The following is a 110,715-nucleotide window of genomic DNA, read 5'->3' on the forward strand; positions in this document are numbered from 1 at the left end:
AATTGAGTCGATGTTACGAGTCAGCCAATCATCAATTTGATTAGAGAAACTAAAGAAATGCCTTTCTTGTAATTAAAATAAATTATATTATTTAAGGATGCTTTAATCTTTTTACTTTAATAAAAACAAATAAAAATATGTGTATAAATCACGCCAACTGGATTAGTAAAATTTTAAATTTGCTATTCAATCAAAATTTCATTTTATTGTTATTTATACGCTTTTTTATTTTAATATACTTATTATTATTTAAATCCCTGATTGAGATAGTGTCACAAGTCAACTAAACACCAACTCAATAATGAAAATTACAAAAATATCTTTTTATAATTAAAATTAGTTATATTATTCGATGATATAGTATTTTTATTTTTTTTTAAAATGCATAGAGGAATTTAAACACACCAATCACATTAATAAAATCTTAAATTTAACATTCAATCAAAGTTATACTTTGATTTTTTTTATATATATTAATTTTATTATGTACATCAATTATATAACTATACTTTTCTCTAAAAAAAAAACTATGTGAAATAAACACCTACAATGTTGAATAAAGGCTTGAACAAACCAAGAAGGGTCCTCGAATTCTGCTAGCCCTGGGGTGGCTTGTCTTGTCTTGCAATTACTGAGTTAAGTTATCTATTAGCATTAGGGTGACCAAAATCTGATTTAATTAAAAAAATTCGATATATTTTTTAAATTTCGAATCAAATATTTCGAGTTATACGAGTTAATCAAGTTATTTGGATAAACTCGAATAAAAAAATTAAATTTTTTGGTTTAACTTGAATATAAATTATACAATTCGATTTATCCGAAAATTCAAATAAAAAAGACAAAACTACACCATTTTGATAAACGTTTATCTTTTTTAAAGTTAAAAGTCAAAACCATTAAGTTAAAAGACAAAACAATGTTGTTTTGATAAATGTTTACTCATTAAGTTAAAAATTAAAACCATTATATTGTCTATATAATTAAATAATTTTGTACTTCGTTTACTAGTTAAATAATCGGTTCATATAAACACAACATTGAGTATAAATAATAGGATTCGTTAACTCGACTCAACTTGACTCGAAATTTTTTTATTCGATTCGATTAAATACTTTAGCATGTTGAATTTTAACATCCTCCATTCCTCCAAAAATTTCAACACTCTTCGAGCAAGGGCAGAACCGCAGAAGTATTAGCTTCTCTAGAATCATTAGCAAGCATCTTAACAACCTGGATGTTATCACATTCAATCACTAATTTATGAAAGCCATATTTCTATGCTAAGTGGGTTCCTTCAAAAATAGCCCACAATTCCGATTGGAGAACCGAGCAGTATCCAATGTTATGGCCAAGTTAAGCAGCCATCTTGTCCCCGAAATCACCCCCAGTTAAACCTCACGAGTTCGTTCTATTAACAGCGCCGTCAACATTCCCGTTTCAGGTGGGAGCCATTGATTAACTCAAGTGATCCTAACATGGTTCTGATCACTACTGCTGTCGCCGTTTAAAGTGTAGTTAGCCCACACTTTCGCTGTCATGAGAATTTGAGTTGAATCAAAGTTATCTTCTAGAACTGCAAGATTCCTCTATCTCATCAGTGATCACAGCTTCATCCTTAATCTAATTATCATCATCTTCAACAGCCTTACTATTAGTAGCACTCGACGACCCCCAATCTCGCATGAATTTGTCTTTGAACGATATGGACTCCATCCGTCCAGCATCCACAGGGGAATCTCCATAATCTGGCGGATCATCCTCTCGAAGACGAACTTTCTTTGTTGCCCTTCCAGTGTTACCTGTAGCTTGCGTGGTTGTTCATTGTTGAGTGTCATAGTTTGAATAACTTTAAATTCGTAGCATTTTTTTCACAATTTATACTATTTCTTTTAATCGAGAGATTCTAAACTATTATATAATTCTCTAATTAAGTTTATGTCACAAGTTACCTTAACACTGTTTTAATTAAAGAAATTATGAAAATACTTTCATAATTAAAATATTAAATTTACTTTTAATTTGATATAAACATTTTGTTACCTCTATTTGCGTATATTAATATTCTTTTATTAATATCATATTCTATATCTTATTATTAACTAATTTCAAATTAAAATTTACATATTTCTATACTCTAAAGACATGATATCCATACATAAAATTTTTAATTTTAATTAAGTAAATTAAAAGTATTTATTTATTTTTATGACTCATCTCCTTAAGCAGCCCTCACTTTCTTTAACTTAATCCGCAGAAGCTTTTGATATTTACATTTGTCCTACAAACCCAAAAATAACATCCAATTTATTTTCCCGGAAAGGTGATGTTAACACTCCAGATTCTCATCCACCGAAGCAGTAGAGTAGGTAAAAGAAAAGTGAAAGAGGGGAAACCATAAAATAAGATCCAGAAAAGACCGAAATAAAGGATCTAAAGCTAAACCCTAAACCAGAAAAATTCTACTATTCTTGTGAGAAATTTAAAAATTAATATAAATTAATATTTTTGATGATTTTTTGGAACCATGCGCTGAGCTCATACCTGTTTGTTCTATGATTGAGATACGCAGCTGGTTTAACGCCAGGAATTTTAAATCACCGCCTCGCCACCGCTTCCTTACTTCTAATGCATTAATTTTCAATACATTTTAAATGAATTAGGTTTTTATATGATTTATTTTGTGTTCTTAGCTAGCTAGCTAGATAGATAGCTGCAATGTATTGGGTCAATAAACAAATTATAGAGAGAGCGCTAGAATTTGAGTTTCCCTTTTTGACTACTATCACATCACTTATTAAAATACAGTGTTATCTCAAATTAACCATCAATCTTCCAGACTTGTGTTATATAATTGTAGACTAGGTCTTATATCAAATACTGCTCGATTTATTATTGATTGAAATTATAAAATTTTTAACAGTTAATAGAATTGAAATTATTTTAAGATAAAAATAATTTTAATTAATTTAAGTAATTAATTGAATTAATCTATATTGGGTTTATAATATTTTATTATTAATAATTTGATTAATTAATTAATTTAGTTTATTATCTGATTTTAAACTAAATTAATTACTAATTAAATTTTTAAAAAAATTTTATCCAATATCCGACCGAATTAGATTCAGTGACTGGTCGATTAATCAAAATAATTCGATACGGTCAGTTATTTTAGTTAAAATTGAATTATACACACACTTAGGTTTTAGGGTTTTTAAATGGATTAATATATATTTTGCCCTAAAATTATTCATTGTATTTTATTGGTACCTTTTTTTTAACTTTGTTAATATTTGAACTTGTATTCCATCTACTAAGTTAATACTTTTTTACTAACACCAGTAATTTGTGCTAATGTGGTATTGATAACCAAATTGATGATGTCATGTGACAACATCTAAATATGTCATGTGGCAAACATAAATAAAAATTAAAAATCTTTAAAATATATAAATTAATAAAAAGGTAGAAATTTTTTCACATCAAGAACGAGCTCGACCAAATGGTTGCTCAAATACATATAAATATGGATTCCAATTTCTAGTGATTCATTTTAGAGATATCTTAGTAAGTTTATATATTTTTTATTTTTTTAATAAAATGTCAAGTTATTTATATTATTTTTTAAATTTAAAATATAAAAATGAATAGAAAAAATATAAAAATTACATCAAGAGTGAACCAAAACATATAGCTATTCATATTTAAATGCATTTGAATAACTATTTATTTACATTCATTGTAGACATGTTTTTTAGTTCTTTATACGCTTATACATTTTTGTAATTTTTTTATAAATTTATAAATTATATATTATAAATTTAATATGTATTTTCAAAATATTATAGGCTTTTAATATATTTTAGGATTAATATGTAGTTTAACTCTAAATTTATTCAAAAGTTCCTAGTTGGTACATGAACCTTTTTTTGTACTTAGTTAGTACTTGAATTTGTATTTTATCACATATATTGTCTCAATTTGTAAAAAAGTTTAATTTTTTAATGGTTAACATGTAAATTGCCCTTGAACTTGTGCAAAAATATTTAGTTGGTACCTAAATTTGTACAAAAAGTACCTAGTTGCTTGTCCAAAAAATAATGTTTTTTAAAAGACTTTTAATTTTTGACTGTCACATGTCACACAAAGAGGTTACCACGTGCCATTATAGAATTAACCATCAATGCTACATCAGCACAAACTAACGACGTTAATGTGGATGTACCAACCTAGGTGACGAATTACAAGTTCAGGTACTAACTATGTACAAAAAAAATTCAAACACTAACTAGATATTTTTAGACAAATTTAGGGATAAACTACATATTAACCATATATTTTAATTGTATATATATTATTTTTAAAATAATAATAATCGAAAAATTAATATTTTATAAAAAGTAAAAAAAATATAAAATTATTAGAAACACTCTGAATTTGAACAATCATTTCTTTAGATTCATTCTTGATATAAAAAATTATATATATTATTAATTTATATATATTTAAAAAATAATTTTTATTTATACTTGTCACATGGTATATTAAGAGACTCTCAAATGTCATCTCGGATTAGTTATTATTGTTACGTCAACACAAATTAATAGTGACAGTATAAAGATATCAACCTAATTAATGTAATACAAATTTAAATATCAACTAAGTAAAAAATAAATAAATACCAATTAGATACAAATGAATAACAAAAATGTAATTAACCCTTCCTAAATTTACAGAATGGATAAATTGTTAACAATTTATATTTGATTTTGATTTTGATTTTTGAGAAATTGGTTTTCCTAATATTTGCTTCGTCATGTCGCTTTCCTCGTCTACGACTAAATATCCGGCATGTATTACTGATTCACTATCTTCGACCGATGTCTACTTTTCCTTTTTCGTTTTTGACCATACATATATATAACCATGCAAATCCCATAGAAAACAGATAATTTTGTGATCTGCAATGGAAGACTCAAATCAAAGCTTGACTGCTACAGATTAAAAGAAAAGTTTGATGGGTGGTGTGATGTGGTGGAGAGGCCTCATAATAGTCATCAGGAAATCGTTCGGGAGTTGATATCATGACTTTGGTCATCTCATGAAGATATAGAAGAATCCATACTAAATGAAAAAGGAAAAAAGAGACACTTGCAACATGGGGAGCTCATGGCGGTCAAATCATATATAGGCAGGGATATTGAAGAGTATCCAAATGGGTGAATCAAAAGGTCCAAATCAACCAATCATACCCAACCAAAGCAATTTGACCCAAGACTCCCACGTGACTCATACCTGCACTACCCCAAGGATCATGTGCTAAAGCCTCCTTCCAACTTGTTCCCGCTTTCTTTTATGCTACTACTACTACTTTCTAATTTTCTAAGCCACAACTCTGTTACTTAATTGTTTTTTAAGATGCAATGCAATGGGCAGCAAAACAAAACCCTAATATTTATGAGTGGTGGTTAAAAGACAAGACAGAAGCAAAGAATGACGTTAAAGCAGCAAGACACCAAAAGTGCAAGCTAATGGTTGATCCATCAGCTATTAACCATTAGGCATTACTGTGGATTGGATTTTGAACCAGTTAACGTAGCTGCTACTAGCTACTTGCTTTATTTTATTTTTATGCAAATATAAATTTTAAAAAAAGGTATTGAATTATTTTTTTGCGTAAATTATAGGGAGAGAGCTAAGAAAAGGAGAAGAACTTTCCATTCATCTCCTGTTTCAATTGTTATTATATTTATTTTATCTGTAGTGGCAGTCAGTTTAATTCAATGCTTATCTTATCCTTCGGCTTACGACTCTCCTGCAAGTTGATCGTCTATTTGACCACTCTGTACTATTTTTTCAAATCACTTTAGCTTTCGACCCTCTCTTTCCTACACATTTACGAAATTTGGCACTCTTTGAATTGACATTCATAGCCTTCTGCCGATATCTATATTCTATGATGTTTCTATCTCCCCGGCCAGTTTTCTTATACCTCACTTCTCAGTAGATGGGTTAAAACTGCTCCAATACATTTCCTACAAAGTATTATCCATTTCAAATGGACCATCTCTTTCGATAATTACAATTCTATCCTTCTCTTTCTCTAGTATACAACTCTTTCTGGTAGACGATATATATAGGTGCATGAATGCCTTAGGACCACTTATCAATTTGCATCATGACATGTTATGGCCATGGAAGCTTGAGACAGGTTCCTCTTTTTTAGCCTATCTTGGACATCTTTGTCTCTAAAGTTTGGGAAATGGATTTGTTTTCATCTCTTTTATTTGACTAATTAATTGGTACATAATAGTAATTGAAAGCCAACCGCAATTACCGTTCTAAAATGACAACGACAATAATGCAGTAGGAGAGGAAGAAAAAAAATTCTTGGGTGATATATATTTAGGGTTAATATTTAATGCATCAATTCTATCACACAATTTCTTATCGTCAAGTGAAATTAATTTTTTATTAAAAATAGTAAATAATTATTAAAAAAATATCACGGTAAATGACAACCTCAGCATGCATAGAGTAAAATACAGTTCAATGGCTGTTGATAACGAACAGCTAAAGTGTTATATAAATTATGAGATCTCTTCGGTTCTTTTACAACTTATTGTGGTACTAACTATAATTAATTCACTTAACTATTAGTCTGTTGTGTTTTGATCTACATTTTATATGGGTTCACATATGCACATATATGTAGTATGAGCAAATCTACGTAATATGAATTCGTTTATACACTGATAACCATGGGTTAATATGGGTTAATTTAATATCTCAACTTTCGGCATAGTTGTCCTTAAAGAGAGAAGCCGAGAAGGAAATATTGGGGTAGTTTGGTAAACTGAAAGCATTGATAAGGAGAAGTTGGTAAGTTGAGAAGAAACAAGTAGGCATAGTTTATTAAATTATCAGCAGCTCTCCACATGAAGTTTTCATTTGCTTCCTTATATTACACTAGTATAGAATAGAAAAATAGAAGCAGACCCACTCACCCACCAGCCTCGCTCATTAACATCATCCACTGCAACATCAACCTCTTCCCCAGTTGGAAAGCGACTAACCCAACACCTTCTCCATTTCTCCACCTATCCAACTATATATACTCTCTTTGCTCCTTATCTGCTTATATTATAATACCCCAGCTTTCACCAACAAAACTGCAAATAAAAATGCATGCCAATCCTCCAAAATCATCCCTCTTGCTCCACAGAATTAACAGTGACACCCCAGCACATAACTCCACCACCTCTACACCTGATAATTCCTTCATGCTTTGCCAAAAGCGCTACCCTTTAACATGCAATATGCCCGTCCCTGACACCGTTGCTCGCCACCACACCCACCCAGTTGGTCCCAACCAGTGCTGCTCTGCCGTTGTCCAACAGATCGCCGCCCCCGTCTCCACCGTCTGGTCTGTTGTCCGCCGCTTCGATAATCCCCAGGCTTACAAGCACTTCGTCAAGAGCTGTCACGTCATCGTTGGGGATGGTGAAGTTGGTACCCTTCGTGAAGTCAGCGTCATCTCGGGCCTCCCCGCTGCCAGGAGCACAGAGCGCCTCGAGATCCTTGACGACGAGCGTCATGTTCTCAGCTTCAGCGTCGTTGGCGGAGACCATAGACTAGCTAACTACAGGTCGGTGACGACCCTCCACCCTTCCACTTCTGGGAACGGAACGGTGGTGGTGGAATCCTACGTGGTGGACGTGCCGCCGGGTAACACCAAAGATGACACCTGTGTGTTCGTCGACACTATTGTTCGGTGCAACCTCCAGTCACTGGCTCAGATCGCAGAGAATCTCTCCAGGCGCAAATAGCAAACAACGAAACCAAGTCATTTTCGTGAGTAGATTCAGAACCCTCCATCAAAATAGATTAATTTCTCTCTCTCTCTCTCTCTCTTTGGTGATACGCCGTCGATTTTGTGAGTATCCGATGTTTGGGTTGCCGATGGAACATCTCATCACTGCAAAGTTCATGTTTATCATTTCACCTGTGTATGTGTATCAGCTTCTTTTGTTTATTTTGTTTCTCTTTTTCTTTACTTGTTTAATCTGTGAAATACTATTATACTAATAATAAATACGGACACTTGATTGTTAAAATATATGCATATATCTTTTTAGGCTCCACTAGTTTCTGTCGACATTGCTGCCGACTGTTTTCCCCAGTTTGTATATAACTTTATAAAATTGGACAGAATGAAAATAAAAAAGAAAAGATAGAGATTTTAATATTTGAATGTAATGGATGGAGCATATGTGAGAGTGGTGTTATTTAATATTTTAAAAAAGGGTTTAACTCCAAAGCTGGAAAGATGGTTAGGGTGACAAATTAGACATCAAGAAACGAGACCAATAAAAAAATGGCAGCGTAGGTTTGAATAAAGCAGATAGTTGAGTGTTCCAATATCAAGTTTCCATGTGAATGAGTCGGTCATGAATTTGTTCATCATCCGGTTTCCTCACAATAAAATTTTAAAAAAAAAGATGTAATCAAATGGTTGTGGGGGGTGAACTGGAAATTCAGGGCTAGTCTCGGAACATGTGGTGTTAGCTTAAAAGGAAATTCGGGAAGATGGTGACATGCACATTATGTGCTGTGCTTAAAGATTCTGAAATTGGAGAAGCTTTTTTTGGACGGAATAAGAGCAGGGAAGAAGTTGGGATCTTTTGCTAATTGCAAAGGAGGTAAAGTAAAAGGGGGAGAGGGCATTTCTCTGTCTCTGTTCTGCTGCACAGTGAATAGAGAATCATGGAACAAGTTGGCAGTTGGTTTAGTCAGCACGTCATTTCAATTTAACGGTGCAACCGACCACTACAATAGGTGTAGGTCTGGTTTAAGGGTGGGTTTGGATGGGCGATTGGGTACGGTGCGGTGCGTTTAGCTTATTTTTTATCTCACATTATAGTATCGTTACAGTATCTAATCTCATTGTCACTACTGTTTTTACACTAACCACAAGTAAACGCACCGCCCATCCAAACTCACCCTAAATTACTAGTATATTGGGGGTTGCCTTCACTCTTATATCTCATCCCATAAATAAATGAATTTATGATTAGTTTTTCATTTCCCTTTTTGTCAGAGTTAAAATACCAAACATAGCACAGGGCAATAAGGCAGTCAATTTAAACGATCATTAATATTCTTACTTTCCAGGCTGGAGCTGAAAAGGGATGATAATCCAACCAAGTATATTTGCGTAGGGTTAAACATAGAAACTACTAGTATATTGTAAAGAAAATAAATCTGAAAATGACAAAACGTGGGGTGCGGGGTTGGGAGGAAAAAGGCAAAGAGGGGTTGGGTTGCGAGTAACCTAGAAACTGCCGGTTGGAGTATTGCATGGGTGGGGGAAGCATGTTGCATTAAAATAGTAATAAGAAATAACGTGAAGGGAATCCAACAGCTGCTCTCTTTTCTGCTACAACTTGACTTTGATAATTCAAACTGTTAAAAAAGAAAAGAAAGAAGCAAGTTGCAAATTGTTTTGTGTGTCTTTATCTCAATCTATCTGTTAAAAGAAGTGCAAGTTGATATGAATGGGACGGAGATCTTTGCAAGTTGAGGTGCAAGTGGGAAATTTGAGGGAATACTTTTTTAATAAAATCCCGTGTAAGGTAGCGTGCACAATTGTCTACTTTTGAAAGCGTTCACGCTACCCATCCATCCTCTTTCTTGCTTCTTCATCACCCATGGCCATCACACATTGACATGAGCTGTCCTGAGCTGATCTGAGAGTTTCTATTTCTCTACATTCCTTCATTCAATATCTCCTACTGCCATCCATGCCCATTCTTCTGCTATTTATCAATTATCTTTTTCATTGTATTCTTTATACTCGTTTTACTGATAATGTTTATTTTACCGTTGTTTCTTCTAATAATATCGTTTCTAAAATTTAAACTTATATTTTTTTTGAAAATGTAGTATATCTTATCATTATATGTAATACATATTTATGCCATTTATTAATAATCAGACGTGCATATATCTCACCTTCAACTAACTACTTACAAAAATATTGCATCTAACGCTATATGTACATGCATTACTGCTTTTGCTATCTTCAACCTTCCCCAAATTTGAACTCTTAAAAGTTTTGAAATTTAAGGTAGATTATAAGGAGAAATGACACATTCGAATTTTAAAAACAATATTGTGGGAGGGGTAGTCACGAATTTTTATTGTAATTGTTTTGATAATAAATGTGACACTTTATAACTTAGACCGGTGATCGGAGTATGTATCGGGGTGTTACAAAAATCTATATTTTACATAATAAATTATATTAATATTATTTTTAGATTACTATATAAATTACTTAACTATATAAAGTTATAAATGATGATTCAATTAATCATGTTTTATTTAATTTTGTTAAAAGTCGTTCTTTTCGTATCAGAAATGATGTGATAGTTCAAAAATTGAAATAAAAATAAATTCAGCTTTACATTTTGTTTCAATTTAATAGTTATTATAAAAATTTTAACCCTCAGTTTATAAATATTGTCTCAATTAGATTCAATTTTTAAAAGATATAAAATTCATTTTCTTTTTTTACTCAAGTTTTTCTTTTCTGCCTATCTTCTTTTTTCTCTTTTATTTTCCTCTCTCCATACTCACCCAACCGAACTTTGTTTTATCTTACAGATACTCACCCAACCTAACTTTGTTTTATCTTACAGTTGTTAGGCTAAAAATTAGTGACTGATTTAGTTTGCACTTTTATTTTTATCACCAAAAATTAATCTTTAGGTATAATCACTCAACTTTTTAAGGCACTTTTGTTTTATTCATCTAACCGTTAAATGTCTAACAATAGTAAATTTGTACACGTCACATCATGTTCACACTTTTATTTTAGTTATCTAATTTTTAAGTTACTTTCATTTTGGTCACCTAAAATATATCATTTTCTTTTAGATATTGATTGGGTAAAAAATATTAGGGCAAAGTAAAAAAACGATAGAAACTAAAATAATACTTTAAAAATTGTCAAATTGTACTTATTTACCCCTTGTCAAAAGTTCTGATTTTTTTTTTCAATATTGAAAATTTAAATTCTTAAACATCAAAATCAATTAAATAAGTTATTGGATTTTTTTTATCCCTTAATAGTGCAATTGATTTGTTATCATAATATTGAAATTAATTAATTTAGTCTCCTTTCAAATCTTAAAATATTATTTTACGTTTCCAAATTAAAATCATAAATCATCTTTACTAATTGTACATGAAACCCAAATTTCTTTTGATTATATGACATCGAGTCTTTCATACTAAGCTAAAAGAAAAGAAAAATCATTTCAATTAATTTTATCTTCCATGCCAAACAAAACCCTAAAAATTTTCATCCCTTCTTTACCCAAAGGAAGAATAAACAATTAATTTAATTAATTGTGCTAGTTTTTCTTTGTTTTTAGCTTAGTATGAAATATTCGAGATTATATAATCAATAGAAATTTAAGTTTAATTTAACAAAGATTAAATATGAAAATAATATGAAAACATAAAATTAAATTTAACAAATCAGTTAACATTATATTTTTGAAATTTAAAATTTTAAGGGATAAAAAATTTTCAACAATTTATTGAATTGATTTTCATTTTTTGAGAATTAAAATTTCAATATTGAAAAAAAATTCAGCAATGTGATAGACAAATACAATTTGACAATTTTTTAATTTATTATTTTAGTTTCTACTGCTTTTTCACTTTAGTTCTTATTTTGTTAAACTCAATCAATGCTTTAAAAAAGCATATCTTTTTGATGACTAAAATAAAAACGACTTAAAAATTAGGTTACCAAAATGAAAGTGTGAATATGATATAACGTGTATAAGTTAATTGCCGTTAGAGATTTAACGGTTTGAAAAAAATAAAAACACCCTAAAAGTTGAATGATGAACTGGATAATTTACCCTAAAATAAAGATAATAAGTTGTGGGGAATAACTTTTCAATTTTATCGTAATTAATTTCTGATTTTGAATCACATAAATTTAACTTTTGTTTCAAGACTTGCACAAAAGCTCAAAATGTACTTAGATTAATTAGATAAGTGGGAGCTATTTAAAAGAGAAAAAGGTCAAGCAAGAAATTTGTTTCCAAGAAGGATTTAAGCCTGAAAGGGATGATGAGGCAATGTTTTGGGTTTTATGGAATTGTGGACTTATTTTAGGTTAAAAAGGTTCAACGCCACATCTAGCATTGCTAGAGACTAGAGAGGCTTGTTTTCCTTGGGTACCAACGGGCTGGATTCGGCCTTCAGCCCTATAGTCCCACCTTCATGCTTATCTATCTACACTATACTATATATCGTATATATTATACATAATAGATTATGGTGCACCAATTAATATATATTAAAAGTTTATTAAAAAATTAAATAAAGTTTTAATTGAAAGGTTGATTTTATAAAAATTATAGTGTTTTAAACAAGTTTTATTGATTTTATATAAAAAATAGAATTATTCATAATCTCTTTTTAATCTATAAATAGGAGGGAAATATATTTTAACGCATTTAAATTCATATCCTTCTCCATTAAAGACAATACTCATACAAATCGAACTAAAATTTAAATATGTTTTTCCTTTGTAAGAAATTCCAAATCAATCGCTTACATTATGTAATCATAAGGGTATAGGCATTTTTATGACTTTGAAATTTGATTATTGGACTTATATAATATTTATTAGAATGTCGAATTGTAAATAAAGAGATACTCGTACTTAACTACCGTTTGGTACAAATATTTTATTAGTCCAACAATGTTGGCAAACCCATAAATCTAACTGTATATTAGAATTTTATATATTATTATTTAAGTTTTTTTTATTGAATTAGTTGAGGAGATAATTAGAAAATTGATGCACAAAATCTTAAGAAATTAAATTTACCAAAACAATCAAAATCTAATTAATAAAATTTATACACATTTTTATTACAAAAAAAAGTATTACTTAAATAAGTTTATTTTTATACATTTGGAATGTAGCATATGACTAGTGTTGACTATTGATGTATGTCGTTAAAAAAATAAAAATTAATGAAATAATAAATTCATAAAAATTAACACATCTAATTACTAATTAGAAAAAAGATTAGGTAGATTAATTATAAATTTTCAGGTAAGAGCCAAAAATTATGGGTTGGGTTTGTCGGTGAAAATGGAAACGTGAGAGAAGCAAAAATAGAATACTCCCAATCACCAACGAAACAGCCACAATCAGCTGGCTGGATTGGATTTCCTCATTAACTAGCTAGCTCGGACTTCAATTATTTGAAGTACCCATACCCAGCATATGTATTAACTGGCCAATTCAAGGTTGCATCGTCCAAACCTTTTTTATTTTTAGCAACCGAATCGAATTTTTTACTTGCGATGCCTTTGTATAAGTAGCAGTCATTGAAGGAAGTTGTTGCTTTCTGCAAATTTCTTTGGCTCCGCACATTCACCATGTCCGTGACGCCTAGATGGAGTAGAAAGAAATCCCATTTCCCTTTGCTTGCTGTTCTTCTCTTGGCCTTCATAACTTGTTCCATTCTTTACAATGAATTCAGCATTCAACAAATCCATGAAAGCCCGGATCATGGTTCTACTCCCACCACTCCACAAACTTCCTTTACTTATGTGAAACCTAATCTTCTAAACGGAGCTTCAGGTATGGTTATCCATCTTTAGTCTTTTTCGTTTAACACTTCTTCTTGGTCAAAGTTCATTTTTCTTGGAATTTTCATCCCAAAGAGTTCTTTTTCTTTCTTGGAAACATTTTTTGGTACGTTTTGAATAACTGGGATTTGGATATTTATCTGTGTGAGGTTTTTAGAGGTTCTGGATCGATTCAGTTGTTGCAACTCAACTAGGAACTACAGTGGGAAGAAAATCCAGTGGGCTGAGCCTGGTACAGAATCGGGTCGGCGGAGGAGTGCAAGGCAAGAGAGCTGTGATGTCTTCTCTGGCAAGTGGGTTTTTGATAACCAATCGTATCCGCTTTACAAAGAGTCTGATTGCCCCTACATGTCGGACCAGTTGGCATGCCATAGGCCATAAGCATGGAAGGTCTGATCTGCAATATCAATATTGGAGATGGCAGCCCCATAACTGCAATTTGAAGAGGTAATTTCCTGTTTCATTTAGTACCCAATCTCAGATTTGCTTATTATAGGCTTCAAGCTTTTGTAGATAGATTCTATTACGAGCAGGTGTAGCTAATTCAAGACTACTTATTGATATGATATGGAATTAGATGTCCCGGCATTGCAATTAATGCCATGTGAAGAATGGAATGTGATTCTTTTGAGTAGTGAAGCTGTGGGTTAATGTTTTGGCCTAAGCTAATGGAACTTTCTGTCTAACTTTCTCTTATTTTCTGGCGTGTAGATGGAATGTGACTGAAATGTGGGAGAAGTTGAGAGGGAAGAGGCTAATGTTTGTGGGGGATTCTCTAAACAGAGGTCAATGGATATCAATGGTGTGCTTGTTACAGTCAGTGATCCCGGCAGATAAGAAATCCATGACTCCGAATGCGCAGCTTACCATTTTCAGAGCAGAGGTATGCCAGGAAACATCCTCTAAGACTTTTAAATAGAAAGAATAAGAACTGCATGTATTTATGATGGTAATTGATTTTTTCCTTAAGTTTCTCTGTGCCTTAGGATGTATTTGGTTGAGTGGAAAAGTGAAAAGAAAATAAATTTCAAGTGTGCTTGATAGGAAAGAAAAGTGAGTGGAAATATAATAAGAGAGAGAACCATATTTTATCTTAATGCATAAAAATCAATCCTTACGAATTGAAATGATAAAGGAAAGAAAATGTGAGGGGATGTATGTTAGTTCAAAATTATGCATTTTCTAAAATGTTCATTTTCTTTCCTATCATTTTCAACTCTACCAAGTAATGAATGAAAAGAAAATTACTTTTTCTTTCATTTTTTCCATCTTTCCTACCAAACACACCTTTGGAAAGGAAAATTATATTTTCTTCTATTTTTCTACTCTTTCAATTATCTTTCTAATTTTCTTTTCACCCTAGCAAGCAAAGCCTTAATGTTGGTAAGGCCACGCCTAAGGACTAATAGTACTTCATGAAACATTATAAGCAGTTGATAGATGTTGGAAATCAATAATATAGTATATCATTGCTGTGTGTTGCTCTTTTGTCATTTGCAGGAATATAATGCCACAGTGGAATTTCTCTGGGCTCCACTTCTGGTTGAATCTAATTCTGATGATCCAGTGAATCACAGATTGTCTGAACGGATTATCCGTCCGGATTCAGTACTTAAGCATTCGTCACAGTGGGAGCATGCAGATATACTAATTTTCAACTCATATTTGTGGTGGAGACAAGGCCCAGTAAAGCTTTTGTATGTTTGATAGCTGAAGTCTGAAAGATTCTAGTTTAGCTTTGTGAAAAATGCATTTGTATTTGAAGATGTATTGAATTCCTAGTATACTTGCAACTTTTGCAGATGGAGTTCTGAAGAAAATGGAAATTGTGAGGAACTCGACGGGCTAGGAGCCATGGAGTTGGCCATGGGGGCTTGGGCAGACTGGGTAGCATCGAAAGTCATTCCCCAGAAGAAACGTGTCTTTTTTGTTACAATGTCACCAACACATTTCTGGTGAGAGTCTATACCCCTAACCTCAATTGTTCTATGTTTCTCTCAGTTGGATAATTTCACCTGGTGAAAGCTTGCCAACTTATCTAGTTGCCATAAATCATAATATAGAGGTATATTAGACAGAGATGACGAATAGATGAGACTAATAAATGCACCATGGAGTTACTAAAAGGAGTGATCTGAAAATATTAGCATGCTGTATATACTTTCTGGGGCTTGGGATCCTAGCTGATGATCTGGAAATGTTGAAGCATTGAGGACCTGGTTAACAAACTGAATGAGCTGCAGATTTCATTTTTGTTATTTTATTTAGACTTTACATGCATGGAAATCATTGTTGGCCATGAATCCATTGTACAATCTTAGTGCATCATATGTGTTCTTCAATCCCATGGAGTTAAAAAAGGAGACCTTATGTAATTCTTGTGGGTAGTTATTAACTTATTATTTCCATACTGGCAGGAAGCATCTACAAGAGTATGGTGCTCCTACTCCTATTGTGACTAATGATTACATAGCTCCTAGAATGTGAAAAAAATGGTTACTCTTCTCATCTTTTGTTGAGGGCTTTTTTTTTAAAGAATTTTTGGCCAATATTTACTGAAAACTTGCCAATAATCAGGAGTCAAGAGTGGGAACCAGGAAGTGAAGGAAATTGCTATAACCAAATGAGGCCCATCACTTTGGAGGGCTACTGGGGAAGTGGTTCGGACTTGCCTACTATGCGCATGGTGGATAAAGTGCTTTCTGGTTTGGGTTCGAAGGTATCTGTCATCAACATTACTCAGCTCTCAGAATATCGAAAAGATGGCCACCCTTCTATCTATAGAAAATTTTGGGAGACACTGAGCCACCAGCAATTGGCTAACCCTGCAAGCTACTCTGATTGCATACATTGGTGCTTACCGGGTGTGCCTGATGTGTGGAATGAATTGATATTCCACTTTTTGTAGAAAGTGTGTGAACAATTGGAATTCTTTTAGTGGCTTTACATATAGCAATATGAAAAAGAAAGAGAGGTTTAATTGTGAATTTTTCTGCCTTTTCTGGAACTGGAGCCGGAATGAGAACTGTGTTGGCACTTGGATAGTTGAGTGAAATTAATTAAATTCCTTTTTGTTTGTCTAAAACTTGAGGACCATACTAGATGAAGCAAAAACATGCTGGGTCTGTCTGCACGATAGCATATAGCAACAATATCGTTTCCTGCAGCACGAAGCAATTAGGGAATATGGTACAACAGGGCTGGGTGGAGGCTGTTGAATATTGGCAATATCCCACATTAGGAAAAGATAGAAAGGGAGGGGGTTTGGTTTGTTATATATAGAACCCCTCCCCCTTTGGTTGTATCATCCCAAAATCTTCTCCTTTGTAATATTTCTAGAGGAAATATTAATTTGGTAGTGTCCGAGGACGTAAGCTAAATTGGCCGAACCTCGTTAAAACTCTGGTATTTTATTTCTTATTTGTTTGCTTTTATTTAATAGCTTTATGTTGGTTATATTTATTTAGTTATTATTGCTATAAATATCTAAGTGAGTTCTGTCTAGTTGTTGGGTTTTAAGCGGGACCATTGTGACCCCTCCAATTTAACTGGGAATTTTCTTAGTATAATTGTTGGCATAATAATTATCTAAATATTTCTGATAATATTGTTATTAATATTATCGTCGCTTCCGCAACAATTGGTATCCGAGCCAAGGTTTTGTAGTATGCTCTGTGTTTGCAGCTTAGTCTGATCTTACACATCAGAAACATTTCCTAAAGCTTGTGGGTATTCTGCATTTGGTGGCTATTAAGTAGAAGCTATGGCAAAAATGACAGAAGAAAAACCATCCATATCAACAACTTCCACTTCGTACATTTTGCCGAGGATTGGAACTGCAAATACGAGATTTGTAGTGGAAATTTTTGATGGAACAGGTCATTTCGGCATGTGGCAAAGTGAGCTTCTAGATGCCCTCTTTCAACAGGGTCTAGATATTGCCATTGAGGAAGAAAAACCAGAAGGGGTTGATGATAAAGAATGGAAGACCATCAACCGATTGGCATGTGGTACAATTCGATCATGTCTTTCCAGAGAGCAGAAGTATACATTCAGTAAAGAGACTTCTGCAAGTAAATTGTGGAAAGCATTGGAGGAGAAATTCCTGAAGAAGAACAGTCAAAATAAGTTGCATATAAAGAAAAGACTGTTTCGTTTCAATTATGTTCCTGGTACCACGATGAACGAGCACATTACCAATTTTAATCAGCTGGTGGCTGATTTGTTGAATTTGGATGTGACTTTTGAAGACGAAGACTTGGCGTTAATGTTGTTGGGATCGCTTCCTGAGGAGTTTGAGTACCTTGAAACTACTCTACTTCATGGAAAATCGGAAGTAACTTTCAATGAAGTAACTGCTGCATTGTATAGCTATGAACTACGCCGAAAGGATAAGTTGAAAGGTTCAGGTGAAGCAGCAGTGGAAGCATTGGTAACAAGAGGTCGTCAGCAAAGTCAGTCTAATAGGAAGAGAAGAAAGTCCAAAGGTCGAGCTGTTGCCAAAGATGAATGTTCCTTTTGCAAAGAAAAAGGACATTGGAAGAAAGATTGTCCAAAATTGAAGAAAAAAGGGAAGACTCCGCAAGATGCAAATGTTGCAGAATGCAATAGTGAAACAGAGTCAGACTTTTCTCTTAGTATGACATCTTCAACATTATATGCAGATGAGTGGATCATGGATTCTGGTTGTTCCTATCATATGTGTCCCATTCGGGAATGGTTCTTTGAATTTCAAAAACTAGATGAAGGGGTTGTTTACATGGGTAATGATAACACATGTAAAATAGCCGGGATAGGTTCAATTAAACTGAGGAGTCATGATGGATCTACTAGAATTTTGCGGGATGTACGATATGTCCCAAAGTTGAAGAAGAATCTCATCTCTTTGGGGTCGTTAGAATCTAAAGGCCTAGTTGTGACAATACGAGATGGAGTTCTTAAAGCAACTTCAGGAGCATTGGTGATGTTGAAAGGCATAAGAAAGAACAATCTGTATTACTACCAAGGTAGTACAGTGGTCGGGACAACAGCAGCAGCAATTTCGAGTACCAAGAAGGACGCTGAGGCAACACAGCTGTGGCATATGCGTTTGGGCCATGCTGGTGAAAAATCCTTGCAAACTCTAGCCAAGCAAGGATTATTGAAAGGTACAAAGACTTGCAAACTTGAATTTTGCGAGCATTGTGTTCTGGGAAAACAACGAAGGGTGAAATTTGGCACTGGGATTCACAATACTAAAGGTATTCTGGATTATGTGCATTCTGATGTATGGGGACCGTCCAAGACTCCATCACTTGGAGGAAGACGTTATTTTGTCACCTTTATTGATGATTTTTCCAGACGAGTTTGGGTGTTTCCTATGAAGAACAAAGATGAGGTGCTTGAAGTTTTCCTTAAGTGGAAAACTAAAGTTGAAAATCAGACAGGAAGGAAGATTAAGGTTCTCCGATCAGACAACGGTGGAGAATATAAAAGCGATCCTTTCCTGAAGATATGCCAAGATTGTGGCATAGTAAGGCACTTCACCGTAGGTGGAACACCGCAACAGAATGGGGTGGCAGAGCGTATGAATCGAACGCTTGTGGAGAAAGTTCGATGTATGTTATCTAATGCTGGATTAGATAGAAAGTTTTGGACTGAGGCTGTGACGTACGCTCAACATCTCATCAATCATTTGCCATCATCTGCTATAAATGGCAAGACTCCTTTGGAGAAATGGTATGGAAAACCTGCTACTGATTATGACACCTTGCGCATTTTTGGTTCTATTGCATATTATCATGTGAAAGAATCAAAGTTAGATCCAAGAGCAAAGAAGGCTCTATTCATGGGCTTCAATGCTGGTGTTAAGGGATATCGTTTGTGGTGTCTAGAGGCAAAGAAGACGATAATCAGTAGGGATGTTACCTTTCATGAATCTGCCATGTTGAATAAGGTAAATCCAGAAGGAGTGAGTAGTACTTCGCAGCAGGTGGAGTGTACTCCGCAGCAGGTGGAGTTTGAGCAGAGTGTGGTAATTCCAGCAAAAGGTACCACTAGTGATTCTTCATTGGCAGATGCAGAGTCAGATGAGGAAGAGGTTTCTACCCAAGAACCTCAACAGCAATCAGAGCCAATTGCAGTCAGAAGGCAGAGACGAGAAATTCAGAAACCTGCTCGTTTCACTGACACGGTAGCTTATGCACTTCCAGTTGTTGATAATATTCCATCCACTTACACCGAAGCCATTCAGAGTTTAGAGAATAATAGATGGTTAGGTGCAATGGAAGAGGAAATGCAATCTCTAGAGAAAAACAAGATGTGGAAGCTGGCACAACTACCAAAAGGGAAGAAGGCGATTGGTTGCAAATTTGAAGACACTATTGAAGTTAGTGTTATGAGAAGATGTTCGAAGATGTGGAATATCGCCAAGGTGGAGATTTGTTGAATATTGGCAATATCCCACATTAGGAAAAGATAGAAAGGGAGGGGGTTTGGTTTGTTATATATAGAACCCCTCCCCCTTTGGTTGTATCATCCCAAAATCTTCTCCTTTGTAATATTTCTAGAGGAAATATTAATTTGGTAGTGTCCGAGGACGTAAGCTAAATTGGCCGAACCTCGTTAAAACTCTGGTATTTTATTTCTTATTTGTTTGCTTTTATTTAATAGCTTTATGTTGGTTATATTTATTTAGTTATTATTGCTATAAATATCTAAGTGAGTTCTGTCTAGTTGTTGGGTTTTAAGCGGGACCATTGTGACCCCTCCAATTTAACTGGGAATTTTCTTAGTATAATTGTTGGCATAATAATTATCTAAATATTTCTGATAATATTGTTATTAATATTATCGTCGCTTCCGCAACAGAGGCCCCCACCATAATATTGCATTACAATCACATATATTTTCTTTATTATCACAAATAATAGTGATGATAATTAATGTACAACTAAATTATGGCAAAAATACGGTCCATTTATTTATGAGGGAGGCAAAGAATTATTTATTTCCACAGGTACCGTATTTGGCAGACGCATGAAAAAGATTCTGGAAAATAGAAACAGAAATGAATAAAAAAAGGCTGGTATTTACACATCAAATCCGTAAAAGAGTTAAGGTGGTCAAATTTGTAATGGCTCCAGGAAGAGCTGGCGTTTGTCTTTATATCCTCTGTAAGTTGTCTCCTCAGCTGCTATAAATAGAAGCTGCTCTTCTTTTAACTCCCTCACACCAACGCTAACTTAACCGGGTTTTTCCCTTTTTTTTTTTGGTTGGTTCATCTGGGGGTGTCGTTTGTTTCAGAAAAGCTATGATATAAGTATAGAAGAATCTGTTAAGCTCAGGAGGGATAGCGCCATGGATGATCTTCAGCCTGATCCTCATTAGCGCTATCTATCCTGAGTTACATGGCTTCTTCTTGCTCTTGCACTGCATGATGTCTCCTCTCCCACTCCCGTCGAGAATAAGAAGAATTCATGCGACTACCTAGTGCTCCATTATCTTCTCTTCTATTATCTAGGCTCTACCAATCTTACGGAAAAAAATTACCCAGTTTTTGTTGGTTAAATATGTATTGAGCTGTCTCGGCCACTATTCGTACAGGGAACTGATCATATGTGACATGGAAAGCTACAGGGAACAGTTGGAGCTTGAGTGGGAGATGATGAGAGATTGCTGCTTCATTGTTTCCTACTTGGTATAAGCCATACACGTTCGGGTCATTTCTTGTACCAAGGAAGGCTTCCTCTTTTAGCATTTGTATTGTTCAATTCCAGGTAACTGTATTTCCTGTGCTGAATTTTCCCCTTTCATTTTCTGTACTTACGTGGAAAAATACTATAAGAATCGACAAGAACCTCGTATATATTTTGCATCTTGGTTAGCTTGTGTACTGGAGATAGTATTCATCGTTTCGGTTCTAACAAGTACACTGCATTGTGTGGTATAGGGTTCACGTGAAGCTCCCTCTTTATTTAACAGTTAGTACTGACAAAGGGCATAAGATCATCTCTGACTGTGCGGGATGATAATGGTTCGGTTTGAATCTATTTCAGAAAAAAAAAAGTATGGTTACTATGTAGCATTTTGATTGCAAGTGTACTGTTCAAGTAATAAATTTATAACAAAAAAATAAATTAGAGAGTATTTCGAGGATTGAATCCATAAGATTAACAGTAACTTCTTAAGAAATAAGAATTGAAGCTACTAAGCTTAAGCATCTGTAAGTAATCAACCTACGAGCACCAACCAACGACATTAGGCGAAAATTAGTGTGATTAATTGATAAGGACATAAAGATCTAAATGCTAAATAAAGCTTAAATAACAACTAAACACAAAGTACCAAGAACTAGATATAGAATAATGAATCAGCGACTAATAGGATGAATGGTATGCTAGTATGGTTCTAAAGACAATGGCCTAAATGACATGCAAGATTGCTACTGTAATGCTCTATCAATACATGTTAAAGTGCAATGATCACCTTTAGTTTAGGCCGATTCTCTTGATATCAATGCTAATCGAGAAGTTCTAACAAGAGGGCCATCTCTTGCAATCTTCCCCAAATATATTCTTATTTAGGGTCGACAATCTTAAATTGTTTAAGTGCCTCCAATTAACAGACACATTGCATGCATAAAATTTAACTAAATTAATTACAATCAATTCACATACTTCCTTGTACTATATATTAACCACTAAGAAATTTAATTATGTATGAGATATAAGTAAGCAATAACACTATCAACCAACATCACCATTTATGCAGTAAAAATAAAGAGTTAAGGGTTTGGAAAGCTCAATAATAGAGTGCAAGTCAAATATTGTTGAATGGAAGCTTAAGAGTCCCAAGGATCTTCCTTCCACTTCCAGGAAGAAATTTTGAAAACTGAAAAAAAAAAAGAATAAAAGGTCCTAACCTAAAACAAAGAACATAATAAAATTCTATTATAAAAATTAGCTATCAACTTCCTCTCCTCTCTAAATAGTCGTAAAATTCTCTTTTTTGTATGGAAGTATTTGGATAAGTAATTTTACACATTTGCCTTTAATAAATCACAATTTTTCTACAAAAAATCACGACCTTGCAAAGTTAGGGTTGCGACCCTCCCTCAAAATTCCTTAAGTTGTTTTTATATCTAATCTAGATCTGAAAGCATCGCAACCTTGAATGAAGGTTGTTGCAATCCTTTGTTGACGAGTAATCTTCTCATGTTGATTAGTGATAGGTATCACAGCTGAAGGACAAGGTAACATCATGACTCAATTTGGATGATTGATCTTCTTCTTCAATTAGTGCAGAAGGTAGCGACGCTGCTAAGATCTTTGTCGCGACTTTGGAGGAAAGTACTCTTCAAATAAATTCTCAACATCGCGATTCTCATAATTGCCTCAACTTTTAGAATAACTTTGGGCATAAAGTCACAAATTTTATCTGTCTATATAGGTTGGGACTTCATTATTAGTTTAACTCACTATCCTTGCATTAGGACCTTTCACCTAGAAGATGAGCATGTAGAAATAAAATATTGAACTTAAATAATAAAAACTACTACGAATGCAAGAAATGTTCTAAATAGTAAGATAAGATGTAAAAATCCTAGATTTGGATAATTACTTGCTAATCAAAAATGGATTCCAACAAAAATAAAATTTAAGTAGAAACGAAACTAAAACTTAATTGAATTAATAAATCCAAACCAATGTCTACCATTGAAATGTTTTCAATCTTTACCCCATAGTGGCGGTGGCAGAGATTGGACTTAATCCTCCTCGCTGTTCGTCTAATCTTTGTACTTAAAAAAGGCATTGAACTTCGTTATTATCTACACTAAAAACACGGATAAGCCTATAGTTTTTATTAAGCTAGCATTGTCTGGGAAGTGGCAATGGATTAAAGACATTATAGGGCGCAGGTCATTACTATTATTCGTTTTGTTTCCCATATTTTACCAGCATGTGCATCAATAGTTATAAGCAATCATATATGGCTATCCCTCTCTGTTACCAGGGTCCATGTCTCATGTCTGTATCTGGAATCAAGCATTAATCATACACATAGATATAGGGGTATGGCTCCCTCAGGCCTTCAATTCATCCAATTAAAAGTAAAAACTGTATATATTTACTTGCTCAGCAGATATGCTGAGAAAACACTCAAAACGAACATGAAATGAAGAAAACAGTTCTAAAAAATAATGAACCGCAAATAATCAGAATACTACAACAGACAAAATTTCCTATGAGAAACCATATTTTCTCTAACGACACGTTTGATTTTAACTAAAATACTAGGCAGGCAGCGACTAAAAGATGCCCCAAAGTTTCTAAAATTCACGCTCGGGAGACCATAAATCAGTGTGTTTTATGGCTTCTAGGAAGTCCAAATCAACATCAGGCCTCAAATATTCCATGGTGTGGTCTAAATCAAAGCCTGTTTCATCTTGGTTCCCACTCTCCTGCAGTCCACCTCCCAATCCGTACTTGTCATTTCTAATTAAGGCAAAAGGCTTCACATCAGCTATGGCTTCTCCTGACCAACTATGCACACTCTCCAATTTGTTAGCGGACCAGTTAAAGCCACCACCAACAGATGTGGGAGTATTTAGTTGTTGCTGGCAGCTCGAATCTGGGGGCACATAGCGCTTGAGATCATAAACATCATCAAAACAGTTGTAGTTATAGAAATCATTAAACCCCCCAGGTTCAACATCCACTTCGTCCCTTGATATACTCCCTTCTGCTTTCATTTCACTTATAGGCTTACGATAAATATCTGAATCCGTAAGCTCAGTCTTCAAGTTATCATCTTCACTATACCCCTTACCGGATTCAATACTTCCAGCAAGCTCACCTTCCCAGTTTTCCCTTGTTACTGGCGTCTCAACTTTAACATCCTTAAACGGATCCAACTCAAATATTGCAATGCCAGCATCTTGGTCTTCATTATCCAGGTAATTGTATCTAAAATTGAAGTCACTTTCTGATTCTGTTCCTCTTCTCTCCAAGGTTGTCTGCGTGTTATAATAATCAGAATCCATACAACTGTTCCTTAATTGGCATTCCTCATCTTTAAGCTCATTGATACCATTAGAGTTGTGGATTCTAAGCTCTTTGCATCCTGTTGATTCACTGGCTCTGGCATCTGTTGCAGTGTCCTCTGCTTCCTCCTCCGTACAAACTTGAGAATAATCATGTTTGCCTGTCGAATTAATCTCTAGGAGTACCTTAGATTCTTCAACAGGCTCTACTGCAGGGGTCTCATAATTAGCTCTTTTATCATCCAAAGTTGACGTTGAAGTAGATTCGATTGAACCTATCTCAGTAGTGGAGTTATCTACCGGTTCCTTGGAATGATGATCAGGGAAATTGAGACGAGCATAAGAACCGTACATAGCCGTTGCTGCCTCATCATAAGCAAGAGCTGCATCAATGGCATTAGAGAAGGTTCCAAGCCAAAGCCTGTTGTTTCCTTTACTTGCTAGACGATTTCTGTTGATGGGTTGTCGGATTTCAGCTACCCACTTCCCCCATATCCTTTGTCTTACACCTCTGTACTTGCATCTGGAGTTCTCGGGGCCTCCTTTCCCTTGCATACACCCCTTTTTGGAACCTTTGGCAGGAAGCTTAGAAACCTTTTTGAGGCCATCTTCTTCACCCAAGCCAAGTTGGTTGTTGTTGTTGTACTTCTTCCACTTCTCAATAGTGTCCTCTACTGATTCACGTCCACTCATCCTTGTGCGTGGTTTCTTATTACTAGCAATAAAACCATCCTCCGTATCACAAGAACTGCGCTTTATTTTCATAGGTACCTGATTCAACAAAAAAAAGAGAAAAAAAACCTGACAGAGAGGAAATCGAAGTATGTATATATATATAGCTAGTGACGTAAATATGTAATGAAAGGAAACAGAATAAATTAGGAGCAGAAAAAGGAGAAAGGGAACACTGGGTCAGGAATGATCTCAGAGGCTTTGACGAAGTAAGGGTTTAACTTTGTCTTTGGGTTTTGTGTGGTGTATTGTATTATGGAAAGCAGTGGAAATCTTGACGTTGTAATCTATTTTTGGTGAGGGTTAGCTAAGGATTCCTTGGGATCGAAGGAAAACACAACATTTGATATTTTTTATTTGACTTATTTGTGCATTCCCAAAATGGATAAAAAGGGGACGCGGCATCTTTTGTATGGATCATAAGATAGGTATATAAGTCGTGGCTAAACCCCGACAAACGTAGCTCAGTTCCCATCCCATCCCATCCTTACCTTTTCTTGGCGTGGAAGACTTGTCTTTTACTAGTACTTTTCAGCGTGCACATTGCGGCCGCTGCTGCTTTTTCCATGTTGTATCATATTTAATATACAAAATAGTACGGGAAACTCTAGAAAAGAAAAGTTAATACAAGCTTAGAAAAAGCTTTCAAAAAGGACAGTTTTTAGAGGTTATTTTATATGAAAATGGTGAATTTTTTTTTTAAATTAGGTTATTTTTTAAAAAAATATTTAAGGAGAATTTCATGCAAGACATATATTTTTTTTAAATTAGGTTATATGAAAATGTAAGGTGCGTTTTCCTTTAATGGTACTAAAATCCAACAATCATAAAAATTCATACATAAACCCCTAAATTCATTCTTTTCACCAAAATACTCAATACTCATTCTTTCTTCCTAAATTCTTAATCTTCAATTTTCAATCCCCAATTTCTAATTTTATATTTTCAATATCCAAATTTTAATTTTCAATTTCAAACTTTCAATCCTCAAATATTGTTTTAAATATTTTTTTTGCATTTTATTCTCTTTGATTTTATTCTTTTCTTATAAAATTTTAAAAGACAAATCAATTTATTCCTTTTGATGACAAGTATATCTCTCATGTTCAATTACAAATGGTAAGTAAGTTTATTTAAATAGTTAATTATTAAGCTGTTTAGATTATTAATTTTTATGTTTATATACTTAGCCCGAATATTAAATTTTAGAGACGTACATAAACAATTTAAGCAAAGAAGCACCGAAGGTCATTCATGGACACTTGTGAGATGCAGGCTTTTTATACGCTACTCGCATGCTTATGGGGACTAAATTGGATCCCCCACTCATAATAACCACACAACACGCACACTCATTCCCTGTATCATCACCTTCAATCATGGTTTATTTTACATAACCACCACAACATGCACAATCATTCCATACATCAACACATGCAGCACCAATTTATTTTAAACAATCACCAAAACAAGCCCCACCATTCCCTGCATCAACACCTTCTCTAAGGATATATTATGCACGACCGATACCCACCGTGCCATATTACATACCAGTCCCGCCAACAACACTGACACATTCGATATCACCTTTAGTTCCCACATTCTATTTGCAATCGAGTTAGGTGACACCATATAATGGCTCTCGATAGTGTCGTAAATACCTCAGCATCGTTGTTCTACCAAGATGGGTCGTCCTCGCAACCGTTGACTCAACCCATCCACGATGAGTGGCTAGGACACGATCGGGTTCAACCACAGAGGAAGGAGACGAAGTCAGAGATTGAGATGTGCACGTCAAGGTGAGGCCGAAGTTGACGAGCAATCGCCAAACGCAATAGTGTGACATAATCTTAGGCGTGCTCGATCCCACCCGATTGTGGCACACATTCAAGATGCCCATGATTGCGTTATTTTGTAATTTTTTATATATTTTGTTTTACATTCAAAAGGTACACTTATTTATGATGTACAAAACAATTTTATTAAATTGTTTTGGTTTGTATGCAATCAAGTTAATTAACAATTCAAGTTTATCATACTATTTTTTTTATTTTGCTTTGGAAAAATTCTAAAATATATATGGTTTCAAATTTATGTGCTTTAACATAGAATTAGTTATATTGGCACAAGATTTTAACTTGGCATGTTTAATTTAACTCAAAAACTTCCACTCGACTCAAATTTCATTTCACTTGACTCGATTCGAGAAAATTTCAAGTCGAGTTAGAATGATAAATTAGGACACGTGTGATTTCTACATTTTCCTCGATCAAGTTTATCCCGAAAATTCTAGGTTGTAGGGGCTTAAAAGCAATCTAGTTTTGTGGTTGAAATAGCCATAGAGAAAATGCTCCCTACATGGGACGCTTTCGTCTAACATGGCAATGAAAACATTTCCTATAGGATGTGTTTTCAAGCCACATGTTTGACATGTCAGAGGAAAACACCCCTTATAGGGAACATTTCCTTTCTAGCCATTTCAACCACCTTGATTTGATTGCTTCTGAGCCTGCAATCGGGATTCCCAGAATAATTTTTTTTGCCTTTATATCCCACCTTATCCCTTATATAAACACCCTTCTTCTTCCCCCTACTCACCACATCTCAATCTCCTCTAAATTAATTTTTTCTTCATTTTGTGTTGAAATTTTAAGGTTTAAAGATTTATTTCTCTCTCGCTTTGAGGGAGACGTAGTCATAGTTTTAAGTTGTGATTGAATTCACAGTGATGTCATGGAGCTCAATAACCTACAAATTTCATCTGCCATGTGAATATGACGTCATCACCTTATCCCTTATCCCTTATCCCTTATAGGGAACATTTCCTTTCTAGCCATTTCAACCACCTTGATTTGATTGCTTCTGAGCCTTACAATCGGGATTCCCAAAATAATTTTTTTTGCCTTTATACCCCACCTTATCTCTTATATAAACACCCTTCTTCTTCCCCCTACTCACCACATCTCAATCTCCTCTAAATTAATTTTTTCTTCTTTTTGTGTGTTGAAATTTTAAGGTTTAAAGATTTATTTCTATCTCGCTTTGAGGGAGACGTAGTCATAGTTTTAAGTTGTGATTGAATTCATAGTGATGTCATGGAGCTCAATAACCTACAAATTTCATCTGCCATGTGAATATGGCATCATCACCTCAGAAACCAAGATCGCTTTGCAACTCGAGGTCTAATATATATAACAGTTTACCAAAACTTTTAAGGATTTATCAAAATATCTAAGAATTTACCAAAATTTCTATTGTTTTACCAATATATCTAATAGTTTATCAAATTTTCTAAAGATTTACCAAAATTTCTATCCTTTTGCCAATACTTTTGAGACTTTACCAAATTTTCTAAATCTTATACCAAGTCTTAACAATGATCAAAATTTCTATAATTTTACCAAAATATCTAACAATTTACCAATATATTTAACGATTCTAAGAACTTACAAATATATCTAACAAGTTGCCAAAATTTCTATCTTTTTATCAATATTTATGAGACTTTACCAATATTCCCAAATTTTCTAAACAGTAGACCAAGTCCTAACAATTACCAAAATTCCTATGAGTTTACCAAAATATCTAACAATTTACCAAATTTTCTATCAATTTTATCAATATTTATGAGACTTTACCACTATTTCTAAAGATTTACCAAAATATCTAACGATTTACCGGTATATTTAATAAATTACAATTTTTTTAAAGTTTTACCAAAACATCTAACAATTTACCAAAATATCTAACGTTTACCAATATTTATGAGACCCAAAATTTCTAACATTTTACCAATATTTCCAAATTTTTTAGACCCTATATCAAGTTTTAATCATTACCAAAATTTCTATAAATTTACCAAAATATCTATGGATTTTACAATATATCGAACTATTTCCCAATATTTCTAAAGATTTACCAATATATCTAGCGACCAAAATTTCTACTAATTTACCAATATTTATGAGATTTTACCAAAAATTTTAAGATTTTATGAATACTTCCAAAATTTCTAATTCTATACCAAGTCTTAAGAATTAACAGAATTTTCTGACTGTACCAAAATTTCTAACAATTTACCAAAACTTCTATGAGTTTACCAATATTTCTAATAACTTTACCAAAATTTATGTGAATTTACCAATATTTCTATCAATTTACCAAAACTTCTATGAGTTTACCAATATTTCTAATAACTTTACCAAAATTAAAGTGAATTTACCAATATTTCTATCAATTTACCAATTTTTATATGGATATTTTACCAAAATAATTAACATTTTGAATTTACCAAGACTTTACCAATATTTCTATCAATTTAATTGATTTATTAAATATCTAAAATTTTACCAAAATATCTAGTATATTACAAAGCTCTTAAAATTAAAGCCAAAACTCTTTTTTAACAGTAACCTACAAGCTTCCTAAACAGTGCGTGTAGATATTAGTCTGGGTTTAAAGAAGAAAGTAGTAATTTCTCGTCCGGTGGGCGTTAGTACGTGGAAATATCTACCTTTCTAGCAAAATGGGCTGTCTTGTCTTGACAATGATGTCATCAGATAACGTCCTTGTGTGTGAAATCCTAACAGTACTTTTTCATATAATGTATCTTATCCACTTATGAGGGAGTACTTGTCAATAAATTCCATTGAATTGTTAGATATGCCATGCGTGATCATAAGCTGGATAATTTTTACCTACACTGCATGAAGAGAATGCCTACTAAATGACATTTCATTTCTCTGTTCAATTCACCAACTATATACCATACAGTTGTGCTGCCTGAAAGAAAGTTGAAGTAGCCAAAATGCACAAGAAACCATCAACTCATGCACAATCATCCAAAAAACACCCAACATCAAGAATTTTGTCTTCAAAGACTCAGCAAGGCAACCAACAAGATAAGGGATTAAACATGCAGAGAGTTCTTTTCTATTAGGATTTTTTTCCTCAATCAATGGCCTCCAAAGTAAAATATTACATGCAAAATACAAAGCATAAACCACTTCTGCATAAAAGAAATGAGATGGTATACACCAATATATTAGCCACAAGCTTTCTCCAAATTCCTGAAGGTCTATGATTTTAGAAGTTGGATTTGGATTTCAAAAATAAGTGTAAATTTAGTAAACTATTTAGAAATGTACCCTTCATGATCATTTTGCAAATCCATGGATTTGTTAGAAGCCTATTTAGTAATGAATTTAAAATGCTTAAAATATATTTGAATTTGACAAATCCATATTTTTATACTTTTTTCTAATATAATTAGATTGAATCTCAACTAGTTTGACTATAATATATGCATTTCATTCTTACCATTTTCATAATAATTGAAATCCAAATCCAAATGATCAAACGGAGCATAATGATTACATTCTACACAATGTTTTGATACCTAAAGCCTAGTTTGAATAATTATTAAAAGAAAAAGCTGATAACAACCTTGACTTGCAACTTAAAACATTATATAAATTATGCATTTCTGTGACATATGAAGAACATAGCATGCATGTGAATCGTAATGCCTCAGAAATAACACAAAATTCTGCATTTGCAAACTGATTTCAGGTGAGAGATATCAAACCCTTTGAAAAGCACATGTCATTCAGCTCCAGAATATTGTCTAGTCCACTCCTTTATCAAATCCAGGAAGCTTTAGTGAATACAAGGCAACTCAACCTAAGCGTTCAGTATTTTACATCTAAATGTTAAGAATCTTCATCATGCACTCGTTATATTAGCTTTAAAAATAAAATCTATAAAGCCATAACACAAATTCCCATAGTGATTCAAGAGACAAACAAAAGAATCACTAAAAGAGGAAGGCATTAATTGTACCACAAATCATTATGCATTCACAACAATAGCAGGAATCAAAATGCTAAAAGCAAGGTGAACCTTCATGGAAAATAACAACACCATTTTTGAACATTTAATGGAGAAACAAACTCTACTCTGCTACCCTCAGTACTAAGTTCACTTCAAAGATAACCAAAAGACAAGGTTCAATTGGCAACAACTAGTCATGCAAGTAAAAATTAGTCTAGTTTTTAGCCCAAATAACAAATGATACAATAACATTAAGGGAAAACTAAATGAAATCAAATATAAGAAATTACCTGGCAGGATATTGAAAAGAAAACAAAAGGAAGCAATTATTCCAATCCAGCAGACCTAGCAACTTTGTATCTTAGCTTTCTATTGTGATTCTCCTGTCAACAATTAATTTTTAGAACATAACTTGAAAAGCATAAAGAAATCAACTTTAATCACACTGATCATAGAGAAAACAATGAGTAATAAGCTCACCTGTTCAACCACCTTAGCTGAGCTAGCTTCAACGAGCCTGGCCAAGCTTTCGATTTTACAAAGCATTTTCTCATACAAATCCTCTAATCCTGCCGTATAATTAACGGCTTCCGGTCCAATCAACTGATTCAATCTCCCGATTTGCATTCCCTCAGCGCACATATCCAACTCCGATTGATCCTTTGCTATTCGCTTCATTCCAATTAAATTTTCCTCATTTCTACATTCGTTGATCGCCGATGAGCTTCTTAACTCGCAGTTCAAGAAGGGAAGCGCAGAGGTGGGGCTAAACGCCCCGTAATGTCCTCTAAACGCAGGTCCAATGTTGACTATATCGATCGACAGGGGATTAAAACAGAGGTTCGATGATTGGAATTGGAACGCCCGATATTGGCAGGTTTGGATGAATTGGTCTTGTAGAGGAGTGGTGAAGAGGAGGAAAATTGAAGGAGCGAAAAGGGATTCAGAGCTAGCGTTTTGGACTGGGAGATAGAGTTGGGGGTTAGAGGGGAGGGAACGAGTGACTGAGGATTCTCGCATGGAAGGGCGGAGGGGAGTTTTCCGGCGAAAGGAGAACCAGCCGATGAGGGGTTTCTGATTAAGGTTAGTAAGGGTGAGGCGGGAGGAGTCGACTCGGCCGAGTGAGTCATAGAAGGAGAGAAGGGAAGGGAAGGAGAGGAAGCTGGAGATAGTAGCGACGAGTTGTGAATCCGGGGTAGATTGGACGGAATCGTCGGAGAGGGTAGAAAGGGCTATGCAAGTGACGTGGCCGAAAAGGAGGCCGTCTAAGTCGGCAGGGGAAGATGATAGGCGTTGGATCATTGAGGCCAGCGTTGGCCCAGAAATTGCTATTTTCTGCAATACCAGATCGCCCATGACGTGAGAGAGCTCAGAGAAACAGAGAGTTATGGCTATGGGGTGACTGAGATGCGATGAAGAGAGAAAGGGCATTTGCGTGTAACAGGGTCTTGCATTCCCTTACGACTGAAAATTTGGGTTAAAAACTGAAAGTCCAGTGGGTTCTAACATTGCCAGAAAACAGTTCTCTTTCTTACAGGGCTTTGTGTGTCTTCATTCATCCGGATCATTAATGTACATGTTAAAACCTGGCAATTGGAATAAGGAAATAAAGTGTCATACTCATTAGGCAAAACAACATTATTCTCCTGATACAAAAAGAATAGATATGTTTTACATTTACAAAAAAACCACACATAACAACAAACAATAATAAGAATGAAAGAATACCCCCTCTTTCCCTTTCTCCTATAATCATATATATTATATTTGCACCCTAAAATGCTGTAAACGAATAAAGAAAATCTATTCAATTGTTGCTGCAAATTTAGCACCATCATCGCCACGACATGCTGCAGGTGAGAAATCAACGCAATGCAGAGCTAGTTTCAATGTGTTAAGCAACTCATCATTTATGGTTGGCGTATCTCTCATGAGCTCCAAATCAAAGACTTCATTAGTCCATTCCTCTTTTACAATGGATGCCACCCACTAATCGGCTCACCCCTATAAAAAGCTCCAGTATGATGACTCGAAGATTTTTGAATTTAGAGAAATTAATTTATAGTATTGATTAAATCGCAATAGCTTGAGATAAAAATGTAAAAATTAGATTGATGAGAGGCTAGAAATGCAATTTAATCAAAAGAATGTTATGAAGGGTGGATGAAATTGAAATTGAAATTGATTGTGGGTATGATAGATATTAGTTGGTTGATGGAGCTTTATTTTTTTCTTTTATCAACTTCTGAAAACTCAAAAAGATCCATTAAGATGCGATAATATCTTGCAGCGATATTTGCAGCAACTAATAGGAGGGATTATATAATCTTTTTTCTGGCATTACAAAAGAGGTAAACTCATATAAAAAAGACATAAAATCAAATCTTGCACGAAGAGATTTGGTTGAAACATAACTAGAAATAGAATAAATAAATAAACAATATGATTTCTGTGTATTAGTTGTGCCAATAAAATGGAATTACAACTTCGTGTCATGGAGTCTCAATGGATTCACCAGTGTAAGTTATCTAATAAACCATATCCATATACATTTCACCAATGTTAATATAAATGCTACCCAGAAAATGAAGGGAAAAAGGAACCAAACGGGGAATTTATTGTCTAAAAATGAAAATTGAATCAATTACAAATGAAGTGATGTTGTATTACCCTCGCTAAGGAGATTGAGAAAGAGCGATCCTTGGATAAGGTTTAGATACGAGTGGCAGAAACAGCAGGAACAGCGGCAGCGGCGGCATTGGAGGCAGCACCACCAAGGAAGGACAAGAAGCCAGTGTTAGCGGGTTCTTGCTCGTCCAAGAACAGATCTTCAGGGGCCCTAAAGGCACCGTGAGCACAAACGAGACCGAACCCAACCATAATAGCGGAAATGAGAAGCGATCCAACGGAGGTGAGGAAGATGACGAAGACGCTTAAGATGATGAGGATTCCAAGGGTCTCGCGATCAGAGAAGGTGCGGCCAAAGATGACTAGAGGCTGGTCGGCGGGGCGGAAGAGGTACATGAAGACCCAAGAGAAGAGAAGGCCTAGAAGGAGGAGAAGGGAAAAGGGGTGGGAAAGAAGCGAAAATGCAAGAGTGAAACCAATAACCATCAGATAATTAATTCGAAAGTAGGAGTAATTTTTGCGAATACGAAGAGTGGCTTCGGAGAAAGACTCAGGCCTGGAGAAGGCAGAGCGATCAGTTAGTTCAGGCCAGGGACGGCGTTGGGAGATGCCATTGCGAAAGGAATCATTAAGACGAGAGAGGAATGCGCGAAATGCGGAGACGGAGATGGGTGGCTGAGATTCGGTGGACTGGACAGTGGAGATAGGGAGGACAGGCGGACCTGTGGAGGACATTACGGCGAACTTGGGAGAATTGGAGAATGGGGAAAACGTTGTGGGTGTGTTATTGTTATAATTTTTTGCGGTGGTTGAATTGAATTGGAGAAGTTTATGAGAAGGGATTTAGATTTTAGAGAGTTTGGATTAGAGCCAGAGGTTTGGCGTGGAGAGAGATTGATGGGGAAACGAAAGAATGCATACAGCTATAGAACTTCAAAACAAGGATGTACGTACGCACGTACGTTTAACCATGCTTTCTTGTTTTTTCTATTTATTTTTTCAAAAAAAGAAATTTTTAGATTTGAAGTACTCTAAAGTCCAAACTCAGATGGGATCACCTGAGATTTTCTATTATTTTGGGAGGGGTAGCTTTTAACTCGTTCATGGGTCGAATCCAGTCAGATTTAATCATGATATTAATATATTTTAAGTTTGTCTAAGTTTTATTTGATTTAAAATTTAGGCCTAGAATTTTATTCAAACCTATCTATATTTGTAAAAAGCTAACTTAAATTTATTTTAGGCCCGACCATATTATTTTTTAAATTTTTTTAAAAATATATTTTTATTATATTATTTTAATATTTAATAATTTTATATAATTTTTATTTATTGAAAATTTTTATATATTCATCTTAACATTATTTTAACATTTACATTAGAGGAGTACAATATATTTAGTATGAGTTTATTTTTTAATGTGTTTTAGATTACATAATATATAAAAATAATATAATATAAAATATTATAAACTTAAAACGGGTCGAGACGAGTCAGAGTTGGGCCTTGAATGTTCAAGCCCGAGCTCAACCCACATTTTAAATAAGTCTAATTTTTTTTTCAAAACTCGCTTCTTGAGTATAATATTTTTGTCCAAACTTTCCTAAATTTCGGACAGACTTTTAAGCCTGATAGTCCAGCCCATAAACAGATTGAATTAACTCCGATAAAATCACACTTGTAATGATAAAATTTTTCGTAAGTTGACATTAAATCAGAATTAAAATTGTATTTAATCCATAAAAAGAAAATACATTTTGTTTTGTTGGTTCATATGGGATAGTACCAAGATAATATTAATTTCCAGCCCAAATTATTGTGGTTTCATGTTCCTGAGAAACTCGCACATACATGCGTAAACCCAAGATTTGCCAAATATTTCCCACTACTTATTCACCATAATAGAGCATTTGGACTAGACAACATCCATGCGGTGGGGGGATTTCACTGCAGGTCATACTCATAAGGTGGATGACCCATTCCATCCAGCAAAATTATCCAAAAAAAAAAAAAAAGAGGGTATGAGCTCTATCGATCAGCAACTGCCACAAATGGGTTCTAAAAGTCAATATCATCACTGTCAACCACCATGGCATGAGCTGGAGTTGTACAAAAGCTAATGAAAGTGCTAACAGTAAGAAAAAAGGAAAATAAATAGATCAAAATATTTATTTACAGTATCTAATATTTTAAAGCATGCAAAACACTGGAATTTTTTGGCTTTAATCTGCCTAAACAAACAAGGAAATGCAATGAGAAGAAACACATAAATAATGAGGGTTGTTGGGAAAATGCGGCATTGAATCGGATTAGGAGCATTAAGAGATTGTGTAAAGATCTGAAGTGGTTGACATGATGAGTCAAATCTGTGGATCCATGATGGATGTTACCAAAGAACAAAGGTCGTGCTCACCATCAAGCCACGCAAAGTCATCTCGACTGGGTTTCTTCAAACTCTTTAGCTCCTGCTTCAAGTAGCTACTCGCTCTGTTCGTCGCTTTGAGGGGAATTCATGCGTGCTTTGGATTTGTTGCTTGTATGGTTGTTTTACGTTATTCCTTGTAGCGGAGGCAAGACTTTCATCTGGCGTTGTATGCTTGGAAAGCCTAGCTGCAGCCTGCATTCTTATGCTCATTCTAAAGTGTTGCGCGGAAGCGTGTGAAAGAGTAAAATTATTGTACTGAAAAATTACACTAAGTTCAATTCCCAGGAAAGAGAGGTGGATCACGAGGATCGCTTACATACCAGATCTTTCCTAGCCAGAATATCCCTCTATCGTAATTTAATAGCACAATAAATCACTACAATGACACTTGCAAAATATGCAGAACAAAAATAAAGAACACTAGAATTTTAACGAGGTTCAGCAAATTTTGCCTACGTCCTCGGGCACTACCAAATATATTTCACTCCAAAAATACAAGTGAAAGTTTACAAATAGGGAGAGAGAACAATTGCCTTAAGTAGAGAATGGCAAGTGTGGGATGAAGAAAGTAAGAAATGGTTAGGCCTATTTATAGTTGAGGTTCAAGGATCAACTTGCAATGTCCCTATACAATTAGGGACCAAAATTGCAATTATCCCATGCCAACTTTTAACCCAACTTGCCAACCAATTTTACTTTCTACTTTCGGTGCCCACCCTTTTTGACTTTTCAAACAATGGGTGGGTTCCAATAATCTCCACCTTGAAGATTTGATTAGGATAATCTTATCTTCACACAATTCTTTCTGCCTTTGACAACAATACTTGATAGTGCCTTCTTCAACTGTTAAACTTGCAGGATATTAATCAAGTTCAAACAATGTTCGAACTTGGTTGCTGTTACCACCTTGGTCATCATATCTGCGGGATTATTTGCAGTCTTGATCTTCTGAAGATAAATTTTCCCCTCTTCAATAATTTCCCGCACAAAATGGAATCGTACGTCGATATGTTTTGTACGTGCATGATAGACTTGATTCTTTGCTAAATGAATAGCACTTTGACTATCACAATACACGTTAATATGCTCCTGAACCAACCCCAAGGTTTTAGCCATACCTTGTAACCAAATAGCCTCCTTTACAGCCTCTGTTACAGCCATGTACTCGGCTTCTGTGGTTGACAATGCAACTGTAGACTGTAGTGTAGACTTCCAACTTATTGGTCCTCCAGCAAGTGTAAACACATAACCGGTGGTTGATCTTCGCTTGTCCAAATCACCGGCATAGTCAGAATCAACGTACCCAATAACACCTTTACCAAGTGTATTATCCTGCTTGAACAGTAATCCAACATCCACGGTCTTCTGAATATACCGTAGAATCCATTTCACAGCTTGCCAATGTCCTTTTCCAGGATTATTCATATACCTGCTCACTATACTAACTGCCTGTGAAATGTCAGGTCTTGTACACACCATTGCATACATCAAGCTACCCACTGCATTAGAATACGGAACTTGCAACATGTATTCTCGTTCTGTATTCGTCGAAGGAGATAGTTGTGCAGAAAGCTTGAAATGAGAAGCCAACGGGGTACTTACAGGTTTGGTCTGCTCGTTCATGCCAAACTGCTGTAGTACTTTCTTCAAATACTGCTTCTGAGACAAGCTAACTCTGCCATGAGCTCTATCTCTACATATTTCCATGCCAAGAATCTTCTTAGCTTCACCTAGATCTTTCATCTCAAACTCGAGATTGAGTCGAGTCTTCAATCTCTCAATCTCAACTTTGCTCTTAGATGCTATTAGCATATCATCAACATATAATAGCAAGTATATGAAAGTTCCTTCTTGTAGCTTCTGAAAATATACGCAATGATCAAATTTACTTCTTGTGTACCTTTGCCCTTTCATGAACTGATCAAATCGCTTGTACCACTGCCTCGGAGATTGTTTCAATCCATAAAGCGACTTTGTCAGTTTGCAAACTCAATTTTCTTTATCAGCAACATTGAATCCATCAGGCTGAGTCATATAGATTTCCTCTTCCAAATCACCGTGTAAAAATGCTGTCTTCACATCAAGCTGAACTAGTTCAAGATCGTATTGCGCAACCAAGGCTAGCAAAATTCGAATAGACGAATGCTTCACAACTGGAGAAAACACTTCATTGTAGTCTATTCCTTCTTTCTGAGCGTAACCCTTTGCTACCAATCTAGCCTTGTATCGAATTTCATTTTTACCAGGAAATCCTTCCTTCTTTGCATATACCTATTTGCATCCAATTGCCTTCTTTCCCTTGGGCAGTCTCACCAACTCCCAAGTCCTATTTTTATAAAGAGACTGCATTTCTTCATTCATAGCTTGCTTCCACTTTACACCATCAGAGTTACTTATTGCTTCTGTGTAAGTGGAAGGAACATCATCATCTGCAATTGGAAGTGCATAGGCCACCATATCGTCAAAGCGAGCAGGCTTACGAATCTCTCTTCTTGGCCTCCTATATGCAATTGAATCTTGTTGCTGTAGAAGTTCTTGGGTCGAAACTTCTTCATCATTTGTTCTTTCAATATTAGCTGGATCATCATTAACCTTTTCAAACTCCACCTGCTGCAAAGTACTACTGGTTTTGTCATCCTTTTGTGAATCCTCGTTCTTCATCATGGTTGATTCATCAAAAGTTACATCTCTACTGAAAACAATCTTCCTTGTATCAGGACACCAGAGACGGTATCCTTTTACACCACCAGTTATACCCATGAATAATGCTTTCTTTGCTCTTGGGTCTAACTTAGATTCTTTTACATGATAATATGCAGTGGAACCAAAAATATGTAAAGAATCATAATCAGTAGCAGGTTTACCAGTCCACATCTCCATAGGAGTTTTTCCATTTATTGCAGCTGATGGCAATCGGTTAATTAGATGGCACGCATATGTAACTGCCTCAGCCCAAAATTCCTTGCCCAATCCAGCATTGGACAACATACATCGAACTTTCTCCAGTATAGTCCGATTCATGCGTTCTGCCACCCCATTCTGCTGTGGTGTATCTCGAACAGTGAAGTGTCGCACAATGCCCTCATCTTGACATACTTGTAGAAATGGATCATTTTTGTACTCAGTACCATTATCTGATCGAAGTCGTTTGACCTTTCGACCTGTCTGAGTCTCCACCATCTTCTTCCACTTCAGAAATGCATCCAAAACTTCATTTTTTCTTTTCATTAGATACACCCATACTTTTCTTGAATAATCATCAAGAAAAGTGACAAAATAGTGCATACCTCCCAAAGAAGCCACTTTGGTAGGTCCCCACACATCACTGTGAACATAGTCCAGAATTCCTTTCGTATTGTGAATTGCTGAACCAAATTTTACCCTCGTCTGCTTGCCCAGAACACAATGTTCACAGAATTCCAATTTGCAAGAATTTGCACCTTTCAACAAGCCTTGCTTCGCCAAAGTCTGCAAAACTTTTTCACCAGCATGTCCCAATCGCCTATGCCATAACCTGGTAGCCTCTGAATCTACATCTTTTGCAGAAGCTGTTGATGTTGATCCAATAACTGTACTTCCATTTAAATAGTACAAGTTATTTCTTCTAGTGCCTTTCATCACCGTCAATACCCCAGCTACTACCTTTAGTAATACATCTCTCAAAGTGATTGTGAGCCCTTTAGATTCTAGGGCCCCTAATGAGATGAGATTTTTCTTCAAGCTGGGTACATAGCGAACATCTGTCAGAACTTGGATTGAGCCGTCATGGTTCTTCAATTTGATTGTACCTACACCCATTGTCTTACAGGCACTATCATTGCCCATAAAAACAACTCCACCTTCTAGTTCTTCAAGACTAGAAAACCAGTCCTTATTAGGACACATATGGTAAGTACATCCCGAATCCAATATCCACTCATCCGTTTGACATGCCATTGCCATGCCAACCAAGCTAAAGTCTGACTCCTCATCATGTTCCGCTACACATGCATTAGAAATAGACTTGCCCTTTTGTAACTTAGGACAATTCTTTTTCCAATGCCCTTTCTCACGACAAAAGGCACATTCATCTTTGGCGGGTCTCCCTTTGGACTTACCCCTTCTACCAGGTTTGCTGCTGTGTGAACGACCTCTTACTGTTAAGACTTCTGCAGTTGTATCTCTGTAATCTCTTTTATCTTTCTTTCGAGTCTCAGATCTATACAACGCACTACAGACTGCATCAAATGTGATTGAATCTTTCCCATGAAGCAATGTGGTGGTAAGATGATCATATTCATCAGGAAGGGAATTCAACAACAATAATGCCTTGTCTTCATCTTCAAATTTCTCATCCAAATTTAGCAAGTCTGCTAAAATTTTATTGAATGAGTTCACATGGTCATTCATCGACATACCGGGTGCATACGTGAACCGAAAAAGTTTCTTTTTCATATAAAGCCTATTTTCAAGACTTTTCGTTAGAAACTTTTCTTCCAATGTATCCCACAGCTTCTTCGCTGATGTCTCCCTCATGACGGAGTACTTTTGCTCTTTGGCCAAACATAGGCGGATTGTACCACACGCCTGTCTATTGATCTTGGCCCACTCCTTGTCATCCATCTTGTCAAGTTTTTCTTCAAGGGCTATATCCAGCTCTTGCTGACATAAGACATCCAGGATCTCACACTGCCACATACCAAAATTATTGGTACCGTCAAATTTCTCTACTTCAAATTTTGCATTTGTCACAGTAGTCCTTGCTGATGACGATGCTGCTGCCATTTTTCTCCTCAGTCCCAACTACTGTATACGTGAACAGTCCCGTATACGTGAATAGTGCCGTATACGTAAATAGTACTGTATACGTGAATAGTGCCGTATACGTGAATAGTACCGTAAACGGTCGTATTCCCCAAGTACGAACCTGGCTCTGGTACCAATTGTTGCGCGGAAGCGTGTGAAAGAGTAAAATTATTGTACTGAAAAATTACACTAAGTTCAATTCCCAGGAAAGAGAGGTGGATCACGAGGATCGCTTACATACCAGATCTTTCCTAGCCAGAATATCCCTCTATCGTAATTTAATAGCACAATAAATCACTACAATGACACTTGCAAAATATGCAGAACAAAAATAAAGAACACTAGAATTTTAACGAGGTTCAGCAAATTTTGCCTACGTCCTCGGGCACTACCAAATATATTTCACTCCAAAAATACAAGTGAAAGTTTACAAATAGGGAGAGAGAACAATTGCCTTAAGTAGAGAATGGCAAGTGTGGGATGAAGAAAGTAAGAAATGGTTAGGCCTATTTATAGTTGAGGTTCAAGGATCAACTTGCAATGTCCCTATACAATTAGGGACCAAAATTGCAATTATCCCATGCCAACTTTTAACCCAACTTGCCAACCAATTTTACTTTCTACTTTCGGTGCCCACCCTTTTTGACTTTTCAAACAATGGGTGGGTTCCAATATAAAGGATTTGCTCATATTATTTCCGAGTCTTATTTGTTGTGCTGCGAAGGCGGTGGATAGGAGCATTAGGTATGATGATCTGGTTGTTGAGTCGTAGATGATGTTACGTTCATTATTGGCGACTGAGAGACAGTTCTAGGAAAACTGTCCATGTTGGTGGTCCAGATGTTATTAACAGTTTGGTTCTGAGCATCCTGAGCATCACAAGGCTCGACGTGAATGACAATGGGGCTCTAGTACTGAATTGAGTTACAATTATTGACGGTTGTAGTTGTGAAGAGGTGGTTGTGCTAAAGATGTTCTGGTAATGCTCGGGTTGTACATAGCTGATGGAATCTCAAAGAAAACATATTGCCTAGATGGATTGACAACTTCTGTTGGCCTAGCAGTTCCAGAACTTGTCATTCTCGGTGGAGGAGCAGCGCCTAAAGTTTCCATTAACGGTTAAAAGGATTTGGAGACATGATTGGTTACCGTGGTTCAAAGGTTGTGATATCTACTCTGGTTAGTCTTAGTTGCTTAATAGGGAGAATCCATGGCTTCTTGCTCAGATTCCCATATACGGTGTTAGTTATTGAGGTCTATTTGGACTAGACTGGATCAAGGCTTTAGGAAGACTTCAAAACGGAATGCAATTACGGGAGCACCGAAGTTAATCCGGATCATTTGTGCTTGCTGGGCTAAACGCCTTTGAATTTGATCGCACCTATGATGAGATGGAATATATAGAGTACATTTTCTTTTTCTTTTTGCAGTAGTATAAAAAAACTGCTTGAAAAATTAAGCACAATCCTTTGGATTTGCAGGCCTCAGTGCCTCATGCATGTCCTTCGAGGGAGCAAAAGAGGCCACCCCCATCTCAGCAGACATCCAATCAATCTGACCATTTGATACTCTTTTTATTATTCTCTAGTTGTGGTTTATTTTTTTTAAAAGAAAAAAAAGGTCAACATCCCATGCTGATGCTATGGGTGGCGGCAGTGCCCCTCCAAAAAAAAAAATACTGGGAAAAGTAAGCTGGTTGAGAATCACAATGCTCAGTAGAATTCTGCTTACTTTTTTTAGTAGCAACACAAGGATTTCGAAATGGAACTGCTGTGAACTCCCTGCTAGTTTCTACCAAATCTAAAATAAAAATACTCGTGAGATGAGACTTCTCTCAAATGCCTTTGACCCTTTATTACAATCTTCTTGACTGAGTGCAGCAGTGGAACTACAGAGAAAGGTCCTGGGTCTAGGTGAACCACGAAAATTGGAGTTTGGTCTTAATGTCAATTATCTCAAGGGCTAATTGAAAGATGACAATAATTATATTGAAATAGATAATATAAAAAGTAAAACTGTCAGAGGCCTAATCTTTCGTCCCACTGATTTGGGATGTGTCTTTGATTGGCCTCTTGACATTGAGACAGGAAGATCCCTTGTTTTCGAATGCCTTGTTTGCCAAAACCTGAAGCTTCATTGCTCTCTCCCTCCTCTCTTTTCCTTCATTCCCTGAATCGATTACCAAACTTATGGCTTTGGTAATCTCTTCTCTCTTCAACATCACCCCATACGTTTCTTCCTCTCCACACTTCATAGCAATATCTGCCCCCACCCTTTCCCCAATTCCCAATACTTGGACCACCAGCTTTTCATTCATAAACTGATCAGCCAACAATGGCCATGCATGTTATCATAGGCAAACCTGCACATATTCCTTCACCGAGTTTCAACCACAGTGAGTCAACACCCCTCCAATTACCGTGTGAGATAATATCGAAAGTTGGGGTGCCCATCCATGGATTAAAAGCCCTCCCCCTTTGTTTCTCTCCTCAAATCCTTCTTCAGACAACCATTTATTGAACTCATCCGATTTATATCCTTCTCTTACAATATGAATGGCCTGTTTGATGCTTCTAACCCTAAGGCCAATTCAATTATTGTTCCTAAGCAGACGTACTGCCGAGTTTTGTGGCCATGAATCAAGCCACTGCAAGCACTGGACTACATCAACTGAGGATTTGTTTCCTCTCTCAGCCATTTCTAACGTGTCCGTGTTACAAAGTGGCGAGGGACCAATACCCAAATCTTGGTTTCAGTTCTTCAGAAGAATTAACCACCAAACCATATGATGCCATGTCTGCTATTCTCATGTCTTCTTCCTTGACTTTTAAAACTACTGATACTGGATTCAGGTCATTAGGTAGCTGCCCTCTAGTTAGTTCAATCCTATCTGGTAAACCAGGCACCACAAAGGGCTCTAGATCATCGGAGACCTTCTCGTAAATCTTGGAAAGGTTGATAAAATGGGAACAAGTGACAGTAAAACAGCTTGTGCCATCGAAAGCAAGCCTTGGAATTTTTAACTTTTGAGCAGCACCAAATATCCAGGGGTGATGTCTATTTGATAAAATACAGCTTGGTTTGGGTTGTGTCTCTTCCAGGAACTGCTCAAGTGGCTTCTGTAACATCCCAACAGCAACCATAAAATTCTTTGACAAGGTCGCGATGGGAGGGCGTCTATGTTCTCGCAACCCTCAGGCAAGCCGGCCTCGATACATGGAAATCGTAGTTGAAGAAGTTGGAGTTGGATCCCAGAAGCGATATCGCGATCAATGATGGTTTTGATCCTGGAAGCATTAAGAGGTGTGGTGACTATGGTCACTGTCACACCATGTTGAGCCAATAGCCTTCCCATGTCCACCATGGGGATAAGGTGACCCGGGCACATCAAGGGTATGAAAACAAAGTGAAGCTTAGAGGATTGAGATGACATGCTGTCGTTTGGGTTTTGTGCTCTTGTGCTACTGGACTCAGCTCTGAGGTGCATTTCTGATGTGATCATACAAATAGAAATCACAAAGTATGTTTATCCTTTATGCAGACAAAATATGAAAGATGCTTGAAAAAAAAAAGAAAAGAAAGACGACGTGAAACATGTCATGCAGGCTGTCCTTTCCCTTGCATTATATCCACTAGATGTTTTCCCAGTTAAGTTGCGAATAGTGCCGATGTGCCAAGTCGTCTGATTTTTAAATAAATTGATTTCAGTTTTTTACCAAGGGTTTTTCTTAAACAAATGATTTTGTGGTTTTCACTCCTTAAATAAATATTTTAGTTTTTTATTCAATTTAATTTATATTGTTGATATAACTCAATCTGTATTTTATTAATGTAAAATGGACTAACTATAAATAGAAGTACCCCTGACTTCATTTCTATCTTTCACTATTGAGTTATTCATACGCTTAGAGCATTTCTTGAGTACTTTACTTCTCCTACTTGTTTCACCTTAGTAGCTTTCTAATTTTGGTGCCTTAGATGATTTTCTAGATTATCAGCTTGAGTGTTTAGGTTGATTTAGTGAATTTGAAGTGAATCCTTGTAAGGTGGCACAATTTACTTGGTTAAATTTTAAATCCATGATAGTTGAGATCAAAGTTCATGGTTCAATTAAATACTAAGTTGAGATGATGTCTTATGCCAAAGATCAATATGTCCTATTAGAGATTCAAGGGAGGGCTACGATATTAGGATTTGTACCCTTAATGTAGTAATTTCATCACAAATTACCATAATGTTTCAAACTGTTTAATTTAATAAAATTTTCACATGTTTATTTAATTTTTTTGTGTGGATGCCCTCAATGATTTTGCAAGTAAAGCAAATTGTTAAGATAATATTAGTTCATCAATTAACTAAAGTTTAATTAATATAACAAATAATGTTTTGTAATGCAAAAGACAACCATATATTAGAAGGTAATTGAAATATTTTGTAGTTCATGGGGTCAAATTGAAAAAAATATAAAAGTTGAGGACTAAAATTATTATTATACCAACTAAAAAATGCCACCGTACACCACTCAATGGTTAAGTGACCAAAAAAAACAATCTTGAAAACATTATTGACCAAATCAAAACATTTTTTAGTTATGACTAATAATGTAAGTTATCTTCTTCTTTTTTTAAAGAGTAAGAATAAGAGTTAAAATTATTTAAAGATCAAACTAAAATCGATGTCAATTAAAATTATAAATATAAAAAAAATGAGAATTCATCAATAAAAGATATATTATAACTTGATTTTGAAGATTCTATCTCCTAATTATTATAGAAGAGAAATGGAATTGATGATACAGAAAAAATTCTCGCATTAATGTCACATGATTGGTTTATATTTGACAAATTGAGCACTAAATGTAATAACAAAAGTAAAAAGAAAAATGATTCCGCGCTAGAGATAGGCGTAAGTGTAGTACTTAATTTAAGTAACTAATGTAAAGGGTATATATATTATAGTTTAGAGCGGTTTGCATTTATATCATAGACTTTGAGAACAAAACGAGTTGTGGGAATAGACAAGGTGTTCTCTAAAATGGTGCCCAATGTGGCAATCAACCTTCTCTTCACCTCTCTATTAATGCCGCCCATTGAGACTATCTCTGCGTACGCCGCTGGCTCCTTGTTCCCGTTAAACCTTATTGCCAATGATCCCTTCAGTATCACCATCACGAACTGCGCCCATTGCATGCATATATTATTATTTATTCAAAACAAAAACGATCAAAGAGAGACAGAGAGACAGAGAACAAACTATTATTAGCTAATGATGATGATGATGTGCTTGAAAAAGCACGCAATTAATTAATTTAAGTTTATCTAAAACCACTTCTGTCTGAATGATGTTAAAGGTGATAAGATGGTTTGGTGGGCTAGACTGTAGCAGAAATGCTTTAAGCATGTTATGACTCCGTAGGGACCAGCTTCTCTCATTTGCCCATTTCTCTGCTCTTCTCTTCATCTCCAAGTGAGTGCATCCTTACGTACTCATACAGACAATTGCCACGATAGAGGACCACAAAGGAAATTGAGGTTCCTCTAATCTAATTTATATTAGATATATTTCTTTGATAGCATACCAAATCTAGGGACTAGGACCATGTTTTCACCCTTTTTTTAATTCATAGTTTCTCATCTTGTTGCTAAAGCCAATACAATATTTGATATTGCTGGAAAATGATATGCTACACCCTGTTGCACAATCATCCAATATTACAAACCACTATATATACAGACACATGTAATATATCTTCTATCAAATTAAACCCCTTTTTTTTTTCTATTTTCATTGACTTCAGATATTTGATACTCAGCAGCTGGCTCTTCCCCTGAACTGAATCTATCAATATTTTTATCACCAAAGTTTTTCCTTTTATATAAAGAAAAAAAAGAAGTCAAATGATTTAAGTTAAACAAGGAATGAATGGAATATTATGCCGTTCATGGTAATCTTGGTCATGATACCATCTAGATGAAACATTGGAAGCTTTCCATCCATGACCAAGAAGATAGAAAGCAAGAAACAGAGTAAAAGCAGACAAAATCATAACATAAAAGATAAAGAAGAGATTACGTGTTCAGGTCTTCCGATAATGGAGGCGACGGCCTTGGTGGCTTGAGAGAAGAGGGGATCGGTGTCAACCTCGTCTAAGTTGAGGTTAGTGGAGATGTAAAGGCAAGGCATATCCTCTTTATATATCTCTACCTTAGCTGCTTTTTAATTCTGATGGAGCATACGCAAATGAATGCAAAGCAAGGTAGCTTCTCCTTGCCTTTATATAGGAAATTTTAGGATGAATGTTGCCGAGGGACATATTGGAAAGGGTAAACTACGGTGGAGGCAGAGGTCGCAATCTTGGACAACCCAAATAAAAATTGGGAAACGCGGTATAACCGTTCGTTTTACTCTTAATTTTCTTTCACACTAACTATGGACCGACTTCCACTTTTGACTAATCTCTAATATATCTACAATATTACTACAACTAAATGATGCATTCAATTTTTTTTTGACAGAAAAATTAGTTAAATAATTACATAATCTGATAGATTACTATATTGGAGATATTCATATAAGCATAAATCATATGTTTTATGGTAAGTCAGTTTAATCAATTTAATCGGGTTATCAATTTTTTAATTTTTTTCTTTGAAGATATGACGAATATACCGATATCTAATCCGTATCAATAATTGATAGATTCTCCTAATCAATTTCATTTTATCTTTTTATACAATAATACATATCACTAACATTTTCAATTTCATCCTGAAATTATTATTTTTAACTTATTATTATAACTAGACTAAGTGCTCAACTTCCCCACAAATCATGTAACATTAATGTCGGTTTCTTTTTCTCTTTTTCTGCATATCATTTCGCTTTCTCTCCTATGGTAATTATTCTAATCTTATTAATATATTTAGTGATTTTTTTTTTCAAATACAGACACTAAATCCACAAATTTAAAATTTCAAAAATAGAACCAAAGTAGTTAAATACTTAATATATACTAAATTATGATAAATTCAAGATGTGGGAAAAAATAAAATTATATAACAAATATATTTATAAAAAATTAATATAATTAACAAATGGGAATCTCGTTGAACAATAAAGTATGAATGTTTAAAACTTTGAAGCCCTAGGTTCAAAACCTATTATGTGTTTGCATTTTGTTGTTTTTCTATGTAAAAGATAAAAAATGAAAGAGCGCTCTTAAAATAATATAATTTACCTACATTCCAAAAAATCGTGCACCACAAATAGGAACTAATTAAGAGGCCTGTGATTCCATAGAAAGACATCATGATTTCTTGTGGAAAAAAAAACTATTTGCTGAGACAAAAATAAAGATATCAAATTCCTACCAAGATAACTAGAAGTTCCAACTAATAAAAACCCTAATGAACCAAAAAAAAAAAAAGATAAAGGCCCAGCAGAGATTGCTAGTTTTTCGAGATCTCACTATAAATTCTATCCATATAGATTTTGATCACCAACTCATACATACAAGATCCAGTTGCATTTTATTCGAATTGAGAGAATAACAAAAAAAATTCGACTTTACTTTTTTTGTTTCCGAAGTAACTCTGATCAACTAGTATTATTTTGATATAAACTTTTAGAAGGAATTCATCAAATTGCTTCGATCTAAAATCATCCCCTTTATATGATCACCTATACGGATCTACTAGATATATAGACTTTAATTTCATACACCCGTTCGATATCGATCCCCTTGCTATAATTTATTTAACCCTATATGATGTTTACGTATGCATAAGAGAGACTTTTTCATTTATGACCGGTTCGGGGGAAGCCGGATGTTGTACAATATTCTACTAAATAGGTATCCATGACATCTAAGTCTTAAGAAAAAATTTGTTTCATAATTGAGTTGTAACTCGATTGATGGGTGACACTAATGCAATCAAATGCTTAATAACACTAATAATAATAATACATTGCAATATGTAAGAAATTAAAATGAAAAAAGTTGTTTAAGTTTTACGTAAAAAAATAATAACTGCACCCCCATTATTTATCATGATATTGTTATTTTTCAATAGCACATCAAAAAGTTATCATGTTGGTGAAAAAGAAATTCATTATTAAAAATCTAATTATAAAAAATTTACTCAATAATTATTATTAATGAAGTGGTAAAAAATTTATTTATAAATCTATTCAACATTTGTTCATCCATTGGATATATTAATTTTAATTCATTTATTTAAAAATAATATAAAAATAAAAAATAAACATATTATTAAATAATGTAAATTAATTAATATCCGTATGACATCAATACAATAAAAAATTTAATAATATATATAGGGAAATTATGGGCGAGTAGAATATATATGTTGTACCACCATTTTATCAAACTCGTATCGGATTTGGGGTAGGTGTAGCGATGCCTGTGTAAAGTGATTGATATGTGGCAGAATGGGGTCGAGTAATTACCACTATAAAATATGGGTGATAAACAAATAAAGAGAAGAAATTGGAAAACTAAAAAGACCTCACAAATGAAATCACTTTCCCTTCCATTCACATGTTTTTCATGCATTTCTTTATACCAAATTTTATTATATAGGCGTTGACTTTTTCTATTAATTAAAACTTTCTATATTTGATAAAAAAATTTATAATTATAGATTGAGTCTTAACTCGATTGATATGGACATTATCGTCAATATAGGAGGACGTGGATTTAAGTGCAGTGAAGTGCATTGTCTCATTATAGACTCTGCGACACAATGTCTACAACCGAGATTATTCAAAAAATAAATTTTTAATTGTAAAATTTATTTTCTTTAAATTTAAATTGAATGAATTTTAAGTTTGAATCAATCTTTATCTCATATTCTATTAAAAAATTTAGATTTTTTCTTCCAAACTTTGAATATTTTTATAAATTTTTTTTTCTCTAAGTTCAAGTTTGAAACAGAATTGGACGAGTTTAGATGTATTCAAACTCAAATGATTTCAAGTGAATATGGAGTCATTTTGAGTTTAGATAATCTCAAGTTTGGAGATTGATTTGAATCCATTCAATCTCGGCTCTAACTCTTTATCTCGAGTTTGGGTTCGAGCTTGGATAATTTTTTTATAAAGGGATAAATATCAAGTTTATATATAAAATTTTGGTTCAATATGTAATTTGATACATCGACTTTTATTTTGTGCAATTATACACATGAAATTTGTATTGTCATTCATATTTATAAATAAAACTTTAATTTTGATTTAATTGTACACATTTAAAGAAATAAATACATATATTTATTTATTTTCATATTAGATTAATATAATTATTTGTATATATAACATCTAATATAAAATAGTGTTAATTCGATAATATTATTAATAATTTTTAAAAACTGAATCAAATCGCAATTTCATACATAAAATTAAGCAAAATCAAAATTTATATATAATATTGATATTTATTATCTTTTTAATTTTAACTAATATTTAAAATTTGAAAGAAAAATAAAACTAAAATCCTTAAAAGATATTTTCAGTAAAAAAAGGTCCTTAAGGTCCTTGAAGATACTAATATCGTTCCGAACTTGAAATTCATTCGATGTTAAACTCAAGAAAAGCAAATTTTAAAATTTAAAATTAAATAAAAATTAATTTTAAAAAGTCAAAGGGCTGCTCTCTAAACCGAAAACCCAAAAATAAATAATAAAAAAAATAAAAGGGACCGTTTCTCCCACGGCTGGTGGTCACCCAAATTTTATTCTAAGAACTGCATCTTTCACATCTGGCGAAGTTTCTATAAACCCGGAAGAAAACCCATTTTCTAATGAATAATTATACATATTTAATTCATATTATAGTTCAATTTTATATCCGTTTTACGATACAAGATTTATCATTATCACTCTCTCTAAAGTTTAAACTTATATATACTATAAATTTTAATATTATGTCCATTATTATCTCATTAATCTTATTTTAGAATAATTTTTTACGGATATCTCGACATCTACGAGTATCGAATTCCAATGTATTTGTCACATTGTATTTGCAGAATCTATTATCCTATTATTCAATTATTCATTACTGTTGAATTCCTATTACTCTAGACTCGACATCTATAGGTGTCAAGGTGTTGCTATCATAATTTTAAGATTCTTTTCAGAAATCTTGTTTTTTACAATTAAAAATAAAGAGTTGGCGAATAAAACAATGACTCAACTCTTGTGTGTGTCTAGTTTTGTTTTTTATTGAAGAAATTGACATTTACAGATGGCGACTTCAAGCAAAATGTCGATCGAGTTTTCAATTGGCTCTTTGACCAAGGCAAGACTCGAAGTGTACAATCTATTAAAAGAAACCTTAAAAGTTTGGTGTCCACACCATACCAAAGCTTAGAGACAAAGTTAAAGGAAACGGGTACAAAGTATTCTCAACAAACTAGTATGATGATTGTTGTTGCCTTGAATAAGCAACATCTAGATGCAAATAAGGGATGACCTAAAGAGGGTCCAGGCTATAAACAGGGGGTTGACAGACTCATCGACAACAAGTGCACTCTCACGAGCTCAGCCATGCTGCTACAACTATGATAGTTATCGCCAACAAGTGGATCAGGTCGAGCGAGATGTGGGATAGGCTCTTCATCATATGTTGCACGTGATTGCACTCAAGCTTGTTTGTTCCAAATTCAAAAACTGCAAGATACAAGTGCCTTCGAGATAATTCAAAATACGTCATCAAAACAAAATAACGATAATCCCCTAACCCAAAACCATAGAAAGTAATGTAGATCTGTGTCAATCTAATACTCATGGATCATCTATCTGATTATAACAAATTCATGACGCTTGTACCAGTATATTAGTTTGTCTTGAAGTTTATGAACCCAATTTGTTTCCATTCGACCCTTATGTCTCCATCCTAAATTCCCCTATATCTTTCGTCTTGTTACTACCAGCCTCCCCGACCTAATTTTCCCCCACAATATTTGTCTAAAAGAATACCTAAAAAACAATATCAAGCAAACAAAATTAATAAAAGTTACCCTTACACCAATTTAACTCACGTTGGTGAAGTACAAACTCAAAACAAAGAAGGAAAAGTTTAAAACTTAGAAAGCTTAGTTTAAAAACTTTGGAAACTTAGAAATTTTTTGGACTTTGGTAAAAATCAACCATTAATGAACCCAAACACTTTATAAACCTTTTGGTCCAAGGAAGCTTGAATACATTTCAACAACCACTACTGAGAACTAGACACTTGATGAGTTTAAATGTTGAAACGTCAGGTAATAATTAGCAATGTTTCCGCATAATGCACTATAACACATAACCATAAATGCAAGTACACACATTCTTGCACCTCCAAGCAATGCGAACCCCAGAATGCAAGCTCATAACATTCAAATTTTAAACTTCTAATGCGGCACAGTAATTCTCACCCAACATTTAAGACAACTTAACACCTAACAATGTCTCGAGAGAGGCCACTGTATAACCTCCCTCTCGACTGAGGAGCAATTGTTATACCCTCACTCCTTGGAGACAACTCCTAGGGCGCACTCCTCAAATTTACACCTCACGAAGGCCCCACCTACTTCTCGAGCACACCCATCGAAAATATTCATTGGCTTAACATTCGCGTGCGTCTATAGGGCTCCACTCACTAACTACCATCTCTAAGCCCAACTACTACATCCCATTTGAAGTGGTTGATAGCACATCTGATCGCCACCTTACCTAAGCCTATGGTGGCGAACCATTTGGTATCTAACCCATCAAAGGGGACTCTACATATGGCATATTGGAATCGTAGCTAAGAGTATAAAAACTCTTGGATGCACTGGAGAAAGGGATATCTCTATTTCTCTCTCTCCTCCTTAACCCTTTTGACTAGACTCTAGTCCTACCTTCATCTGAAATGCCATTCATAGTAACTCTTTGCCTTGTATCTAACGAGGTGAACCATCTAGCTTAGTCGCCATCTCCTCCCTACTGGATACAGACATCAACACACTTACCAACACAACCAAGACATTATTAACAATCATTTGAATCCTTTATATATAGTTAATTGCTTTTTATTTACAAACATAATATATTTTTAACACCTATTTATTGGTACTTGAAGGGTGTAAAATAATTTATTTTTTTGAAAGTGGTAAAAAAATCATAATAAAAAAATCTCGTTTTTCTAAATTCAAATGAGCACTAAATGTAACATTATATAATAATTAATCTCATTTCGTCTAAATATAATATTTTTCACCAGTACAAAATATATATTATTTATAAATATAACACTTTCCCCTAATCTCTAACATACAAAGAAAAAACAACATAATAAAAAAATTCAAAAATTTGAGCAAATGAAACCCTAAACTAGATATAAATAATATAATATTTCCTCAAAATATATAGATAATATTATATTTTATACTTTTTTAAAATATATGATAATAATTTAATTATATGTGTTAGGATAAAATTGATAAAATTTATAAAAATGGGTTTAAAATTATTGAACTATTTAGATTTAGGATCAAATTGATAAAATGTGTGAACATTGAGGACTAAATGTGTTATTATACTAGTTAGAAGAAAGATAACACCATCATTTCTATTAATCATTTAACAGAGAGTGGTCATATAAAAATGATCTAAAATATTAATAACGAAACTGAAATTTTTTATAATTTAGTGATGAAAACAAATAAAAAAATTGGTAAAGATGAAGAATAAAAATTAAGAAGAGGAAGACGGAGATGGCCCCGCTGTGGGTGCTCGTATCGTCAGTCACAAAACAATCCATGTTATCATTTTCCATGAAGAATAAATCACCATTTCTTATTTAGAATTAGGCAAAACTAATCTTTCTAACAAAACGGTATTAACTAATTAGGAAACTGTAATTACCTTTTTATAAACAAAATTCAAAGCACAAGCATTGGAGGAATTGACCGCCACCCACTCACATTATTATTCAATCATGTTGTCACTTTCAAACTAACCTTTCTCCACATCAAATAATAATAGTTAAGCCAGGCTTATGGTCAAATTATGAATATAAATCATTCTACTATCATATTACAAATCATTCTACAACCATAAAATAATATTGTTATTATAAAATGGTGGTTAAAATTCCTGTCAGACATATATTTAGATATTTAGTATAAGTTCAAATCGTATTATCTCATATTCACTTCAATATTGTATAAAAAAAAGTACAAAATAATAAGCTTTTTGCTTTTTATCTTTAGTTTTGCTCAGTGGCGATGTTAATCTCTAGGCTGGCTATTGCCCAACTTTTTTCCTCTCCCATCAACCCTTTCTTTCTTATTTTCATTTACTACACATGTCTTTTCTCTTTTCAGTTTGCAAATCTATTTTGTGGGTATCTTTGTTATCTTTACAAGTTGTGACGGATAGATAATGGTGCTTATTGTTCACTAAAACTCCATCGGCCATCAATAGTTTTTCTTGAAAAATGGGTTGCTCTTTGTCAATTTCTTAATCTGTTTATGTTTCGAGAGTATTTTAGAATAATAAATGATTTCAAGTGTCGATTTAGACCCGTGTTGTCTTAAGTTTTATATGTTTTTTGTTTGCTTTTCCATTGTTTAATAAGTCTTTAGTTTTAAAAGTTTTTGTCAGCTCTTGTAGCATATTTTTTAGTCTTACTTATGCATGTAATCTTAGTTTTATAAGTGATTTTAGGGATGATTTTATTGTCGTCCTTTCTAGTTTCATGAATACTTGATTCTTTTGTTGGTTTTTGCTCGCCGCTTTAGACCGTCCGGGGCTGATTTCCTTATCACATTAAGTGCTTGCAATCACTCTAGATATGTTATGCTTAAGTTGTAATAAAGCCAATTATCAATATGTCATAATGTTCTATTGATGTTGAGTTTAAAATCTTTATTGTATTGATGGAGCTTGTCATTCATTATCTACAACGAGTGTTTTCTCCAAATTATATGGTTTCATTCATTGAATGAACTAATAAATGTACCTATAAAAAAATATGAATTAATCATATTACAAATATTTTTCTATTAAATATTGATTTACTCAATTTTTATTAAAATAATATAAAATATGTAAAGTAAAAAAGGGAGATATCCACTTATATTGGTATAAAACTAATATGATTTTACACCCTTTTATAAATTTTTCTATTATTGGGCTTTTAACAATCAAACCGTCATATTTCATATTTCATTCATATAAATCATACATGCTAAATTTAGAGTAATTTTTTTAAAATATTTGTTTTATGTAAAAAGGTTTAAACTGTTAAATATAAAATTATATAGATAATATTGTAAATCAATATCATAGAGATATCGAAACTATTTGAAAATTTACATGAATGATAAGTATAAAATATTTTATTTAAATAATACAAGAAAAAATCATTTACGAAAATAAAGTGGGAAAATATTATTTATGAAAATGAAGCATTTTCTACAATCACTCGTAGTATTTCATTGTATCAAACAACATCACCTGAAAAAATACCCAAAATTTTGCATAATAATTTCAGCGGAAAGAAATCGTTTTTAAATGATGCGACTCAATAATCTGGATGCATCGAAAATTTTAAAGCAATTTTTTTTTTCCTTTTTCCATATTTTCAAAATTTTATACCATTAAAATACCAGTTTCTTAACAAAAACACTACAACAGCTCAAACCCTCTCTTCAACCGTTGGTTTAAAAGAAAAAGGTGGCACAGAAAGCATATATGAAGATCCGAAAAAGGAAACAGTAATCTTAATGCCCAAAAGCTCAACTAAATCTAATAATAGGTCGGGTAGGGCTGATGCAGAATTTTAGGTCCGCTTTCTAGGTTCAAATTGAATCTAATCCGAAAAATATATTTAAAATTTTGTCCAAGCTCGACTCATATTAAAAATGCTAAACCCAAACTTGACTTAACCCAATCTGACTGTAATAAATTTTTTTATATTATTATTTTTATATAAAAACAAATTTTAATAAATATAATACATGAAGTACACTAAAAATATTAAAATAAATGTTTCCTAACAAACTGAAAATACAAAAAAAAAAGAAAGTATAGACATGTGATTTTGGTCGAACCTGGGCCAAAAAACTGTACTTGAGGCCCGACTTGTTTAAAAAACGGGTCTTAATTTATGTCCAATCTCACTTTTTGAGCCTATATTTTTGTCAAAGCCCTCTCACTTTTTGAATGGACCTTCAAGCCTGGGCAGGTGATCCGACCCATGATCAAGTGTAATCTAAGCTAAGTTTTCAGCTTTAACAAAAAAAAAAAAGTTGATTAGGTTTCAAAAGCTAAAGGCTAATTATTTTAAAAGTTGTGGGATTAAAATAAAAAATCAAGTTTATAGATACATCCATCTAGCAATTCTCACTTGTTCCCATAGGCAGATTGAGGGTGTGCAAAAAAGTAGTGTTGTCATATACAATGGCGACACAAGTATTCTATAGTATAAAATTCCAAAAAAATAAATTATTATATTTCATGCCATAGAGTCCCTACACATGACCTTATGAGATGAAGACACATCAACCAATCTTCACACACTCTTACGAAAGACAATGGCTCACGAATAGCCAAAGTCATGAAGGCTAAGTTTGGGTATAAAGGAGATATAAGTAACGTGTATGTATTTCATTTTCATTCGTTACTACTTTGTGATGTTTTGAGCCCTTCGTCTCTTTAAAAGAATGTTTATTGAGTTAATTATTGAAGAGCAGGCAAAACATGAACTCGTGTGCCCCAATAGTTTACCTTATTCTTGCATACCTTCCTCTCCCAATCTACCCTTTTATCTTCCAAGTGTAGTAACATTGCTTTTAAATCATACGGAGAATAAAAGAAGATTTTGTTGATATAAAACAAAAGAAATTCCATTTTTCTAAAAGAAATAAATGTAGATATTGAAATCATTAATCTATAATGCCTGGACTCTTATTTTGCCTTTAGATTGATGGCAGAATATTAGCGTTACCACTAACATTAATTTATGTCCCTAAATAACTTTTGGTGGTGCTGGTGGTGGAGATCTGCATGAGATTTGCACCCATTAAGGTTAAATGTATAGAAACAAAATAAAATGGTTTAATACTGGGGAGTTAGTTGCTTCAGAATTAAATCCAAACTGTAGCCTTCTTTCTTTCTTTTTTTCCATTTCATCATGTTTTGCAAATCATTCCTATTTACGTGATTATATTATATGCAAATATTTCTCCATCTTTCTTTATCAATACCTACGTTGATTGTCTTTGACTAGAGCTTAGGTTATGAGATTTTTTTAATATATAAAATGAAAAATTAAATTTTATAATAAATAAATAAATTAAATTATTTAGTAAAATAAGTCCAATAATAAAAGAAGATGATGAAAAAAAGTCAATGTACAAAGTTTTTTTCGAAAAACAAATCAATTTTCATCCTATCTAAAATACTTTAAAAATTATTTAATAAAATAGGTTGGACAACAAAAAAGAGAGAAAAACCGATACAAATTTTCCTCTAAAATAGCTGAAAACAAAAAGTTTTTGGTGCCATCTAAAATATGACGTATTCTCTGTTAATTTAATCTATTTTGCTATATAATTTATAACTTAATTTATTTTTCAATAATTTTTTTGTGATGTACCTTGTGAGAGATTTTTTTCTCCTAAGTAACGTTTTAGATCCAAAAAAAAAAGAGTTTAATTTGATATTTTAACTTCACAGTATTTCTTAAATTAGCAAAAACTTAACTTAATTTAGTGTATCAATTTTTAACACATTTTTTTTATAATTTGCTGACTAAATTTATTTGGTCTAATTTGATACCTAAACTTCACTTTTTTTTAAAAAAAATTATGATCCAAATTTTTTGGTCCAATTTGATACTTAAATTTAACTATTTTTTTTCCTTATTTGATACTTAAACTATTTTTTTGTCAATTTTGATACCTAAAATTGTCAAATGTTATACAAATAACCCTAAACACTAACAATTTAGTTATCAATAAGCGAACAAAAATAGTTAATGTAAGACTAATATGTGGCCGACGATATGGAATTTAATGACAAAAATAATTACAATAATTTAGAGTTTTTCTTGTTTTGCTAAACAATATGTTCAAATTTTACTTTTCATTGTGATTGAATTTAAAATTGCTTTGACTGTTAATGGCAAAAGGAGTTGCATGCTTAAAGCATGGCCTAATCTTTACAAAGTCTTCAGTTCACAAAAATATCGTTATATAGGGGAAAATTCATGTTCAAAAGTTATGTTTTGGACATCACGCTTCAGAAATAAACATTAAAAAAGAAACAAGTGTTTTAAAAACTCAAAATAAATAAATAAAATTTTTATGTTAAATTAAAAAATAAAATAAATTAATTCAGCTAAATATGATTGAACATTTAAAACACACTAAAAATAAATATGATGTCATTTATCATGTATTGATCCTATAATGATTATTTTTGTTATCTCAAAAATTAACATTATTAATATATTCGAGTAATTTATATAATGATGGGTGAACTTGGATATCAAATTGGACCAAAAATATTTAGGAACCAAAATATGAAAAAGTGTTTTAAGTTCTCAAATTGAACTAAAAAAAGAAGAAGCTTAAGATACTAAATTAAAAAATATATATATATATGCCAAGTTTAGATGAAAAATGTTATATTATGTTAAATGCGTAAAAAATAATTAGGAATATGACAAATTCAAATTTTATATTTTTTTATTAAAACCTAATTAATTTATTCATTGTAGATCATGGATGTATCCAAAATTTCAAATTATGCCAACTAAATTATATAATAGTTAATGCAGAATTAGAAATTCTAATCCTACCTGCGAGAGGTTAATCTAATGTTCATAAGTCGAAGCCTTTTCAGGGTTCCACAATTTAAGGTAAAGTCCAAAATTGATTAATAAGACTGAATCGTTCACGTTTTAACAGTGTATATTTATATGTTTCATCCCATCCCATCCCATCCCATCCCACACTACCCCCAAGGGACTCAAATCAATAGCAAGTGAGAAACCATATGTAACATCTGCTGCCCCCTCTAAACCCATGCTCGCTGTATGTTCACTTGAAAATAATGGCCGACAAAAAGCACCTTTTTCCAACAGCCGTGCTAGTTTTCAATTGCCAACCCCCACCCTCTTCGTAACATTCTACCTGTAAAGGTTCCAGCAATTTAAAAATCAACCTACTATAGTAATCGGTTCACCTACAGAATGAATCCCAAAGAGAAAGGAACATACCGAGTCTACGATATCTTCACCAGCTCTCAGACCTCCAATTACATATATTAATCCTTCAACAACAGCAGCAGCTGCATATCCCCTTGCCTGGTTAATTGGCTCTCCACTCATCCATGATCCCATACGTGGGTCATATATTTCAACACTTGGAACCATTTTAGTACCATCAAAACCACCAATAGCATATCTATCCAAGGAACATTCTTGTTAGGAAGATAGTGAAATCACTTCTACTCTGCTTTTACTGATAATTGAGGTCAATAACCCGGACAAGATTAAGTTATATCCACAACACGGCCATCGACTAAAGCAGTTCTAAAACTCACAACTGGAGCTAATAATATAATGACAACAAATAACCAAAAAAGAAAAAGCTTACAGTTTTTCATCCAGAACCACCAGTGAATGGCAGCCCCTCTTCGTGCTCATACTTGGAATTTTAGTCCATGAATGCTCTCTGGGATCAAATCTTTCTGCAGACCTGACATGTTGGAAATTTAAGTCAACTGTCAATGATCGCGGCCAGGGTGAATGAACAACAAATTAGTTTGTTACCATACAGCGGGCTTCATGAATGAAGCATGCATGCATGTTTAAATATAACAAACATATGCAGAAAACCAAAAAGGAAAATGACCTCATAACTTACTTCAGGTAATCATTCCCATCATATCCACCAGTGGCATAAATTGCGCCATTAAGTTCCACAGCAGCAAGAGCAAATCGCTGCAAAACCAAGTCCAGGTAAATTTTAACATTAATAACTTAAATATAAATATTTGATGCATGTTACAAAAGAGTTGCATAATTCAAATTTTAATGATGCTGAAAGCATCCATGATAGGACATATATGATAAATAAATAAAGACATAACAAGCATAAAATCCAAATAGAGGCAAAAACTCAAGAAAAGATGACTCCTCGCTTCTTTAAGTTACTTGAGTTTTAAACCAAATGTTAACCATATTACTCCTTTAAATGGGAGATAATAATAAGACATTAAGAGCATCCTTGTCCTGAAATTGAAAATTTAGTAGTTATTTGATATGCTTTCAGTTATTGCCTATTGGAAAGAAATCCTTCAAATAAATATCCGAGACCTCTCTCAACAGGGAAACTAGATAATCCATTTTCTCTACGCCAAGAAAATTAGAATACCAGATACTTTTACAATAACCAAAAGGAAATGTCAGGCACTACATTCACCTTTTGTAGCATTGAACGCGTGCTGATCCAACGTCCTAGAATTAAGTCAAGCATTTCAACGTCTGAAAAGCATTGAATCCCATTCCCACCACCAATGGCAAAGAGTTTGCCACCCAAGGCAGCTCCAGCTAAGTTTCCCTTTTGCTCCTTTAGGGAAGGGCAGGGTGTCCACTGATCACTTGATGGGTTGTATGATTCAACTTGACAAAAACATAAAAGAAACGTGAGACTTAAAGAAAATTTCCTCAAAAGAAAAAATAAGACTTTAGGACAAGCTAATACCTGTATCATACCATGAATAACCATCACCACCACCAAAGACATAGAGCTCATCATTCAACTGTGCAGCTGAAGCATATGAACGCACAGAACTCATTGGCTGAACTGATTTTATCACATCGTCAGATGGGAAGTAAGAATCCAGTGTTGATAACCACAATTGGCCGTTGTATCCTCCCACTAAAAATATTGACTTAGTAGGATCCAATTGCAGCTCCTCAGCAGGTTCAATTTCCACTTCATTAACATGTTCTACAGAATGGCTGGACAAAGATTCCAACTTCCGGCAACGATCTTTTAGCTGTTGAATTTCCATTTCCGCTGCAATCTAAAAATCAAGATTATAAGTATTATCCACTGCATAGATTGGATTTAAACAAACAAACTCTGCATGCACAGTTTTCTGTTACTATTAGTCTATTGTAGATTCAGAGCACACATAATTTAGAAGGATGGAGAACCAAACATAAGGATAAAGGTCAAGAAAACTGCCATAAAGATCATAATTTTGGATCAATTTTACCATAATATTATTAACTGAAAGAAATGGAAAATCAGTGTTTCTATCAGTGGCAGTGAGATAAACAATCGTTTCACTGCAAATCTCTCATTTTGTCATTCATAGTATCAGATAAGAGTGACATTTTCTAGGTCATCAGCTTAATTAAGGATCTAGACATAATTTTTTTATCAGTTTCTCTAATATCACACTTTCTTCCATGTCCACACTCCAGAAAGGTCTTGTTGACTACTTGTAGAGTGTATATCTATGGCACACATCCAATTTAAAATGAATACCTTATCTGCAACTACATGTATTCTATAATGTGCTTCGACATAATACAGTCAAGAAAAGTCTCAGTCCAATTGGATATAGATTCCAAGTGAAATTGTTCTGTTATTCTTAAATCCATCATTCTAGACTAGAGTATTATACATGATGTTATAGATAAACAACTAAAATAGCAGCAAAAACTAGAGTCAGAATATAATAAGCCCAGAATAATATTTTTAATGAAAAAGGTGTTCTTTCAGTTGTTTAATATCATAATATCAATATTGCCAGATGAAAAGAGACAAAAAGTGATCTGGTGATATTCGCACCAGTTTTTGCTCCATTTGACTCATCTTCCCACATTGTTCTGCTTTAAATGTCCTTAGCTCTTCCATCTCTTGGATCAACTAGAGAAAAAGAAAAATAAATGAGATCAGAACTTTTCCTTCTTTTTTTTCCCAATGAAAGAAATAGACCAAATCTACCCCTTCCTGCTTCTCTATTAATATATTTGAATAATAGAGCTTCCCAGTCACCTTAGATATAATGGATTGACAACCAGATGATGAACAAGCACCATCTTCCTTCCTCTGCGACAAATCTGTTTGCTCCCTTAACAAAACCCCATCTTCAGTGTGTGCCTCTTTCATAACTGTGGAATCTTCCACATTATCCATCAAAGAAACATCTTGATCTTTACGTTTTTGAGCCAGTTCTTTCAGTTTAATTAGTATAAGATCTTTCTCTCCTTGTCCTGTAGTCTTTGGCTCTACATTAGTTTCCAGTGAATCAAAAGGAGCACAGTCAGTAGACTCTGATTTACTACTCGACTGACTAAAATGCTCAACCTCTGAAGCTGAGAGCTTCCATTCATCATCTGCTACTTTTATGTCATCAAAGAAAACATCTGTTTCCCATTTTCCATTTGTATGATTAGTTTGCTCCATCTCAGGAGCAAGTGGTCTAAACCCTTCATCTTCCTTTTTTGTGCCAGATGAAGGAAGAGGCAGGAAAATATTTCTCCACTTTGCCGTATTTTGAGGCATATAAGTGCTTGGAGAAACTGCTAATGATGCCAATAAGGACATTAAGTTATTCGTTTGAACATGGTCTAGCTCAAACCAGAAATGATTGCGGCAGTAGTAATTGTCTGAAATAATAGGTCTAAACTGTTCTTCAAGCAATGGTTGGCACTGCATTCGAACACGAATCTGGACCTTATTTCAGAAAAAAGAAAAAAAAATATCAGCAATAGATGAAAAAATAAAGTAAATAATAGATTAAACAGAAAGGAACTTTATAGCAAAAATACTTGTGCAGGATATTGTGTTTTCTCTGAACCGTCAGTTGTCCATCCATATGGATTAATGTTCATCTGACCATGGCTAGCAGCCTCAAAGATTCCATGTAGTTTTCGCTCACTGTAGTTGAACAGAAATAATGGTAATCCTGGATCAATGTTCCTCACATACGAAAAATGTTGAGCAGGTAAGCCTGATAAAACAAAATCAACAATTACCACGGCACTCAGAAAGTTTCTTTGAAAGAATGAAACGAAAAAAAAAATCCATAAAAATAATCTGAGTGAACTTTCCTAACCAAAAAGGAACTCATTCAATAGGATTGAGAAGAAAAAATATGGTAACTCAAAAACAAGTGCTGGAAAAAAGGCAGCTGAAATGAAAATGACATACCAAAAAGCTGTTTGAAAAGACACTCTTTGTAGGTGGTGTTCTTGCACCCGAATATGACACCACCAAGTTGATTCTTCCTTAGATTTCTGGTAGCCACAACACAGTTGGCCGCATTTGGAGTTGGAGGGGCATTTCCATTAACTATGAAATTTTGTTGTTTCCTGCCCGCCACCATTCTGTGATCCATATGTGAATTAGAGAAGGTCAATCCTATATGATCACAGATTACAAAATATGTTCATATCAAACCTATGAAAACAATATGAACTTGATTATATCCTAATCCTATCGTCACTAGTGCAAAACAGTAAGCAAAGTTCACGATATAACCGTATTCTATAAATGCTGAGATCAGTAAATTCCTACTGATTAAAAGGATTAGACAATATAATAAACAGAAAAACCTCAAATAAACAGCCAAAATGAACTCAAGTAACGGTTTCTAATCAACATACAGGGAAAAAAATGTAAAACTTCTCAATTTTGCTGTAAGAGAGAACAACTAAATTCATTATGTAGTGTATTGTTTGAAATATAAGAAACACAAACACCTAAAAGGAAGCAGCCACAATGAATTCAAGAAACAACTTTCATTCACCGTAATAAAAAATCTAATAGGTATCTTGGAACTGACACAGAAACAACATCAAACTAATCATGCGATGTATTGTTTACAACATATGGAACACAAAAGCCTCGAGGAAACAATTTTTAATGGAAAAATTAATAGTAAAATTTCTCAAATTTAGATAGTTGCAAATTCATTAAGCGAATGACAAACCGCGACATTGATTATACTGCTGGCAATCTAAAATTGCAGTAAGCAGATATAGCAGTGTTAATAACAATCAAAGACATTTTTTTAATATGAGCGATTAATAAACCCTAAAGATACATTTGGTGCATGGGATGATAGGGATTCTGAGAAACAGAATAAAGAGAAAGAAATTTAATATTTAAAATAAATTCAAAAGAAACAGAATCCAGTGAATGCAGAAGAAAGGGGAAGCGATAAAGAAAAATGAAAGAACCACCACCGATTCAAGAAAGCAAAAAGAAGAGGAAATTCATGTTGAAAACCAAGCCGATAAATCTAAAACATAAGACACATTCAAAGAAGCTTTGAAGCAAAAAGGAGACAGATAATCGTACAGTGGATGTAGTTTGGTTTGCAGCCAGCAATACAGAAAAGGGCAAAGACTTGGTGGAGAAGAAAAGAGAAGGGTGGTGATATTTGTGGCTCGTTAGCTCGCTCAGTCAGTGAGTGAGATGAAGCGCGAAAATGGCAACAATAAAATGGCAGTTCTTATATGTGCTGTCAATTGCATCAAACGAAATGGGCATTGGTGATTGGCCAGCGTTAACCTTCGCGTTTGAGAGTAATTGAAATGAATAGAATAATGTGGAAGCATCTAGAAAAGTTGCTATTGATATTATTAATTAGTTTCAAAACAAAAATTTATTATTTATAGTATATTATTTTTAAATATATATTTGTGTTTTTAACTTGTGCTAAAGGTGATTATACTCAAAATGAAGTGATATTTGAGTTTTAGGGCAATGGGAGCATCACGGAGATCTCTCAGAATCGAATAATATCACACAATGTGTGAGGTTATACTACATTGGCATTTGTTGTACCCACATACAGTTCGACCTATTGATGAGGCACTTCCTCATTTCATTCCTCTCAATATAGACCTTCTTATGAACTTGTCAAGGGGTAAATAATGCATTCTTTTTGTGGAATTATTGTGATCTGTTATGTCGTAAATTGTCTAACTTATTGTGTTTGCTTGAAACAAAGGCTATGACGGGGATGGGGAAGCATTTAGAGAGTAGATTACACTTTAGTTGTAGGTTACGAATCTTCTTTGGCACGAAGGTTCTTTTCAGGTTGACATTCTTTCTTTTTCAAACCAAGTTATTCACTGTCGTATACGAGAGGGTAATATGGAGTGAGTTTCCTCATTTATGTACATTTAATCTAATTCGGATGCTAAGAACCGTTTCTTGAAGGCTATGGCACAGTAGGGGTCGACTTTATAGTCTGTATGGCTAGTTTTAAGGGATTTAAATGACATTGTATTGTTGGAACAATGGAGGGGGTGCCACAAATTGTCTTGATCGAATGATTCGATTTCGGCACCGTTGGAGTTCCTGTAATTTCATGGATGCCGGTTGTTCTAGTTCATCTTTTATTAGGTACGGATGGTTCATGACCAAGTGGTGTTACAAGAAAGATTAGATCGTGTTCTTCTTAATGTTAAAATTGTCAATACTTTCCCGAAGTTATTGTGCTTAACTTGCCCCAATCGTATTCTGATCATCACCCTGTTCTTCTAAATATGATGAATAATTGTATACCACCTAAAGATTTTCAGCCTTTGCTTGGCTGACAAATCCTGGGTTTCCTTTGATATTCACATGATGTTAGAATGCTTACCCCACATTGTTGGGTTGAGTTATAAATATTGTTACAAACGATGTTAAGCTTTGAAAGGATTCATTCGATAATATTTTTCATAAGAAGCATTCGGCGCTAAATCAATTTTAGGCTGTTTAGAGAGATGCTACTTATAACGACTCGATTTTCATCAGTGTCAGAAACTTATGTTCAAGATTGAATTTCTTAAATCGAACTGCTCAAAACATTAAAGTGAGAAATTAGTGAGTTGAATATGGGATTAATACATAGAATTAAATAGTAATTGAATAGCTTAAGTTATTTTATTAATAGTACATGGACTAAATTATAAGGTCAGCATATTGAGAGACTATGATTGAATACCTATTAGGTTTTATTATTTTATTACTTATTAATTCTAAATTTTAGGATATTTTTAAGTATTTAAAATTTTTTAGTAGAGGTGAGCATGGGTGTAACAGCCCAATTTTTAGTAGTGTCAGAATAGTGATTTGAGATCACTAAAATTGATGAAAAAGTTAGAAAAAAATTTATTAATTAATAATTATAAGTTAAGTGTGATTTTAGAAATATTTTTTAAATCAGTGAATTTTGTGATTTAAAAGAAATTATTAGGTAAATTGGGTCGAAAACGAGGTATCGAGACCTCGATATTATAAACTGAGCCGTAAATATTTTTATAAATATTTACGGAGTGTCAATAGGATAATATTAAAGTTTCGTTAAGAAATTTTAATGTTTCGATAGTTAATTATGAAAAAGGATTAAATTGCAATAGGGATAAAAGTTTAATTATAGATTAAAGAAAAGTTAAAGGACCAAATAGGCAATTATGCCTTTTTCTAAAGTTGAGGCGGCATAACAAAAGAAAAATCTAAGATATTTTTAATTTAAAATATATATTATATTATACATGCGTAAGTAATAATTATGTTTTATATTATATTATTATATTATTATATTATTATATATATGACAAAGAAAGAAAGAAAAGAAACAGAGAGCAAAACAAAACAGAGAAGGGAGAAAGAAAGAAACAGAGAGCAAAACGAAACAGAGAAGGAAGGAAGGAAGGAAAGAAAGAAAGAAAAGAAAAGAAAAAGGGAAATTTAAGGTTTTAAGGTTCCAAGCTCAATTGGTAAGTCAAATTAAGTCTTTTTCTTATAATTTTTGAGTTTTTGGAATCCTAGAGATAAATACTACTTGATTTATGTTGATATTTTGAAAGTTAGTAGATTGTTAGACATGAGTTATGTTGAATTAATTGATGAACTAGAGGTTAAAATGATTGAATTTTAAGTTAGAAGTTAGTAAAAGATTGATTTGTAAAATAAAATATAAGTTTTGAATTGATAGGGATTAAATTGAAAGAATCCCGAAATTAGGGATTTATGGGGAAATTGAAGAATTTAACTGAGTTTATAGTAAGAATTAAGAGAGAATATAGAGTTAGAATGCAAAAATAAAATTAGTATTGATAAGGGATTAAATTAGAATTTGATGTTGCCATAGAAGGGAAAAATGTTCAGAATGTTATAAAACATAAGAATAAGAGATGAAGTTTAATTTCCGAGCCTTGGGGCAAAAATGTAATTATGTAAAAGTTTAGGGGCAAAATTGTAATTTTGAAAAAGTTAGAGTCGAGGGCTATTTTGATGAATGTGATTATTAAATAAGTTAAATTTACTATTTTAGATCAAGAAGTACGAAACTCGAGGTTAGACAAAGGGAAGAATAAAGTTGAAGCCTAAGTTGGTAAATTTGGCTATAATTGGTACCGAGGTAAGTTTACAGTAAATAAATGCAATATTCTTTTATTTTACATTATTATTGTCAATTTCCAGCATTTATATATTTATGTTATGAAAATATTTAAAGTCGAATTTAAGGTGAAGTGACAGAGGAAAAGTGTTAGAAAGCTCCGGTTGAACCCTAGGAATGTTAGGATATTAGGGTTGACAGGACAGAACAGAAATGAGCCATGTAAGTCCATATTAGAAATATGGCTTTGGAGACAGGATTGAGCCATGTAAGTCCATATTATATATGGCATTGGAGACAGGAATAATTCATGTAAGTCCATGTTAAAGACCTGGCATTGGCAGGATATTGATAGACAGGAACGACCCTAGTATCCTTAGTATTCCGAGTGGTTCAACGGGTCAGGGTACGAGTTAAATTACAGTGAATTAACAGCAAAGGAAAAGTAGATTATATTTATGAAAACGGAAAGGTCAGGTAAGAAAGAAGGTAAGGGAATAAAGAAGAAGATAGAAATTGAGAAGTAAAGAAATTTATGATGTTAGATGATATTATGCATAATTATCCATTATGTTGAATGTTGTGATTTATTTGCTTGTAAGCTTACTAAGCCTAGTGCTTAATCTCTTTATTTTCTTCTTCTTATAGTACTTATCTAGCCACTCGGGGATCGAAGGAAACGTCGGAGGCCGATCACACTATCAAAGAAATAACTCGGTATAATTAGACGTTTTGTTTTGTGTATGGCATGTATAGAAACTTAGCTACTTTTGGTATAATATGAATAACGAGTGATGTGTAAGTAGTTGATGATGTATGGTTATTAAAATGATTAAGGATGAAGGTGTTTGTTGTTATGAAAGATTAAGTGATAAATTATGCATGGAAATCATAAAAGGATAAAATTTTGCAAAGAAACAGAATTCAGGCAGCACAGTGACGTGAATTTGAAAAATCACCCAAGATAGTATAAAATGAATTAGAGGGTGAATGATATATGGAATTAAAGCTTGTTGAGTCTATTTTCATGGAAAAATAACGGTGTAGGAAAAAGAAATTTATATTTTAAGATATGTGAATTTTAGTAAGATAGGGTCAGAACTGTTTTTGGAGTCCCCTAATCTGAGTTTAGAAAATAATTACAAATTGTACAAAAATGGTTATGAGTTGAAATTTACATGCTTAGATTCCTTAATGAGTCTATTTTCTATAGAAACAAGTAAGAACTTCATATGAAAATCCTATAGCGAGAAAACTTATTTTTAGTGACTAGAGGTCAGGGCAGTCTGGTGGTGACACAGGGGAGACTTTAACTAATAAACTGTACTAATTTGCTGAACAAAAAAATTCTAAAAATTTTATGGTGAGTAGATATATGAGTCTAGTTTCAGGGAAAATTTACGGGATTAAATTTCGAGTTCTTTAGCTCAAGTTATAATTAATTTAGTAACTGCTGCGCGACTAGACAGATTTGCTGCGAATAATGAAATAAATTTTCAAACCTAGTTTTTATGCTCCGAACTGGTAAGATAAGCCAAGTAATGCCTCGTGCTCGACTCCAGAAACGGTCTCGGGTAAGGGGTGTTACATTTATTGGTATCAGAGCAGGTTTAGTCGGTTCTCGGAAATACTCAGTAAGAATAAGAGTCTACCTATACATGCCATACTTATATATTTTGATAGTGTGACGACTCCTGACGATTTTAAAATGTTTTCTTTTATAGTTATGGATCCTGAACGAGCTAGTACAGATGAAGTAGAGAGTAATGCACCTATTCCCGCAGAAGGACGGTGCCATCAGATGTTATATCAGTCCCATATTTCCTAAGTGTTCTGTTTCGTCTACTGGGCCTCTGCTAAAAAAAAATGTTACAAGATAAAAGATTATCTTTGATTCAATGATGAATGATTATAAAGGAAAAATAAGTTACAAAGCTGTGAATAAAGAAGTATGTATTTGTAATAAAATAATTTAAAGTTGTGAATAAGTAAATGTTATTTAGTTCTGTATGGAGATTTAAAATAGTAATCCTTATAGATAAGGATGAAAATATACATTTATACACTTAAAAGAGTAACCTTGATAAATGAGAAATGTTTTACTAATAGACAAAAATGTCTCCAATTGATCTAGTTCCGACAGTGATGAAAGTGATATTTGAGTATTTGATAGAGAAAGGGGAGTTGCCTATATGAGTAAAGATTTATAAGGTATGAAATGAATGTTTGTAATGAATATATTGACGATAAAAGTCATGTTATGTGTATATATATATATAAGTATATATATAAGAGTCAAATTTTGAGGCTTTACGACCTTCACCCCCTCACCTGAACAATGGAATTGACAAGAATTGTATTCGTTAAGTTTACAAGTGTGTAATTGAAGAGTTCAATAATTGAAGGAATAATAATGCAGTCAGAATTGTGGATGGGATAGCAAGTAAAGAGAGTTCTAGAAAGGATATTAGATTTTTTTTTTAAATGATTATTGGGATTTGCAATGTCGCTATTAAGGAAGAAGCTATTCACGAGTAATTGACTTACTCAGGTATAAAATTTAAAGAGCAGGTTAATCGGAATTTCTTTTGAATTGATTTCTTTAATGATTGGGATAATGCGAGATTATTGATGACTTTAGTAATCAGTGGGATTGTGTTGAAAATTGCAACCATATCTGAATGCAGTTGTTATAGTCGGGTATCTTACAACGATTTCTTCTGGGTATTCTATATGGGTATTCTATATGCTCTTTTATCCTCAGAGGTATATGCAATTATTTATTTTCAGATATGATTCTTATCATATAGCAAGGTTGGCTAATCATATTGTTAGACAGAATTATTATTAGTCTGGTTGATTCATGATCGGGATTCCTCTATCTTTCTTTGGTTTTCTAATCTATTATGTTCGATGGAAGATTTGATGATAAGACTCATATGAAGCTATTTTCTACTTCTACTGGTTGAAGCTCCGAATTATATATATGGAATTTATATTGTCTTTATCACAACTATTCCTAGTACGTACAAGTGATATTCTTCTTTTGGATTTTCTCTGGGATATCATCGATCTCTTTATCATTCAATGTGGTTTTTCTTCTCGGAAATTTAGTATAGCTTCACATCTTGGATTTTATTATCTCGGTTTTCTTATTATTCTTATGGTCTAATCTTATCTATTAACCATGGTTTATCCGTACAAGATATTCATTGGCCGGAGGTAATTATATTTATTACTGTTATAAATCTTGGTTTGATCATGGGAACTCGGTGATATGGATCTCAAATTATAGAAGTTGTATTACTGCACTGGTTGTTATTGAGACTACTTCGGTTTTCTTCAACTATTTTGGAGTGCATTATTGATGTTGAAGTATTGTTCTATCTATACGGTTGGAACGTCAGTTCTATTATGGCATTATGGTTTTTAATCTATCTGATGATTGTGGCTTCGGTATAGTTTAAAGCTTCGATGTTAATGATTGAAATAGTTTTATTATATATATAATTCCTTTCTAGTTTTCGTGAAAGGGTTGACATCGGCAAAAGTATAGATGGAGGAAGATTGAGCTCAAACTTGTATTTTGGTTTTCATTTCTCAGGTAATTCTGAAATTATGTCAACAAGTCAATAATGGAATGTCAAAATTCGTTTGAGTTAAATGCTATTTGTGAAAATTTTCGATTGGTGTTCCGAGAGGATTATGATATATGGTATATCTGGATTGTTTTGACAACAAGAAGATTGGATTATTCTGAAATGTTATTATCTGATAGATAAAATCGACTCAGTTGTTTTAATCAGAGTGGGTTATTCATTGAAAAGTTAATTGAGTTATAATCAGTGATGGAATCAGTACATCTTGGGTCTCCACAATGGGTTTAAATTATCTGTTTTCTTCTCGCTGGATGGGTTTCCAAGGACTTCGTTCAAAGGTATTAAATAAGATAATTCGAGTTTCTCAGTTATGTTTCGACAGACAATTACTGGAAATTTCTTAGTAGTCATACTACTAGTGAAAAAGTGATGGCAAGAGAACATCAGAGTTACTCAGTTAAGTTCAGGCATAGTATCAAGTTCTAAAATGAGTTATGATATGATCTCGGAAGTGATATGAGTTATGATTAATTTTTATGGACTTCAATTGAAAGGGTGGAAGAAAGATTTGACTTAATAGCCTGTATCAGGTGAGAAATTTCGAGGACGAAATTTTTTTTAGGGGGGAAGAGTTGTAACAGCCCAATTTTTAGTAGTGTCAGAATAGTGATTTGAGATCACTAAAATTGATGAAAAAGTTAGAAAAAAATTTATTAATTAATAATTATAAGTTAAGTGTGATTTTAGAAATATTTTTTAAATCAGTGAATTTTGTGATTTAAAAGAAATTATTAGGTAAATTGGGTCGAAAACGAGGTATCGAGACCTCGATATTATAAACTGAGCCGTAAATATTTTTATAAATATTTACGGAGTGTCAATAGGATAATATTAAAGTTTCGTTAAGAAATTTTAATGTTTCGATAGTTAATTATGAAAAAGGATTAAATTGCAATAGGGATAAAAGTTTAATTATAGATTAAAGAAAAGTTAAAGGACCAAATAGGCAATTATGCCTTTTTCTAAAGTTGAGGCGGCATAACAAAAGAAAAATCTAAGATATTTTTAATTTAAAATATATATTATATTATACATGCGTAAGTAATAATTATGTTTTATATTATATTATTATATTATTATATTATTATATATATGACAAAGAAAGAAAGAAAAGAAACAGAGAGCAAAACAAAACAGAGAAGGGAGAAAGAAAGAAACAGAGAGCAAAACGAAACAGAGAAGGAAGGAAGGAAAGAAAGAAAGAAAAGAAAAGAAAAAGGGAAATTTAAGGTTTTAAGGTTCCAAGCTCAATTGGTAAGTCAAATTAAGTCTTTTTCTTATAATTTTTGAGTTTTTGGAATCCTAGAGATAAATACTACTTGATTTATGTTGATATTTTGAAAGTTAGTAGATTGTTAGACATGAGTTATGTTGAATTAATTGATGAACTAGAGGTTAAAATGATTGAATTTTAAGTTAGAAGTTAGTAAAAGATTGATTTGTAAAATAAAATATAAGTTTTGAATTGATAGGGATTAAATTGAAAGAATCCCGAAATTAGGGATTTATGGGGAAATTGAAGAATTTAACTGAGTTTATAGTAAGAATTAAGAGAGAATATAGAGTTAGAATGCAAAAATAAAATTAGTATTGATAAGGGATTAAATTAGAATTTGATGTTGCCATAGAAGGGAAAAATGTTCAGAATGTTATAAAACATAAGAATAAGAGATGAAGTTTAATTTCCGAGCCTTGGGGCAAAAATGTAATTATGTAAAAGTTTAGGGGCAAAATTGTAATTTTGAAAAAGTTAGAGTCGAGGGCTATTTTGATGAATGTGATTATTAAATAAGTTAAATTTACTATTTTAGATCAAGAAGTACGAAACTCGAGGTTAGACAAAGGGAAGAATAAAGTTGAAGCCTAAGTTGGTAAATTTGGCTATAATTGGTACCGAGGTAAGTTTACAGTAAATAAATGCAATATTCTTTTATTTTACATTATTATTGTCAATTTCCAGCATTTATATATTTATGTTATGAAAATATTTAAAGTCGAATTTAAGGTGAAGTGACAGAGGAAAAGTGTTAGAAAGCTCCGGTTGAACCCTAGGAATGTTAGGATATTAGGGTTGACAGGACAGAACAGAAATGAGCCATGTAAGTCCATATTAGAAATATGGCTTTGGAGACAGGATTGAGCCATGTAAGTCCATATTATATATGGCATTGGAGACAGGAATAATTCATGTAAGTCCATGTTAAAGACCTGGCATTGGCAGGATATTGATAGACAGGAACGACCCTAGTATCCTTAGTATTCCGAGTGGTTCAACGGGTCAGGGTACGAGTTAAATTACAGTGAATTAACAGCAAAGGAAAAGTAGATTATATTTATGAAAACGGAAAGGTCAGGTAAGAAAGAAGGTAAGGGAATAAAGAAGAAGATAGAAATTGAGAAGTAAAGAAATTTATGATGTTAGATGATATTATGCATAATTATCCATTATGTTGAATGTTGTGATTTATTTGCTTGTAAGCTTACTAAGCCTAGTGCTTAATCTCTTTATTTTCTTCTTCTTATAGTACTTATCTAGCCACTCGGGGATCGAAGGAAACGTCGGAGGCCGATCACACTATCAAAGAAATAACTCGGTATAATTAGACGTTTTGTTTTGTGTATGGCATGTATAGAAACTTAGCTACTTTTGGTATAATATGAATAACGAGTGATGTGTAAGTAGTTGATGATGTATGGTTATTAAAATGATTAAGGATGAAGGTGTTTGTTGTTATGAAAGATTAAGTGATAAATTATGCATGGAAATCATAAAAGGATAAAATTTTGCAAAGAAACAGAATTCAGGCAGCACAGTGACGTGAATTTGAAAAATCACCCAAGATAGTATAAAATGAATTAGAGGGTGAATGATATATGGAATTAAAGCTTGTTGAGTCTATTTTCATGGAAAAATAACGGTGTAGGAAAAAGAAATTTATATTTTAAGATATGTGAATTTTAGTAAGATAGGGTCAGAACTGTTTTTGGAGTCCCCTAATCTGAGTTTAGAAAATAATTACAAATTGTACAAAAATGGTTATGAGTTGAAATTTACATGCTTAGATTCCTTAATGAGTCTATTTTCTATAGAAACAAGTAAGAACTTCATATGAAAATCCTATAGCGAGAAAACTTATTTTTAGTGACTAGAGGTCAGGGCAGTCTGGTGGTGACACAGGGGAGACTTTAACTAATAAACTGTACTAATTTGCTGAACAAAAAAATTCTAAAAATTTTATGGTGAGTAGATATATGAGTCTAGTTTCAGGGAAAATTTACGGGATTAAATTTCGAGTTCTTTAGCTCAAGTTATAATTAATTTAGTAACTGCTGCGCGACTAGACAGATTTGCTGCGAATAATGAAATAAATTTTCAAACCTAGTTTTTATGCTCCGAACTGGTAAGATAAGCCAAGTAATGCCTCGTGCTCGACTCCAGAAACGGTCTCGGGTAAGGGGTGTTACATTTATTGGTATCAGAGCAGGTTTAGTCGGTTCTCGGAAATACTCAGTAAGAATAAGAGTCTACCTATACATGCCATACTTATATATTTTGATAGTGTGACGACTCCTGACGATTTTAAAATGTTTTCTTTTATAGTTATGGATCCTGAACGAGCTAGTACAGATGAAGTAGAGAGTAATGCACCTATTCCCGCAGAAGGGACGGTGCCATCAGATGTTATATCAGTCCCATATTTCCTAAGTGTTCTGTTTCGTCTACTGGGCCTCTGCTAAAAAAAATGTTACAAGATAAAAGATTATCTTTGATTCAATGATGAATGATTATAAAGGAAAAATAAGTTACAAAGCTGTGAATAAAGAAGTATGTATTTGTAATAAAATAATTTAAAGTTGTGAATAAGTAAATGTTATTTAGTTCTGTATGGAGATTTAAAATAGTAATCCTTATAGATAAGGATGAAAATATACATTTATACACTTAAAAGAGTAACCTTGATAAATGAGAAATGTTTTACTAATAGACAAAAATGTCTCCAATTGATCTAGTTCCGACAGTGATGAAAGTGATATTTGAGTATTTGATAGAGAAAGGGGAGTTGCCTATATGAGTAAAGATTTATAAGGTATGAAATGAATGTTTGTAATGAATATATTGACGATAAAAGTCATGTTATGTGTATATATATATAAGTATATATATAAGAGTCAAATTTTGAGGCTTTACGACCTTCACCCCCTCACCTGAACAATGGAATTGACAAGAATTGTATTCGTTAAGTTTACAAGTGTGTAATTGAAGAGTTCAATAATTGAAGGAATAATAATGCAGTCAGAATTGTGGATGGGATAGCAAGTAAAGAGAGTTCTAGAAAGGATATTAGATTTTTTTTTTAAATGATTATTGGGATTTGCAATGTCGCTATTAAGGAAGAAGCTATTCACGAGTAATTGACTTACTCAGGTATAAAATTTAAAGAGCAGGTTAATCGGAATTTCTTTTGAATTGATTTCTTTAATGATTGGGATAATGCGAGATTATTGATGACTTTAGTAATCAGTGGGATTGTGTTGAAAATTGCAACCATATCTGAATGCAGTTGTTATAGTCGGGTATCTTACAACGATTTCTTCTGGGTATTCTATATGGGTATTCTATATGCTCTTTTATCCTCAGAGGTATATGCAATTATTTATTTTCAGATATGATTCTTATCATATAGCAAGGTTGGCTAATCATATTGTTAGACAGAATTATTATTAGTCTGGTTGATTCATGATCGGGATTCCTCTATCTTTCTTTGGTTTTCTAATCTATTATGTTCGATGGAAGATTTGATGATAAGACTCATATGAAGCTATTTTCTACTTCTACTGGTTGAAGCTCCGAATTATATATATGGAATTTATATTGTCTTTATCACAACTATTCCTAGTACGTACAAGTGATATTCTTCTTTTGGATTTTCTCTGGGATATCATCGATCTCTTTATCATTCAATGTGGTTTTTCTTCTCGGAAATTTAGTATAGCTTCACATCTTGGATTTTATTATCTCGGTTTTCTTATTATTCTTATGGTCTAATCTTATCTATTAACCATGGTTTATCCGTACAAGATATTCATTGGCCGGAGGTAATTATATTTATTACTGTTATAAATCTTGGTTTGATCATGGGAACTCGGTGATATGGATCTCAAATTATAGAAGTTGTATTACTGCACTGGTTGTTATTGAGACTACTTCGGTTTTCTTCAACTATTTTGGAGTGCATTATTGATGTTGAAGTATTGTTCTATCTATACGGTTGGAACGTCAGTTCTATTATGGCATTATGGTTTTTAATCTATCTGATGATTGTGGCTTCGGTATAGTTTAAAGCTTCGATGTTAATGATTGAAATAGTTTTATTATATATATAATTCCTTTCTAGTTTTCGTGAAAGGGTTGACATCGGCAAAAGTATAGATGGAGGAAGATTGAGCTCAAACTTGTATTTTGGTTTTCATTTCTCAGGTAATTCTGAAATTATGTCAACAAGTCAATAATGGAATGTCAAAATTCGTTTGAGTTAAATGCTATTTGTGAAAATTTTCGATTGGTGTTCCGAGAGGATTATGATATATGGTATATCTGGATTGTTTTGACAACAAGAAGATTGGATTATTCTGAAATGTTATTATCTGATAGATAAAATCGACTCAGTTGTTTTAATCAGAGTGGGTTATTCATTGAAAAGTTAATTGAGTTATAATCAGTGATGGAATCAGTACATCTTGGGTCTCCACAATGGGTTTAAATTATCTGTTTTCTTCTCGCTGGATGGGTTTCCAAGGACTTCGTTCAAAGGTATTAAATAAGATAATTCGAGTTTCTCAGTTATGTTTCGACAGACAATTACTGGAAATTTCTTAGTAGTCATACTACTAGTGAAAAAGTGATGGCAAGAGAACATCAGAGTTACTCAGTTAAGTTCAGGCATAGTATCAAGTTCTAAAATGAGTTATGATATGATCTCGGAAGTGATATGAGTTATGATTAATTTTTATGGACTTCAATTGAAAGGGTGGAAGAAAGATTTGACTTAATAGCCTGTATCAGGTGAGAAATTTCGAGGACGAAATTTTTTTTAGGGGGGAAGAGTTGTAACAGCCCAATTTTTAGTAGTGTCAGAATAGTGATTTGAGATCACTAAAATTGATGAAAAAGTTAGAAAAAAATTTATTAATTAATAATTATAAGTTAAGTGTGATTTTAGAAATATTTTTTAAATCAGTGAATTTTGTGATTTAAAAGAAATTATTAGGTAAATTGGGTCGAAAACGAGGTATCGAGACCTCGATATTATAAACTGAGCCGTAAATATTTTTATAAATATTTACGGAGTGTCAATAGGATAATATTAAAGTTTCGTTAAGAAATTTTAATGTTTCGATAGTTAATTATGAAAAAGGATTAAATTGCAATAGGGATAAAAGTTTAATTATAGATTAAAGAAAAGTTAAAGGACCAAATAGGCAATTATGCCTTTTTCTAAAGTTGAGGCGGCATAACAAAAGAAAAATCTAAGATATTTTTAATTTAAAATATATATTATATTATACATGCGTAAGTAATAATTATGTTTTATATTATATTATTATATTATTATATTATTATATATATGACAAAGAAAGAAAGAAAAGAAACAGAGAGCAAAACAAAACAGAGAAGGGAGAAAGAAAGAAACAGAGAGCAAAACGAAACAGAGAAGGAAGGAAGGAAGGAAAGAAAGAAAGAAAAGAAAAGAAAAAGGGAAATTTAAGGTTTTAAGGTTCCAAGCTCAATTGGTAAGTCAAATTAAGTCTTTTTCTTATAATTTTTGAGTTTTTGGAATCCTAGAGATAAATACTACTTGATTTATGTTGATATTTTGAAAGTTAGTAGATTGTTAGACATGAGTTATGTTGAATTAATTGATGAACTAGAGGTTAAAATGATTGAATTTTAAGTTAGAAGTTAGTAAAAGATTGATTTGTAAAATAAAATATAAGTTTTGAATTGATAGGGATTAAATTGAAAGAATCCCGAAATTAGGGATTTATGGGGAAATTGAAGAATTTAACTGAGTTTATAGTAAGAATTAAGAGAGAATATAGAGTTAGAATGCAAAAATAAAATTAGTATTGATAAGGGATTAAATTAGAATTTGATGTTGCCATAGAAGGGAAAAATGTTCAGAATGTTATAAAACATAAGAATAAGAGATGAAGTTTAATTTCCGAGCCTTGGGGCAAAAATGTAATTATGTAAAAGTTTAGGGGCAAAATTGTAATTTTGAAAAAGTTAGAGTCGAGGGCTATTTTGATGAATGTGATTATTAAATAAGTTAAATTTACTATTTTAGATCAAGAAGTACGAAACTCGAGGTTAGACAAAGGGAAGAATAAAGTTGAAGCCTAAGTTGGTAAATTTGGCTATAATTGGTACCGAGGTAAGTTTACAGTAAATAAATGCAATATTCTTTTATTTTACATTATTATTGTCAATTTCCAGCATTTATATATTTATGTTATGAAAATATTTAAAGTCGAATTTAAGGTGAAGTGACAGAGGAAAAGTGTTAGAAAGCTCCGGTTGAACCCTAGGAATGTTAGGATATTAGGGTTGACAGGACAGAACAGAAATGAGCCATGTAAGTCCATATTAGAAATATGGCTTTGGAGACAGGATTGAGCCATGTAAGTCCATATTATATATGGCATTGGAGACAGGAATAATTCATGTAAGTCCATGTTAAAGACCTGGCATTGGCAGGATATTGATAGACAGGAACGACCCTAGTATCCTTAGTATTCCGAGTGGTTCAACGGGTCAGGGTACGAGTTAAATTACAGTGAATTAACAGCAAAGGAAAAGTAGATTATATTTATGAAAACGGAAAGGTCAGGTAAGAAAGAAGGTAAGGGAATAAAGAAGAAGATAGAAATTGAGAAGTAAAGAAATTTATGATGTTAGATGATATTATGCATAATTATCCATTATGTTGAATGTTGTGATTTATTTGCTTGTAAGCTTACTAAGCCTAGTGCTTAATCTCTTTATTTTCTTCTTCTTATAGTACTTATCTAGCCACTCGGGGATCGAAGGAAACGTCGGAGGCCGATCACACTATCAAAGAAATAACTCGGTATAATTAGACGTTTTGTTTTGTGTATGGCATGTATAGAAACTTAGCTACTTTTGGTATAATATGAATAACGAGTGATGTGTAAGTAGTTGATGATGTATGGTTATTAAAATGATTAAGGATGAAGGTGTTTGTTGTTATGAAAGATTAAGTGATAAATTATGCATGGAAATCATAAAAGGATAAAATTTTGCAAAGAAACAGAATTCAGGCAGCACAGTGACGTGAATTTGAAAAATCACCCAAGATAGTATAAAATGAATTAGAGGGTGAATGATATATGGAATTAAAGCTTGTTGAGTCTATTTTCATGGAAAAATAACGGTGTAGGAAAAAGAAATTTATATTTTAAGATATGTGAATTTTAGTAAGATAGGGTCAGAACTGTTTTTGGAGTCCCCTAATCTGAGTTTAGAAAATAATTACAAATTGTACAAAAATGGTTATGAGTTGAAATTTACATGCTTAGATTCCTTAATGAGTCTATTTTCTATAGAAACAAGTAAGAACTTCATATGAAAATCCTATAGCGAGAAAACTTATTTTTAGTGACTAGAGGTCAGGGCAGTCTGGTGGTGACACAGGGGAGACTTTAACTAATAAACTGTACTAATTTTCTGAACAAAAAAATTCTAAAAATTTTATGGTGAGTAGATATATGAGTCTAGTTTCAGGGAAAATTTACGGGATTAAATTTCGAGTTCTTTAGCTCAAGTTATAATTAATTTAGTAACTGCTGCGCGACTAGACAGATTTGCTGCGAATAATGAAATAAATTTTCAAACCTAGTTTTTATGCTCCGAACTGGTAAGATAAGCCAAGTAATGCCTCGTGCTCGACTCCAGAAACGGTCTCGGGTAAGGGGTGTTACAATGGGCCAGGTCGAGTCGGGTTCGGGCTGGTTCAACTAAAAATTTAGGCCCATTTGCTAGGCCAGGGCTCGGCCCGAAAAATGGGCTTAAATTTTTGCCCAAGCCTGACCTGGATAAAAGTGCTAAAACCTAGGCTCGACCCGGCCTGCCTATATTAATTTTTATGTTATTTTTATATAAATTTAAAAAATATATAATACATCAAAAATACTAAAAACATCAAAATAAATATTTCCCAACAAATTGAAAATAAATTTTAAAAAATATATATACTTAAATAAGACTAAGATAGGTGCAACTTAACAAGCAATGTCTCTAAAATAATAACAAAATTAACAAATGTCTTTAAAATAATAACAAAATTAACAATAAAATAAGTTTTATACAATATCCAAACAATAACAACAAAATAATAGTAACATAATAGTAAAATGGTAGCAAAATAAGGGGAAAACGACAAGAAAATAATATTTAAAAAAAAAACAAATTTTTTTTGTCCTTTAGTGGATTTGGGTCGGGCCAAACTCGGGCCAAAAATGCCTTCCCCGAGGCTCGGCCCATTTTTTAAATGGGCTTTATTTTTTTGTCCAAACCTATTTTTTGGGCCTATATTTTGTCAAAACCCTCCCACATTTCAGGTCGGGCTAGATCTATTTGTTAGTCAATCAGGAAATTTAGTTCTTTTAAAACTACTCACTATTTACATGAATTAGAATTCCATTATATTTGAAGGTTTTATTTAGATTTAATTAGCTAGCTTCTTCATTATTCATTGAAGGCATTGATCTATTTTGTGTAAGATTGCTTTCTTCTAGTTTTTAAAAGTGATTTTTTTCTCAATTTTCTTCAATAAGCCATGAAACTCCATTATTCATTATTTGATTTGTTAAGTATTCTTATTGGAGGTTTGATTAGAGTCATTACTTGAATTCGTTGCTGTTTATATCTCAAAGGGTTTAGTTAGATAATTATCTTCTATCCATATCTATTAATTTATTCGATCTATCTTTCACATTTTTATTTTTGTTTTCTTTATTTATCTATGTTTTAAATATTTATTTTTTTAATCCTGAATTTCTTTTTTTTAGTTGTTTTCGTATTCTTTGTTTCTAAATATATTTTTTCTTTTTTCAAGTTAGATCCAAATCTTTCTTGGAGTTAAACGATTTGACTACGATCTTAGTCTGTTGCCCCTATCATTTGGTATCAAATTTGGGTATTTTTGGTCATTTCTTATGTTTGCTAATATTGATTTCTTACTGTAACTTTTTTGTTGTATTCAAAATTGGTTTAACTAATTTTTTTTTCCAAAATTTGATCCTTTGAGTTGGTAAACAACCTCGTTTTGATCTAAAATTTTAACCATTGTTTTTAGGCATTATTTTACAATAAAAAATATTTCCACAAGATAGTTGAAAAATATTTTGTGGGTGTAATTTTGTACCAAAAAATTTCAAATCAATTTTTTATCATTTAAAGAAGCTCCAGATTAAATTTTATGATTTTAGCACATCGGAAATACTCGAATGAAAAATTCAAATTGTTTTTCATTATTTCGAGTTTTTTACTGAATAGTTTATTTTATTTGATTCTAGTGTTAGGTTTTCTTTTGTTTTTAGCTATTCTTATTTTATTATGCATTCTAATACATTTTCGCTTCTTGTGCTGATGGGAATGAAAGAGTTGTTTCTTCTTTTTCCATACAACTTACTTCATTTGGAGTTGAGTCTTTCTTTGGCTTTTTAAAGTCTTAGGTCAACTTTATTAGAAAATGATTTCACATCTTTAAATTTATAAAAAAAATTTATAAGTATCCATAACTTAAAAAAAAACTTAAATTTCTTTTAAATTGTTTGGAATTTTAGGTCTTTTATAAAATTTATAATTTTAAGAATTCCTAAAGAAATTTATAGTATTCTTTACTAACAAACTCAAAATTCCTAAAAATGCCAACATTTCATAAAAATCCTTAAACTTAAAAAAAAACCATAAAAATCTTAAAAATTTCATAAATTTCTAAATTTTTCTTAAAAAAAAACTAAAATTCCAAATATATATTTTAAAATTTTGCATACTTATAATTTTTAAAAGTACTTTTGTATAATTTTCAAAAACCAATTAAAATTTTTTTAGTTTTTAAGTTTTAAATCTTTTTTGGATTTTAATTTTTTTTAATTTTTATACGAACTTTTTTCTTTTTCTTGATACATGGCATTGTGTCATTAGTAGAGGTGTTCAAACGGTTAATCAATTGGTTAACCAAATCGAACTGGTATTAACTGAACTTTTTAATTGTTAACCGTTAACCGAAACTTATAAATTTTGTTTGTTTGTTTTTTTTGTTAAAACAAGTATAAAATATATAAAAAATAAATAAATTGATAAAGTTCGTTTGACCGAATTAACCGAATTAGTAATAGCCTAGTATATATAATATATAGTATTATTTATTAAGTTCGGTTAATTCGATTAATTATTTGATTTCAAATCGAATTAACTGTTAACCAAAATTTAAAAAAAAAATTAACCGACTTCCAACTAAACTAGATCAGTTAACCGACTGATTAACCGAATTAGATCGATTCGATTGGTTAATTCAGTTATAACTGAAGTTTGAACACTCCTAGTCATTAGTACTTTTAATTTTTTTGGGTAAATTACACCAATAGTCACTCAACTTTAGGGTAGCTAACAAAATAGTCACCTAGGTTTCATTTCAGTCACCTAACTTTTGAAAAATAACAAAACAGTCACTAACGTTATAAAAAAGTGACAAAACAGTCACTGACTAATAGTATCCGTTACTGTCTTAACAAAACCGCTGATATGGCAAGTTAACTAGCTGACGTGGCTAGTTAACTTGCCACGTTGGATGAAAAAATTAAAAAAAACCCTAAAAAATCCCTTTAATATAGAAGAAGAAAAAGAAAAAGAAAAATAAAAATAAAAAGAAGCAGCAGCAACAAAATAAGAAGAGAATGTAAAAAAAAAGTCTTATTTGCCTAATTTGTTGAAATCCTAGAATTTTCATAGAAACGGGTAGAGATTCATCCCCATATACAATACTCAGCTCATCTATTTCATTCCCATATACAATACTTAGTGGGAGAGTGATCTTAAAAATTTTCATGCCCTCCAAAATAGAAATAGTACCCAGACTGAAGACTCAAAAGTTGATCGGAGATTGTCATATTTGTTTGCTTATGCCTTAGCCGGTGTTGGTATCAGATGGTGCAATGTTGCTGCAGGGATAACAGCAGCTGGGCTAGGATCCTTAACTCGATGAGACACTGTTTTCCTCAGATTGAAATTCCGGTCTGCTCCACTTTGTATTAAGTTCTGCAATGGCCATGAAAGGTGCAGCATCAGTCTCGTTGAGCTCACATGTAATACCCTGAAAATTTTTACAGTAAGATATTATCCTTGATATAGTAAAATAAGGAAATAAAGCGACAAAAAGGGAAATTTTGAGTTATGTCAATATTGAGAAGTACATTATGATATATTAATTCAAGAAAGGACTAAATTGTAAAAGTGAGAAAAGTTTTGTTACACAAGAGTAAATATTCATAATTTGAGAGGTTAAAGTGTAAATATGAAAATTTTGAAGGACCAATAGTGTAAATAATTTAAGAGTGGAATGATCTAGAAACTAAGGAAAATAGATGAATTAAGACCAAATTGAATAGATGAAGAACTATGAGGGACTAAATTATAATTTTACCAAATTAAATGATGACTCAATGATGGAATTTTAAAAGATAATGAAGAGCAAAATGGTCAATTGGAAGAGAGAGAAATCTAGAAAGTAATAATGATGCTAGAGATATTTTGATATTTTATAATTATTTAATTAGATAAATATTATTTTATTAATACTTTAATAAGATATTTTATTATTATTTTATTAGTATATAAAGAAAGAAAGATGAGAAATTCTCATCCATATTTTCCCATGCATTAACGTGAGTGAAAGAGAGAAAGAAAGAAAGTTTTACTTTCTTTACAATTTGGTCCTTTTACCAAAAATTCACCATTTTCACCCAAAAATCAAATGAATTTCCATAGCTACCATGAGACAAAAATGTTAAGGAGAGCATGGGGAGTTAGAATATCAAGTTGGATTCAAGAAATAGAAGCTGGAGGAGAGAGAAAATCAAGTTAAAGATTAGTATTAATAGAACAAGGTAAGTATATCAAGATTTCAATATGTTTTTAAGTTTGTTATTATTGACAAAGCATGGAAATAATGTTATAGTAGAGTTTTCTTACATAAGGTCCTATGTTTTTGATATGTTAGTGAAGATAAAATAAGAGAAAGTGATGAGAAATAGTGTAGAAAAAGAAAATAAGGGTGTTATAACATGGTAATTAATAGCTTGCACAAAAACAGTTTGTCAGCAGCAGTAGACTAAATTTGAAAAATCACCATAAATTGTAGAAATCGAATTAGAATATGAAAAAAATATGGAATTAAAGATTATTGAGTATAGTTTCTCATAAAAGAAATAGTGTAAGCAATGGATTTGTAAATTTTTAGATATAATGAATTTTGTGAGACAAGGTCACAATGAATTTGGGTTCCCTTGTTCTGACTTTGAAAAATCATAAAAAATTGAATAAAAATAATTAGGGGCTTAAATTTATATTTATAAAATCCTGAATGAGTCTATTTTTAAGAGAAACAAACAAGAACATCATTTGAATCCTGTATGAAGAGATAATTAATTTTTGGTGAAGAGGGGTCAGAACTGTCAGACAGCAGAATAGGGGTAACTTTAAAGAATAAACTGTACTTATTGGCTAAACCAAAAATCCTGAAATTTTAATGGTAAGAATATATATGAGTCTAGATTCAGGGAAAATTATTGGATATTAATTTGGAGTTCTATAGATCCAGATATAAATAATTTAGTGACTATGATGCAGATAGATAGCTTGAATATTCATAAAAGTAAATAATAAAAATTATGGATAATGTTACTTACAAGTGTGTTATCTACATTAAGGATGTGGAATGGAGAGGAGGAGGAGGAAAAATATGTATGAATATTCATCTAGCATGGCTAATTTGCATATTTTAGGCTCAGGGACTAAATTGAATAAAAGTAAAACTTTATGGGCAATTTTGTAAACATGTCAGAAATGACCAAATTGCATGAAATTGATTATTTTATTATTTAAATTACAAAATTGAATGAAATTATTAATTTAGTTCAAGATCGGGGGAAAACATGTTTTAGGGATTAAATTGAAAAGTGTTGAAATTATGAAAAATTCTGATATTTTATAGAATTCATGGATTGTTATCAATATATATGAGAATAATAGCTGAAAATAAGGATTAAATTGCAAGAATTTTATTTTCCTGACCCTAAGGATGAAATCGTCATTAATTAAAAGTTTAGGGGCAAAATGGTAATTTTGCCTAGAGCATTAATTAAATGCATTAGAATATGAAATGAATGAAAATGATGATCAAATCTATTTATAAAGATCCGGACGACTCAAATATGAGACTTGATCGTGGAAAAGAAAAGATATCGATTAATGAAATTATAAACACAAACAAGCAATGAGGTAAGTTCGTGTAACTTGAATTATATTCTTAAATGCTTGAGATTGTATGTTATTTATGTGAATATGATTTGAATGTTCATTGTATGAAAATTTATGAAACATTGATAAATTTGATAAAAGGAGAAGAAATCCCGATTGAATGAAAGGAAAATTCGATGGATCTCTGAAAAGGAATTGACGGTAAAAAGGATCTAGCCCGGACGGGTGATCCTATCCTGATATAGCCCTCCCGAAGAATATGTGTAAAACAGATTTAGCCCGGACGGGTAATCCGAATTAGGGTCTAAATTTAGCTTGGACTGGTAATTCAGATCCAAGCTCATTAGAGTAATTGCCGTTGCAGGGGATTTAGCCTGGACTGGTAATCCCGACAATACTCTATGAGTTTATATTACAGGGGATTTAGCCTGGACTGGTAATCCCACTGTAAGGATGAGGTTCGCGGGAGTATGCTCTCTGATATGAAATGTGTAAGACCATGGTTGAAAGATACCATGGCAACCTGTGTGTAAGACCATGGTTGAAAGATACCATGGTAACCTGATATGAAATGTGTAAGACCATGGTTGAAAGATACCATGGCAACCTGTGTGTAAGACCATGGTTGAAAGATACCATGGCAACCTGATATGAAATGTGTAAGACCATGGTTGCAAGATACCATGGCAACTTGATATGAGATGTGTAAGACCATGGTTGAAAGATACCATGGCAACGTGACATGAAAAGAATAATACCATGGTTGAAAGATACCATGGCAACATGACAGAAAATGAGTAAGACCATAGTTGAAAGACACTATGGCATCACGTCAAAGATAAATAAGACCGTGGATGGGAGACACTATAACATCTGTTGAACAATTGATATTCAGGTAAAATGTATCAGATGACGAGTGGTTATATGAAATGGTTGTGTAAAATGTTTACAAGAACTGGTCATATGGAAATATATGTACAAAAGCGTTGTATGAAATAATTATGAAAGTGGATAAACGAAATAAGTATAAGTACATGGAATATAATTTATGTTAAGTTTGATATAAGCTATTACCAGAATAAATATACATAAAATATATGGAAATGATGAAGCATAAAATATTGCTATAATGAAATGAATGATATATGCTTGTGAAGAAACGGTAAGAGCATGATATGTTTCATGACATGTACATATATGATTATCTTTGATATGTTGATACAAGGAAATTATGTAATTGAGACTATTATTAAACTCAAGTGTGACATGTCGAGAAAATAGATATATCAATGTTGAATTTATATGAGATATGTGCAAGTATACTAACAATGTTGTTGTTTGATGCTTATACAAGTGCCAAACTATTGATTGAATGGTAATATATTTATTTTATATGATGCATTGAATCGGTAAGTATTTTAATTTTTTTAAGTGATCTGCAAATGGTAGTAATGCTCCGAAACCCTGTTCTGGCAGCGGATACGGGTTAGGGGTGTTGCATCACAAGCAAGATCACACCCATCATGATAAATAACCTGCAATAAGAAAATTTTCAGGTTAATTACTGTTTCAGCAGTCTCATCCAAACTTCTTTTTTTTTATTTAAAACAAGAAAAATGCGATACAAGTGGCAAGCCACAAGAGAGAACGTTCGACGCAGAAATTGTGTAAAAAATAGAATGATCACTATATACCTGTAACACCCCAAACCCGTATATAACATCGAGACAGGGCTCAAGGCATTACTGAAACTTTACACTTTCAGTATTCTAACTCGGGTCACAAAATTTCATTTAAATTTAAAACTTTTCAACCATGAACATCTCGTCCCTTGTATAGGCCTTTGAGACCTATAACATATCGGAAGGCAATACGGGACAAATATGGGCACGTTCGATTAACCTTGGACTCCTCAGAAAATTTTCCTTAACGTAAAGGGACACACGCCCGTGTATGTGGGCCGTGTGGACTCACACGCCCGTGTAGGTGGGCCGTGTGGACTCACACGCCCGTGTATCTTGGGGCATGCCTATGTCCTTCAACCATGGGCAATACTGACTTATCAACACGACCATGGAACACGCCCGTGCTGACTGCTAGTGGACGAAACTATCATTTTAACACAGTCATGGCGCACGCCCGTGTGGACTATCCATGCACAACTTTAAACCAAAATTTTAAGTGCAGGGGACACACGGTCATAACACACGCCCGTGGGAGGGAACCGTGTGTCACACACGGCCTAGACATACGCCCGTGTGTCCAACCATGTGGACTCTGATAGGCTATATTCCAAGCTTAAAGTCACCCTTTTCTACCTCTTATGCTTAGAAATTTCCAAGTTTGAGAGAAAACATGACTTTACACTTGTAATTAATCTTAATGAGACTCATTGTATGGAAACCTCATATCATTGGTTTCATACATAATAGGTTATTTCCCATTTAGTGTTTATGGGTTCACATGTCACTTTAACTCATCCGAAATTGGCTCGTTCATACGACTCATTGCCAAATGGTAACGACCCATCACTTGTAAATAAAACTATACATAAATTCATAGGTCATGGCCTACTTCAATTAAGCCAATTTTTGCGGCCATATACAAAGAGATAAACATACTTTTACATGCCTTCATTTGGCAAATCAAATGACACGTATAACCAAAATACTCAAAAATACTCAAAAATACTATACATGCCATTGAACAAAACAAACAAAGTCTTTATACCAAAGCTTGTCTAGTTGATAGTGTGTTGACTTTCCAATTGTCTTCAAATCCTTATGAGTCCTTGGGCTCTGAAAAAACAGGGAAAAGAAAGGGGGTAAGCATTTTCAAGCTGAGTAAGCTCAAATAACTGGAAAGTAAACTTACCGAGCAATTAACATACATTCATACCTAATTCATGAAATTATCCATTATGAAATGGTTTCCTATCATGAGTTAGTCACATAATCATGTATCATATAATCTAACTAGATAAGCTCATCATTCAACATTTCATTCATATATGTATATCCCATGTTAATCTCGTTGAGTTTCTAAGAAATCTCGATGGAATACCCATTATCTGTCAATTCATAGGAATGATCATTCCATATATGCACTCCCGTGAACCTCACATCATATGGCAGGATTACCAGTCCAGGCTAAATCCCCCATATCATGAACTCGTAAGGCGATGTCGAGATTACCAGTCCAGGATAAATCTCTTATAGCGACACCATCCTTAATGAGCTCGAATCTGAATTACCTATCCAGACTAAATTCAGACCCTAATCAGATCACCCGTCTGGGCTAAATCTGTAATGCACATATATTCTTCGGGAGGCTCGATCATTCAAGGAACACCCGTCCGAGCTAGATCCTTTCTATAATTGAGATTAGCGGATTACCCGTCTGGGCTAAATCCTTACTGCAACACATGCAAGATCTTAATTCACATGTAAAACATGGTTTATCCATCGAATCCGCTTTTTAACCTCAACTGAGATAGTTATCAACAAGTCATTACTAAATGTGCATTTCATGCATTTTCATGCCATCAATAAATGCAAACATCATGCATTCACAAATTATACAATTATGCTTATTAGGGGTTTACTTTAAGTTATCTGAACTTACCTGGTATTTTTTTTAGGATTATGTTTCGGTTATTCCGAAATTTTGCGTTTACCACGATCGACCTCCGAAATTTGTTCATCGGGGTCTATAATAGCAAAATTATTTCATTAATACCCCACATTATAAATTTCAAGTTTAATATCTACCCCGGTCCAAATGACCACTTTGCCCCTAACCTTTGCAATTTTTTTACGATTTAGTCCCTAAGCTCGTATAATGAAACACATGCAATTTCTATCTTACCCAAGCCTAACCGAACATTTTTATCTCTTATGGAAACCCACATTTTTCATTATTTTCCTCATTTTTACCACACATTTACATCTTTTGCAAAATGGTCCTAATAAGTGTTCCTTATGAAAACCAACTTGGAAAATATGTTTAATACACATTTATCTTTCATATTCTTCCATAATCCATCAAAATACCAATAACTCATGCATGGGTAAATTTTTGAACATGAACCCTAGCATGAAATATGGGTAGAAATGAAGAGAGCAAGCTACCAGGATTTCAAAAATACAAAGAACATGAAAAACGGGGCTTGGGGGCACTTACTATTTAGCTTGGAAAGCTTGAAAACCCTAGCTATGGTGACCCTTGAAATTCGGCTGGATGAAGGAGAAAATGAGCTGATTTTGGTTCTTTTTTCCCATTTTATTTCATTAAAAAGCCTAATGACAAAAATGCCCTTATGCACTTTCTTTAAAATTTCATCCATGCAAGCCCATTTTTATCCAAAAATTTAAAATTTGGGAAAATTACTATCCAAGACCTTCTAATTCATAATCTAAAGCAATTTCATACAAATTGCTTCTAGAATCCAAGTTTCACAATTTATTCAATTTAGTCTCTAATTTCCAATTGGACACCTTATGCTTAGAATTTCTTCATGAAACTTTAACACATGCATATAATCATATTCTAGGCCTCATAATAATCATAAAATAAATATTTTTATGTCAGATTTGTAGTCCCAAAACCACTATTCCGACTAAGCCCTATTTCAGGATGTTACAATACCATCCAAGCAGAAGAGAAAGACGAGCAACTGGTGCTGAAGGTAACCGTTCAGCAGAAGAAGAAGAGATTCATCCCCATATACAATACTCAGCTCATCCATTTTCATAGAGACATGGAGTTTCAATGGCAAAGAATTAGACCCCACCAACTTAGGTAAATAATACCTTTTTTTACAGTCTTTTCTTATTCTGCTGCTACTGCTTCTTCTTATTCTTCTTATTCTTCTCTGTTAAAGGGCTTATTTAGGTTTTTTTAAAATTTTTCATCCAACGTGGCAAGTTAACTGGCCACGTTAGCTAGTTAACTTGCCATATCAGCGGTTCTATTAAGACAGTAATGGAAACCGTTAGTCAGTGACTGTTTTGTCACTTTTTTATAACGTTAGTGACTGTTTTGTTATTTTTCAAAAGCTAGGTGACTGAAATGAAATCTAGGTGACTATTTTGTTAGCTACCCTAAAGTTGAGTGACTGTTGGTGTAATTTACTTCTCTTTTTTTAACGAAATTTTAAGTTAGAATAATAGCTTGTACAAAGTGAAAGTAAATGAGCCAAATTGATACCAAAAAGAAAAATTATAAGGATCAAATTGATAAAAAAAATACAGATACTAAAATGATAATTTAACTATAGCACAAAGACCAAAAAAGATATTAAGCCTCTAAAGAAATTATCCATCGTAAATAACTTCTTTATTAAACTAACGACTTACATTAATTCCTCATTAAAGAAATTAAAATCTTATAATGCTAACTTTTTATTTTATAAATTATTTAGAATATAATTTTAAAATATTTCCACCAGCACAATGGATGTGCAATATTTGGTATTGCTCTTAAGTCGTTAATTAAGTGTCACAAGTTAATTAAATATCAACTCAGTTAAGTAAATCCTTAAAAATATTTTTTTCAAAAATTAATAAATATTATTGTATAAAATATGAATTCTTTTTTAATTTTATATGTTATCTAAAATTTATAAAAAAAATAATTTAAATTCAAAATAATTCTTAAAGAAAATATACATATAACAAGACTTTAAACTTATGAAAATGTCCAAAAAATTGACAATTATCATTTCATTCAAAACCTCAATGACATTTTATATATGATTTTTTACGTCTTGACTTCAAATTTAGCTTAAACATAATTGATCAAAATACAAATCGATAATTAAGGTTGTATTTAGTAGTACTTTTTAAAGGCACTTTCGACATGAAAAGTACTTTTATAAAGTAAAATGAACGCTAAATAAGCAACCTTTCAAAGAAATATTTGACTTTCCAAAAACATTTTTTTCCCAAATGGAAAAATTAATTTTTTTAGCATTTTTATCTCAAAAGTACTTTTTACAGTTTAATTACGTTTTCACTCTCCAACATATGGTACTTTTCATTCTCTAGTTAATTGTTTAAAAAATGTTTAAAATTTATTTTTCATATATTAAAATATTAACAAAAATTATAATACATTATTTTCTATATTCTTATTAACATATCATAATAATAACTAATTTGAACATTATTTAAATGTTTATTTGTTACTTTATAACACCATGTCTAAATGTTTAAAATGGATATTTTATTTATCAAAAATATTTTTGACAACAATACTAAAAATATTAAACCAAACTTTTCAAAATCACATTTAGAAAACACTTTTTAAAAATATTTCTTAAAATTAATACTAAACTAGCCCAAATAAACCGATTTTTTAAATATTTTTATAATTTATTTGAGCAATTGGACCCACAAACTAATTGTTGGGTTTGATTATGAAAACCTAAGAGTAAAAAATTAACAGAATAAATGAATATTTTGAATAAAGTAGGCGGAAGAAGGTGCAGTGTCCAAGGCAGTTGTTGGTAGAGCTGTTAGAGTAAAATGGGAGTGGAAGGAAGGGCATGATAGGGGAACAGGCAAGCCAGCCCATTCCCCTCCCTAGTCCCTACGGCTACTTGTGAGCAATTTATTTATTAATTGCTGGGTCTCAGATGGTTCAATTATCATATCTGGGCCTATATTAATGATCCATAAACGAATTATAATTTATTTCCATAAAACTAGTCTATAAGATGCACATTAATTCTTCTTATTAGGAATTTATTTTGTAGTTTTTAAAATTTAAAATATTAAAAAATAAAATATATACACTATCAATATATCAAATACATACTTTTGAAAATTATTTTTATATAATTAAATTAATTAGAAAATTAAATAATAAATGAGTAAATTACATTTTAAGTTATTCAATTACTTAAAAGTTTCATTTTATTATCACTTAGTTAATTGTGTATGTTTTTTTCTATCTAAGTTAAAAAAGAGACAAACAACAAATTCAGTCCAACTTGCAAATTAAAAAAAGGCAATTACACTTAATATCATTTTAAAATATAGTCTGTCTTATTTTAGTCACTTTAATTTTTTCCTCGATTTAGTTATTTCTATTAAAATAATCATTCAAACTAATCACTCTAGTTTATATAGTTCATTTTTTACCGATGAATTATTAACGTGACACATTAAACCATCGGGTGGCAACATATGGCACATTTCTATTGACTTTTAATTAAATCTTAAGACCTCTTTATAATATGTGCCAAATAAATAAATAAAAAATGACATTATGCAATATACCATGTGAAAATGGCTTCGAAAGGGAAATAATTTTTTCTTAAAAAATATAATACTCGAATATTGTTATATTATAAAATCTCCGAGCAATGAATCAAGATAAATGCCGTAAAAATTGGTTAAATAACAAGTTACAAATTAAACAACATACTTTTAACCTTGATGCTGAAAATACCAACACTACCCCTTTACAGGGTTGGCCTAAACAGGGGTTTATGCTAGCACAACACCCTACGGTTCAACTTTGTAATAATTAATGATTTGGTATATGAAGTGAAATTTGACTTTTGCGCAACCAAACCCAATAATTAGTTGGTAAGGACTAAGCTTTGAATTTTAAATCGAGTACAATACAAGCAGCTTTAGCTTTTTACTGTCATCAAATCAATCATGTATGGCATATGTGCAATCTGAATAATAATTTGGTGTTTCTATATTTATAACAACGGCTCTCCAGGCATGCTCTTATCTCTTTGAATACCTTCATTTTTCATTATTAAACTTCACCTAATTAATTACAATGCTAATGCACCTTTTGGGTACTTCATCGACTTCACTTTGGGTGCGCTGGTCAAAAGTGAACACCACCACCAACTAGAGTATCATAAAAAGCATTGCTTGGATTCTTTTTTATTTGATATAATAATAATTTTTCCCTCTTACCTTTTTCTAAAAAATCAAATTAGCCCTTTATTCTTTTTCTATCTCTTTTAGTTAAACTGATCTGTTTTCGACAGAAATACTAATGGAGCCATTAAAATCTGATGTGGCATCTATGTGGATATTTTTTTAACACAATAAATCTATGTGGCTTTTATGTTTTTATTTTTCTATCTTCTTTTCTCTTTTTTTTTTCTGCATAGAAACCCTAGCCACCTATGTTGTCGCAATTGCTTCTCCTGTGCTGCGGTCGCCGCTTTTCCAGTGCCGTCACCTATCCTTTTCTCGACAACAGGTGCCCTCTTTTTCTCATTTTCCTCCTTTTTTTCCTTTCATCCCTAGCCCTAACTTCTTATTGTATTGTCGCTGCTTAACTGCAATGATAAAACACCATCCAAGACCACCCAAAGCGATGCCTGAAAGCCCCTCCCTTCCTTCCTCTAAATGCTTTTTTTTTAATTATTGGAAAATTTTAAATATAAGAGGCTTTCAAGCTTCTCGAATCCAAATCTCTCTCATCGACTGTTAGATCACCCTAATATGTTACTTTTCTTGACAGTGGCTATTTCTTCACCGTTGGGAGCTCCCGCCAATAACCCGAAATAAATTCTTTTCTTATTATTTTTATTATTTTTTATATAATTACATGAACTGTATATGATTCCGTAATATTTTTTAATCGGAAAAAGTTAAACAAGAGAATTCAATAATTCTTGATAAAAGTCTCGACCAAAACATGATACGAGAAAACATATAAAAAATGTCCAAAATTTTCCATATAAAACTTTAGAAAATTATTGTGGTTGTAATAATATCTCTCTCAAATACAATCTCATTCTTTCTTGGCAGCACATTTAGTGACCTTGGCACCGTTGGATCATTCTTCTCAACGCTCTTGATCCCACCAACAGCCACGGTCTGGGTTTTGCATTGGTAGATTGTTTCAGTTTCAATTTGTAACATATACATAATACATGGTTTTCATTTCTAGCCAAGTAAATTAAGGAACCATTGGGTTTTGTATATTGTCTCATGATTGCTATTTAAACAAGAGTCATCTTCAAATTAAATCTTCGAGTTTTGCATTGGTTGATTGTTTCACCTTCAATTTGTAGCATATACATGGCTTTCATTTCTAACTCAACCAATTAATTCTAATTATTCGACAGAAAAATTATAATTTTGTTATAGTTTTTTAATGGTTCTTTAATTTTTAGGATTTTTCTATCATTTTTACATTTTTTCTGAATTTTTATAATATATTTTTAAAAAAATTTAACAATATTTTTATAAAATTTATATAAGCATTTTTTTAATATTTTTAAATTTTTAATTAATTGTTTATGTGTCACTGCCATGTTAGCAATTAATGTCAGCAATTAATACATGTGGATTGTCTGTGGCATCCATGCCAGCAAGTTAACAACACTGATAACATTTGGCCTTTTTATCCAACTAATCCCTAAAATATAAATATTTATAAAAATGACTCAACTTCAAAAATAATGACAATAATGATCTAAAGTGAACAGTGCCAAGTGGTGCCGGCACCCAAATCAATCATCCCCCAATCATTAGCTGCTGGTTTCATGGGATAAAATGTTTTTTTTGGTGTCGGCACTATAATGGTGAGCACTCGTATGTAATTTTTTATGTATTGTTTTTTTAAATATGAGTATTTCTCGATTCAAAAAAATTCTTTTTTTATCTAAACGCCGACACTAAAAAAAAATTGATAGTGTGGTGGCTGACACTCGTGGCAAGAAAAAAAAAATTTAGTGTCAGCCTCTCTATGCAGGCACCGGAGTGATTTTTATTATTTTATTTTTTACCAGCATGCTTTGGTTGTTGGGACCGGTAACCATTTGGTTCTTCTTCAAGCCTTACACAATGTGACTCTTAAGCCTTCAGTTGTATGAAAAGAGAGATTTGAAAAAAATAACACAATATCATCAATAAAGTAGAAACGCTGGATATTTTGAAAAGAAAAAGGAAATGCTTTTGAGTTTAGTTTACTTAATATAGTAACAAGAGAAGAAAATGGAAATAAAAAATTCTAGACTCAAGAAAACAAGAGAAGAAGATAAAAAAAAAAGTTTCAAAGTAAGAAAAAGTTTAATGCAATTTTATAATTTTAATAGGAAAAAAAGTTGTATGTAGTTAAAAGACACTATCAACTTATTAACCATAATTCGTGTTTTAATATTTTTAACCATATATAATAATTTGATGATGTCATTTAACCATATATAATATAAATACATTATTAATTTGATTAATTTGAGAAAAGATAAAAATTTAAGGCTAAAAAAGGCTTAAAAGAATAAAGGACTGATTTGATTTTTTAAAAAGAAGTTGAAGGTGAAAAATGTGATTATGGCTTTTTATTTTAAGATTAAGGGTCTGTTTGATTGCCAGTAAAATGTTTTCCGTAAAATGATTTCTGGAAAATGTTTTACTTTTCTGTAAAATGATTTACTGGAAAATATTTTTTAGTGTTTGATTGAATCTGTGTAAAATATTTTCTGCTGTTTGACAGATTTCCTGAAAATATTTTTCGGAAAAGTTATTTTTTACATATATTAATAAATTTTTATATTTTAAATTGCTTTTACATATATTGCAATGATTTATTTATAATAATACTCAATTATTAAGCTACAATATTGATTGTTAAAAATTGAAAAATATTATCCACAATGAGTATTAGTAATAATATTGAATAATTATAAATTGCTTCGAAACCACAATGAGTACTAGAAATAATTTATCCAAATACATACTTAGTAGTACACCACATAGTAACAGCATTGTCCAAGTGTATAATATTACACCACATAAATGTATCAATATCTTCAACCCTGAAAAAATTTTTGAAGCCAAATTTTTCTATGCTTCTTACTTTTAACTAAAAAAACTTTGGTTGTATCTTTAATTAAATTATAGAGACCAATTTGATATAGATTCTAGTTTGAGAATATACTAATCAGATTTTTCGTAAAAGATTTTGATATCGATTACTTGCAAATAAAGAAAAACGAATAAATTCACAAAAAAAAGATAAAGAAAAACGAATAATCCATATTTCATTATGTTGTATCTTTAATTAAATTATTATCCATAATTAAATTATTATCCATAAAGTTGGTAAAAAATAATTTTTTAGTATTGTTCGTGCATTAGTCGGTGTGAAATGTTTTAGTCAGTGTACACTATACGAATCAAAATTAAAATCGGTGTAAGAAAAATTTTAGTTATTCTAATTTATTATTCAAACGGCATCCACCAAGAAATGCAACCAAAACCAATGTACAACCTACTACATTAAAACAGAAACTGTGCCATTTGCTTAACCCACAATCTTTCCACAACCATATCATGAAGCAGTTTTACACTCAAAGTGTTTGCACAACTATTTAAAACCATCCACATGCTATGAATTTGTTCTTGTTAGCTCTACCCCATTCTCTTTTAGCATCATTGGAATAATATCTCTTAATTGGGATAATATCAACAATGCAGCACCGCCATATACGAAACTGAAACCTTGATAAATGAAATGAAATATTGAACTGAAATTGCATTATGCTCAATTATGACTATTTTCTATATAAGAGCGTGTTAAAAGCTATGCCTCCAAATGAGGCTCTACGGCACAAATGCAAGTTTCATTTACCAGCTTTTCTTTCACTTCTCACAACCAGTCAAAGATCCTCACCTTGGCCTGCTTTGGGAGGGAAGGCTTGAAATATATGAAATGGCAGCAGAAGGTAAGACAGATACTTAAAAACATGAACCACAAATTCCTATATATGTAGCTGTGAAACAAATATTCAACTACTCTGGAGAACAAAGGTAAAGCAAATACTTAAAAACATGAACCACAAACCCTGCTTACGTAATGCTAGACTTAAAGCATAACAAGAATCATTTACAAGCTTTTCTTTCACTTTTCACAACCAGTCAAAGATCCTCACCTTGGCCTGCTTTGGGAGGGAAGGCTTGAAAGATATGAAATGGCTGCAGAAGGTAAAACATATACTTAAAAAAGAATCACTTAAACCAAAAAAAAAAAAAGAAAATGAAGAAGCTAATTTCTTCTTCTTCAAAATCAAATGTTGTAATTCTTTGAACATATTATTATCAGATGCATATACATATATACAAATCTGAGTACGAGTAACATAATATGGATACGATGAAGCATTGCACGAAATAGAACGTGCAAAACAGAATAATAAAACAAAATCGAAGTAGAAATCATTTTCTGAACGAAACTTAAATTTGCATTTCTTTTTTCATATAATTCTAGAATTTTCCTATCAACCAAACAGAGACTTAAAAAGAATCCATTATGATATAATACTCTTTAAGAATTGCATGAACAGTTAGTAAACGAGATAGTGACAAACAAACAGAAAAACACAGAATTTCGATCAAAAATTAAAAATTAAAAGAAAAAAAAACACTTTGATAAAAAACAGCGAAACAAGCTTCGATCTGCTAAAAAATACACTTAAAATCAAACAAAAAAAGCACGCACAGATCAGTGAGAGCAGAGGTGACATTTAACATAAACAGGGGCCAAAATCTTTTTAACTATGGACAAGAAACCGATTGACAAAACTATGGAGAAGAAAATATACCTTTCTAAAGCAAGTCTGTGAAGAAAGTCTGCCCAAGACAAGCCAAACAGCACAGCCAAACTAGCAGAAAACCCAAGCAAGATCTCAGACAAAAACAAGCAGAAAATCCCCAAATCAATTTATAAAAAGAAGAAGAAATCAATGGGGGAAAAGGAGCCCGAAACCAAATCAAGGGAGAACGAAAGGGAGAAGGGAGAACGAACGGGAGAACGAAACCAGATCGGTGTAGAGAGGAGAAGGGAGAACAAGAGTGTAGAGAAGGGAAAACACTGGAAAAATCAGAAAATGTCTTACTGATTCCAAATCGGTAAGACATTTTCCAAAATTAAAGGCTTCTTTTTCCCGTGTTTGTAATTGATTTTACGTGAGGAAAATATTTTCCTCCAATCAAACACTGGAAAATGGGGAAAATCAATTCCGGAAAATATTTTCCCCTATCAAACAGACCCTAAATTTTTCTTGGCTTCCAATGTTAGGCTTTCAACTTTGTCTCCTTCACTGTACTTTAATCTCTCGCCCTTTTTTCTAGGTTTTAGCTTTTGCAAGACCGAACCAAGCATATGATTCTTTTCTTTTTACTTTAGCAATCAACCAACCCACATATTTCAAATTATTAACTTGTTTCATTTTTTCAACCTCGGTAAGAAAATCCAACTCTTTTTTTTGTCCGTAATGTTCTTTTTACTGATAGTAATATTTTTGTTAGAAGGTTCAAAAAAAAAACATGGGATCCTTTCTCTCGATTCCACCTTAAAATAAAAATTTTGGATGCATGTGTTGTTCCCCAAAGTTAACCGATCAAGAAAGTGAGATTTGATTCTACTATCAGAATCATCAAAGTCATGGCAATGGATTACTTTTTTTTTTCTTAAATAAAGATCAAGTAGAGAGTAGAGTAGATGACCCACAGTTCGAAATAGAAAAGCTTCAAAGTTGGGGTGAAAAAAAAAGTTAAATTAACATATATGCCATTTTTTAAAAATTGATCGAATAGACTTTTTTTTTATATTTAGATAAATAAACTGATTTTAGAGAGAGTGTGAAAATGTGTCTAGCTGGACAAGCTTTTACTAATATGTTAGGAAAGCGTGCTCAACTGGAAGTGTTTTTTAAAAATTCCAAGAAAAATGTGTCCAGTTAGGTGCACTTTTCTTGCGCCTAACTAGAAGAGCTTTCTTAACAACTGTGCGGAAAGCTTGTTCAATTGGACGAGCTTTTCTGCCAAAGCGCACCCAACTGAACGTGTTTTTCATACACTCTCTCCAAAATCGGTCTATTTCCCTAACTCTTAAAAAAAATATCTATTCAGTCAATTAAAGAAAAAAATAGCGTATATGACTAATTTAGCCGAAAAAAATTTAATTAATCCTGTAGTGGGCCAAAATGCCTGGGCCCGTTACAAACAAACCATAAAACATAAATTAAATAACCACAATCCAGTTTTACATTCCAATTACCAAGATCCGTGGCCCAACTACAAGAACAGGCCCAACAGGCCCAAAACGCTAAGGTTACAGAGGACCCAATACCTCATGAGTCCAGTTACATGACCCATAGCCTGAAAGCCAAGCCAAACTTCGGCAAACCCTAGGGCAGAGGGGTCCTTGCGCCGTAGCCTTCACGAGCAGCAACCACGCCAGCACAGCCTCCGTACATGCCAGCACACCCCGTACCTGCAAGAAGGACGAACACAACGGCAAATACGAACAAAAATGGCAGAATAGCGAATAGAAGGGAATGAAAAAAATTGTATTTTTAATTTATTTTCCTTTTTCTTTCCTTTTTCCGACTATAAAAGCCAAACTCTTAATTGTTGTAAAGGGAAAAAAAAGGGCAATACAAACAGATTACACAAAAAAGAAATAGCAATCAAATACAAAGAAGGAATATTCTCCAAAGGTTGTTCCCTGTTTTCATTTTTTTTACGCCTCTATTTTCTTTTTTATTTTGAAATCTATCTCAAAAACAAAAAAAGCGAAAGAATGACTTACCTGTGCGAATGGGCCATTGAAATCCCTCTCCACTTCGCCGAAATCGAAGCTTAGTATAACACCCTTCGCTCGTATCCCTCGCCGAAACAGGGTTCGAGGTGCTACTAGATTTAAACTCATCCATTTATATAAAACCAGACCGTAAAAATTTTTGATCATTTTTAAACTTTTCATACACACGTATATTATCCTTTAATCGGGCTTACAAGGCCCAAAATATTCATGAGGCATTATTAAATATTTACCAATATCTTAGTCTTGTATCATTTACTTACTCAACTTTACAACCCTATACATGCCATAGACTCAAAACACTAAGATTTATTTACGCCGATAGCGTAGACTTGACAATGTGATAATATCTCTGACGGCCTCCAACCCGAGCTAACCTGGCAACCCTAGGGAATATGGGAAAGAAAAGGGGAGTAAGCTTTACGCTTAGTAAGTTCATAAGAAAACAATAAGCAACTCATTAACAAGTTTTATCAATGTTTACAACATAATCACAAATTCACTATAAGTTGTCTTCCTAAGCAATAGTCACTAAATTATTTATAACTGGAGCTACAAAACTCCAAATCAATTTCCGTTAATTTTCCTTGAAAATAGACTCACATATCTTCCATCCATAAAATTTTCAGAATTTTACGTTTGGCCAATCAATACCAGATTTTTCTTAAAGTTTCCCCTGTTTCACTGTTTGACTAATCTGACCACTCTTCACTACGAATCAAATTTCTCATTGTACAGAATTCAAAATATGTTCTATTTGATTTCATTTGAAACTAGACTCATTAAGGAGTCTAAGCATATAAATTTTATCTTATAACCATTTTTATACAAACTATAATGATTTTCTAAAAACAGAACAGGAGACCCCGAAGTCATTTGTGTAATGACCCGAATTTTACCGTTACCGAAAAAGTGTATTTCGGGTCTCCGTTTCTGAAAAATGGATTCGTAAATATTTATTAAAAATATTTACGAAGTAAAATGAGTGGTTAATTAAAGTTTAATTAAGTGAATTTAATTTAATTAAGAGTAATTAAGTAAAAGGACCAAATTGAATAAAGTGTGAAAGTTGAATTATATATTAAAAGAAAATAAAAAGGACTAAAAGGGCAATTATACAAAAAGTATAAATTGAGGCGGTTTATTGTGAAGAAAATGTAAGATTTTTTTTATGTTTAGTATATTATTATATTATTATATTATTATATAATAAAGATATTTTATGTTTTAATTATATTATATTATATTATATATATAAACTAAAGAAGCAAATGAAAGGAAATAGAAACAGAATGAAATGAAACAGAGAGCAGGGGAGAAAAAGAAAGAAAGAAAGGGAGAAAAGAGAAAATTGAAGGTTTGAAGCTTTAAGCTTTAATAGGTAAGTCAATCAAGCCCTTTTCCCTTAATTTTGATGTTTTTGAAGTTTTAGAACAAAGTTTTGATGAAATTAAGTTGATATTTTGATAGTTATTAGATTTCTAGATATTGTCCATGTTAAATAAAATGATGAATTAATGGCTAAATTGATAGAAATTCAAGTTAAAAATGATACAAGGATTGAATTGTAAAGTGATTCATAAGTTTTATGCTTTAAGGACTAAATTGAAAGAATTTCAAAATTATGGTTTTATGATGAAAAATAGATAATTATGTCTAAGTTTGGTTAAAAATTGAGTAGAAATAAAGTATGAATTAAGATAGAAAGTAAGTGAATTTAGTTAGAATTAAATTGAAATTAAAGTAAATCAACATTTTGTACTAAGATTATTTTGGACAGCAGCAGTAGTCTAAGTTTGAAAAATCACCAAAAATTGTAGAAATTGAATTAGAGGATGAGTAAAATATGGAATTAAAGATTATTGAGTCTAGTTTCTTATAGAAGAAACAATATAAGAAATTGAATTGTAAATTATGAGATATAATGAATTTTGTGAGATAAGGTCAAAATGAATTCGGGTTTCCCTGTTTTGACTTTGGAAAATCACCAAAAATTTAAGAAAAATAATTACAGGCTTAAAGTTATGTTTTTAGAATCCATAATGAGTCTATTTTCAGGAGAAATCAACGGGAATATTATCCGAGTTCTGTATTGTGAGATAATTAATTTTTAGTGAAGAAGGGACGAAACTGTCAGACAATAGAATAGGGGTGAATTTAAAGAACAAACTTACTTAATGGCTGAACCAAAAATTCTGAAAATTTCATTGTGAGAAGATTTGTGAGTCTAGTTTCAGGAAAAATTAGCGGATCTTAATTTAGAATTCTGTAACTCAAGATATAAATTAGTAATGTATTAATGATTATGAATTGTATTAATTTCGTAGTCAATGTGGTACCGGAAATTTCGGCTAAGAAAGGACAAGACAAAGTCAACTGGTGTTAGCTCGAAAATTACGGTTTGTATTTCTATAATCCGAACTTATTATTATTTGTCATATTTATATACATATGGCAATTGTTAGTGTTAGAATTATGATGTTTTACAATTGGAATAGATTGATTTTGGTATGCGATGAATTTATTGAATTTATATTGATTGAAATTATTTTGATTGAATTTATATTGATTGAATTATATAATATATATGATTTATGTAGAAATTTGAATATTGAATGAATGTTATATTGAAAAATATATTGATTGGAAATATGAGGAAATTGATATGAATATATGAGATTGTGATATTTGAATATTTGATATTGAAAAGTGAATTGAATTGTATTGAATTATGAATTAATGTGAATAATTGAAATATATTGTTGAATTGAATGAAATTGTATGAATTGTGAAAATGGGTGAATATATGTGATTATCAGAATGGTATATTGATGAAAGAATTATTAAATTGAGAAAGTGAATGAAATACCTTATTAACTAGTCGGGCTGAGTCGGATATAATTGGCATGCCATAGGATCTGGAAGTGTACGGGATGTGTCGGCTTTATCGATCAGGCACTTTATGTGTCGTATTTCAGGCACCTCGTGTGTCGTATCAGGCACCTCATGTGTCGTATCAGGCACCTCGTGTGTCGTTTTAGGCACTTTATGTATCGTATACTGATCAGGTACTATGTACCGTTTTAGGCACAATGTGCCGTACTGGTGTGTTTGGGTTGGAATCTGTGTATCCGGAAAAGTTCGGGTTTGTTAATAGGGGTAAATAAGTGAAAGATAAATCGAATAAATTTGATTGATCAAGCTATTGAAATGAAACGAGAAATTTAATTGAGAATTGAAAATTTAGATATGAAATTGAAAATATGAACCAAAGGTTCATGAAATGATTGGAGTTCGAATTGATGATATATGATGCCACTTGATGAATTGAAATGTGATTTGAGATATATGAATCGTATGTATATACTGAAAGCTATCAGGGATAGTAAGTTGATATGATATAAATGAAATTGATTGTTATTGAAATGAATTAAAATGGAATATGATTGATAAGTGTATAGTTGAATATAGTTTAATGATATTGAATTGTGAGTAAATTAAGGAAAGCTATACCGAGTAGTAAGTGAAAGAATGGAGTAAATAATAATGGATTTAGTTAAGAATTGAACAATTATGTTATTGTGTTTATTATATGATCTGTATAAAATTTATATGGTAAGTAGTTGAAATTTATCTATGAATAAATAATTGAATAATTGTAATTGTTATTATGATCTTAAGTATTTGTTATATTATTAATTGTTCGGATTATAGAAATACCACTGAGTATACCATACTCAGCGTACGGTTTGTTTCCGTGCGCAGGTTAAGTAAAGATAGTACGTTGAATCAGCATCCCAGGATGATCCCGAATTCATTAAGGTAAAGTATGTTGAGTATTGATAGTGGCATGTACCCAGGATGTTTAATGAGAGTCATTTAGGTTGTAAAAGTATTGATGAAATGAGTAAATTATGGTTGACAACGGTATGTAGTATGAATTTTTACTAAAAATTCGTAGTGATTCTAAATTAGTCCCGAATTGAATTTACTGTTCATATTGGACCGCAAGGGCCCATTAAAGGGATGACATCTTAAAACTAGGATGTGTGTGGATATTTATTTTAATTAATGACCGGAATTGGACTGTATTGACTGGTAATGTCTCGTAACCCTGTTCCGGTGACGGTATAGGGTTAGGGGACGTTACAATTTGACTCTATCCCACGCCACTTCAAATATCTCATTATCAGCAATTCTTTTGCTTACACGATTTCTTTTATAAGAAACTAGACTCATTAAGATTTAATTACATAATTTATTCAGCTTCTAACTCAATTCCAACAATTTATGGTGATTTTCCAAAATCACGTTACTGCTGCTGTCCCAAGCAGATTTATTACAAATTTACTCTTTCACACATTCTTTGCATTCACATTATTTAAACATGTATATCACCAATCAATTTCATCACATATCTATAATTTCACTTAAGCATAATCTCAATACAATACATCATGCTCAATGATTCGCACACAACCGTTTAAATTAGCAATTATAAGATGATTCCGCACATAGTCCACCCTTATCGATAATTTACGATGGTTTTGCCCTTACTCACATATATGACATAGGCATTTTCACCTATGCTTCTCATTTCACACTTATGATTCAATTCCAGTCGATCTAACATGCATAAGAATATATCACATACCTGGCCAACTTAATGCATTGAACAAATTCAATTGCCGATTTAACACAAGGTCTCATAGTCTTAGACTTTTATCAAATCATCGGCATTTAGCCTTCTAGGTTTTAAACCCGATAATATTATTCACCAGCTTAAAGCTTGTTAGGCTCAAAGCCCAAATATCACCATTATAAAGTCGTCTCATAAACAATTCATATAATATAGCATGTATACCTGTTCACTTTGCTCTATTTAATCATTCAATCACAATTTATAATTTCCCTTTGAATCATTCGATATTTTGCACACTAAGTGTCATTCTCAATATCTCGCACACTAAGTGACATTCTCAATACTTCGTACACTGAGTACCATATTTGATTGCCCCGCACACTAAGTGCCACATTTTGTCGATATGTCGTCAGACATTAAAATATTCACGTATATACAATTTATACAATATTAAAGCATTAGAAACATCAATTTAACAATGCTTATTGCATACAAACTTACTGGCTAAATTGTAGAGATACCAAAGTTCAGGGGTATTTTGGTAATTTTCTCATTTTTCTCGATTTTCCACCCGATCTTGATCATGCATTAGCTGAAAGTTGGAAGCTTCTTCCATGGCTTCTCAAGCCTTCATATTCGGCTGGTAAAAAGAGAATGAAAAAGATGACACCTTGATTCTTTTATTATATTCATTTTATTATTATTTTTAACCAATTTACAATATTAACCTTTATACACTTTATTTATTACACCAAATGCCAAGCCATCATATCCCACTATCTCTTTAATGGGCTAATTACCAAATAAGGACTTCTACTTTTAAGTTCTATATCTATTTAATACCTTTAGTTATAGAACACAACTTTTGCACTTTACACAATTTTGTCCTTTTTGTTTAATTAACTATTGAAACGATAAAATTTTTCAACGAAACTTTAATACCATCTTATTGCCACTACGTAAATATTTATAAAAATATTTACGACTCGGTTTATAGAAACAAGGTCCCGATACCTCATTTTCTAAACCCACTTGACCTTAGGGTCATACCACTTGAACTTAATAAATCGCTTATAAAACAAAAATCACAATATCAAAAACATTTTTAAAATCAAAATTAACTCGTAAATATTAAATACAATATTTACCAACCTACTCGTTCGGATTTGGTGGCCCCGAAACCACTGTTCCGATCAACCCTAAAAAAAGGGCTGTTACACTTAGGGTGGGATCTCTAGGGCTGAAATGATGGTCTGTAAACTGAGGTTCTAGGCGAGGGGCGAGCATGTGGTTCTCCACCATTCGCAGTGGTGGCGGTTGGACTGCGCAGATCCTGGGGTCGGCCGAATAGGAGCAATAGGCTATTGTTTTTTTTGTTTGTTTACTTTGGTTTTCTAGAAAAAAAGAAAAGGGGAAGGAGTCCCATTTAGGGTTTTGTTTCTGGTCTGTGATGGTGCATAAAGCGACGACGTTTCAAGCCAAGTTCATTGGCTTTGAAGCGACACCGTTTGGCAAGCCCTATACCCGATGACCTGACCCGCGCTAGGTTGAAACCCGCGCATTGGGTCCTTGAGGGTTATTTACGCGTCAGATCCTCCCTTTTCGCATGCATGGCCAATCGCGTCCAATTTGTCTTGTTTCCCTTTTTTAATTTGGACTGGTGATTTACACTCATTTGCAAATGGGCCCGCGCCTAAACACAGCATTTTGGGATTTGGTATATTGCCAATTTTAGTCCCTAGCTGTTTTTGCGCATTGGCTATTGATCCTTCTATAGTTTTTTGTTTATTTTCAAATTTACCTTGTGTGTTTTAGTTCAATTTTAATTAGGTCTTTTTATTTTATAACTTTATAATCTTTTTTATTTTTATTTACTTGTATATTTTAAGCAACTTTGATAATCATTTTTTTAGTGTTGTAGATTCGTCTTTTTTGTAATATTATTATCATACTTTGTATATCTTAAATGTTTATTTCTTTCATGTTATTAGGCATATACATGTTTTATAATAATACCAATGTCACCTCATGCATATAATGTTTTTTATTCTAACCATATATTTCGGCATGTATTCTTGCTATGATAATATGTTCAGTATATATGCTTGCATAGAATTGTTTTTTTTTTACTTACTTATATTAGCACACATGTTTGATTTTTATACATTAATTTAAGCATGTATGTATTTCTATGATTTTGCAAATGATTATTTTTAAAAATTATATATATAATTTGTAGGTCCATCATGTTTTTGAAGATTATGTCTTAGTATGCATTTTTATGATTATTCTTTTTAATATATTTTATACGTAATTCAAACTCTTCATGAATGCTCATTTTTAAGACTAATATATTTTAATGTTTTGGCGTGATTTTCGATAAAAACATTCATTTTATAATATTTTTTAAATGATTAAGTATATATATATCCATAGTTTTTTCACAAATTGATTCTAAAATACATTAATTTATTAATTCGCATGTCGTATAAATTTTTAGCTCATTAGATCGTTTTTGTCCCGACATCATATTGTACTACTTCGACTTTTAAGTTCTACTTTGTTTTGCATATATTTTGTTGTTTGTTCTACATCGTAGCATATACATTATAATTGCATGGTATTCATCTTGTTGATACGTCAATTATTGTTCATACGCTATTAAGACTAGGTTATAAGTTAGGTTAATTATATTGCTTGCCCTGCTAGTTGACTAATGTTCTTAAGCATTGTATCTCATATGTGCCTATAGTTCCATTTCATCGTTTTTTTTACTTGACTTTTGAAATGTGGTTTTATAAAACCCAAATTTTATGATTAATTTCGTCTTATTTCAAATCGAATTTAAGCTAGTTTCACAACTATTTAAAATTCTTCAAAACGAAGGCGATATTCGATACTTGGTAACTCGTGGAATCGTGCCCTAACGTGTTGGGTTGCAATTTCTTGTTTATTCAAAGTAATCGAAAGTCCCTTTAGAATTTCACCCGTGTCTACTAAAAATCCTTTAAAACGAAGGCAATATTTGGCGTTTGACAATTCGAGAATCATGCCCTATCGTGCTGGGTTGTGATTTCTCGTTTGCTCAAAACGATCGAACATTCCTTTATATTCTCACTCATGTTTAAAAAAATACTTAAAAACGAAGACGATATTCAATGTTTAGCGATTTGAGAATCGTGTCCTATCTTGCTGGGTTGCGTTTTTTCATTGATTCGAAACAATTGAAGATCCCTTCGGAATTTCACTCACATTTTCTAAAATCTTTCAAAATGAAGGCGACGTTCGATGTTTGGCGATTTGAGAATCGAGCCCTATCGTGCTGGGTTGCGCTTTTTCATTTGTCCAAAATAATTGAATATCTCCTCGGAATTTCACACGTGTTTTATAAGGTAAGGCAATGGTCAATGTTTGGAAATTCGAGAAATCATACCCTACTGTGCTGGGTTTCGATTTTTCGTTGGACTAAATAGTTGAGCATCCTTTTGTAATTCTCGAATTATAAACTTTCGAACATCGAAACAAGAAGATTTTGGCAACCAACTCGGGTTACTCAAACGTTATAAAGAAAAGGAACCACATTTCAAAAACTTTTTAATTTTAGACATAAGGACATTATTTAATCGATTTGGTACCAATTTTGGGTGTAGTGAGGGTGCTAATCCTTCCTCATGCGTAACCGACTCCCGAGCCCGTTTTCTAAAATTTTCGTGGGCCAGAGTCGTTGTTTTAGTAAATCACAAATGTTTTATTAAAATAACCAAATTCTTAGGTGATCCGATCACACCAAAACAAAAGATCGGTGACGACTCCATATTTCTATTTTTCAAAAAGTCGATTTCCCCATTTTCCATTAACATTAAAATTTTTAATTTGAGGGATGGTTTTGACAAATCCATATATAATTATCTATAAACTAAGCACTAGGTTCCCAGAAATTCTTGTAAGCCTCTTCAAAGTTAAATTAGTAAAATTGCAGGGAATTCAGTGTGAAATTTGTTTATATCACTCAACATGAACACCTAACATAATCTATATGGAAAGGATTGGGATGAAACCGTAGCATATATGCTAACTTGAACACACTTGCTTAGTTGCTTTTCGCCGGCATTGCTTGAATTTGGGGTGAAAGAGACAAAGATGTTGGTCGAGGTCCCAAACCTTCATAACTACGCATTTCATTATTAATAACACAGAAAGGAAATTTCAGCCAATCATGCCTGATAGCGCATACAAAATATATACATATGGAGAAGCACAGGGGGACACAACACAGCTGGGACCAAACATTTTTTCAACATCAATCAACTGATCTGAGAAAATGATATATACATTTCAAAGTGATGAGAGTTGAGTTTTGCTTTATCAAAATACGTGTTTCAATTTTCAACCTACGGAAACCGTATTTTGTAGTAAAAAAAGATGGAGTTGGTCGTCTTCTCCACAGGAGCAGGACCACTACCTGTTTACCAGAAAGCACTTACATTTTTATTTTTAATTGAATTCATTAAGAAGCTTAATTACCCATTTAACTTTGGGTTTACGTTTTCCCACTCCTTAACCATAATGATTTCTGGGGAATTTCTTCAGTAACATAATACTTTTTCCTCAGCTTTTTGGCAGGAAAAGACAAGTAGGAAAGGATAAGGAAGAGAAAAAAGAAGAAACAAGAGCTGTGTTTGTCTGTCTGTGTTTGAGTGAGAACAAAACTACTGTTGGTGCCCGAAATTCGAGCTAATCTAAAGGTCCCACCGACTGCCAATCCTCCGCTGTTCTTTTTTCGTTCAAATTTAAATCGGGTTTTCAAAATCTTCCGGGTTTTTATTTTATATTTATTTTGCACTGTTTTCAAAAAATGTGAAAACCACTTTTTCTAAACCATACCCAATTTTTTAGGTGATTTTTTTTCTTTTTCGACTTTATTAATAAATTGCTCTTTTAACTATTTTTAATTTATCAATTTTGTTTATAAAGTGTACCAGACACATGTTATATTTTTATTGATTTTTTAATTAATTATTAATACTTCTTCACAAAACAAATTGAGATCTGTGATGCTAATATATATAGCATATTTAAATGTTGTATTGTTAATCACATTTTGTGGAATTATAAAAATATTTATTAAAATGTTTTATTGTCAATTTAATTGTGAAATAATATTTTTTTAATTTTTATATTATACCAAATATTATTGTGTAATTGATAGAGATTTAAATTTAAACCTGATTGCATTCATAATTTAGTAATTTAAAAATCACTTTACTAATAAAATATTTTTTTAGCTTTAAACTCTGTTTTTTCTAAAAGTTACAAACGTCATGTGTTTAGCAAATAAAATTTTAGGTATTTTTTAATTGATTTTGGCATAAATAGAGAATTGAGTAGTTAAACTTTCTAATTGTAATGTTTGATGAAAAGAGATTTGTAAGAGTTTATCGAGCTAAACCCTTCTAAACAAAAAATGCTCTTAATTCATTTTTAATTTGCTTGTGCAAAATGAATTATTATGCAACTTTATATTGATTGAAATATGATACTTGATAAATTTATTTAAAGTGACATAATTATCACTAATTTACATACTAAGAATATAGTTTACAATTATATTGATACGCTATTAATATTTATTAATTTCTACAAGGTTAATATTTGCAAATAAAAAACTTAATATTTAAATTTTAAAAATATTTATTAATTAATTTTCATAATGAATATTTTA

General features: G+C 32.6%; 8 protein-coding genes, 2 long non-coding RNA genes and 1 pseudogene across 12 annotated transcripts; 3 read left to right on the forward strand and 8 right to left on the reverse strand.

Moving 5' to 3' along the window:
- Nucleotides 1-6,893: 6,893 nt before the first annotated feature.
- Nucleotides 6,894-8,117, forward strand: LOC107937038 (abscisic acid receptor PYL4). The gene has a single exon (XM_016869849.2). It carries the CDS (start codon nt 7,188-7,190, stop codon nt 7,830-7,832), a length of 645 nt encoding a protein of 214 aa, XP_016725338.1. The 5' UTR covers nt 6,894-7,187; the 3' UTR covers nt 7,833-8,117.
- Nucleotides 8,118-13,176: 5,059 nt separating this feature from the next.
- LOC107937037 (protein trichome birefringence-like 35) lies at nt 13,177-16,780 on the forward strand (annotated as a pseudogene).
- A 6,999-nt stretch (nt 16,781-23,779) lies between these two features.
- LOC107937070 (dehydration-responsive element-binding protein 2A) lies at nt 23,780-31,779 on the reverse strand. Its single transcript, XM_041076873.1, has 3 exons — nt 31,763-31,779; nt 31,573-31,665; nt 23,780-25,489 (listed from the first exon to the last, which is right to left on the reverse strand). Exon 3 carries the CDS (start codon nt 25,481-25,483, stop codon nt 24,005-24,007), a length of 1,479 nt encoding a protein of 492 aa, XP_040932807.1. The 5' UTR covers nt 25,484-25,489; nt 31,573-31,665; nt 31,763-31,779; the 3' UTR covers nt 23,780-24,004.
- Nucleotides 31,609-32,713, reverse strand: LOC107937069 (uncharacterized). The gene is made up of 2 exons (XM_016869878.2): nt 31,763-32,713; nt 31,609-31,665 (listed from the first exon to the last, which is right to left on the reverse strand). Exons 1-2 carry the CDS (start codon nt 32,711-32,713, stop codon nt 31,609-31,611), a joined length of 1,008 nt encoding a protein of 335 aa, XP_016725367.2.
- Nucleotides 32,714-32,715: 2 nt separating this feature from the next.
- Nucleotides 32,716-34,870, reverse strand: LOC107937071 (PRA1 family protein B4). 2 transcript variants are annotated; one of them, XM_016869881.2, is made up of 2 exons: nt 33,953-34,870; nt 32,716-32,868 (listed from the first exon to the last, which is right to left on the reverse strand). In XM_016869881.2, the coding sequence occupies exon 1, from the start codon at nt 34,643-34,645 to the stop codon at nt 33,995-33,997; it is 651 nt and encodes a 216-aa protein (XP_016725370.1). In that variant the 5' UTR covers nt 34,646-34,870; the 3' UTR covers nt 32,716-32,868; nt 33,953-33,994. The 2 variants fall into 2 exon arrangements, with proteins under 2 accessions (XP_016725370.1, XP_040932808.1); XM_041076874.1 differs by lacking the exon at nt 32,716-32,868 and adding an exon at nt 32,912-33,286.
- Nucleotides 34,871-43,146: 8,276 nt separating this feature from the next.
- LOC107937053 (anthocyanidin 3-O-glucosyltransferase 4) lies at nt 43,147-43,818 on the reverse strand. The gene is made up of 2 exons (XM_016869864.1): nt 43,738-43,818; nt 43,147-43,440 (listed from the first exon to the last, which is right to left on the reverse strand). The coding sequence occupies exons 1-2, from the start codon at nt 43,816-43,818 to the stop codon at nt 43,147-43,149; spliced, it is 375 nt and encodes a 124-aa protein (XP_016725353.1).
- A 16-nt stretch (nt 43,819-43,834) lies between these two features.
- On the reverse strand, nt 43,835-44,607 carry LOC107937052 (UDP-glycosyltransferase 73E1-like). Its single transcript, XM_016869863.1, has 2 exons — nt 44,158-44,607; nt 43,835-44,065 (listed from the first exon to the last, which is right to left on the reverse strand). Exons 1-2 carry the CDS (start codon nt 44,605-44,607, stop codon nt 43,835-43,837), a joined length of 681 nt encoding a protein of 226 aa, XP_016725352.1.
- A 1,299-nt stretch (nt 44,608-45,906) lies between these two features.
- LOC107937047 (macrophage migration inhibitory factor homolog) lies at nt 45,907-47,445 on the reverse strand. The gene is made up of 2 exons (XM_016869856.2): nt 47,193-47,445; nt 45,907-46,294 (listed from the first exon to the last, which is right to left on the reverse strand). The coding sequence occupies exons 1-2, from the start codon at nt 47,301-47,303 to the stop codon at nt 46,073-46,075; spliced, it is 333 nt and encodes a 110-aa protein (XP_016725345.1). The 5' UTR covers nt 47,304-47,445; the 3' UTR covers nt 45,907-46,072.
- Nucleotides 47,446-58,905: 11,460 nt separating this feature from the next.
- Nucleotides 58,906-64,705, reverse strand: LOC107937080 (kelch-like protein 5). 2 transcript variants are annotated; one of them, XM_016869891.2, is made up of 11 exons: nt 64,504-64,705; nt 63,352-63,527; nt 62,970-63,151; nt 62,194-62,874; nt 61,987-62,064; nt 60,886-61,210; nt 60,604-60,803; nt 60,046-60,122; nt 59,776-59,877; nt 59,397-59,583; nt 58,906-59,310 (listed from the first exon to the last, which is right to left on the reverse strand). In XM_016869891.2, the coding sequence occupies exons 2-11, from the start codon at nt 63,524-63,526 to the stop codon at nt 59,218-59,220; spliced, it is 2,100 nt and encodes a 699-aa protein (XP_016725380.2). In that variant the 5' UTR covers nt 63,527; nt 64,504-64,705; the 3' UTR covers nt 58,906-59,217. The 2 variants fall into 2 exon arrangements, with proteins under 2 accessions (XP_016725380.2, XP_016725379.2); XM_016869890.2 differs by having other exon boundaries at nt 63,352-63,561; nt 64,504-64,691.
- Nucleotides 64,706-73,734: 9,029 nt separating this feature from the next.
- Nucleotides 73,735-75,078, forward strand: LOC107891650 (uncharacterized). Its single transcript, XR_001682270.2, has 2 exons — nt 73,735-73,793; nt 74,801-75,078. It is a non-coding gene; the product is annotated as an uncharacterized lncRNA (long non-coding RNA).
- A 22,179-nt stretch (nt 75,079-97,257) lies between these two features.
- Nucleotides 97,258-98,834, reverse strand: LOC107933626 (uncharacterized). The gene is made up of 2 exons (XR_001693679.2): nt 98,349-98,834; nt 97,258-97,722 (listed from the first exon to the last, which is right to left on the reverse strand). It is a non-coding gene; the product is annotated as an uncharacterized lncRNA (long non-coding RNA).
- Nucleotides 98,835-110,715: the final 11,881 nt, after the last annotated feature.

Source organism: Gossypium hirsutum, chromosome A09, assembly GCF_007990345.1.
Source record: "Gossypium hirsutum isolate 1008001.06 chromosome A09, Gossypium_hirsutum_v2.1, whole genome shotgun sequence".
Lineage (NCBI taxonomy): Eukaryota > Viridiplantae > Streptophyta > Magnoliopsida > Malvales > Malvaceae > Gossypium > Gossypium hirsutum.

Excerpts from the sequence above, each read along its gene's own strand:
- LOC107937047 (XM_016869856.2), bottom strand. The coding sequence starts at position 47,303 with ATGCCTTGCCTTTACATCTCCACTAACCTCAACTTAGACGAGGTTGAC. Across the intron at positions 46,295-47,192 it reads TTATCGGAAGACCTGAACAC|TTCGTGATGGTGATACTGAA; the intron begins GTAATCTCTTCT and ends CAATGGGCGCAG.
- LOC107937070 (XM_041076873.1), bottom strand. The coding sequence starts at position 25,483 with ATGAAAATAAAGCGCAGTTCTTGTGATACGGAGGATGGTTTTATTGCT.
- LOC107937053 (XM_016869864.1), bottom strand. The coding sequence starts at position 43,818 with ATGGCTGAGAGAGGAAACAAATCCTCAGTTGATGTAGTCCAGTGCTTG. Across the intron at positions 43,441-43,737 it reads CATGGCCACAAAACTCGGCA|TTTATGAATGAAAAGCTGGT; the intron begins GTACGTCTGCTT and ends TTGGCTGATCAG.
- LOC107937080 (XM_016869890.2), bottom strand. The coding sequence starts at position 63,538 with ATGGATCACAGAATGGTGGCGGGCAGGAAACAACAAAATTTCATAGTT. Across the intron at positions 62,065-62,193 it reads GTCAATCCATTATATCTAAG|TTGATCCAAGAGATGGAAGA; the intron begins GTGACTGGGAAG and ends CTTTTTCTCTAG. Across the intron at positions 60,123-60,603 it reads CGCGTTCAATGCTACAAAAG|CGATTTGCTCTTGCTGCTGT; the intron begins GTGAATGTAGTG and ends TTGGTTTTGCAG.
- LOC107937069 (XM_016869878.2), bottom strand. The coding sequence starts at position 32,713 with ATGCCCTTTCTCTCTTCATCGCATCTCAGTCACCCCATAGCCATAACT. Across the intron at positions 31,666-31,762 it reads CAGCTAAGGTGGTTGAACAG|GAGAATCACAATAGAAAGCT; the intron begins GTGAGCTTATTA and ends AATTGTTGACAG.
- LOC107937038 (XM_016869849.2), top strand. The coding sequence starts at position 7,188 with ATGCATGCCAATCCTCCAAAATCATCCCTCTTGCTCCACAGAATTAAC.
- LOC107937071 (XM_016869881.2), bottom strand. The coding sequence starts at position 34,645 with ATGTCCTCCACAGGTCCGCCTGTCCTCCCTATCTCCACTGTCCAGTCC.
- LOC107937052 (XM_016869863.1), bottom strand. The coding sequence starts at position 44,607 with ATGCACCTCAGAGCTGAGTCCAGTAGCACAAGAGCACAAAACCCAAAC. Across the intron at positions 44,066-44,157 it reads ACATCACCCCTGGATATTTG|ATTTACGAGAAGGTCTCCGA; the intron begins GTGCTGCTCAAA and ends AACCTTTCCAAG.